Genomic DNA, 121,896 nt, shown 5'->3' on the forward strand with positions numbered 1-121,896 from the left:
TACATCACAACAGCTGCTTATAGACACATGCTTTAAAGTCGGGGACAAAAAGTCTCTGATGTGATGTTTCTGAGCTGCTGTAAATCATCCCAACATTTCTGCAATATTAACTCAGTGCTTGTAACTCGGGGTTGTAATTGGCGAGAATTTGCATAGATATGTTAATCAGGCCCCAGCTTCAGGCATGAAAAAGTTTGACCGCATAGTGATGGGCAAGAGCCGGCAACCAATCAGGGGAGAGGGGAGAGAAGAGAGCATGAGAGTGTAAACAAACCAAACAGCAGTGAAAGACTGTAAATAGATTCGGGACTGATGGAGTTGTAGATTTTTTCTTGCTGAACAGGCAAGGCAATTATTTGTCCTCTAGTTTGGGAAGCTAGTAAATGTTAGTTACCTGCTCGATCCTCACGATTAAATTTATATCATTACTCAGTTGTGAAGTTGTATTAGCTAAAGAGATAAGACTAGTCAATAACTAGCTGTGTATTTTAGTACTTCAAATATTGCCATCAGTATGTGTATTTTATCCACCAATCTGTGGCTTTTAGCAATCAGTGGTGATAGATTTGCCCTCTGTGGTATATGTATATTGGCTAGAGCTAGATTACCAACAATGGCCATAAATAGTTATTCCTGTACATTACTGTATGTGCTGGTTATGACTCTGCAGTATGACCACAATTAAGACACAAATGAGATACAAGGGCACTGCTGCTTGATAAGGCCATCACAGTCAGAGCTAACCAGCTGACACTAACTACAAAAACAAGCTCTTGCTTAAAGTAATACTGAGCATCTGTGACAATCAAGTCAATGTTAAATATTCTTTCACAAGTAGTTTGGAATAGAATTTTCCACCAGACAAAATGATATTCCAAAATCTTACATCCGTCAACTTTAAATGAATTCACCAAAATGCCACTGGTGTGCGATTTATTCAACAATATTACACAGAGATGAAACAGTATTTTATATGCATATGATTAGTTGCAGGTCAGTGTTGGGAAGATGAGGGAGTGGTTTTGGGAGAAGGGGGTGTGGTCACAGGTTTTGTGGCTGCAGATGAGGGAATCTCCACCTGTAAGGCAGAGAAGTTGACCACAGTTACACTCCGAAAAATTGCAGTATGAGCAGAATGATCAAAAGTACTGGATTAGTCAAGTTCACATTTGTCTTACCAATTTCTCAGCTCTCTTCCTCAGCTTCCTCCACATTGTGTGGTGAATCTGGAGGAAAAAATAAAGAAGGAAAAAAAGACACATTTGTAGGACATAAGAAGCAGTTCTGTTCAGTCTAATTCTTTAAAGCTCTATAATATTGTTTAAAACACACTCATTAAGAGGCTCACTTGTCATCCATTAGTTTGGTACAAATACAAATGCTGTTTTCTCAGAGTCATTGCTATTCTTATACATGTTGCTATTCTTATATATGCTTCAACAGAGGTGCCAACCCTGTTTTTAAGACATTATCATCTATACTGGTATAGCGCACAGTTAACGAAAATGAACTACTTCCCATTTTTTTAAAGATGTAGCTTCATACCAGTATACAGTCATATATAAAAGGGTACTTCTGGGAGAACCCTTAAAACAGCGAGTTTCCCTTTCAGAAACATTCCAAGTAGAAGCTCTTTAGATAACTAGAATCTTTATCCATTCCAAGATCCCCTGAGGAACTCTCAATTCAGAAATAAGGTGATGAATCCATTAATCAGGGAGTCAGAGATATATTAGATAACCAAATTATTAACCTACACCATGCTTCTTTATGTGATACGCATGCACCGTTGTAATTTCTGTGTATGATGTATGCCTTTGTAACAGTATGTCATTTATTCTGTTTATGATGACTTTTTGTAATTTTTACCAGTATACAATCAAGTACATGATCACATGTTCTTTACTCTTTCCCACACAAACAGCTGGATCATTCTACTGTACCGTGAGGTTCAGGGGAAGTGAGAGGCCCTGGGCTCGGCGTCGTAAACCCCACTGTCCTCCTCCCAGTGTATGCAGTGCTGTTACTTCATACTGACAGCACAGACCTGTTCTGGCCACCAGGGGGCCCTCGGACAGAGTCACATGCTCCCCACACCTGACAAACAACAAGGTTCTTATCAACACTGTTGGCAAATTTTCAAGTGACTCAAGTCAGAAGGAGAAATTGTGAATTGTTCTGTGCTTCCATCACTTGCTTTTAGATGCTATATTTCATCCCTGATAATAGCATTTTTCTATTTATTCACTGACAGCTCTGCATTGCAGATATTGTGTTTTCTTAAATTTGTTTCTATTCAGCTTTTCTTATGTATACATTTATTACATTTAGTACATATAAAATTAAGGGCGGTATAATAATACAGTATATCATTATTGCACTAATGGCATGAGTTTAGCTCATAATAAGTATCTGAAGATTTATGTACGTGAGTACATATTGATTGGTGACCATGGATATATATCCAGGATTGTCTAGCGGGCTACGCGTGTTTGTTTTGTGTGTTTGTTTTGTGTGTACTTACCTGTATAATGACACTGTGCCACTGGGGCAATTAGCAGCCATTTCTTCCACCTCCTCTTGTTTATATCTGTATGGTGGAAAAAAAAGTTTTTAATATGTTATTAAGAAATGTGATGTGTGCACGCAGATTTCAACTCATGAAGATAATTACGGAAATATATGGTTATTTTCCATAACCAACTTTTTACAGGGCAGAGCAAGTTCAGATACTGCTCAAAACAGAAAACAATCTAACTGTCTAAGAATTTGTCATATTCTGTATGACTGTAGCTTAATACCATAACAAATTACACATTAAATTAGGATTAGTTCTTCCATTCCTCAATAACTATCCTATATTGTAAATAGTGTCTAATTGGTTTGCATGCACCATGTACATGGGGGGAAATGTAGTAAATCCAGTCCATCCAGCACCTCTGTGATTTTAGACATTTAGACATGAAAATGTCTGACACATGAATGGCAGACTTGCTCATTTGGTGTAATACTGTTCCACTGGCTAACTGACGGTAGATATCAGAAAAATGAGTACATACAGCCTGCTTTTAAACTTAACTGCTCTTCAGTCAGACAGGAGGAGGTACCTGCTATGAGAGAAGATCTCCAATGCTACAGGGGGCGTCACCTCCAGAGGCTCCCAGGGTAAATCTTTAAGCATGAGCTGCTGAGCTTCACGAGTTAATGAGCGTAGGTTTTCCTGTGGATCAATCAGAGGCAGACTCAAAGAAAGTTGCACACAGGTTTCATCATTATCCATAACGGCTAAGTATGCAGGATTTCCCAGTTCGTCTCTGAGAGTTATGATAAAAAGATGTTAATCCCACTTGTATTTGTCCTGTACGTAAGTTTATGTTTACAGAGGCCTTATTGTTTGAACTTGCCATCAAATAAAACTGCATTAAGCCAAACTGAATGACTGAATTACTAAAACATAATGTTTCATAAAGTAATATTAACAGTTATTATTTGAATTATTATTTAAGTACTAACATTACGATCATACTAAACATGCATTACAATATACCGACCTCTGATGGAGTCCAGGAATCTAACCGAGGATCCAGCACCACGTCACAGCAGAAAGCACCAGCGGTCACTAAAGACAGCAAAGAAGCATTACAGCCAGTACTTCCACATGCCCAAATGAGCATATAAGCCTTGTCTACATATGTTACATTATGTTTTATCTGCTATAGCAGATATAGATCACAACAGGCAACGAAATATGATCAAAATAGCCTCATATATATGTACTCTAGACTTATTGGGTGATACTGACTAAATGATATTTGACCTTAAACATATGTGGACACTGTAACTGTTGACACACTTCAAAAAAAAATCAAAAACAAAATATCATTTAACATGCATGCAACACACATCATATCACATAGTTATCAGGCTTTTTCAACAATAAAACATTTCAGCCTGTAATTTTTGCCACATAGGTTTTTGAGAGGATTTTACACAAATCATTTTGCTAATCCTCTTGAAGGGTGCCAATAATTCTGATATGTTCTGACTAACACCCAAGTTAGTGTAAATAACAGGAACAGCAGATGGAGCTAAAATTTGGTACACTGTAATATTATTGAGTAATTTCTACATAAGGTTGAAACGCTTGTCTGTTGCTGTGTGTGTTTATTGTGTGTTTATGCTCTGAAGCTTTCACTGTGTACCAGGAACTTCAGGAATCTTCAGCAGCTCCACAGTGTACTCTTCCTTAAAGGCGTCATCAAGCACTTGGCCCAACAAGGCTGCACAGGAGCGCCAATACGCCTAGCACACAAAGACACGCATTGATAACGCACAAAAATGTTTGTTCCCATTGCTGCATCTCAAATTCACAACATTTCAGTAGAGGTTCAGTACCTGGTTAACGAGCTGAGGATTGGCGTCTTTGAATGTCAGCAGTGTGAGCGAGCAGGAGCGAGTGAGCGGACGATGCATGTGCCATGGCTCTCCGTCCACCAGGGCGAGAGCTGCACTCGTTACATGCCACTCTGTCAAATCTGAAACGCAGAGTAATACGAACACAGAATGAAGAGATGGGGAAAAAAATGAAAGAAACACAAAACAACTAACACTCAATTCAATTTTAGTCATTATGTTTTTAAAGTGGTATCATTTATTTCAGCATTTTTAAGTAAAGCACTGTATTTACAGAATTTGATAACACTCCCTACAGTGTGAGAAAAGCCATAAACTGTTCCACGCACAACGCCTAAAACTTTTACTTCCTTACTGTTATCACTAAAATGAACTTATTCTGGCTCATGCAGCATCCAAAACCACATCTAGAGTCCAGTAACAAAGAGTCTTAATTACTCTGAAAAATTCACACGCCACACATATTTGGCAAAGCAGTAATTACAACTTGGACCTTGTTCACAGATGCTGTTCTTGAGTCCTCATGCTTTCCATCAATATCAAAGGATGGCCTAGTTAATTGCATCGTAATGCACCAGGACAGCTAGGTGCTGATTTCTTCAGTGGAATTGGGTAACTTTTAAAATGCTACATGCTTTTTGTCCACGACTTAGGGAATTGGCATTTTGCATACATTTGATTAATAGTATCTATGTATGGGACTGCCTGGGAAACCACATCAGATATCACTTCTGGTTTAAGAAACTGTGAATGTACGTATTTCCCCATAACAATGTAAAAATGAGTTTATTTACCTTTTCAACTTGCCTAGTCTTTCTGCAAGATTATACTAGGCAAACAAGGAGCCAGGTTAACAAACACGACTGCAAACTCTGCATATTACTGACAACTTCTGACTACATCACAGCTAGCACTACTTGAAATGAAACATGAAAGAAGAAGAAACAATTAAATGTAGCGTGTTTTAGTATGTAAGCTGCTTCTAAGACATACTACTTATGAGCACTTTCCCATACAGATTAGAATCTATGGTCCAGGGCTCCCGAGTGGCACAACAGAAAAGCGTTCATTCTATTGTAGGGGGATCACGAGTTCAAATCCCCATAATGCCACAGTCATCCATGGCCAGGAGTCAAGAGAGCTCTCAAGAGAGTGTGGGAGGGATGGCATACTCTTTCTCCCCTGTCAATCACAGCAACACTAGCCAGTCGTGGGCATCTGTGAGCTCATGTATGTGGAAGAGGGCAGATAGTGCTTTCCTCCAAGTGTGTGATGCTGCCCTGTGATGCAGCATGAGCAGCAGTTTAAAAAGATGCAGTGGCTGGATTCGTGTGTGTCAGACGAAGCCCATGTTAGATTTCTCTGGTTGGTAACTATCTCATGATTAAAAAGAGCTGGCTGGTGGGTGGGTGGGAACTGGCAGGTGACCAAACTGGGGAAAAAAAAAAAAAAATCTATGCTCCAGCTGGGTGATTATCATGTGCCTTATGCGTATTGGACGTACTGCACAATAAGATAAATCCCTTCCCCCAATCTTCTGCCTGCAGGTTTTCATCCCAGCCAAATACCTAAATTCACAAATACCTAACACTCATTTGAAGAGAACAAATCAAACAAGTGGAATCCCAGTTATTTGGTGAAAAATATTAGCACTGTACAAAACCAGTGTATAGTCAGGTGTTGCAGAGTATTCGATTTACTCACGTCTTGCGCAGCTATATGGCGTGGACATGCCCTTGTTCATCACCAGAAGTGTTCCCTGTAGCCCGGGGGCATCCATAGTCACCTCGATTTTCTCAACACGGGGATACAGTGAGCGCTGGCGAGCTTGCTCTTTAGAGAACAGGGTACTACGCCAACTGCGCAACTCAGACGCAGAAAGCCGCTCAGCTGCCGCACTGGACACCAATCCTGCAAGGAACACACACACGTATAACAGTTTTTTTAATTTTTTTTTTTAAAGCTAATCATAGGCCTACTGATTATTTACTTAATAATTACATAACAGAATAAAATAACACAACACAATAAACACAATACGACAAGCTTGCAGTTGAGTACGAGATAGATAAAGTATATACAGGTATAACGTACAGTACCAGTGAAGCTTAGACACACCTATACATGGAAGGATTAATGGCATCAATGAGGATAAATTTAATTAGATGTGTCCAGACTGATAAATGAAAAAGAAACACTCAGGTGGAAAAGACTGACAATCCAGAGAAAAGGGTGGAGGCTGATGAAGTGAATAAGGGTGTGATGGATAGGTCACAGAAACCTTTTTGCCTGCTACCATTAAACATTATTATGATATCAGTCTCTTAGGAAGAAGAAAGCTTTTGTTGCCACTGTCACCTCTGATTGCTCAATGGGAATCTAAACCTACATTTGGATTTCTGTAAAGCTGTGATCTTTGTGATCATGTTTACTGCTAAAAGCACAAATACACAAATAAAAGTGAATGGAAAAGTAGGTTCATGTCATCCAGGTTGGAGATGCTGTTGAACTCCACCAGTCCAGCCACTCAGACAAGGTCAGCAGGTTAGTGTGGGAATGAGATTAAAGAGACACACTTACGGCGCTGCACCGTTTGACAAACTCTCCCACACGCCATGTCAAATCCTCTTTCAAGCGAACACTGATTTAATTCACGTAAAACAACACATATACAAGACGCTGTAAACTTAATAACCAGTCAATTACTGCGCATAGAACGCGCCATGCTTTGACATCCGCTGTGTGTCCACCGTCATAATTCCGTGCTCATACTAGGAACCAAATTTTAGGTTCCGCCTCAACACCAGTGTATATAGCAATACGGTGTGGTCACATTCTCTTTTAAAAGGGTTAAATTATCTCCATAACTTATCATAGTTTGCCTACTAGAGGCTGTAGAATGGAGAAAAAACGTACATGGTTTCATTTGCTTATGCTTTTGAACTGATGTAGTGTTTGTCTACACTAATTTGTCATTAAACTAATATTCTCTGTTTCCAGTAAGTGCAAAGGAGCTGTTTATATGGAATCACTGTTTAGGTGTTGCTAACATTTTAAACTGTTAAAAATCATAATGGGGAAAAAAGTCCATCCATCCATTTTCTGTACCGCTTATCCTACACAGGGTCTCAGGGAGCGTGGAGCCTATCCCAGGAGACTTGGGGCACAAGGCAGGGGACACCCTGGATGGGGTACCAACCCATCGCAGGGCACAATCGCACACACACTTGCTCACTACGGACAATTTAGAGATGCCTACAACATATGTCTTTGGACTGGGGGAGGAAACCGGAGTACCCCGAGGAAACCCCCGAAGCACAGGGAGAATGTGCAAAGTCCATGCACGCAGAGCGGAGACAGGAATCAAACCCCCAACCCTGGAGGTGCAAGGCAAATGTTCTAACCACTAAGAAACCTTGCCCCCTGGAGGAAGAAGGAAGGGGGGGGGGGGAATTTCGTTTTGATTGAGCTCTGTGAAAAGTTAAAGAGCCTTGAATCATTCTTTCAAGTAAGTGTTTGTACAGAATTCAGCAACTACACCACAGGCTTGTGGCTCTGAGATAGCTTGGTTTGCACTACTCCTTTCACTAACTGTCATAACACCATGACAGCTTCCACATGAGCAGATCTGCTGTCTCAGATAGACAAAGATTTGGCCTGGTCAGCAGTGCCTGTGGGTCTGGCCCCTTGGACTGAATCGCTAACTGAGGTCTGTGATCCAACACTCTAAAAACACTCTTGAACACAAAAACCCATAGTACACTGGCCTCATATGCGCTTAGGTAGAAGTGGTTCTGTGAATGGTGTGCACCTCATCAGCTGGGTCTGGTACATACACTGTCCGGTTCCAAAGATACTAACTATTCAGGGTCTGCTAGACAGTGTGCCTATCTATATAAAAGTGGTGAGATCTAAAAGATTCTCTAAAAGTGTGGGATCTCCCTATTGTGCTGCAGTCTCTTTAGGTCCCTCCTTACAAAGCTGCTTAACTGGTTGGGTATCTCCGATAACTGCCTTTTTGCTAGTAATCACTTCAGGTTACTACAGTGGTGGCCAGTGACTGAGGTGAGCTTGTGGTTGAATGTGGGAGTTCTGCCCAAGATTATATCACTATATCTCCTTTTGATAAGCAGAAGCTGGGCCACAGGGTGCTGAACGACATTACCATGGCCTGTAGGTGTCACCTACGAGAAGCACTTGCTTCTCATGGGTATTGTTTAGAAGCTTGTCACTCTAGGAAGTTGTACTGTCTTGTACTGCTACTACCTCGACTTCATTGTGCAATTTCTCCAGGTTCTTCAAGCATAACATCACCCCTCCAACTGGTGTAAGTGCAGAGGTCATCTCTTATCACCCTTCATTGTTGCCATTGTTGGCATGCATTATCCAGGTGATTCTTGCCAGAGGATTATGGCAGGTAGGAGGAGTGAAATAATATCTGCTGCTGTGGATGGTCCAACATGAATACTCTAAATATTGCCCTTCCCAAAAACTCAAAAATTTGAGTTTATGCTCAAATTTCACCCTTGCTTCAGAAGATGATCTCACCTGGATACCGTAAATTTGTATCTAAATACTGCTGCTGTGATCATAAAGACTTTGATGCTCATACTGAACATCCTTTTAACATAGTACTGTTTGGCTTTATAGTATACAATTGTAAAGACGAATATCCGGTATCACCCAGAATCCACATCAATTTTTTTTGCTTTGTTTCAATGTCTATTGTTAAAATGGCTACACAAATGCAAGTAAATTGAAATGAATTGAATTATATAGTTCTATGAACCCCAGATAAGGACCAGTATTCATAGTCATCTCAAACTGGTGCTAACACAACAACCACTTCCAGGAAACGGTTTTTAAGGTGTAAAAGAAAAGTCTGCATTTTGAAGAAACCTTCAATCACATGCATGCGTGAATCGCAACTATGACAGCCGATGTGGTCAATGTGTTTGCTGAGTTATTACTTCTTAAATGGCCAAGTGTCTCATTAGAAATTGCAACATGGGCCATTTTAAATATTGGATTATGAACACAGTTATGTGTTATCTTTAATGTATTACTTATATCATGATGAAGGAATGATTTACACATGATCAAGGTAAGAAAAACACAAAAGAGACAATACACAAAATAGTACTGTTAATGGTATGCAAATTATACACAGAAAGACATTGTATGCCCATTATACACAGAAAGACATTATGCTAGCAGATCTCATGAGAAATCAAAAATGGAAATTAAGGGCATTGTGGCATTTATACAAATAAATCCTACGTTTTGTTATCAACACAAACATATCCCTAACAGTAACTTTCTTAATTATCTTAATTATCTGTGAGACCATGTTGATACTCCACCATTCACTATAAAGAAATGTCAAACATTAAAGCAACAACTGACAAATAACCAACATTATTGTGTAATTTACTGGATTTACAACATATTCACTCGCTGGCTGGAATGTGTGAATGCTATCAAGCTGGAGTGAGGTTCTGCTCTCACAACCCCAGTCATGAACAGCATTAACACAATGTTTGTGTAGGTCTGTGGTATTTTAGAAAGAAAATGGGGAAAAGTCTGAAAAAGTTTTATAAACAGCCATGTTTTGTTCCATTATTGCTCCGAGTGTTCCATGATGCCACCATTTCATGACTGAAGTAAGCTGATCAATGCAGGAATAATGCTAAAAGCATAGGTGTTCACTTAGAATCAACCCCTATCACGATTAGCATTAACCCTGAACTGAACAGGTCATTTGTTGCGGTGAAGGGCTGCCGTGAACGCCACCTACAGGGAAAAAAAAAACAAAAAAACTGGCATTTAAATGCAATTCAAAAGATTATGAAACAGGTCAGTATGGAAAATGACGTCTGCCATGCATGGTGCAGTTTGTGTTTGCCCCCACCTTCAGATTCTTCCTTTAGAGAGGAGTAAATGTGGTAACATTGAGTCATTTCGCCCTGACAACATTTTCTGAAGGGTTTGTCACTTGCCAATTTGTCACTGCTCACTCTTCACTATCACATTTATCATGATTGTTAGAATCACTCATTTCTTTTTCTTTGATGCATGTTTTCATAGCTAAAACAGGACAACGGACTGAAATTTGAAATTAAATTGCTTAAATGTTGTATAAAGCCATAAAGATGCTGTTTGTCATCTAAAGTTCTATCACACTTCAAAAGGACATTTTATTTCTAGTACAAAAAAACTTCCAATATGAACAGGCAGGTTTAACATTCTTGCATTATCTGCCTCAGGTACAAATATTGAAGCACACAGTAAAAGAGAGTTTAGACTCTTTTTGAACTATTTACCTCCCATAATGCTATAAAGAGAATAGAATGTTTAAAACTGAGACTGAAAGACTGAAGAAAAAAATAGTTGAGGAAATGTGGCTAGAAACCACAGTACATAGTTTCCGTAGAAAAGCACCACATGGCCATGTGTTTTTTTTTAAAACTCTAAACTCATTTACCTGCTCAAACTCACTTCCTTCCTTTTGGCTTCGCAGTCATGAATGTTGTCTAGAAACATTTGTCTCAAGTTCGTGATCATTCCTCTATTCTTCCATTGCAAATGTCCATGTCCATGCGGTATTCCACTCAGCTTAGCAATTTTGTCACGCATTTATACCCCAACACTTCATGCTTTCTCCTAACACACACACACACACACACACACACACACACACACACTTGTAGGCACAGACACTAGGTGAGTAGAGGAGCCCTTTACACTGTCTTTATATATTTGCTGGGATGAGTCATCTGAAATCCCCAATGCTGTGGGGAAAGTAATTGGTACACTTTAGATTTGTTAGATTACTTCAGAACTGTTGCTCCCAGGACTCTTATTAATAAAATGCTCATGCTTAACATCACTTCAGTACATTTAGTAGTGTTTTGCATTTACTCATTTATAAATAAATCATTTTATTATAACTATAAATAATTTATTTATAGTTTTATCCACCCAGCTGAAATGTCAGACATCCTGGTGACATAAAACATGGATATTTAGATTTAGTTTATTTAGATTAATTCTTGATTCTCTAAAAGCCCCAGAAAAATACCCATAAACACTGATTTGTGAATTTGAAAAGTATGTCTGTTTAGAAACTAAAATGAACTGAGGCAACAACCATGAATCAATTATTATAAATTATAATTAATTATAAATTGATTATTATTGGAAAAAGGACCATATTTTTAAACTGATGTGTAAATATGCTAGCAAGGTGATTTGCCCATAACTCTAAAAGTCTTTCTCGATGTCATCATCATTCACAATTTAAAGGTAGGGCTCCTACAGATTCTAAAAACAAAGTTGGTCATATATTGATTGAAGACTACTAAAATGACTCGTACTACATCGTAATGTCAGATTCAATGGGATCATCAAACATCTAATTGTTGCCTTTTGGAATTGAAATCGTATTGTATCAAAGCAGATTCAGTGGTATCATCAAATATCAAATCGGTCCCTTAAAAGTCTTATCATATGATGTGGAAACCAGAGGTTTACGCTCCTAATTGTCACAACTTCAGAGTCCCTGATTCAATCATGGGCTCAGCGCTGCGTTCCGCAAACTCTGCCCATGACTGGACTGCACTAAATTGCTCTGTGTGCAAATGTGTGTTTTCATGGTACCCCATAATAGACCTGTGTCTCATCCAGTGTTCCTGGGACAGATTCACCGTTTCTCTGGCCAGGATAAAGCAGTTAACGAAGATGACTTGAATGATTGAACGATGCTGTGAAAAATTATGCACAGTAACATGGTATATAGTGATGGGATGTGAGATGATAAAGAGGATCTTCCTATTTGGTAAACTCAATAAATATAATGTTTCTTATCAAATCCACACTCAAAGATTCTGGCTTTAGTTTTTTTTTTTCTTCAGTTGGCATGAGTCAATCATGGATTTTCACTCTGGGTTTTTTCAGAACAGAATGACTGATAAGACAACGCCAAACCAAATCAGTCTCACGCTTGTATCTTTACCTCATGTGGCTGGCTTAAAAGACATACTTATAACAGAAGTGTACAATTGTAACCAGGTCATTTGAGGTAATGTTGGTAGCATAAGGTACATTAGGTGTGGCAGGGTCTTAACAGTCACTTTTCACAATTCTGCAAAAAAAAACCCAATGTGAAAGTCTATGATTGACTCATGCTAACTGAAGAACTGGAACCATCATGTTTGTGTATAAAGATTTGTGTATGGCTAAGGACATAACAAAACATTTAATAAATACTTTAAAGTGTTATATTTAAAAAAGTAATTTAAAGATTGAGCATTTGGATGGTAATTGGTTTGGTTTATATGGAAAAGCATTGATTTCACATTATTACATTAACATAGTTTAAGAATTCGTAAGTAATTTCAGAAATAATTCAGTCTGAAAAGGCCAACACTGACCTAGACAGTGTTTCCTCAATTAATCGGATTCATTTTTACAATGCAGAGATCAAAGTTTATTATATTGAAAGAAATGTACAAAATAAAATCAAAGCCATTTCCTGATAAACCTTAGCACCATTCCATCCATGTCAGAGTCTCTGAGGCCTGCTCTCTCACCCTATTTCCCCTAATAGCCTAGAAATGAAAATGCTATTCAAAGTCGTTTCCCTTTGCAACTATCCCTCTGTCCTCCTGTTTTAAAACAAGACCATGTTTTCATATTTACAACACAGGCACAAAGGCATACAGCATAATATTGCTGCAATGTACAGTATTAATTAATTAAGTAAGAATTAATACATTATCAGGAGGTGTAGTTCGATCAAAGATTGAACTTTCACTTTACATAACAAACAACAGATGTAGTCAGTAGTAGTAGGAGTAGGAGTAGTAGTAGTAGTAGTAGTAATAATAATAATAATAATAATAATAATAATAATAATAAAACACTATTGAAAGGCTTCAAGAGGATGCAAAGACCAGCTGCTCATCAGCAAGATGATTGTGACTTGGCAAAGAAGCTGAAGAGAAATCTAGGAAAGGCTTGGATAAAGTACAAGAAGGCCTTCAACAGAGGACCACATTCCTGAATCATCGAAGCTTTGAGACTCTACCGAGTATGCCCAACTATTACCCGGTTTGTGGATGTTTGTGGAGGCATCTATGAAACACTGGAGGACTAAAATGCTCCTCTTCGACCAAGGAGGATGTGTGAAGACAGGAAAGATTTCAATCAAGCAAAGAATCTTCCAAGGTGACTCATTGTCTCCCATGTTATTTTGCTTACCACTGACAAACATGCTGAATAGACAGGGTCTTGCAGTCAACAAACAGCAGAGCATCAGTCATCTGTTTTATATGGGCGATCTCAAGCTGTTCACAGATCGAATAAGCCCTGGTAGCTGTCAAAGTATTCAGCGATGACATCAAAATGGAATTTGGCTTGGACAAGTGTGCTATTATAGTTTTCAAAGGTGGCAAAAGAGCTGAAACATCCAGCTGGACCACAAAATGATGTTTCAGAGCCTGGATATCAGAGTCCTTGACTTCTGTAAGTAACTTGGCATCGAAGAAAGTGATAGTATCAACCACTCTAAGATGATGAAAGCCAAGGACTACCGGAGTGTGTGCTTGGTCCTAAAGTCTGAGCTCAACTCAAAGAACGAGATCTCAGCCATCAATAGTCTGACAATTCCAGTCCCCATGTACAGCTTTGGGGTGACTGACTGGAAAAGATCTGAGATCAGAAGAATGGACTCCAAGACAGAAAGCTCTTGACCATGCGTGGGCTTCACCATCCAAAAGCAGATGCTGAGCAACTGTATATCAAGAGCTGGAATAGAGGCCGTGGACTCAGCAAACTTATTTCACCATACAACTGTGCCATCATTGGCTTCAGTGGCTACATCAAGCTTGCCAAATACCAGTTCAGCAGGCTTGTGAAAGCTCATGAGTCCAGCAAAGCAAAGTAGTCCCTTATAAGAGCTGCAAAAGAAATAATGGGCAAGTACTTGCAAGCTCAGCCTGTGCACCTATTTTCAGTGAAGTAAAGAATCATGATCAGTATTGATGTTGAGAAGACTCAAGTACTCAAAGAAAAGTCACTGCATGGCCAGTTCTACCAGAGTCTATTCATCGCCAAAAGTGCTAGTGTGGCATGGCTGAGCAGCTCCAGGTTGAAGGCAGAGATGGATTATAGCAGTGCAGGACCAGGCACTCAACACCAGGTACCACCAGCGAAATATCCTGAAGTAGCAGATCGACACCAAATGCAGAATATGCAACAAAGCTGAAGAGACGATCAACCAAGTCATCGCTGGTTGCACAATGCTGACTCCTACTGAGTGTATGAACTGGCAGAACAATGTAACCAGCTATTTGCACTGGTTGATCTGCAAGGAGCTCGGTGGGCAAGTGCCTGAGAAATGGTATGAACACTTACCTGAAGCAGTGGTTAATACTGATGGCAATGCAGACCGACCGTACCGCCCCAGCAAACCTGATTTGATGCTCCACTGCAAGAAGGAGAAGCAGTGCCTGCTGATTGATGTAGCAATCACAGATGACAACATCATGTTCAAAAATGCCAAAAAGCTGAGCAAATATAAAGAGCTGGTGATCAAGATCAGCAGGATCTGAGGGGCCATGACCAGTATAGTGCCTGTGATGGTCGGAGCTCTTGGAACAACCAAGAAAGGATCTGACAAGAACTTGCAGGAGCTATCGGGACAACACACAGTCCAGGAAGTGCAGAAGATGGGAACCGCACACATCCTACACAAAGGGCTGAGCTAAAACTTAGGTCCCTGGTCAGGTCAGAGACACCTTAGAGCCACCGGCTAATTGCAGAGAAAACAAAACAAAACAAAAAAATAATAATAATAATAATAATAATAATAATATTATTATTAATAATAATAATAATAATAATAATAATAACTTGATCAATACATGATCTGAATGTATGGGTTTGGCATTTATTAATTTATATAAAATACAGTTTTTAAAAAAGGGCGTTTTAGCAGTAATTTGGCTGTGCTCAACACCTGTGGAACTGTGGAACTGTGGAACATTCAGTCTGGCACAGCTGCTCTTCACTTCAGATCATTTGTATGTTGCCACAGGATGTTCAGCACAATTCTTTTGACACAAAAAGATTCACTTGGTTTAGATGTACAGTAAAAATCCTTAGAGATAAGTCAGGATGCACAGCTATTATATACATGTGTAACATTATACACATACTATTTAACCAAGAAAGATATACTAGATATCTGATAGACATGTTTGGATTAGATAGCATTCTTAAAGGCAGTTGGTCAACACTTTTTTGGAATACACTGGCTTGACACAGACAAGAATTTGAATTCATTCAACAGTTTTCAGTTTTGGGGAAACGAAAGGCAAGTGAAAGTGAATGAAAGGGGCATTTAATAGTTAAGGCAAAGTAATGACAAAGAGAGAAAGAGGTGAAAAAAATCTTGAGACAGTGAGAGAAGGGACTTACAGAGAAGCAGGGGGCTCCCCTCAAATAAAGTCTGGAAATTTACGACCCACGCTGTTCGCTATATCATGATCGCTAACCAATGCTTCCAGTAAGCAGGAAAAAAAGACGTCATTAGCTTAAACTTAACACACGTGACATGAAGACATAGAAGCTTACAGTATATCTGCTTCACTGAAGGTAAAAGGAAGGAAATGATATTAAGACCAGTCAGTATAAAATCAAAAATGCTTCTCTTAGCACACGTGTAAAATGTATAGTCCTCTCCAGGTGCCTGCTGTGTGTGTAGCAAACAGATGATATCACTTCCTATTTTGCAAACAGTAATCATGCAAATAATATGTGTATGAGTTCTGAATGAGAGGCCACTGAGTTTTTTCCCTGCAGTTACCAGAAACAGACAGTGACTTATTGTGAAACTGTGTCTCTCATTTTAGGGAAAAAAAGAGATAGATGAAATAGATAGGAAGCAAAGGTCACGATGAAACCTGCACATTTAATATGCTAATGAAATTCAGCAATCCAGATTTAACAATTAAACAGTAACAGGAGAGCAAATGTCCATATGTTTGTAAGTTCCCCAAGACCACTATACAATTGGAAATACAAGAGGGAGAGTCCACAGACACTCAGGGAAAACACCTATCACCCCCCCCCCCCAACACACACACACACACACACACACACACACACAGGCCTTACTCGTGATGATGTTCTTTTCTGCTCTCATTTCCTTACTTATGATTTAGTATCAGTCTTCTTGACGAAGGAATTAGCAATGAACTTTTACTTAGATACCCAAACTGTTTAAAAACTATTATCTCATTAGTTAGTGATATCATAAGTCATGATATCATGAATGTGGATTCATTTTTATTCCAATCTCTTTTATGTATGCTAGTAAAGACAGTAAGAACAGTTGTGTGCAAAACCATTCCACATTGTAAATTAACAAAATGAGCAGAGAGCAAGAAGACCTATTGTGAAATTATATATTTCACTTTTTCTTTTTAACAAGGAAAATCTGATGCTCTTTTTAAGATTTATTAGTTAAATCAGTTGAATGTAGCATTATAGTGTGTAAGTAAGAAATAAAAAAAGCATCAGGGCATGCTATTATAAGAAAATAATCAATGACAGGCTGGTGTAATCCAGTCACAAGTGACAGCAAATCTCAGAGTGTTTTATTCGTCTATTCGTCTATTATTATTATTATTAAGTTACAGCAGTGATAAACAGACCATCTTTTTCCTTTCTCTTGAATAAGACAAAAAACTGCAGCTTGTGATATTACAGAGAAACCAGAATGCAAAGTCCTCTGTCCTGAAGATCCTCCAATGGCAGAAAACCTACTGACTGACACTGGAGACTCCTTCCATAGACAGCTTCACCATATCAACAAATATACATTTTTCTTTTGGGCACCCCTGGCCAAATTACACATTTGTTTTTTGTTTTTTTTTCTTAAGTGAAAAGAAGTAAACAGAACCTCTGCAGGTAAATAATTAAAAAAAAATGTTAATGAATGGTTACTTTATATTTGATGATCTTATGGCATGTGCTAAAGTTTGGACACTCCACAAGTCCCATAATTAACTTGTTAGGCATTACTTGACTCATCAGGACTCGTTACTCAGGTCAATCATTGTCATTAGGAATTACCTACACGAGCTACACGACACAAATATACAATTATTCACCAGAATAAAAAGTACTAGAATAGGCTGTGCTGCTTATGGACTTTCCCCTGAACTGCAGGATCTGTTGCCCTACTGTTTATTGAAGATGTACTGAATGTAGTTACGTGTATTAGGGCAGGCAATCATCATTATAAATGAAAATAAATCTTCTTAATGAAGCACAGATTCAGTAACATTGATGCAGTCAGTCCTCAAAATGGTAACGAGTATACATCGTAACATGAAACGGAAGGATAGGAAAATAATAAACAGTCTGACCAATCAGAATCAAGCTAGGGATCTCTCATAGAGACCAACAATGAATAGGTTGGAAATTGATGTGCAAAATGGACATTTTCCCTCCTATTGTTCACTCAGAAAAAAAGAAAATGGAAGAAGTTAAGTCAAACGAACCACCTCTTCGGTGTTAATTCGAATGGGAAACCAGTGGTTGCCTGAGTGCTCAGCTGTTTCTAGATCAGTAAAAGTTTTAACATCCTGTCTTTTATGGTTTAATTTTACTCTAGTGGTTCAGAGAAGCGTAGGTGCATCACAGTAAACTAGAGACATGGTGGGAAGGAAATATGGAGGGTTAGAGAAAAACAAATGCAATGAAACATTGTGTTATATGCAATGACATAAAGCAATAACATTTAGTGATGAAAGTACAAGTCTTTTAAATGGTTTCATAATGTCTAAGAATACCACGTAAAATTTCAGCTTAGTGAAGGTCATATTAAATATATGAATATGACTTTTTTAGGCCAACAATACTGGGAACATACTGATGAATTAGGCCACAAAAAATATCAAAGCAGTAGACGCTGTTCTGAATGAATGTGTTATGAGTGGAATGGAAGTAACCCTCCAAACAACACCCCTTATTTCTTTGAAATTTAATTGCTATGAATTAGAGACAAATTTACTTTAAAAAGTAAGGTGACTACCAGAACAACGAGCATACTACTTTTGTTTTGACTGGGGTGGAGAATTTCTTAGTCAGAATGGGAAAGTGTTTTTTGTATTCTCATTCTCATTTCATATCCCACATGAAGTGCCATCTTGTAACACAGGTGGGTTTCCCTACTGACGTCAAATGCATGCTGATGACCTCTAAAAAAAAAGACGTTACAGCATGTGTGCCTCTAGCTTCATCCTGCTCTTTTATTGTTAATATTTCCATTCATCAGTACTAATTTAATTTTTTATTTTAGGCTTGTTCAGTCATCATAGCCTGTCCTCCAGTTACCAATTAATTGCATTCTAAACTCACCCACCACATGATTCATCTGACCATGTGGCAGCAGTGCAATGCGCACAATTATGGAGATACATGTTTGTTCACATCAAATATCAGAATGGGGAAAATATGTGATCTCAGTGACTATGACTGTGGCATGGTTGTATTTCAGAAACTGCTGATCTCCTGGGATTTTCACACACAACAGTCTCTAGAGTTTACATAAAATGTTGCAGGGGAAAAAACATCCAGTGAGCAGCAGTTCAATGGGCTAATTTGCCTTGTTGAGAGAGGACAGAGGTCAGACTGGTTCAGCTGACAGGAAGGTTATGGTAACTTAGATAACCACTCTTTACAACTGTGGTGTGCAGAAAAGCTTCTCAGAATGTACATTTCGAAACCTTGAGGTGGATGGGCTGCAAAAGCAGAAGATCACATCAGGTTCCACTCCTGTCAGCCAAGAAGATTGAGAAAAGGCCAGGAAATGTTTTTCTGATCTCCAGCTGTCCAATTTGAACCCTTCGCCTGGCCTGCATATGTGCTGCCCTCAGATTTTCAGTTTTCTACAGTATACAAAAATGCAATGCGGGAATGTTGAAAACAAGATCCTTCACAAGTGTAATACCAACACTTTGTTATAGATAGACCAGTTAAATTGGCTCGCCTATAGTCATAGCACTGAGAGACAAAGGCAGAAGGAAAGGCCCAGAGTCACTGAGACTGGAATGCAGTAATCCTTGTATTTGTGCTCCGGTAAACAGTCTTCCTAAATCAAACACCATTTTTACTGATTTGTAAATGTCTTACCTCTGATTATACTTTTGACTTTTGATTTTAGGAGATTTTAATATTCATGTCTATTATTCCTCTAAACTTATGGTCAGTGAGTTGTACAGCTTCTTGGCTTTAAACCTTGTGCAGTCTAATAACAGTCCCACACACAGTTAAGGCCACCCTCTCAGTCTTATCATTTGGTTTTTCTATTGCCAGCATTGCAGGTTATATGAGCAGGTTTTATGATCATAGGCCAACTGTTAAAACCTGATTGTCGCTGTCAGTCCATAAACACTCTTAGTATCGGTTATTTTTCAGGTCTTAAGAACCTCATGAGTTCCACTGTGTCTAGATCACCTTAGCTGGGAGTAAATTAAGTAGTCCCACTTTTTCTACTCGGCTTGGTCCACCATCTTTGACTCTGACACCAGACAAAGTTCATGCCACAGCCCTTCCTGGATCATACTACCCAGGTGAGTTAAGCAGGAGTGTCGGAAAGCAGAGTGTAAATGGATGACTGGCAGAAGGTACAAGATTTAACCAGACTGCCTCTCTGTTTTAAAGGCTGACCATAACACTTCTGGTTCTGATCTTTCATCTGTCCCAGATGAATATTTTCAGTCAGTTTGAACGTGTATGCTTTTCCTCCATGCCTCTTAAAAGAAACATTTGACATAAGTCCTAGAGTGTTGTCCTTTTTAAATGCCTTCTTAATTTAATCTGGCACTGTTCCTACATGCGGTCATAAGTCTCATCTGAAACAACATAAATCTGTACCTATTTCAAAACTACCTTTTTCTTTAGTGCTGGGAAAAGTTGTTCTTTCACATCTGTGGGCTCATCTGATTAAAAAATGTATTTTTTTTTTTTTACTTTCCAGTCTGGTTTCAAACCTCATCATAGTATAGCAAAAAGGTGACATGATTTATTGCTTACTGTTCATTCTGAGAATTATGCTATCGTAATCTTATAATTTCAGCACCACTGTGAATCAGTGAGTGCCACAAACACACATGGGCCTTAAGGGGTAGTATTGAGCTGGTTTGAGTCTTATCTCAGTGACAGGACTTTCTTATGTGGGTAGATTCTTTTCATTTGGTACAATCATTCCACTGCTATGTTGACGATACTCAGCTCAATCTGTCTAATGAATAATATCTGAATAATGTGATCACTAAAGCATGAGTGTCATGATGATGATAACATCTGGTTGGAAATAATATTCTTCAGTCTGTACAGATGGCCTACCAAATCTATAAAGCTATTAAATAACATAGAAACATTGCCACAATGTGTTAAACAGTATATCAAGTCATTTTTGACTCAGGTTTTGATCATCATCATCATCAATCATTTGTCAAAAGCATCAAATTTTTTGCCAAGAGTAGCTTTTTTCATGCCCTAAGTAATAAATAAAATGTCACTAAAAAAAATTGGCAGAAATATTAATGAATGAAACTCTGAGGACTGAAAGAGAGCAAAACTGCCAGCAAAAGTGCCTGGATGTGTACAGTAAAATGATAGTTTGCTTCACATCACTACTGATGTGGACAGGTTTAAGAGTGTCCCACCCTCAGCCACTAGAAGGCGTCAAAGACTTTTCATTTTACTTTTCATCTGTTGCTATGTTGGCCATTATTATTATATCCAACATGTAATATTTTCAACTTTGTCTCTTAATTAGGACTACTTTCTGCTGTCAAGAATAGTAAACTATCTGTTTTACTTCTTGCTACTTTGCTTTGAGATGAAAACCCTGACGTGTTATTTGAATAAGCAGGTCTTTCTAAACTCATTTTTTTAACCTTCAAACAAATACTTTCTCAAATGGGATTAAAAAGCTCGGTGGTAAAGGATTCAGAGTTGTGGTCATTTGTAGCCACAAGAATTTGTTTTATCAGAATTTCTTTTTAATTCTTCCTTTCATCTCCTACTAATTTGTCTCATTAGAAATCCATGCAGCCCTCATATAGTGGATTATTTGTAACCAAGAGTTACAAAGAGTTGCATTCTCACAAGCAGCCAAGCCACTTTTATTCGATGATGTACCCCCACCGGTCACTTTATTAGGAACACCTGTACACCTGCTCATTTATGCAGTTATCCAATCAGCCAATCATGTGGCAGCAGCACAATGCGTAAAATCACGCAGATACAGGTCAAGAGCTTCAGTTAATATTCACATCAAACATTTGAATGGAAAAATGTGATCTCTGTGACTTTAACCATGGCATGATTGTTGGTACCAGATGGGCTGGTTTGAGTATTTCAGAAACTACTGATCTACTGGGATTTTCAATTTTTCAATTCATTTCAATTCAATTTTATTTGTATAGCACTTTTAACAATGGACATTGTCATAGAGCAGCTTTACAAAAATATCCAAATTTCAGATATATATTTTAAATTCAGAAATTTTCCCTAATGAGCAGAATCGACAGTGACAAGGAAAAGCTCCCCGAGATGATATGAGAAAGAAACCTTGAGAGGAACCAGACGCAAAAGGGAACCCATCCTCATCTGGGTGACACCGGATAGTGCGAGTGTAAATCCTTTCCCTTCTATAACTGTATACTATATAATCAGAAAGTGCAGTTGTGTAACTAGGAACTTATGAGGATTTTCAGACACAACAGTCTCTAAAGTTTACACAGAATGGTGCGAAAAATAAAACACATCCTGTATGCAGAGGGTCTGCAGGCTGAAACACCTTGTTGATGAGAGAGATCAGAGGAGAATGACCAGACTGGTCTGAGCTGACAGGAAGTCTATAGTAACTCAAATAATCACTCTTTACAACCGTGGTCTCTCTCATCAACAAGGTGTTTCAGCCTGCAGACCCTCCGCATTAGATTATGTTTCGAAAAAGGATTCGGTCCTGTTTCAGTGGTAATTGTTTAACAAACTTTTCCCTAACAAGTTTAACTGCCCACTTATTATTAGCATATGTACAATAATGTTGCATTTCTTTGCAGATTCTTTGCAGAGAGACAGCAAAAAAAGTTCAATAGAATAGAATTGAATAGTTCACTGATTTAAAAGTATGATGAAAGTAATTGTACAAAGTGTGACTGGAGGAAGTAGGTATTAAAAAAGTACAAGTAGCGAAACTATGTGTAAACTAAGTTCATTATGCAGTTACGGACATAAATGGTATGTGTGTGAGAGAGAGATAAACATGCAGGTGTACTGATATAAATTGTGCTGTATGTAAAATGTGATGACCTTGATAAATGTTTACGATAAAATCATAAACAGGATGCCATAACCATAACCCTGTATCTTGCAAAAATATGCTGCCTACCTATTCAGATATATTCAAATTCTTTCTCTTTGAGGCTCACTACCTAGTTTTTGATAACTTTATCATTATCATTATCATTATCATTATTATTATTATTTGCAGTGTTACTGTTACTGTTAAGTGCCAGTTTTTTTCTATTTTCTCAAAATTTCACCACTTCCCTTGACAGAAAGCAAGGTACATCCTTCCATCAGTACAGACACAGACCAAAAGATTGCCAGTGTGGTATTGGGGAAGGTGGTGGCTTCCGGAGACTGCATGTTAATATCAGCGATTTCACAACACCTGCACAACTGTTGTCTGCCTCATCTGCAGGTTTTATTATGAAAAAGGACAGCTGATTAGGTGTATTTTGGTGTTAATTTCTTTAATGTTAAAATGCGGAGCTCATATGCAAAATGTGTAAAGGTTGGCAGTTCTGATACAGTGTTTTAAATATTTATTTCTGGTATTTTCCATCTCACCCCTCACCCTAGTGAGTCCTTGCAGTTTTTTTAAGTAGTGGAATTTTTTCCTTTAGTTTCAAAATGATCCAAATCCTTAGAATCAATATGTTGTGATGCCTGCCCTGTAGAAAATATTAGCTTTCTTTCCGTAATGTCTGAAAGGTCGGAGACACTTGTAGAAGGATCTTGGCCCACCCTTCCATGCAGAATATTTAAAACTCCTTTATATACTTAGATTTATGCATGTGGATGCCCTTCTCCAGTTTTCAGTGGAGTTCAAATCTAGAAACTGAGAAGGTTATTGCAGTTTTTTTTTTTTATTTTGTGTTTATTTAAACAGTTCTGTGTTCATTTGGGGGTATTTGGGGCTCATAGTCTTGCTGAAAGCTCTATACATGGCTAAAGTCTGAACTTCCTGACAGAGGCAACGTGGTTTCGGACTGAAATTTCCTTAAACAACCCCAAAGCATCGAAGATCCACATCCATAATTTACAGTAATTCATCAGGAGTTTTTCCTTGTTGCCAAAAATGCTGATGACATGCATAACCAAAAGGTTTGATTTTGCTCTCATCTGATGCCTTATCATGATTATTCTTCTGATAATGGGATTTAGCAGTTGAACTAGAATTAAACTGTGTCATTCTAAAACTGTGATCTTTGGGATCTTTTACAGCTCTAGTATACTGTATAATATAGTATATTTTCTATATACCTCCATACTAGTTCCCCACTGTGTACTAGCCTACTGTCCAGTATTGTAGTGTGTATTGTCCTGCACTAGTATTTACAATATTGTGTTGACAATGTATATCTCACCAGAGAGAGCAGTGAATGAGCTTTCATTATGCTATACTGCTAAAATAACAGTAGAGTTGTATAGAATTGAATAGATTTGAATTTAACTGAATTTTTCATGGGTCCAATTTCTAGCAAATTTCTAAACTGTTTCAGACATGTGAAACATTGTGTAAACGGCCCCAATTGTGCATAATCACTTATGTATTTTTACGACATCTAAAGACTTACCTCTTCATAAAATACTTAAATTAGCACTTTCACAAAAAAAAATAAATAAATAAATAAATCACCTCCCCAACAGAGTGATGGTATTCCTAGTTTGTGACATAGCGAGAATGTATTTTTGATAGACTTCAAAGCACTATTGTAAGTCGCTCGGGATAAGGGCGTCTGCCAAATGCCATAAATGTAAATGTAAATACCCCAGGTAAACAGGATATTGTTAAAGGCAACAAGAGTTCAAATCAAAAATAACTTTTCTAGAATTTGTTTGCATTTATTTAAAATTTTCATTAGGGGTGTCAAAACTTTTAGCACAAACAAGAGCTTGCTATTAAAAAAATGCTGTTATTTAAAAAGAAAAAAAAAAAAAGCTCTAATGAGGGAAAAAAAAAAGAGAATTATTTTTGTTAGAATATTTGGTTACAATTGTTTGAGTGTAAAATGTGAATTATGGTGTGTAATGTTTATTTTATTCAATCATTCAGACTCATTTATATGAATGGTGCCAATAATTCTGGAGAGCACTGTATTAAAGTGACAGATTTTTAACCTTTTTTCACTGGAGTTATGTTCTAGAGTAACCACCTCAAACCAGCATTAGAATATACTCTCTCTAATAAATGAAATTGCCAGTATCAGCTTGAACCATTCATGCACGGCACTGTATGGCTATCAGTATGTGTGTTGCAATCAGATTGTTGCAATATTTTAAGAGGAAGGAACATGAGTACATGAGCACAAACACTTTCTTTAACCCGCCTCTACTGATTTCGTTGATAGTACCAGAGCAAACACTCCCTCTTGTTTCAAATACCAGCTCTTGCTTTCTTCCCACCCCAAACCTCACAAATATACAGTGTAGAGTATTGGCTTCTACCTCTGGCTCATGTAACATCACCGTCCACAGGCAGACTGCTGCAACAACAGGTAAGCATTACATAATATTATGACATGACATCCCTAGAACTCAAACCATATTTTGTTAAGAATGGAAAATACTATATGTTGTGAGCTTGGAGAAAATGAGAGTCTATGTAATGTGTTAAGGTGTGTTCTTATACCATGCATGTGCTTTGGATGGGTGTAGACAGGCTCTCAGTAGCAGGTCCATTCCACTGGAACTTGTTCTAGCCTGAGGTGGAAAGGGTTAGCATTCCTTTGAACACACACACACACACACACACACACACATGCGCGCTCAAGAAAGCCATTGTACAACTGAACTTCAAGGGTCATCCGTGTACATAAAAAATTCAAGCTCTGTTACAATAACCATAAAAAAGAATACATGTCTGAGCAGGAAAACACTAGGACTTTGCCCGGTATAGCTGCTGTTTATAGTGTAGACAGGATGGGCTCTACAATAATATTGACTTGTGCTCATTCCAAAACATCTTTTTTTGACAGTTTCTGGAACATCTTCGGAAATAAAGGTTTGCCAAGATTTAAATGTCTTATCTTTGTAATACATTTTATTGATTCAAATTTCTCGCTAAAATTGAAGAAACATATATTTACATAATTATTATTTTTAAAAAAAGTAGCATTTTCTATGGTGAAATTATTGACACCCTTTAAAAAAAATCATTAAAATAATCATTTTTAACTTGCTTAGTCCCTTGCTTAGTTGCCTTTGACCATAATTAAATGGTTGCCAAACTCAATGGTGAAGAACCCATTTGCACAACTGCCCTCCATTAGGACAAGCAGTATGAAGACAGTTGCATGAAAGAAGCCTTTCTGGAGAGTAACCCACAAAATGCAGTGCATGAATTATGCCAAGCATCACTGGCATGACAAGCATGTCATATGAGACCAAAATTTAAAAATAAAAGGGGTAAATTTATGAATTTACAATTTATTAAATTCATAAATAAAATAGAATAGAATTGAAAATTTTGGCCCAGCACACCATTAACATGTTCTGCTAAAAATGGGAACTACATGAGACTTTACAGAAAGAAACTCAATGCTATTATTCTCTCTTGAGTGAGCTTTACCAAATGTTACTTTTGGCAGTGATCATTCATTCATTCATTCATTCATTCATTCATTCATCTTCACATCACAGTAGATCCTGAGACAATACTGGTAACACTGAGAATGAGACAGAATAATTCACCCTGGATGGGACACCAGTCCAACGCAGTGCACCATTCACACACAGTAGTGGCAATAATTGAATTGAATTGAATTGAATAATTCAAAACCATGTGAAGGATGCTGATAAGTATTGTGTTTACTGTATGTAGTTTTGGAAAGGCCTCAGTGATTCCTGTTGAAATACCACGGCTTCTCCCCATTCTTCATTAAAAATCATTCTGCACTGGTACTATTCCTACCTTATAGGAGATTGTGCTGCATGCAAGATATTATGTTGTGCATGAGCTTCATGGTATGAATCCCTGTGATCTATTAACAAAGACAGATTGTTACACTGCCACCTGGCAATGTTCCAATCATGAGTAATAGTTTAGTCATACTTGTGTACAAGTAAAGGATGAGGTTGACATTTTGTCTTTTTTTTTTTTTTTTTTTCTTCTTTGAATGAGAAAAAATCCAGACTTGGACTACAGACATTAAATATAGTTTACAACTAAATAAATTTCCTGATTATTTTAGAGGAGTAAAAAAAAATTTAAATGCATTGCCAAAAAAAAAAAGTTTCACTATATTATCTCTCTACAGAAATCCAATGGACGCAGTACAGGTGTTGCAGATGGTAGTGACCGTGTTGATCTTCGTGGTGGGTGTAACACTGAATGGCCTGGTAGTTTGGGTGCTGGGATTCCGCAACAGGCACAAGAGAGGATCCATAGGAGGTGAAACACAGGGTGCTGGAAGCTTCCGGATGTACGTTGTGAACCTGGCTCTGGCTGACCTAATGTTAATTTTGCGCACACCTGTCATGCTAGGCTATCTAGCGCACAACTTTAACTGGCCCTTCGGAAAGCCTGTGTGTCAGTTGGTTATGTTCCTGCGCTGCCTAGGATTATATGTAGGGGCCTTTTTGCTGAGTGCCATTGCACTGGAGCGGTGTTTGTGCATATTACGGCCTGTCTGGGCTCGAATGAGACGCCCACGCTGGGTGGTGCCACTTGTCTGCATCCTGCTGTGGGCATTGGCTTCTGCCCTCTCTGTGCCTTACATTACAGCTGCTGGACTCAAAGATATATACAACACAACCCAGTGCAAAGAAAATGTTAATGAAACTGGACGTACAATGATGCTTGTGGTGGAGTCAGTGGCAGGTTTCATGCTTCCATTGGTAATTTTCTTATCCTGCAATCTGGCTATAATTATTACCGCAAAAAGGGCTGAAAATGTGTCATCAGTGTCCAGCATGGCTGCCTCCACACCTACTTCCCCTACTGGATCCATTTACACAACACAGAGGATGACCCGTCTCTACCGGATCCTCTTCGTCACCATGCTCCTGTTTCTCACTTGTTGGGTGCCGTACTTCACCTGCCGCTTCCTCAAAGCACTGGCTACTGCACACGATTGGAAAAACCTTTATAACGGAGCAGAACAGGGCATATACGTGGCATTGTTCCTGGTATACATCAAGAGCGCTCTCAACCCAATTTTGTATGTATTTGCTGCTCGCGGACTGAGCCGCACTCTCCGTGCCTCACTGCTCTCAACGGTTGAGCGAATCTTTAACGAGGATGTGTCCGAGTCCTTGCGCAGGAAGTCCTTGCGGAGAAAAGACTCACAGATTTAAGTGCAAAAGTGTCTGTGGATTACTGTTCAAAGATAGATGTTACAAAATTTGCTTGCTCTCTTGAGAAAGCTGTGGTCAAAACTAAGAGAAATGAAACAAGTTCCTGAGAGGAAGTCTATCTGACCATCTGATGATGTAAGAGACAGGACATGGACCTCAAATATTAAGTTTGTATAATTTTTAATATAGCCAGAAACCAGAAGCAGACGAAATGGTGAACTATTATGATTCCTCTCACCCTCTTCAGGCCTTTGGTCATTGTCATTGTTCAGAGTTATGCATTATTAAGATATCTTCCTTACATTTATACTTAGTGGAAAAGTTAACTCAAACTGTACACCTATTGAAGAGAAGGCATTAAGTTATCTAACTGAGATTTTAGCGCATTCACTTCTTTTCTTGCTCAATATTTTTCAGTGACATTCAGTGTCACATTATTAAGAAATCCAGTGTAAAACTAGTGAAGATATGTATGAAATATCAGGAATGGTAGCTTTGATCAAGGACAATGGCCCTAGAATGACAGATGAAGCTTTGGGACCTTTGTTTGGGCAGAGTGTACACATGAGAAGGTGAGTGATCTGAAAAGACTGAACGATTAAAGCGCTGCTGCATTGGTCTCGTTATGTGGCAAGGGCCAAATCCTGCAAAGTTTTTCCTTTTATGTTAAGGCTATTTTAAAGTGTATACTGTTGCACTATTAAGGATAAACCTATGCCACAAATTTCATTAAAAAATACTGAAACAATTTGCCAAATACAGTGACAATTGTTTAGCATAATATATTTAAGTAAAATGGTCCAATTGTTAATAATTTTCAATTTCACTATCTGAGTACCACTATTAACCAAACAGACCAAAACACATGTTTAGCAAGTTTATCCATACTAGTCAAACAAATAAATGTCTTGCAAATGTATCTAGATTAACAATGTCACTTTATTTACATTCATTTCAATCAGGAAATCATGTATTTATACAAAGCTGATCATTTGACTGATCAGTTACACTGGACTAGAAAAAGGAAAATCTGAAAATTCAGTTCCCTATAAATGTTGATATGTTATTTTTGCTTATATACTTGCTTGTGTTATAACAGTGACTTTGAAGTTAATATAATTTGATTTTGATTAACATCTAAAGTATTATGATATTATGATCTTATTGTAATAAACAAGGATGGTAATTTATAACTGAGTCAACAATGTTTTAAATCAGAGAATAGTTACACTTCGAGTTACGGAATTTTTGCTCATTAAAAAAAGAAATTAGAAAACACTGATCCAGTTGTTTGGAGTTACAGGGTGAGTCACAGGTGATCCATCCGCTTATGTGCCAACTCCAAAAAGGCTTTTACATTCCCGGTTACTTTTCTTTTCTGAAGAGCCTTCATGACAGCTTTGGGATCGGGCACTACTTTCATGATCTTCTCCTAATAGACCAATCAGATGTTAGTCAACAGTTGCAAAATTACAATATTATCTCATGAGCTGCTCAGCACTGTGTATTTCACCAACACATTTCAACACAGGCAGCTCACAAGCAGACAGCAGTGGTTAAGTCTGCTTACACTGCAGTCTTTAAAAGTCTAAATGTTATTTTATTATTACGAGACTATATTGAACAGGCTATAATGCAGAAGTTCTTTGTTTTGAAAGAGTTGCAGCAAGACCTTGGTTTCTGCTATGCAACATAGGAAAAAGGAAATTGTGACTGGTGGACTTGGTTCATGCAACTCTTGGAAGGCTTGCTTTCAAAGGATATGTGAAAAAAGTTTAGCTCTTTATAAAATATTACCAATAATATTTCCTTTGATGCCAATGAAGTTGGCAAACATTTCAAACAGACTAAATTCTTCTCTACTTAAGCAGATAAATTAATCCAATGTTGTGCAAGAGGATTTTAACTTCATCCACTCCTACAGCAAACCAAATGTAAGCAGAAACCAGCTTAAGCAGAAACGAGAACCTCTATTTTAATTCTGGAACTGTTTCCTCTATATATCATTGAAAACCTTTTACAATGCAACAGCTGTTTCTTGTAGTTGCACAGGATCACTTCTGCAACAATCTTTTGACATTTTAAACTGTGTAGATGACCAGAGATATAGAGATGGAAATGTTTTTGTCACTCTTTGTTGCAAAATTACTCAAGCAGTCCCTTTTGTTGTGCATATACTATATACATCAGGGGCGATTTAAAGACTACCTGGGAAGCCCGGCCTCCCCTAAAATTTCATTAAAATGGGGCAATGAAATATTTCTATATTAATTGTAGAAACGTGTCTATATTATTCATCATCTCTTGGTGAAAATCAAATTATCAAATAACTCACTGCAATATCAGGCAATTTGTTCAATTAAACATTTTTGGACAGTGCAGCCTGCATGAAAATCAGCTTTGAAGCCCCCAATGCACTGCCACTGTAAGTCCAATGATGTACGGCTTCAGTGGGCTCCTATAACAGATTCAGTTACACTGTGTATAAATAAAAAAATCATGCAACATTTATTGGACAGTGCGCTCTTAGCTTGTCCTGGGCACACGGCTTCTTCTCCAATGATGATTGGAAGATCTTTCAAAGGGAGTGAAACTCATAACCAACTGTCAATCAAATGCTAATAAACATGTCTGACATTCAAACTTAAACATACATGAAATACACGATATGGCCAAAGGTTTCTATACACATATTTGTATAGAATGTCTTTGTACGCATTACAATTTCCCCAAACCTGTTCCAGCATGACAATGCCCCTGTGCACAAAGTGAGCTCCATGAAGACATGGTGTGTGAAGGTTGGAGTGGAAGAACTCGAGTGTCCTGCACAGAGCCCTGACCTCAACCCCACTGAACACCTTTAGTATGAACTGGAACACCGACTGCGACCCAGACCTCCTCACTCAACATCAGAGCCTGATCTCACTAATGCTCTCATAGCTGAATGAACACAAATCCCCACAGCCATGCTCCAAAATCTAGTGGAAAGCCTTCCCAGAAGAGTGGAGGTTACTATAACAGCAAAGGGGGACTAAATCTGGAATGGGATGTTCAACAAGCACATATGGATGTGATGGTCAGGTGTCCACAAACTTTTGGCAATGTAGTGTATTAGCACCAGTAAGACAGAGCTATAGTAATGATCAGTAGCCTAATTCATAATGGTTTTACACAACTTGTATAGCTTGTTATTTTATCATTGTAATTGGTATATTGTAAATATTGTGCATAAATCATAAGTATAAAGTTATGTTTATCTGCATTTGTTTTTTGTCTATTTACAGGCATACAGTGGCATAAAAATTCAAACTTTAATTTGTTGTTAGAATGTTCTGGTTATTTCAGCTATGTACTTTTAAATATAAAGTTATGTACTTTTAAACTATACTATTATAAGTGTGTCTCACATCTAATGTCTAGATGTGTGTGTGTGTGTCTCATGTGAAAACAGGAAACCTCTTATGATTGGTCAGCACAACTGTCTTCAAAAGGCTTCTCAGAAATTATTCCGTTAAGATGTTGTGGTTTTTACAATCTGAAGAAGTGTTAAAAGAATTGCCACACTGAAAGCTATCATTGACACACACACACACACACACGAAAAGGTTGCTCAGTATGCTTGATTATTGTCAGAAAGAAACACATTGTTCATTTAAACATTGTTCATTAGAGAGGAATGCAGAAAACTACACTGTGTGGCTTCTGAACCAAAAGCACAGAAAGCTCGTGCACAGTAGGCTTTAATCAGAGGGAATTATTGCTCTGTACCTGTAATGTGGGCTCATCTTCAGGATAAAGTGGTAAAGCAGGAAGGCGCAAAACAGCTTGCTCAGTCAGCTGAATAAACTGTAGAAAGTAATTTGTGTGATACATGTTACATCAATATGAGTAACTATTGAAACGATCCATGATTGTGAACTCCATCATGTAATATGTGCTTCACTGTTATAAATGGTAGTGACCTTGCGACAGAAAGCTTCGGGATTCAAGCAAGCCTTTAAAACTAGAATGAAAAACCTCTCTTGACGATACGTCTCTCGTCAGAATAGCTCCAACCCTAACATCTGCAGCAACTTTTATTTTATGACTATGGCTATTTTTCACCAAAGGAGACATCCATATCCCTATCAGAGTCAACATACAGCTTAAAAAACTGTCAAATTATGGCTTTTAACATGTCTGGAATGCTCCATACCCATTACAGTGTATTATAGGTATCTCCTTTAGCTGAGGTTTGCGATTAAGGCATGTCATGGCACCACAAACTGAGCTAAATTTATTATTTAATTTAGTCTCGAGTATATCAGAACTGAACCAAGAACTGCATCAAGACTTATTACCTTCAAAAATTCATGTCAGTTCAGTCAGCTACACATATTTGGATTATGGTTCAAAATACTGCTAACTAGACCGAAATATTGAAAACATCAAGACATTTGCCGTATGTTTATAAAATAAATAACTTCCCTCTGATTTGAAACATAATGGCAACATAAATACAGTTTGACTACAGCAGCTTGACTACTCCCTGAGAGTTATTTGGATAGTTAAAGGGGTTCTACATGAAACCTTCTCTGACTGGAAAAAGCTAATTTAGGTTTTTACAAAGAATCTTTATAGGTTCCCCCAAGATTAAACCTTTTTAAGAGTAAAGTAAGACTTTATTCTTGCCTGAAAGAAGATTTACCAAAGACTTTCTGATCTACAGATCTACAAAAGACTGCTATTCATTACATGCAACATATCCTAAGAAAAGTGCAATCAACATTATTTGTTAAATGAACATGGAAAGTTGTCATTTAATAAAATGGAGACCCAGTGCACAGGAATCACAGTGTGAAGAGCAAATACTAAATCTCGGAAAACATGTAAAATAATATTTGGCTAAAACTTTTTAACCTAATGCCTTGTGTTTAAAGATTTGAAGGCAAACTATTTTACTGAATCACAGAATTAGAGGCAATTCTGATTTATAAATACTCATATTTATTGCAGATTTTAGAGGCTAGTATACCTTTTGGTCTTATTTCAAAAGCAAAGATGGCTCCTCTGTGAATTTTAGAGCAGACACGAACAGCACAGCAGCTTCTAAACATCTGACTCACCTGAGAGAAAAAAAGTTGTTGCCTAAACTATGACTGTTGCTGCACATTGTTCAAGATGATGTCCTAATCAGTAACATTTACCCCCACAAACAAAACACAATCCCAGTTATATGGCTACATTACAGGTACTTAGGTACTTCTTATTTTACTAACAATTCTTGAGTCAGGATAGGCAACTTCCCAGCAAATATACTTCAAGTTTACTAAATATTAAGCTTCACATGAGTAGGAAAAAAATATATAAACTAATGTGATCTAGGTAAATTTCAAAATAAGTATATTTAAAAGTATCTTAGCCGTTAGTACATACCTTCTGTGCATTTAACTCTTCTTCCTTCAGTTTGTCCCTTGTGATCCTGCACTCATGCTCCAAACGGTCCATCTTTACCTGCAGCTGCTCCAGTTCGCTAACCACCGCCTGGCTGGTCTCCTTAAAACAAAAACACACATCACAGACTCAGGAGAACACCACTGCAGGTTACACAGCAATATCACAACCAAAACTGCAATTAAAGCTTGTGCAATTAGTCAGGAACCACAATTTCCAATTCATTGTGAACGGCATGGTATTTTCTATGAAGTGAGCTAACTCAATGAACCAGTGAGCCAGTGTCCACTGTAGCCTCCGGTTCCTGTTCTTGGCTGACGGCAGTGGAACCCAATGTGGTCTTCTGCCGTTGCAGACCATCCGCCTCAAGGTTTGAAACGCTGTGTGTTCTGAAATGCTTTTCTGCTCACAACGGTTGCAAATAGTAGTTATTTGAGCTACCAGAATGACCAGTTGGGCCATTCTCCGCTGACCTCTCTTATCAACAAGGCATTTCCTCCCACAGAACTTCTACTCACTGGATGTTTTTGTTTTTTTGTTTTTTTTAAAAAACATGACACACTCGTGTGTGAAAATCATTGAGGTCAGATATTTCCCCCATTCTGATGTTTGACGAGAACGTTAACTGAAGCTCTTGACCTGTACCTACATAATTATATGGCACTGCTGCCATATGACTGGCTGATCAAATAATCGCATGAATGAGTAGGGGCACAGGTGGTACTAATGGTAGAGGTGCAATATATGAGGAACAACACAACTATGTGGGGTTATAAGATGTTTGTCCTTGTTAATTCCAGGAATGGTTGCACATGTAACCTCAACATCAAGGAAAAAACAGTCCCATTCTGGAAAGGGCTCTTGCTCTTCATAAATGCTCTTCAAAAGAAGACCGAACAAAGGTGAGTTCAGGTAGATCAGAGATGGTCCACTCCTCTATGTTCAGTGTCACACACTACTCAACTAACCACAAAGCACAGTGTCATGTCAAAAACCACAAGTGGACTTTGCAATCCATCCCTGTTCCACAACCAGTGAGGGCATATAATAGGCATATGGAAGGAGTTGACGGGAGTTGACATTTCTGCTAAACAAAATAAAGAAACGGTTTTCATCAACATACTGTAGCTGTGGTGAGTTACATCGTTCACCAAGAGCAGATGATGGCTAAGCAATAAAAACCCTGAAAAAATTCTGAGAAGCCTTGTCTCTGCAGCATGTGACGTGACGAGGCCACAATTTTGTAAACCACTGAGTCAATAGTGGCAGCAGCTGTCATACGACCATCGGATATGGCAGAGAACAGCTGCTAGATTACAGTAGTGGATACAACGGTCACTACTAAAAGAGACAACACTTCAGCTGGGAGTGGACACTGTGTACTCAGCCTGCAAAGAAAGAATCATAGCAGGACAATATATAAGTGCAGGTCTTGTCATTTGCCCTTTTGTATAACAGCAGTCCTGCTTCGTTTCACCGAGTGGCACGACCTCAAAGACAGCCAAGCTCAGTGATATGCTCCCAAAATACTGAGGGCCGTTATAAAGAGAAACTGGACACTGCTGATTTTTTTTATCTTTATCTTGCTCTGTTGTTGCACTTACCAGATCATATTTTTTATAAATAGTTATTTTGCACCGTAAAATCCAACTATTTCCTTAGACTACATTTCTGAACATAACTATGACCATATTAAAGTAGGTATGTATCAACACCTATCTAAAGGGCAACCACCGAAAACACCAGAATTTGATTCCTTGAATGTGTTTTCTTCATAAAAATGTGTTTCGCCGCATTTGTAGATGTCTATACCATTTGTTTCGAAGAACTTTTGCGCCATTTGGAGACATTCTACTGTAACTATCATTTCATTCAACACAAGGCTCTCCATGTGATTAATCTGTGCATTGAACAATACATTCAACAGACTGCATAATATAGCAGGCTATTCATAAAATAGCATTTAAATTACATGAGGTGAAAAATATTTAAACTTAATCAAGCTTACACGCCAGCCTCTGAAAAAGTAACTTTCTCTGTATCACAAATAGAAAACATACTTGTCCCAAGCATGCCGTGAGCCACTATGCAGCATACTAGTATAGTAACTCCTATGTTCAGCAGAAAGCAGAAGAGGGAAGACTCCCCAAAGCCTTTATGGTCTGGTGTATGGGAGGACTTTGGCTTCCTGGTAAGTTATGACAGCCACTGAGTGGTGGATTGAAACATTGCAATGTGCTGAATCTGGCAATCATGTGTGCAAAAGGCCAGTGCCAGAACCACAAACACGGCTTGGCTCTTTAATCAGGTCAAAAAAGGAAACCTAAGTCACATATTCAGGCAATGCTTATTTTTGCTGTATTGAAAATCTATCATATCGAGATCACCACTATTTTGTAATGAATTTGAAATTTGTGTATCATTGCTAATCCTTCAGCTGTCACCTTCCACAGAATTTTGTAGTTACAGATAATTCCTTCAAATTTTGGCTGCTTATGGACAAATAAGTGTTGCATCACTACACACAACTGGTACAAACATTTACTTTTTGTCTAGTCCTTCTTGTTACTAATGTGTATGCCATAAATACCCTTAAAATATTCCTCATACAGGGAGGAAGCTATTGAAGAAAAACAATTTCAGACATTTGACCTTGCTCCTGTTTGGATCAATTCCAAAATCTAAAGTTCATCTGTTGGTTACAAAGATAAATCCACATAAATACTGCAAACATTCAACCTTTTTTTTTTTTTTTTTTTTTTTAAGATATTACACTGACAAGAATTTCAGACAGATGGACAAGCCACTCAGTGGCGGAGGCATTCATTCAGTGTCTACATTCATTAGTAGAGTGTCGTTTGACACCACAAATGAACTGAATGCTAAACTCAGGCACCTCCAAAACAGGCAGTTAGCACAGCTTCACCTTTGTTAGTGGAATGCACTAAGGCTGGAGTTTAAAAATAAACCTGGACTTTATGAGCTTATCTCATATCAGAATCAGAATGAGCTTTTATTGTCAAGTGTGCTCACTCACACACACACACACACACACACACACACACACACACACAAGGAATTTGACTTGGTATGAAGCTTCCAGAACACACCACACATATAATATACACATATAATACAAGACACACCAACATAAATTCTAAAAGTAAATAAAAGAATTACTTTTTAAATAAAAGAATTACTTAGCTCATATAAAAAACATCACATTAAAAATCTCCAATGAATATTTCTTACTATTTTACCTCTAATTCCTTGATTTTCTTTTTGCCATGCTTAACCTTCCTGTTCTCTGTGTTGAACTGCTGGGACACATGCATCATGTTTCCATGTTTCTGAGGCGGCACAGGGAGTTGAGAACATTTAACTAGAAACCTGAAATAAGAAAACATTTCAGCTCGTTTTTCTAATGACGTAACAGCTTCAAAATATATCAGAGAACGAAAATGATCATAGATCATTTTGTATGTGTCTTACTGGTCTTTCAATGAGTTAAGGTGCTTCTGCAATTCCTCTTTTTCTTTTGTTTTCACTGGGAGAACAGATCTATCAAAGACAAGACGAAAAAGACGCTCAAATACTGAAAATTAATAAAACTACTAATTAATTTCAATAAAGGTCACCAGGTTGCTCACAGTATTGACAAACTCAGCATGTTGTCGAGGACCATGACGGAGGACTTGGCCAATGGTTTCCATTTTTCCTGACCTTTCACCTTTCTCGGCTCTGCAAGTACTGAGTCATAATAAGAGGAAGGTAAGAACAACTGGGCAACAGAGCTGTTAGTTATATGTCTATGTCTAAGCTGTGTACAGTAGCACTGTTTAGCTTTATTTTCAGACATGCAAGTCTAATCACACTTGATTAGAGATGTGTTTGCACACAGACCAAATGGTTTCAAAACAGCAGATCAACTGCACAATTCATATTGCCTTCAACATCCTGTTTCCAGGGAAGTATGACCTTTTAAAATATTTTCGTGTAAAACTCACTGTCCCCAGCATCATGCTACCAGAGAAACAGGATGTTTCACTTCTTGCTGGCTCATACAATGTTTATACGTAGAATTTGCAAATTGAAAATTGGAAATAATAGGTACAAAATCCAATATATATACTGGCCTCACTAATGTACTTGTGGCTGAATGAATGCAAATCCCCACAGCTACGCTCCAAAACCTAATAGAAAGACGTCCCAGAAGAATGGAGGCTGTTATGGCAGCAAAGGAGGGGCTAACTCCATGTAAATGCCCATGGTTGGTTATAACGTGTGATGGTCATGTGTCCACATAGTGCTTTTGTTTAAGGTTTATTTACTTTTAGTCACACCCAAGTTCTTTCACTGTGAGCTCTGTGTTCAGGTGGAACTGCACCATGAGTCACAACATCAGCATTCTTTATTCAACTTGTGTCCTGTGTTCACATGCAAGTAAGTAGTCATCAACAATAATATGTGTCCTTACAGGGGAAAACAGAGAGCAGTACATTAACAGTAAATTATCTTGTACATTTATAAATTTACTGCATTTAGCAGACACCCACTCACTCACATTTATCTCATTTTACCAGCAGGTGAAGCTGAAGGTGAAGGTGTAGGTAAAGGTGTAGGTAAAGGTGCAGGTAAAGGTGCAGGTAAAGGTGCAGGGGCAGTCGTGGCCTAATGGTTAGAGAGTCGGACTTGTAACCCGAAGATCGCGGGTTCGAGTTTCAGGGGAGTGAATGACCAGCGCTCTCTTCCACCCTCAATACCACAACTGAGGTGAGACCCTTGAGCAAGGCACCGAACCCCCAACTGCTCCCCGGGTGCCGCAGCAAAAACTGCCGCCACTGCTCCGGGTGTGTGTTCACGGTGTGCGTGCACTTGGATGGGTTAAATGCAGAGCACAAATTCCGAGTATGGGTCACCATACTTGGCCACACGTCACTTCACTTAAGGGCCTTGCAGTGGCAGCTGGGGTTTGACCTCACGGCTTTTCCTTACCACTGCCCTAAAGCAACCGAGCCCACTAATTTGAAGTTGTACATGAAACAGAAATGAATAGAACTCATCTTGTTTATAATGAGCAGCTGTGCCTAGTTCTCCAAACTCACCTTTCTTTCTTGGCTTATCTTGTGCACTTTCACCATCAGACAATGGTTTCTAAAGTACAGAAAACATGTACGTTACCTTATCTGCACAATAACATATAATGTAAACTGGAACTACAGCTTGGCCAGAATAAGAGGTAATGATTTCAATCTTACTTGCTGTAATCTTTTCCTATCTCGACCTGCGCCTTTAGGACCCTGCGTTGATGCTCTGGAGGAACCTCGAGCTGGCTTCATCTTGTACAAAACAACAACTAACAGACACGAAAGTGATTTTCACCCACTCTTATGATGGCTACTCAATTTAAATATGACCCAAACTCTCTCTCTTCATTGGTTTAAAACCCCCTACATTCACACAGGTGAGTAACTAAGTAACAGAGGCTGTATGGCCTGAAATGAATGTATTACCTTTAAATGTGTATGTGGTTTTATAAGGACTTTAATAATAACCAAATCTAGCTAGCTTGCTATAAACAAAGTTAGCTAAACATAATCAGAATGCTAAGTAACTATCCAACTCACGCGCAGTAATTTACGCTTTAATTATGTATAATACATGGATATTCTGTGTGTCACAGGTAAATATAACCTCATAATGTTCTGAGAATGTTATTCTGAATTAGCTGTTTCTGTTGACATACTCACCGGTTTCGCGGTTGTGTTTCAAAGCTTGTGCGCATGCCCAGTAAATCACCGTACGCTTCCGGAAACCATGTTAAGAAGGTCACCATGATAGGAAGACATGTTAAGAAGGTCAAAAATGAATTAGGCAGAGGTAACAGTGGACACCTTCACCTGAGTGGCCTCTGTGGATAGAAATGGCCACTTCTTCCTGATGTTGGAGAGGAGAAACCAGCGTGAGTGAGTCAGTTTAGCTGTGTAAAGCTAGAAGCGTAGCTATTTTTAGCTTAAATTTTAGAAAAATAAGCTACTTTGCTACACTGCAGGAACACAGGTTCAGAGAATTTTCTTGAATCTACCAATGACCACCCTTGGCAGAGAATGCATGTGCCAGATGAGTTGATTGAAGTTTATTTAAACCTGTTAAGAGAACTGGTGAAATCTTGTGAATTTGAACTCTGGGATCAGACATCCTGAGAGATCAGCTCATGGAGAAATGTGCACGTAAGAGTCTGCTTGACAATTCTTGCTGAAAGAAGGACTAACATCCATAAACCTCTAACAATTGCTAGAATCTTTGAGGTGGATCTAACAGAATCCAGAAAGTTGTCCTAATGCTGAACTTCACCAGGGCATGAGAAATGCACTTCATACAATAATGAAACTGAGAGAGAGCAAAATGCAGATTCAAGGGGCAAAGATCACAAAGACGACGTCTAATGTCATAGATGTGGAATTGCAAAAGGTCACCTTTTCTGTAAGAAAACCAGAATATTATGCCTGTGTATGTCGAAAGAAACAATATAATATGTATGAATGACCTAAAGAAAAAGGAAAATCAATCAAAATCTGGAGAGAAACCAGTAAGAGTACTGAATGAATTGCGATTAGATTCTGAAGAGTTTGTCTATTATATTAAAGGCAAGGATCGAAGTCAAAAACTGAAAATGGTCATAGACACAGGAAGTGGACAGAACGTCATAGAACAGAACGTCACAGAATAAATTTGTAAATAAAGAAATAAATAAAGTCACAAAATTACAGTGGATGAGAGGTTTTAGTGCCTTGACCAGGTACAGTAAATCAGGATAGGTGTTTACTAAACTGGATGCTTGAAAAGGCTTTTGGCAAATTGGGTTAGTCCATGAGTCAAGACATTTGACTACTTTACTGCACACAGAGGCTGCTATTGTTTCAGAAATGTTGTTTGAATTAGCCAGTGCATCAGAAGTTTGAACTGAAGGCAGTGAAGTGTCTGGATAACGAAGGATTAGTGTTGTCACAGTACCAGAATTTTGTCTTTGATACCAGTACCAACTTGTTCGATACTAATACGATATTATGACAAAAATTATTCATTACCAGTTACCAGCTCATTGTCTCTTTATTGCACTGATTAAAAATACAACTTAAAATTTCTGGGAAAGTACAACTTAACATTATTAATTAAAAATTTTGTCCATACTAGTTTGACTTTATTTTGAAGAACTAAATAACTGCAGAGGCCACAGCAACATATATTCAAAACAGAAACGTTAATGACTTGATGTATGGTCGTCATAGTCTTGAACACTTCATCGTCAAAAAAAGGGTACTTTCCCATTGTCTCTAGGATCTTTGTACGTTTAATGTGTCTTTTGCTAAATGATCACCATCAGTACCCACCTTTAGTATTACCCCCATAGTAATCTTTTACCTAGAAAGGTACACATAGTGTTACTTTTAAAGGATTACTCTAAAAGCTAATTAAAGTGGTCCGTAAGGTCCAGTTATGTAGCTTATAATAATTTTAAAGGTACACTACATTTCCATTACCATGTGTGACAAGGAGGAGGGAGGGGCCAGGCTGTGAGGATGCACGCCTGGCTCTGAGTTGTCTAATCAGTGGGAGAGGGGGATAAAGGAGCAGCTGGAGATGCAGAGGGAGAGAGAGACGCACACATGTCATGTGTTTGTGGTTTACGGTATGTTTATTTTATGTTTATGATTAAACTTTACTTTGGAGTTCACTCGGCTCCTGCCTCCTCCTTGCCCACCCTTGAAGATGGTTACACCGTGTAAAAGATGCACACTAAAGGTACAGTAGATGTACCCTTGAATGTACCAACCCAAAGGGCAAGGAATGATACAGTTTAGCATCCTTTTTTCTGAGTGTTCCATCTCTTTATAATTAATTTTCTGATCCACCTTAAACAGTTTCATGCCTGTTCATGCTGCTTTGAAAAATGTTATTTTTTTATAAACTCATGTGCAGTTGTGCTTCATCTCGTAGTTGTGTTTCATTATATGTTAGGGTTTTTTTTAGGGAGGGTGATAAAATTACATGAAACATATTTCTTTGTTAAACATTCAGGTTCATCCAGTTAATTACACCAAAGGTCAATTTTTATTTGAATAAAATGTGGAGGAGCAAAACATTATGATTCTCCATAGCCTAATATCAATCTATATAATCAGGCTTGTTTACATTTACATGAAAAACACATTTATCTAAGAGTAATAATACTGTATTTGCATTTGTAAAAGTGATGAACAATATTATAATGAAGATGAAGACTGACAGTTTTGGTGATAGTAATGTGCACTCTCTCAAAAATGCTATAATGCAGGATTTTGTGTTTTTCTGTCACCATGCACTCTTGATAAGCAACGGATCTAATTTAATTTGAGTAAAATTAATTTAATTAATTAATTTAATTTAATTTAATTAATAGTGAAAATTACAGCACCAATGAAATGAAGAACTGAAAGTACTGAAAGTTACGGAATAAGACTGTTTTTGATGTTTTAGAATTGAACAGTAATGAAGTTTTGATGAATCATGCAACCCTACGAAAGATGGGTGCAATTCTGCATCAGTCCTTAGTCCCTGAAAGGCCTGAAGTGCTTCCTCTCTCCAGTGGAGATTCTTTGGTTTACCTTTGAGAAGTGACATGAGTGGTGTTGCCACAGAGCTAAAACCCCTTATGAACCATTTGTAGAAGTTGGTGAATCCTAGGAACCTTTGTAACGCTTTAGTTATCTGTAGTTGTAGTCATGAGGTTACTGCTGCTACTTTGGTTCAGTACATCTCCACAACATGTTCATCCAGGATATAGCTCAAACATACCTTTTATGGAACTCAAATTTCTCAAGCTTGATGTACAGACAATTGTCCAATAGCTTCCTCTGACACAAGAGGAAATGGGTACTTGTAGTTGATGGTTACCACATTCAGACCTCTGTAATCAATGCATGACTGAAACTTGTTTCTGGAGCAGATAAAGAATATGCTCTGCTGGGTGGGGGTGAGGAACTAGACTGAAGATCAAGGCTGCAGTCCCAAAGAAAATAAGGTGGAAATTCTGAGGCCTTGGGTTTTCTAAATACTTCTGACAAATTGGGACATGGAGCTGGGATGTGAATATTCTCCTACACTTTTGAGTTTTCAATCTGTGTGGTTCAGAAAGGGAAAGAGAGACAAGAATCAAAACAGTGCATATGTTAACTTACATTCTCTCCATGAAAAGGAAGGGTTATGTGTTGTGACCCAAGGTGTAAAGAGCACTACTGGATTCTCTGGTAACTTCATAATCATGAAGGAGATGGATTCTGTGTGAAGAAAGGGGAAGAAAGGTTTTGAACGTTGGCTCAGAAATCTTAGTGCATCATCAGCTGTTGACTGTTTTCCTTGTCTTAACATGAGAATTTGCTCAACATTCACTTGTCCAGACTGAATATTCAAACACTTCCTGAAATGCACTCTTGAACTCTTGGTAAGTTTGTTGTAGCTAACAGGATCACAGACAACTGTAACCCATGTTATTGCTTTTCTGGTGAGCAGTGAATCACCATCTTCGGGAAACTTTCAAACAGAATAGAATAATGCATAAGAAAGCCTTTGCATCTTTCCAGAAACCCATCATAGTTATAAGGTTGTGCAATACAAAGTCATGAAGTGAAGTCATGAAGACAAATCTTCCAGGTTTGTGTTGTGTATCAGGCTATTCATGGTAGCACTGGGTTTATGAATGAGAGTTGGTGTTTCTCCACAGCAGACTCTGAATACCTCCTCTATGGTGATGGAGATCTGCTGGAGCTGCTGAGCAAGAGCCCCTAAAAGCTGGCCTAGCAATGCAACTCCTGAATGCAGATCTCAAACTTCCATGAAGTCATCTGTAACACTCAAGAATTTTAAGGCTCCATGTGTGGAGGTTTTTTAAACAAAAAACCTCAGTGCACAATCCTAGGCAAATCCAGTAGCTAGGCAAAAGGATCAAAAGGAAAACAACAGTGGTTGATGACAGAAACATTGTGAGAGCTGTGAAGAAAAAGCAGCAGTCAGTGACATCACAAACAACCTCCTCAGGGCAGCAGTGAAGGTATCACAATCCACCGTGCAAAGAAGACTTCAAGAGCAGAAATATAGAGGCCACACCACAAGATGCAAGCCACTCATCAGAAGTAAGAATCGGAAGGCCAGATTGGAATTCGCAAACAAATACAGAGATGAGCCACAAAAGTCCTGGAACCAAGATTAACCTCTACCAAAGTGATGGAAAGGCTAAAGTGTGGAGAAAGAAAGGATCTGTTCACGATCCAAAATAGGCATAATGTCTGCCTCCAGAAGGCAGACATTCTGGGAGTTCTGTAGGCATTATGAAGTCAAATTCTTGGAGTGCAATAGGCATTATGATGTCTGAGATTGTGGGAGTTCATCAGCATTATGAAGTCAGAGTTCCTGATATTGATTCTGCATGTTCAGAGATCCTGGGACATGATTAGGCATTGTTAAATGAGTGATTTGGAAAGATCAACTGAATTATAGAGTCAGATTCTGGGTGTTCAGTAGGAATTGTGATGTCAGAGATTCTGCATTTTCAGCATTGTGAAGTCAGTGACTGAATTGTGAACTCAGGAATTGTGAACTAAGTTGCTGGGGCCTAATTAGGCATTGTGAAGTCATTCTGTGATTCAATAAGCATTATGAATTTAGGGATTCTATGAGTATATCAGCAATTCTGTACATCAGCAATTCTGTGTCACAGATTCTGCATTTTCAGTCAACATTATGAAGACACATTTTGGGAATTTAATAGGAATCATGATATCAGAGATTCTGAGAGTTTATTGGCCATTGTAAAATCAGTGATAAATGGAGGTGAATGGGCATTGTGAAATCAGACATACTGGGAGTCTAGGAGCACTGTGTAGTCAGTGATTCTAGGAGTTCATCAGCATTATAAACAGATTCTCTGCATTCTATAGGCATTATAATGTCAGAGATTCTGGGATTAGTCTTGTGAAGTCAGGTATTCTGGGCATTCAACAACATTATAGACACATTGTAGGCATTCACTAGGCATTGTGAAGTTAGAGGTTCTTGTAGTTCTACAGCATTATAAATTAATTTATGTAACTGGATACCTTCTCCACTTGTACACATAGGCTGAGACTTACCATAAAGTCATGTGGTGACTTTATGACATGTTATTTAACTACACATTACCATTGTCAATGGCTATATGTCCCTGAAACCTTCTTGCTGATTTCCAGCTGGTTTGGTGTTGGTTCCAAATGTCAGGAAACCCTGGAGAACCATCCAGTGTTCATGAATGACTGCTACATACAAAACTAGCATTCTGTTTCACCCCTTCTAACCACCAGAGGCCATGTTTAAAGGCCAGTATAACCTATGCCAAGATGTCACACGGAACCAACTCACCCTAAGACTGACTGAAAGGGTGCCTGGAAATGACAGCCACATTCACTCCACAGGGAGGAGTGATGTTGATCATATAGAATCTCGGAAGCAAGCATGGTGATACCCAGGTGGCAGTGATCCAGACCTCCTGGAGCAAGATTCCTCTGAATACTGCCCATAAAGAGGAGATGCTTCACATACAGGGGTATATCACAGCTGGGGATGTCACAAATATTTGGAATTAATCCTTTGGTCTATCTGACACTATCCACATTCCAGATTGCATTGTTCTGCTCAAAATTACTGATATCTTGTAAATCCACTACAATGCAGACTCTTTGACTTCAATGTTAATGACTTCCCAGAATCCCTCACAATACCTAATCAACTCTGGCAACATCCAGAAGGGAATCTAATTTAGCCTCTATGAGCTCACAGGCTAAGGCAACAGGCTCAAAACAGGCCATATTAGCCATCCTCAAATGGCGATGGTCAATATAGAATTAGATACTGATGTACAACTCATAGTGCCAAATGCTGAATGTTTCGTGTATTACACTGGGCATTAAAAAGACTCTAGCTTATCAGCAGCACTGCACCCAGAGTGTGTAGAATGTGCCCTAACCAACATAACTGGTGATACTGCATTTCATTGGCTTTGTATGTATATTCTGTACAATGACAATAAAGTTGAATCTAATCTAATCTAATCTAATCTAATCTAATCTAATCTAATCTAATCTATTAAACAGGTCAGACTGGGCCACAGGCCTGTGGTTGATGCTTGCATCACTTCATTGGTGTTTTCACCAGATGAAGCTCTACACTCTGACGTACACTGCCCAAGTACAGAGTGCAGATACACAGATTCCATTATTCAATTCAATTCAATTTTATTTGTATAGCACATTTAACAATGGACATTGTCACAAAGCAGCTTTAGAGAAATGTATAAATTCAGGATATAAATTTTAATTTTATGAATTTATCCCTAATGAGCAAGCCAGAGGCGACGGTGGCAAGGAAGAAAACTCCCTGTATGAGGAAGAAACCTTGAGAGGAACCAGACTCAAAACGGAACCCATCCATCTGCATGATTTTGATGATGGAACTAGTGAAATTAGTTTGGTCTCTCGAAGGGGAGTAAAACATTATAATCGTTGATATGTTATTTATATGCTGCTGTAGAAGTTTGGAGTGGAGGACATGGGATGGATCAACCACTATTTTCTGTGCTCCCTTATGTGTGGACCACTCGTAACTGGACTGAAGGGACATGTATTCCTTCCCTCCTATAAGCTTCTTGGCAGTTTTCACAATGGAGGCAAGCTGTCATTTTAACTGCACCATGAGATTAACATACCATGCCTGTATCCCATAACTCTCTAAAACCACTCAGTAAAACAAAATTATCAGTTTCTGGCTGATCCCATACACTCTGAGCTTACACAAGATATATAGTCTGGAGCACTTTCACTATCATAGAAGCTAAATTTTGCTCTATTATGTCCCTTTGCCATCTCCTGGCTTCCTATAGGAGGTAGTAACATTCATTTTGTACTATTTTCAGCTCTGCTCACTAACGATTCCTAAAAGCTGCTTTTTTTTTCTGTTGATGAAGTCTTTAACCTGATTTTATATGTGTATTATATGTGGTTTGTTGTTGGTATATTCAGTTATGTCCTTTTTAGTGAGCATGTTTTCCACACAACATTTACTATACTGCACTTTACTGTCCCATGTCTCACACTTGACATATTGATAAAAGCCAGGTAAGAAAGCGTCAAGATTACTGTTTAAAAGAAAATTAAAATAAGGGTGCCAGGTGAATGCTGCAGCTGATTTTGGACACAGTCTGGCACAGTGGATGATACTCTCACCGCGTTACAGCTGGGTGCATTATCTGTATACCCTCTTGTGCATGTGCTCACATATGTCAAGCCCATTACTACATAGTCACTTTGTACTGGGCAAGGCAATGTTGATCTTATAGAATCTGGAAAAGGTGCAAAGGTGCATGGCAATGCTCAGGTGGCAGCAGCGCAGACCTCCTGGAACAGTTCACCTCTGAGTACTACTCTGAGGAAGAGACGCTTCTTGTAGAGTGGCATGTCACAACAGTGGCTAGTCGTCTGGTGGCTAAGGTGATGACATCAAACCACTGAGTGGGCCTGCTTAGACAGGGCAGCTCAACATGTCTTTCTACTGTTAAAGATGAGCAATGGATCTGATTATCAAATCTCTGCTTTCCAGTCCACATAGTGCATAGCAAAGATCGGCTGGTTCCCCTTCATGGAACGCTGCAAGGTCAATCAGCTAGTTCACAAAATTCAGGGATATGATCTTAAGCAGGAACCCTAGGTTCAGCCACTATTGATCCAGTATGGTGGGTTTAATGCTTAAGTGTCCACTCTTCTTGACAAAGTGATTGCCAGCAAGAAGGTGATCTCTAGTGAAGTCCATTTCAGCTCAGCATCCTGTATGGGCTCATAGGGGAAGGTTCCCAGGGAGTTTAGCTTTAAGTGGGGCACCAGGCTGGACTCTTGGGGGAGTGCAGTGGACAATGGGATCTTGCTCCCTTCAGCAAGTTTAGTCGCTGTGAGACACCATCCATAGTGCTGCAGTGCACAGCAAATAACTACATATACTTTCAATGTATATGTATGTATTCAATGTATACTTTCAAGGAGACTTCTCTTTGTCTAGCAGTTTCTGCCAAAAGGTTAGTACCAGACAGTGCACTGGATCAATATGACAGAGAGAACATTTGCTAAACAATTTCCACTTCAGCGCGTACAAGGCCCATGCACTGGAGGCTCTTGCAGGCTCTGGAGGCACAGGTACCCTGGCTGATGGTGCCAAATCATCCCATGTAATTGAGACAACAGATCTTGCTGCCAGGGGCAAGCTGCAAAGGCATTCTCTCAGCAAGGTCAGCAGAGTAACCCAGTTCCTTGTTGGCCATTTTGGGACCACAAGCTGGGCTCTGTGGCCTAACTGCTGAATTCTGTGTAATAGCAGAAACACTGGCAGAGGCGAAAACACATGCACTAGGCATTGGGGCCAATGTATCCTGACCCAATGGACTGTCCTGCTCCATAAGGGAAAACCATAATCGACAAAGAGACATTGTGGCATTGGCAAAAAGGTCTATTTTTGCCATGTTTTCTCTCAAATCTAAAACACCCCTACTGGATGTAGACACCATTCCCCTGGGTGTACATTCTGTCTTGATAGTGCATCTCCTGCAACATTGTGCTTTTTTGGCAAATGAGTTGCTCTCAACAAGGCTAATTGTGTGTGAGTCCATGCAAGTGACCATCACATCATTGTCCAGAAAAATTTGCAGGCTATATATATATATATATATATATATATATATATATATATATATATATATATATATATATATATATATATATATATATACACAGATCATGTTTACGACCATCATCAAAATTTTACACCCCTCTGGCTCTTAATGTATCGTGTTGCCTTCTTGAGCAACAGTGAATGTTTGCACATTTTATAATAGTTGTGTACGAGTCCCTCAGTTGTCCTCATTGTGAAAAGATGGATCTCAACATCATATAGCCGCTGTTGTAAATGGGTCAAAAATGCAAAAGATGCTGGAAAACCAAATAATGTGCAGGACCTGGAGGATTTTTCTGAAGAATAGTGGGCAGTTTAACTGCTCAGGACAAACAAGGGACTCATGAACAACTATCACAAAACATAAAAACAGTCCTTGATCATCCAGGTAACAACACACAGTATTAAGAATCAAGCGTATGTAAAGTTTTGAACTGGATAATTTGTGGAGATTCAGTTATTATTTTGTCTTGTGGACTATATGTAAACATCTGTTATGTGAAATAGCTTGTTCAGGGCAGTACTAAATAAAAAACAAAATGCAATTTTTATGATTCCTCTTTTTTTTTTTTAATTATTAACAATTTGCAGATTCTGCAAGGCGTATGTAAACTTATGACCCCAACCGTACATTGTTAAAAGTCCTATATAAATAAAATTGAATTGAACTGAAGTGCACACTGAAGTGAAGTGAAGTGAAGCTCACGGGACAACCAAAATTAAGGTTCATTAACATGAACTTGCAGCTAGGTTTTATTTGTCGATCATCAGTAGTTTGCTCCAGTAGCACAACCCAAACGCTGCCTTACTTTAAGTTCATCGGAGTGTTTAGGAGCTCTTATGCAATCATGCTTGGCATAAAAGAACAGTTGTTATGCAGAATTTAACCTAATCCTCACTGTTATGGTGGTACATTGGAGGATCTGTGATGTTGTGAGGCTGTGTCTTCCAGTAGGACATTGATCCAAAACATACATCCTAATCCACACAAAAATAGTTAAATGACCACAGAGTCAAACTTTTGACATGTCCATCCAAGTCCCCTGATCTAAACCAGATTGAAAGCCAGTAAGGGGAGCTGAAGAGGAGAGTGCACAAGAGAATACTTAGGACCCAGGAGGATCTGGAGAGATTCTGTACTGAGGAGTGGACAAGACTCAGTACTGTTACACTGGCAAAGGGAGGTTGCACAAAGTACTAAATGCAAGGGTGCCAAAAGCACAGTTGTGTACACTGTGTAAATCTCTTGCTTATCTGTGTGTAACTTTACACTTTTTTTCTTTTTTTGCAAATGGCAGCAGGACAGGGCAATTGTTCCAAGTCAATAATAAACCTGTGCTATTGGCATATCATATGAACTAAAAAGTGAAGTCTGTGAGGTGCGTTCCCGTGGAACAGGACACCTTTCCATGACACCTCCCTGTTCTATGAATCTTATTAAATGTTAAAGTTATGAAAAACACAGTGATTATAATTTTGAACACTTATCATAAGTGAATGATCATTAATAGCTGCACAGGATTTAAATGTGTGATGTTAATCTCACACAACACCCACAGACAAAAACAGCATGCTGTGAACCAGGATGTGGGAGAAAATCAAGTTTGCATCATGCTTTTCACATTTTTGGTGAAGGTTTTTCAGCCTGTCGTGCAATGAAGTACCATTGATGTACTGTGTTAATAACTTGTGGAAGAGAATGTCTTTTAATGTCAGCTTTAAGACACCGCTTTCTTGTATGGATCTTATTGTTAATGTTATGAAAAAGGAGTGAGAGAATGTAATCACCTGTGTCTAAAAGGTTAATGGTTCAGGAAAATGAAGCTTTTACTTCCCTTTTACTTTTACTATTTCGAATGCCACAAACCCTGGCTCTAGAAAGGGTGTATTGCCTTAATTTAAGTTATAATGCACTACACTATACGTAGTACAACAGGTTTGCTTGTCAGCTTTTTGGACTTTTAAGTTCTTGAATGTTTATGCTATTTTCCTGTAAAAATGACTGACAGCAGACAATGAGCCTCATTTATCAAGCTGAAAAGCAACAGATTTATTCATAAATCATTCGTATGAGCATTTACACAAGAAATTTGATATTCATAACAAAAAAATCCCCTTATTTTGTAATATACTATACTATACTACTGTACATATACTACTGCTGCTCCTGAGTGTTTCTAGTTAAAAATAAAAAGACTAACTAATGTATTGCCTCTCATGGGGCAACTAATATCTCAACTGATTGACTTATATTTGTATTACATTTACAGCATTTAGCAGACACCCTTATCCAGAGCGACTTATATACAGTTGCTTGCAAAATTATTCAACCCCCCTGGAATTTATCGGATTTGTCTGAATAACGAATGATAAATTCACATATTCTTCCTGTCAGTAATTTTATTGCAAACTTGTGGACTCTTAGTGAATTTTCAAAGTCAAAATTAACTGTTGGTCATCAAGTATTTCAAAGAAAATCAAAAACTGAAAAATGCTGCTTGTATAAGTATTCAACCCGCCAGGTTCTGGAAGCTCAAGATGAATGATAGTCTGTGCTGTGACAGTGCTAAATATCTTTTATTGGCATAGAAGGGAGTTGAAATAACGTTGACATATGCCTTTCTGCTTTTTTCTTTCACTGTTTCCAGCCCTCTAGGTGCTTAACCAATTACCTTTGTGGTTTTCACTAAATGAAAATGAGCTGTGTCAGGAACATGCTTTGCACTTTATGGGAGATTAATATACGCACATAAGTACAAGGGAAATCAGCATTTTCTGAAACTTTAGTAACTCTAGTGGAAACTCTTAGTTCAATTTGGCTTACGCAAACGTTTTCATACTAAAAGATTTATAAATGAGGCTCAATGTAAGTATGATTTAATATATAAAACATTCTGAAATACTACACACCCACACACACATAGTGTAGCATGATGGTTGGTCTACAATTCTCTCATTCTTCTGATCCACTGCCAACTTCACTGCTGAAGAGTGTGATCCTAATCTAACACAGGATGTGGTGTGTAGATAAAGTTCATACACTGTTTTTTGCACATTTTTTTGGAAGAGGTATTGATGATGCCGTTTTTCAGCCTGCCATGGTCCAGTCGAGCTCAGACTCTGTCTGGATTGAAGAACTTTCCGGTGTAGCGGCCGTGATTATGGAGATCAAACGGGCTGAGGACTTTGCGGATGCCCAGCATATTGGACCTGGCTATTCTCTTGAAGGTCCATGGGTTCTGGTTGTTGGCCTCCATCTCAGCTTGTTCCTGCTGCATGGCAGCCAGACTCTCTCTGCTCACCACCTGTTTGAGAACACATGTTGCATGAAAAGACATTTTACTGGAACATTTTACAGATTGCATGTAAAAATATACTGTACATACATCCATTACTGCAAGATTTAATCATGTGCAATTTAATCATTAAAAATAACATTTTTATTTAGAAAAAAAAATTGTTGTACAGATAAATTTTATTTAGTATCTAAAAAAGTTTTCACTCCATTGGAGCATGGCACCATCTTGAGGAACTTGACACAAAGTATTCTACCAAAAAATAGTGAATATACATACATTACTCACTATATGGCCAAAAGTACGTGGACACCTGTCCGTTACACCCGTGTTGTGTGAGAAAAGCCCAGGATAACAGCAGTTACTGAAATACTCAAACCAGCCCACCTGGTACAGAGAATGCACTTTTTCTTCATTCTGATGATTGATGTGAACATTAACTGAAGCTCTTGACCTGCATCTGCATGATTGATTGCATTGCGCTGTTGCCACATGATTGGCTTACCAGATAAATGCATGAATGTGCAGGAGTATAGGTGTTCCTATTGATTCCTCCAACCAACTGTCTCAGCTGGTGTCCACATATGTGCAGCTGAGGCATTTCACAGACAAATACACTTGTGTGTGCTTGTGTATGGAGGCTTCCACAATTAGTCAGTGCATGTCATGGAAACAAAACACCATGAATTCTAACATTCTAAGCAGAACTGCGTGAAGTTCTTTAGAAAACATGTCAGGGCAAGGATAGGAGAACATTTCCACTCAATATACCTCAGTGCACACCACAGTCACATCTATAAAAAGTAAAAAAAAAATAAAAAAGTCATCCCATCATCCCAGCAATAACTATACTCTACAACTGAGAATCTGGGCTTGAAGTTTTTTTGCTATATTTTTTCATTAATTATTCTGTCCATTCTGTCTGCTTAGTTGGTATAATTTTTTTTTTACATTATAGAGAACAGTGTGTTGATGAGGGGCAAACAGGAAATACTGTGCAAATGAATAAAACCAGGGGTGTAGAGAATAAAAGTTAATGGGTGATCGGTTACAGCTAGGGTCATGGTTAAGATATAAATGATGTTCTCTTTTGATGTGTAGTGAGCAGGCCTTTAGTCATTCTCCCACCCACTTGAAGCGTATAAAATTTACTTTTGTTATTTTTACTTTTTTTGGGCTTTATATGTTTGTTCATCTATATACTTTACTTTTAATCTATGCATTATAAATTTTCTACTCAGATCAGTCCCTTAAATAAACAATACTTTTGGGCCTGTGCGGGCCTGTCATTCATACAAGTCGATTAAAAGTCTGCTGAAATATTTTACAGGCCATATCCTTGATTACAACATTATCGTCGATAATGATTACTAGATTATTTCCTCCCACTAAGGCTGAACAGATATCCTAACTCCATCCGTGTCGTGCTGAACGTAAAACGCAGAAACATGTTAAAACACGAAACGATTAGATCAGTTTTCAATTTCACCATTCATGTGTGTACATGCTGTTTTGAAAATGAGTGTGCTGACTGTCATATTAACCTCCTTCTATCATAATGGTGATCTAAGATTCTATGAAGTGAATTATAAAAAAAAAAATTATTATGTTAAAAACAAAACAGCTGATGGATGGGAGCACTGGGTATAAGCCAACACAGAGATAAAGGCAGGGAACCACTAAACTGTGCACTGCTGTTGCCAGGCCTGCGACCTGCCCAACAAGATCCACGAGGGATATCTTGGTTATCTTGGCTTAACTCCATTTCAGTATAATAACTTGTGTTTAGGTACAGTTATTGGATAGTATTGCTCCCATCATGAGGTTGGGTTACTGTGTGTGTGGGGTTTCTGTGCATGTTCTTCCTATGCATAGGTTTCCTCCGGGTTCTCCCCAACCACCACCACCACCACAAAACATGATAGTAGATGGTATTGCTAAGACAAATTACCCCCAGGTGTGAACGACTGTGTAATGTTTGCAAAGACCCTGACCACGATAAAGAGATTACTGAAGATGAGCGAGTGAGCTTGCGTTTACCTTGATAGATCTTTTTTTTTTTTTCCATTTCATTCATCTTAAGTAACATGTTGGCCAGGGTCAGGGGGAGCCCATCCCTGGGGAATACACTTTGGACGAGATGCCAGTCCATCACAGGGCAGCATGCACACACATTCACATATAGGGGCAATTTAGAGTAGCCAATTCACCTCCCAGCATTTTGTCCTGGCAGGAAACCAGAGAACTCAGAGAACATACAAAACTCCACACAGACAGAAACCCAAGTTCAGGCATCACAGTGCCATCGGATTTTACCGCATGCAGTATACCCAATACATCCTATATAATAATTTATTTTGCATAAAAGATACACAAACGCAGGAATGTTGACAAGAACATAAGTTAAAAGCGAACCTTGGCTGGGAAGGGCAGCTTCTTTGCCACTTCTTTAAGCACAGATTCCACTTCCCCAAGTTCAATATGACCTCCGACCTCTACTATCAACCGGCCGCACTTTACTGGTGTAACGTAGTGGTCGATGGCACCTTTGCCTCCTCCCATGCGTTGACCCAGGCCTTTACGAGTAATGGGCTTGTAAGGAGCATTAATCCGCCAATGGGCAAAGGTGGTACGTGAGTCCATACGCCGATTAATAGTGAGCCTCATCATCTCCATGTGGCCCCAGTGCAGATATCCTCCACCCATAGCCTAGAAAGAGCAATATATTTAAGAAACAAATACTGAGGACAGCTTTACATGAATGACAATCTAGTAAATTTTACTTGGTGCTCAATAAGTAATGAGAACTTTTAGGTTGTTATATAATTGTGGGATTATAGAGATTTATGTGGAGGGTCTTCGGTGGATTATTTTTGCTCAAGCTCTAGTACACCAAGAATATGGCAGTAATATAATATTGTAACATCACACATTTCACAATGGTTTCACACTTGGGGTAGACACTGGTATGTAGGCGAACATAGTGAAGTACCAAAGACAGTGAAGTATTTATTTGAAGCTGCGAATATGGTTATCGACATGGCTACCCTGGTCTGCTACAGTAACATTACACAAAAGAATTTCTGCACACGAAATTGAAAAGACGTTACAGACACTACAGTTTCCTATAAAAATAGATCACAGTTGTTTAAAGAGCATTTTTAAATACGGATTTTAAACCAGCTGAACAGCCAAAAGCAATAAGAAAAACACTATACTAAAAACTGAAAACACTAGCATACAGCAAATGTGATTGAGGAGACAAATCATCCCCCTCCAAACACCAGTATTTCCCAAAATCTCACCCCAAATCCATCACACCATCATCTATCAACATGAGTCTATCACCATAATGTAAATGTTTTTAATTAAAAATAGAGAAATAGATATTAAGCATGCAATCAATATACTGACAGTCTACAGGGAAAAAAGTACTGACCAAAATGCCATACTGTCCCCATCTGAACGTGTTGGCGGAAATAGCTGGACCCTGGATGTCACGTAGCTTCTTCATCTCCTTCTTGGCCTTTTTTAAATTAGGGACCTTATTGAGGAATTTGAGTTTGGGCCTGTCTGGTAAAACCACATCTGTAAAAGAGACAGAGGAAACAAATAAATAACGAGATTGAACATGTTTTAAATAAACAGCCGCTGAGATAAAGGTGCTGGAGATAATGTAGTGTCCTCATGTTGCACATCCGGGTCCCTGGAGGACTAGTGGTTATGCAACGGCACTCTGACCGCTGCGGCCCGGGTTCGATTCCTGGCCAGGGAACCAACCCCAGCACACGACAGTGCCAGTCCCAAGCCCGGATAAAACTGGGGAGGGTCAGGCGTCAGGAAGGGCATCCGGCATAAAAACTGTGCCAAATCAAATATGTGGACCAATGACCCGCTGTGTGATCCCCTAACGGGAGCAGCCGAAAGAACCACCTCATGTTACACATCTGAATAATACGATGTAAATGAACTTCATGCCTAGGACCCAACTTCATGCTTAAACTCCCACTTCTCAGCAAATCCTGTGACATTTGGAAATCAGGCTGAGAAACTGGTCATTATTCTATTTTATTCAGTAGCTATAAGTTTAAAACAAATGCTCTAAATCCTTATGTATAAAAGGATTACCACTGTAGTCTGGAGGAACATCATACGTCTTCAACCCAGCCGAGAGCACCTTTAAGTCCTGCTGCTGCAGGAGAGCTGAATGTGGCAAAGCAGAGAGAAAAACAGCTCTTATAAAACACTTGGATGCTTGACTTAATAATGCAATATCCGTACAAACATAAGCATGGTTAAACACACAGATAAAACACTGGACATGTCTATAAACTCCATATTACACTCGCTGTGGTCATTTACCTGGCGCTTGTAGCGTCCTGCTCGCTAGCCCTGAAAACACACGCCTAAACACCGAAAACATGTTCAATTATAATGTTAGAAATATCAAACTATTTTATCAAACCATTAATATCATCTTCTGAGTGGTACACGGTTGTCGTTTTGTCAACATGCATTCAACAAGGTCGCAGCCATCTTTCTTAGGCTACATCCGGTGACGCATTAAAATACGTCCGCTGAAAACCAGGACTGTAGAAAAGAGTTCCACTTACATACACTGATTTTTTTATTTTTTTTTTCCAGTAGTAATCTCAAATCATACACCACAGCTGTCTAATATTAACTACACGAACGAGTCTTCGTGATATGTAGCCAGATATCATTATTAAACATTTTTACTCATGATTCCTTCATTAAGTCAACTAAGAATACATTTGAGAAAACGTAAGAGGTCTTAGCCTTCCCTGTCATCCAGACTAACGTTACTCATAAGCAGGATTTCTGTGGGACTGAACCCTAATTATGATTAGAAATATAAGTTTCAGTCATTTATGATAACAGAAAGATGATAAATCATAAAAGTCCAAGTCTAAAAGTCTATATTCAGCCTCCAGATTAAGGTGAAGGAAGTGCTTTCTCTCTTAAACACCTGATTTCACTTAGCAATTAGCAAAAGACTAGAAAAGAATCAGGTGTGTGGAGAACAGAAACCATGACTGAGGGACTCTAGCTACTCTTACTTATTGTATGTTATTTCCTAGAATATTATACCCAAAGCCATTTTGTATGCTGTTTGGTCCACGTACTGTTCAGGTTAGAAAGATGTTGGAGTGTTCTGAAGTAAGCACTAAGACCCCACCAAACTTCCCCTATTCCTTCACTGAGGATGGACATCTCTGCCATATAGACACTCTGAAACCCTATAAGTTCTCATTCCAGCTCAAGGACGTCCAAGCGACTATGAGGGAACACACATCTCTTTGCTGCTACATCTCCCAGCATGTGTACAGCCTCCTTGAAAAAAAGTATAACCTGATCAAGGTGTACCTGGACAAAAGGAGCCAATCCGATTCCCATCCTCCTGGTTTTGTCTACATGAGTCCAGGGGCTTTGGAACATCATGGGACTCTGATGATCCTGATCCAAGATAAAGGCACTATAAGGTGTGGCGTGTGGAGTTGGAGAGCTGTAGCCAATGAAGGCCTAGAGAGAGGGAGTCAGATCCCATACGTGCGCTGGGCTTTGGGGGAGTCCTGTGCCGTTTTGTTGATGAACCCCAATGAAGGAGCAATGACACCAGAGGAGCATGTGCAGCAAGTGTGGGATCAGTTGCTGCTGAACAGCACTGCAGAGCAGATCGCAGTAGTGGCACATGGTTACGGAGGCTTAGCTTTTGTTCATCTCCTGTGCTGTCGGTTGGGAGAGATCCAACAGCGGAAGTGTGCTGTGGCCTTCATCGACTCGTCACACAGCCTATGGCATCAGCCACTTGGAACTTCAGGACGTGATTGGATCAAGGTACATTCCAGTTCATGGGTACTGAGCAGTGAGCCAAAGAATCGGCTGGTGGGGTATCTCAAGGCAGGGTGCAGGATGATGTCAGCAGGGACACAGTGCCACGAGACGGCGCCTGCTGTGTGTATGGAATCGATATTCCGTTTCATTGCCAAACTGATGAGGCCTGCAGTCGTACCGACGCCCTTCGGCATTGTTACTAGAAGCAGGAGCCTCGGAGCGAGAAAGCTGAGCGGCATGACTGACCGAAACAACAATAAATCCTGAATGAGGATACACTTCTTGTATCTAGGATGAGCATCATTACAACAGTGAAGGCAATGTGTGATGTTTGGTGGAAATGAGCTTATTAAACAACTTCATGTACACCATCCAGACCGTGTATTTTGTAACTCATTTGATTTTATTTTTTAATAATTTTACAGTATACAGTATATATAAATTTTACAAGTATACAAATGCTTTTCAAGTATGCAAATTCATTACATTTACTTAAAAAAGCAAAAGAGTACCATGTCATTTCATACATGTGAAAACCAGTAATGTAGGAATGACAGCATCTGTTTTCAATCTAAAAGGCATTTCCACAGGAAACAACTAAACTGTCACTGACATTCATTTGCTTTACAAATACAACCAAACACCTCAATGCCATGCTTTATAAAACAGTAATTTCGTCTTCATGTCCTTTGTAATTTAACCCACATTTCACAAACCCAACCTTTGAATTTGTAGTGAAACAATTTACAACTAAATCCCATGGTAGAGCAGATCATATTTAGGAATATTTCGTGGATCAATAGGGCTTTGCACAATCAGTTTTCCTCTCATGGCACCACGATAGATCACCTCAACAAGATCAATGAAGTCTTGCTTTGTTTTAAAGCAGCCGACAAACTTGGTATGATCTGGAGACCTGGAGGAAATGACACAGGATTATGAAGCTGTACAGAAACTCAAGCACACAGAAATAGTCAGTAAGTACTTTATCAGATGCACGTTTCCTGTATCTAGACTTGTTGGGTGTGTTTTTTTTTTTTCCTGATAAACCTACCATACAGGTTGATTTGTTGTCTGGCTGTAACCCTTATTTTTACCTTCTAGTCCATCCATAAATGAAGAAGGACCACCACAGGCACATCACCAAAAGAAATAATCTGACTGGTGGACTATTCTCATCCACACATGATACTCCTGAGATACCAGTGATCCTGTCCCCTGCTGCTCCTTCTGATCCGGACCTGCCTGATCCATCTTGATGCCTTACTTCTAGTTGGATTTCTCATCACTTCGAAATCAATCATTGCTGCTGACAGCCTAAAGATTCATGAGATTACAGTGGATGGTTCCACTTAGAAACCATGAAGATGGCTTTGTACTGCAATTGATATAAACAGTTTTGCTACGATGGCTTATGACTACAAGTGCTATGATAGCTTTAGGACTGCAATTCCCATGAATAGTTTTACACTCAAGTCTCCATCAGTGAACAGCTGATAACTTCAACAACAGACTTCATGTTAAAACTATGATGAATTTCCAGGTTACACAACTGCACCATGTAGTACACAGTTATAGATGGGAAATATTTATAATCGCATTATCGGTTGTCACCCAGATGAGGATGGGTTCATGTTTGAGTCTGGTTCCTCTCAAAGTTTCTTTCTCATATCGTCTCAGGGAGTTTTTCCTCACCACCGTTACCTCTGGCTTACTCATTAGGGACAAACTCATAAATTTAAATGTATATCCTGAATGTATATATTTCTGTAAAGCTGCTTTGTGACAATGTCCGTTGTTAAAAACACTATACAAATGAATCCTGACTATCATGTCAGTATGACTGCTGTGCTGAGAAACATCCATCGCCCCAGTTCCATGTTCAGCGGTGGGCCTGTGGTGGTCCCTTTTCAGTGCCAGACAACACTGTGTGTGTGTGTGTGTGTGTGTGTGTATGAACAGATGGGCTCCAGTCAGTCAGTTTACACCTGTATGGGAGGTTTACTGGATTAAATGCTCTGTATATTTACTTCCCCTGCTGCTGACTGGCTTTAATCATTTTGTACTCACCCATAATCGACCTTCATGTGCTGCCCATTGAAGAAGAAGACAGTTGAAGGAATATAACTGATGTCAAAGTATCGGGTATAAACTGGCACTTTATCCACATCCACCAGATAGATGCAAGTCATGTTACTCAGGTCATGGGAGGTTTTGGACAGCTGCCATGAAAACAGAAGCTGTGTTATTGGTGCAGGAGGACACAGGGTGGCTCTGCAGTGTGTCACACTGTGACAGAGAAATTAATACTTAACTAGCTGACACATGAATCAAGCTAACTAGATTATTAGCACGACTTACAATCTCGTCCAGCTGCATACAGACCGAGTCTTCATCTCGTCCGAAGCGCAACACCAGCACTTTCTCCGCAACTGTTTTAATGACTTCATCTACATCCTTTTTACACGACAGTTTAGGCAGAAACAAGCTCATAATTTCACAAATGTTTCGATATCAAACTAATACCGACAACGCCGCTACGTCTTCCTCCCAGCGCTCTGATTGGGTAATACTGCAACAACCAGCCAATCAGCGCACAGAAGGCGGGATTCTTCTTCTTCTTCTTCTTCTTCTTCTTCTTCTTCTTCTTCTTCTTCTACTACTACTACTACTACTACTACTACTACTACTACTACTACTACTACTTCTTCTTCTTCGGTTTGCTGACGGGCTACAAACCAACGTTAGAGATAAATACCGCCACCTACTTTACAGGACTTTATACAAAAGTTATATTCTGGATATGAAACCTGTCTCGTTCAAATACATAAATAAACCCCTTTGAACTTGTATTTGTTTGTCTCGTGTCTCTAACAGACCACTGATGCTCCATTCCTTTCCCTTCACCCTGTCCTTCAGTCTTTCTCTTTCTACAGTGAACTTCCTGCAAACTATCAGCACATATTCAACAGTTTCCTTTCAATTGCAAATCTCACACTTTCTTTTTCATGGTGAATAAAGTAGCACTGAGATCTCTAGGTCCTAATCTTAACCTAGTAAAAATAACATCTACAGAACGCGGACTTTTCTGATTGAGGGAATTAAAAACAGCATCTGCGCCCGGCGCACGTCAGTGACGTCATCAGAGCGACGGCATTTGGGTCGGAGCTCAATGTAGACGGAGCGGAAATCGTCAACACAGCACCGCTGAATGTTGTCCGTGTAGAAACATGGTGCTTAAATATACTTTAAATAAAAAAGCGACCTTCTGGTAGAGACATTAGTTGCCTCCCATTTGACGTCTCAAACATTTTGTCATTTGACTGCTTCAGATTTGTGGTGCGTTGGAAATGATTACATTAAGTCGAGTGTATTTTTGTTTCACTACGACTGAAATAGTTGATGCACCGATAATCAACGTGACCTAAGACAGAGGAGCGAGCAACGGCAAGAACTTGGTTCGAGTCTTCTGTAGCTAGTGTGGGAGCATGTCCTGGCACATCTCTCTCACTGAGGCAGCAGGTTAATCAGCCAGCTTTAGCTGTTTGTGTATCAGATGTTTGAAATTTACAGCCCATGATGTTTGTCAGGGCTCATACTGTGGCTGTGCTGAGGAGGTTTCTCTTTCCAGCTCCCACACTTGTGAAATATCATGCCTCCAATCCGTCCAAGTCGTTCATCACCTCCACATCCTGCTCAGCTCTTAGCACAAGCCGAGCCCTGAGTACTGGCTGGACTTTGAAAAAGGATGCTCCTGAGCATAAACCTGAGCTTGACTTGGATGTATGGAAATCAGTGATGAGATCCCAGGCATCGCAAAATGAGAAACCCAAGGACGGAGAAGAAGAAACCACAGCTGCTGAAGAAGAAGATGAAGAACGCAGCTCTCCAGTAGAGGCGAGCCGTACGCTGGTGGACATGTGGCGGCAGGCTGGAAAACAAGTCCCTGAAAACATTACAGATGAGCAACTGGAGACGCTTGCAGAACTCACCACTAAGTCCTCCAAGAGGAAGTACCTCAAGTACCTGGCTATAAAAGAGGGCCATAAGAAGGCCAACAAAGAGAAAAAGGAAAAGAAGAGGGCTGAGAGGTTGGCGGAAATGAACAAGGAGGAGGAGGGACGGGCTGACAGGCTGGAAGACGCAGAAGAGGAAGGTGAAGGAGAACTCAAATTCAAAAACACATACCTGCTGCAATTCTGGACTCGTTCCGTAGACAGAGCGTTAGGCTGGAGAGCGGCGCAGGCCATGCAGTATGGCCAGCCGCTGGTCTATGATATGAGCTATGACCAGCACATGACGAGGCGCGAGATGGAGAACACGATCTCCCAGCTAATGGAGACTGAAGGCTGGAACCGGCGCTCTGTAGACCCCTTCCATTTGCACTTCTGCAACCTGCAGCCAGAGGGTGCTTACCAGCGGGAGCTCCTCAAACGCTACGGCCAAGAGACATGGGATCGTCTTTTCATCACCGCTACCAGCCAGCGTCACATAGACGTTTTTCCCCGGGAGGACCTCGTCTACCTGACCGCTGATTCTCCCAACGTGCTCCACACCTTCGACCACAGCAAGGTGTACATCATCGGAGCCATGGTGGACCGGTCCATCCAGTCCGGCGTTTCTCTGGCCAACGCCAAGCGCCTCAAGATATCCACGGCACGTCTGCCTCTGGACGAGTACCTGCACTGGGAAATCGGGGCCAAGAACCTGACGCTGGACCAGATGATCCGCATCCTGATGACGGCCAAGGAGACAGGCAGCTGGAAGAAAGCTCTGGAGTTTGTGCCCAAGAGAAAACACGACGGCTTCCATCAGCAAAGAAGTAAAGACAGTGTCCAAAGAACAGAGAAAGCCAGTAAGCCAATGGGCGCATTCAGAGCGAACGCAGAGGGAGAACGCAGCCAAATATTTGTGAGTAAACAGAGACAGAAGAACCTGAATAGAAGTAGTGTTGCATCTAAACCGACGTTTGGATCAGAAAACATATCTGGACAGAGCAGACTGCGGATTGCACTGAAAAGCAAACTAGAGGAACGCGGTAAAGTAGCGAGTAAAAGAAACTGGTGGGAGGAAGAGTAGCCTTATAACACCAGTGACTTATTCCCCCTTAAGGAACTGCCTTTGTCTACTGAATGTGATGTTTAACAAATAAACAGTTTAATTATTGCTGTGACTGGTTCAGGTCATGATGTCAAACCATCAACCAAATACTACTCATATTACATGGAACTTTGTCTTCGATGCAGCAGACTTCTGATACTAAACACTGCTCTGTAAGAAAGTCTCAAAAATGTGACTATTCTGCAGGAGAACCTTGAAATCAAAATGTGAAGTTACAGTGGCATGTATAGAATTTTATAATTCCAAGATGAAATGAAATATCAAATTATTGAAAAGCTGTGACAAGTTTTGTTTTGTTTTCTACAATCAGCCAGCATTTAATTGGTGCAAAATTCTGACAAGATAATTATAACCAACTCTCACACTGTATTGTGGTCATTTCAGAAAATTACAAAATGTACAGACGTTTGAAATGTTTCACAAACAGAGATTCATTTCAGAAATGAAATGACACATATTGCACCCAATTCATTAGAGCAGGTTCAACACTATTATCCACGGCTTTCACAAATACTGCCTGAAGTACAAACCGCTCATCTAGTCCTGTTTCAGCATGGACAAATAAACAAGCACTGCGTGGCTTGTTAGCTTTCACCCAAAACAATTCCCGACAATCAAGCACACAGATACACCGATATACATATGATAAGAAATTCAGATTTCTGGAAATTCAAAAACAAAAATACACACAGCATAATGAGGCAAAAGCAGCATTTCTTAGAAACACATAAGGTAAATCATCACCCAGCATTTTCTCAAGTCTTCTTAATGGCAATATATAAATAGCTGTGCAAACACGAGGCAAGTCACACACTAACAAGGGCTGATAAAGAAATCAACAGCTTCAAGTTACAGGAATAAAAACATCCAAAAAAATGCAATGATTCCTATTCCTGTGTTGATCAGAGTCCAACTGTACTCTCTCTTTGGTGTCCACAAAAAGACACGTTATTTATTGCCACATTTATTATGTGAAGATAACGACGCCAGCCGTTTTATCATGCGCTGTGATTAACATCAGATGCTCCGCTATTTCTGTGGTTGTTCAATTCAATTCAATTCAATTCAATTTTATTTGTATAGCGCTTTTAACAATGGACATTGTCACAAAGCAGCTTTACAGAAATAAATGGATTCACAAAAATATATTGTAAATATTTAAATTTATCACTGTGAATTTATCCCTAAGTTGTTGAGAATCAACGCTGCACTCGCATGAGCCAAAAGAAGTTAATCATATTTTGTTCAAATTAATGCAATGAAATCATCAGTTCACAAATGTGATCAGAAAATCCAACATAGATATAGTGATATAGTGTCATGTCCGGCTTTAGTACAAATAATCAGTTGTTATAAAAAAGTAAAAAGTCAGGCGTATAGTTATATTACAGTATAGCGGATGTGTATCTTCTGATACAGTGAAGGACAAAAGTTTGCATCCCTAACGTTTTAAAAAGGAAAAGGTAGCAGAATTATAACATATAGTAGGAAAATGGGTAATGATCTGCCAAACAATCTGGCAGATGTAACAGATGGAAGGAAGAAAGATGGAGGGATGGAGGAAGAAAGCATGATGGGGCTACAGTGAGGATCCCAGAGCTGCTCGGAGGATGGTTTTAAGAGCAAAGCACGGGCAAACATGTCATTAGAGAATATTTACATTATTCACATTCAGAAGGGAGATGCGAAACTGACTACACATGACAAACTCTGTGCTAATGGAGGAACATCTGTAGAAATCCTAGCACACTACATTTCTGTCCTGAGGGTATGCAAACTTTTGCACTCATGTGTATTAGTATCACAGATCTGGACTGAAAAAAAAAACCAAGATAACAAGAAAAGAAAATAGGAAGTGTAACAAAGTGTAATTTAAGGGAAACTCCAGTGGTTTTTTAATCTAATCTCTATTGACCACATCTGTAATGCATATATTTATAAATCTCAGACAAACGCTTTACTGAGAAAAGAACAGAAAATCCGTTTACTTAAAGCTCACTTAGAAGGGAAGTCTAGGGGCACCTGATAGACATGTAAAACACTTTCATAACTACTTTAATCAAAGCCGTTTGTACATGTAGCTTTAAATCTGGATAATTTGTCCTTTCAGAAATTGTCCTGTTCGTGTATTATAGTCGAGTATACAGCTTTAAATCCTTATTGACGGAATTCCACATCTGCCCTTAGACTTCTATTAGAAGTAGATTTCAGGTAAACAGGTTTTCCTGTTTTTTTTGGTCTCTATTCTGTACAAGCAAAAGTGTCAAAGTTCTTGTTTATAGTAATCACAAACACTACAGATGAAGTAAATGGGTTAAAAAAAAAAAACATTGGAGTATTCCTTTAATATGAGCTTGTCTTAGAGGACGAGCAGCTCGCCAGTGCAGCGATCGCAGCAGTTAAAGGTGATGTTCTCATAGCGAGTGTACGGGTGAAAACGTCCGATGCTTTTCTTATTATGAAGGAAAGGAGAAGCGGTGGAGTCGGTAGTGGTCGAGTCACCCCCGGTGTCTGGGCAGGATATGGGATCCAGAATCCTGAGTACCTAAATCGGGAAATATGGATTAAAAATATAAGATAGCAATCGTACCATCACCATTACTCCATTTTCAATGGAAAAAAAAAACGTAAAAGGAGAATGATATACAGACAACAAGGACTCATGTACCTTTTCAGCCATTTTCTCAGCCGGTGTGTTGCAGAGTTCAGAAGCTGAGCTGCTCTTCACACTAGTGCTGCTCTTGCCTATGTTTCCCAGCAGATGCGAATTGATGGCGTCAGCCAGCTTGTGATTGGCCGCGGCCAGTTCTCCGGTGCTGAGCGGCTGTGCGCTGGGGTAGTAGGTTTGCTGTCTACCCCACTGTAGCGAGACTAGCAGCTGCTCCAGAGACCTGCCAATCACAACATATAAAGCGATTCAGTAAAGAGACCATCAGCACACAGAGAATGCTGATACTGTTTGCTTAATAGCATGTGTATGTGTACGTAGCAGCCGTAATATAACAATATAACAACAGGAAGTTTTAGACCCGTCAGTGGTCTTTACCATAAAGTAACATAAAACAAAGTTTGGCTGAAAACAGGTTTGTCATACCTAACATCAGGGTATAGTATGACAATCAAACAATATGCTTTTAAAGACTCAAAGAAATAATAAAAAAAGAAAACTGATGAATGGGAATCAAACTTTAGCAAAAATTTTAATAAAATTCACATCCTTACAAAACTGGAGTAGGAGTAATCTTTATTTTATCTTTATATTTTAAAGATATAAAAATATTTTAAAATGAAACTTTAGATGGCATGAATTATTCATTTTTGTATGCTATGTAAGCAGTATAGCTAAAACCATGCCTTGTGCCTCTGCAATTTCCCTCAGGATTAATAAAGTTTCTGTCTATCTAGTACGATTTTTGATAATTATCTTTTATAGTGTGTGATTATACATACTGGCTTTTTTTTTGCTGTTTTGAAAACACTTCTTGTCTTTTAGTTAAAGAATAAAGTGTTGTACACTTGGCACAATATTTCAGCCCACTGTAGGCTTGTGTACAGACTGAACCACAAAGTTGACTTGATTGTGTTTGGCCGTTGTCATCTAGCTCGTACCTGTGTGTGTGCATCATGTCTCGGGAGAACTCCTCTCTCTCACGCAGCAGGTCCTGGATGGCAGTTTGAGCCTCTCTGGTCTGTCGCTGGAGAGCAGCTCGGGCGTTAGTCAGCTCCTCAGCCATCACTCTAGATTCACACATGGCAATAGGACATGATTAAGATTCAGAACATTGCTTGTAAACCATATTGCAATACAGATGACATGGTGGAAATCTAATCTAATAGAAAAATAGCAGTAAGATTGAACATTGCACCATCCTCTGTGAGTAGGCTGTTGTGTATTTGTGGAGATTTTCTGCTTAAGTATTAGTTTTATTCACTAATAATGGAGTATGAGACAGAGCAGCTTTATTCAAATCTGGATATAAATTTTAAAGTCTGTGAGGTTTAGCCAGTATTTCTCACACACACAGGTGATACTTGGGCGCTGCACCTGGGTAATGATGGTCACCTGAATATATTTTGTCACATTTTATTTATTAGTCCTGATTAATTCTGAATAAAATTAACAGGCCTGGTTTCCTATTTGATGGTGGTCAGGAAGAAAGAGGGAGAAAGAGGGAGAGGGAGAGGGAGAGGGAGAGAGAGAGAGATAGAGAGAGGTGGGGGGTTGTGGGAGAAGGAGTATGAGACAGTGAGAAACTTTCCATGTTCTCTGGTTTAGTATAACAGGCGAGGATCTGTACTGACGTGGTGCACTGTACGTGATGACATAAAGCTTGATAATTCAACAAGAACAAATGGATAAGTCCTATTCTAACTTTCTATAACTTTCACCAGGTTTGCATTTTAATCAGAGCCAGAGCGCACACACATTACCCCTCTCACTCGAATAAAGTGCTTATTCATAAACTGATAAAGTTAACTTAGATCAATATCAAGTTTTGCTGCAAATGCTAAGTGCTGACACTTTAAAAGCTCTTTCCACTTCCTCAGACTGTTTACGACTGACATGTGCTTGAACGGCTAGTAAGAAGACGTGCACGTTTTCCTTGCCTCTTTATCAGGTCCAAAAAAAAAAAAAGAATTAAAAAGTCCTGATAGAGTTTCTTTTTCAATCTGGAGTTTGTACTCTTACACAATCTTGATTTTTATGGAAGCATGCACCTATATTTAGAATTTGCCCTTGATTATGTCATGGTTGTGAGACCTGTATGATTTCAGCTTGCACCCAGCTCCACCTCTGCTCTGTGGTCATTGTACTAATTAATCTTATTCAAAATACAGCCTGAGGCAAGGCTTAGCCATTTGAGACAAATCTTTGATTATCTTTTTGTTTAAAGCTTAGGATGTGCAACCGAGTACTCGGCATGTGTGTGTACTTTAAAAAAGCCTCCTGGGTGACAGATTTGATTTTTTTTTTTTTTTTTTTTTTTTTTTTTTGGGTTATTTGACTTTGTCAATGGCTACATTTACATGCACATCAAAATCCGTTTAACGTCTATATTCCGGTTCCAGCCATATTCCGAATATAATGTTCATACGTACAGGTATTGGAATGTTATTGTAAGTATGCCTGAGTTGCCACTCCTAAATACCTAGCCTACAGCTAAACATCTGTTAGCACCCACAATTCCTTGCGGACTGAGCATGTGCATACATCATCAGCCATAATCCAGGGGTTGGAATCAGAATTTGGAGAATCAGGATATTGTCTTAATCTAAATCGGATTGCAGCCTTTACATGTCTCAATACTAATCAGAATATTGCCAAATTCCGATTAATATCAGAATATTGATGTGCATGTAAACATGGCCAGTGTCTGTGATATTCTAAAATAAAGTGACTCTTCTAGGAGCAGGTCTGCCCAGAATGTTAGTGTGTGTTAACACATGCATTTGGGAACAGTGCTTTGGTTTGTATGATATTTCATGGTCCTACAGACTTGAGATTTTTTCCTGCTGTATAAAAGTATACAGACAGGATGCCAATAACATTTGCTTTTGTATTTAAGTGCTAGTTATGTTTACACTGATTGTCATTTGTTCACTGTTTTTTTTTTTTCAGCTGCCGTGAGACAATTTCTCTTATCAGATCCATAAAACATCTTTCATAAAACATCAAATTCATGGTCTAGACTACATCTGCATGGAAAGACTGACCGGCTGGCGAGGAATTTGCTCCTCCACACATCACACTGAATGCTCATGCGCTCCAGCTGCTCGGCCGTGTGCGCCAGGTTGCGGCCCAGAACCTCGTTCTCCAGAATGAGCTGGTTCTTCTCTCGCGACAGTCGCTCAAAGTGATACTGCAAGTCGTCGCCTACTGAGGCCACAAGAAGTTTCTTCAGCTCTCTGTTTACCTGCACATGAAATGAATGTGACAAAGGAGCTGCATCATTCTGTTTCAAAACAGGTATGCTGTTGATTTAAAATAATACAATAATAAAGCAGAATAAAAACGCCCAGTTTCTAAAATTGAATGAAAGTGGAGCAAAATCATTGTGATTATATTAGGGATACACAATAATGTCTAAAATGTCTAAAAATAAATTCCTCTGAATAAAAGCAACATGGTCGCACCTCGGTCTGAACACGCAGCTGGTTCGAAAGCCCCTCTTTGTCCTGCAGCAGCCTGCGCTCAGAGTTCTGCAGCTTCTCCACAACGCTCTTATAGTCCTGTGGCTCTGAGGAAGGGGACGGAGGACGATCCTCACCATGGTTGGGAAACCCCGATCCTCTTTCATCCGTCTTGCTGTCAGCGTGGGCACCGGCTCGCACGGTCCGGACGATGGCAGCACGTGGTACAACAATGCGCACGGCCTCCACCTCAGCGCAGGACTCCCTGTTCACTTTTCCCAGGTGAAGGACACCAGGGGACGCCGGCGCAGTCCTGGGACACTGTCTAGGCAGAGATACCTTTAGAGGCAGAGTCTCCACAGACATCTCCGGGCTCAGCGCAGGTTTGGCCGTCTCCATGCCATCACCAGGGCCACGGACAAACACGACAGAGGGGTCTAAGAGGGGGCAAATCAAGCAGCTGAGAAATCCAACAAGTGTCTGATTTTCACAGTAATTTATATAACTAACATGAAAATATCACTCGCTTACCTTTCATGATGTCAGCAGACATGGTTGAAGTAGATCCTTAAAGCAGCAGCAGGATGAAATGAATCGTAAAGAATTCCACACAGTGCAAGTCTGATTTGTATGATTTGCCTTAAACCTTTGAGTGGAGAAAAAAGACATCAAGTGAATAAAGAATTAAATGAGAATGTAAAAACAGGAAGGTATAATTAACAAAAGTAGAACTATTACTTATGTATGATAAACATAGAGATAGTCATATAAACATTTGCTTCTCGCTACTTGATCGTGTATTTAGGTGCAGATCTAATTATTGGGTCATCGATGGCCAAAATAATAATAATAATAATAATAATAATAATAATAACACTTATTAAACTACCAAGACTTTAATAATAAAACTACACAGAGCACAATATCTCCCCCCAAAAAACAGCATTTAATAAGTGTCTGTTGGAAATTGTGAACTACTTACAAGTAATATCACTTTAAAGACACATAACGAGAAAATGTATACATAACTTACTAAATATGGGGATATAAAGTACGCCATAACTGAGGCTACATGCATTACTTTTCTTCCTTTATCCACAATAAGCGACACAAACAGCAAACAGGGATTGTTTTGATTCACTTTCATTAGGCAACAATGTCACTGTTGTAATGCTAGTGTATCAGTGAACTGGATGGGACGCTGTGTCCCAAATTCATGTCCCCTTCATGACTTCCGCTTGAGAGAAGAGGCATTTTCACTCCGTATGCAGCTCCAAAGTGCACACTTGAAGGAGAATATATGATTTAGGGCACCATTTTGGGACACAGCCGGAGTCAGCGATAATCTCATACTAGCCTGTAATCCTTAGATTTGTCATACAAACCTCAGAGAAATCCTGCAATGTCTTCTTTGCTGTTTGGTATCTACTCTAAACACAGTGACTCCTCCATGAGCCTTTGACTCTATTCCTGAATTTCCCACCCGGAGAAACAACATGCTGATTAATAATTATAAATAACTCTGTATTAACCTACTGTAAGTGACCTTTTTTGATGTTTTAAAGGGAACTTCCTGCAAAGAAACCCCTAATGTACGCTACAGAGGTTAATCAGATGATGAATCAGTTTCTAAAAGCATCGTGACTCCTGAATCGAAACCGAATCATTTAGGAAGTGATTCAGGGATCTCCCTAACTAACAACAGAAAGAGTTTATTCCTAATCTGTACGTTTTCAACACAGCTAGAATGCTAATGAGGAAGACTAGTGAGGCTGGTTATTAAATAACCAAGCTATAAGCTATAAGTTATATTGTTAATCATTTAGTTTCATGTCTTAAAGGAATCTCGATAACACACACAGTACACAGCTAGGCCTCTAAATAACTAACTAAAGTGATCATCTGCAACAGCCTTCAGTTTATTTAAACAAAAACACGTCTTTAAGACTTAAGTGACTGTTTCTCAGTCTTCACACACTGTTTTTATGATTAGTTATTATCATTATTATTGTTGTTATAATGACTTTTTTGTTGTTATGACTGTTGTTGAGGCTGTTAATGGCAGATTAGAGATAAACTCAGACATCTAGCTAAACAGAATGTCCTTACCATAAAATAAAAAGGTCTCTTTTTAAAAAAAAATTAGACATACATTTGATTAGATGAATATATTCAAATAAAAACATCAACAAGACAATCAATCGGTCCACGTACCTCACAGTCCTGACCCGGAAATCGCCATTTTCTGACTTCTTCTCATTCTTCCGGACGAAATGTTGTTTATCGCCACCTACTGGACTGCACTCCAAAACAAACTATCACTGACACACTGTAGTATTTCTACATTAGTGTTTTTTAACACACATTATTAGACAGCGCTTTATATATTTGAACGCTTGCATATGATCTGTTTCTCATTATCCCCCTCGAAACGGAACCACAATCAAAGCCGGTCTCGTAGGAACTATTTCACACAGGAAGTGTTTCCTGAAGGACCCGCTAAGTGAACGGACGCGACTTGTTTTTACGTAAACAAAGAAAGCTATCAATGAGCAAATAGTAAATGTGTGTTATGAAGTCTATAGCAAATATTATATGAAATGTAAGTAATTATTTATTTAGCTGAATTAAACAGATGTTCTACAGAGAAAAGAGACACAGAGGTGTTTATGTGGATAAGCTGTCGTTAGTGGGTTAAGGTTGTGTGTAAGTGTTGGCTCATACACTCTTGCTGTGTCTGTCTCAGACCTGAGAAGGGACTGCAATGGGAGTTCATGGCCTGTGGAAGTTACTGGAGAGCACAGGAAAGCCCATCAACCCGGAAACACTCGAGGGGAAGATCCTAGCAGTCGGTATCCTTTTGTTCTCACAGTTCTAAGCTTCCTGATCTGTTTGAGTGCTGCATCTGTAGAAGTGTGTACCTTTTATACTCATGGAAGAGCAGCACATCAAGTGAAATGTGAAAATCAGTGAAAGACATTCTGATAAATGGCCAAATTTTAGCAATTTTAGATTTGTCCCTGATTGGTTAGATCTATGACAATACCAACTCTACCTAAATACCTGTAATAGTGAATAGTGAAGTGACTTGTGGCCAAGTATGGTCACCCATACTCGGAATTTGTGCTCTGCATTTAACCCATCCGAACGTAATCAATTCTACCTGAAATTCATTCATCTATAATAACTGGTTTCATCCTGATCACGGTTATGGTGGGGAGCACTGGGCATGTGGTGGGAATACACCCTGGATGGGACATCAGTCCACCTCAGGGCACCATACAGACACACTTACACACTCATTAACACCCAGGGGCAATTTATCATAACCAGTTCATGCGCTGGCATGTTTTTGGATGGTGGGATGAAACCGGAGAAGTCAGAGGAAACCCACGTGGACACATGGAGATCATGCGCGAGTAAACAGACATTGACATAACTCGAGCTCAGGATCAGACCCTAGAGTCGTGAGGCAGCAGTGCGACACATTGCACCACCATGCTGCCTCTTTAGCCAAAATGTATTTGCACAATGCTTGTAAAAATAGCTATCATCACAAACTAGCTTTAAGTAGCTGAGAAAGTGACAAGGAAAAACTCCTGAGATGGCATAAGGAAAATACATTGAGAAGATCTCACCAGGAATGTACAATACCTTAAAAAAGGTTAATAATATTATGATCACAATGCTAGTGGAATCACCAGCAGTGACTGCATAACTAAAGGATGATGCAGAGGATATTCCCGTACAATGATGTGATACTTTGCATTGTTCACTGGTATGCCCTTCACATCCTTGACATATTAACTCACAGATATCAGCATCTGGCTAAACCAAGCAGTCAAGGGGGTGCGGGATCGTGATGGCAACAACGTCCATAATGCCCACCTTCTTACATTGTTTCACCGTCTGTGCAAGTTGCTTTTCTTCCGCATCAGGCCTGTCTTTGTTTACGATGGAGATGCACCTCTGCTTAAGAGACAGACCCTGGTATGTATTATTTGTGAAGCATGTACACATTTTCTGTGTAGAGCAACTCTCCAGTTTCACCAGATTGTTGTCATGTAGTTAATAAATCACAAAGGAGTATAAATCTTTATCAAAAAGGTTCCTTTTAGCACCGTAAGGGGATCTTTGGTTTGTCCCTCTGGGTTCTGTGTAGAACCCTATGACTGAGGGTTTCCCTTATAAGAGAGGTTCCATGTTAAACCCCTTTAGGAAGCTAATAACTCTTAACCATCCAAAGAACCACTGAGGAAACTTTGAAGAACACTGTCTTTTTTTAAAAAGTCTACGTTAAGTGGATGGATTTGCCAGCTGTCCAAAAATGGACCACCAATTTGCAGTATTGTCTTGAAATACTGTAAATACTGTATGTAACAAATGATAAAATGGTGATTCCTCAGGCTATCAGGAGACAGAGGAAGGAGGAGATGGCTCTCGAGTCCAAGCAAACCCATGAGAAACTCTTGAGAACGTTTCTGAAGAGGCAGGCCATCAGAGCTGCACTAGGGGATCGCAGGTCAAAATGAAGTACAAATGCACAAATGCATTTTAGATGATGATAAAAATAATAATAATAATAATAATAAAGTGCTATTGGCTTTTACAGTAAAGAGACAATTCCCAGTATTTCTTCTGTGCGAAGAGATGAGGTGGATGAAATGTACGTTTTACCAGCACTGCCTCCTGTAGAGGAAAAAGAAAGAAGCAGGTAAGAAAGCAAGGTGTTAGTTGGTATTTTTAGTTTTTAATATAATTCTGTTTGTACACATAATTGTTTTCTCTAATCTTAGTTCTGACGAAGAATCAGAAAGAGATGAGGCACAGACACAAGAGCCCTATCTCAAATTTGAGGTGAGATTAAGCAGGGTTAAGCTCTCTCATAGATGAGTCTGATTTATTGTTAGGTGATCCGAGGTTTGTCCTTGATTGGTAACATTCCATCTGTCTTTTCAGGATGAAATTTATGAAAATCCCAATTCCATAGACATAAACTCAGAGGAGTTCCAGCTCTTGTCACCAGAGATCAAACATGAGATTCTCAAAGATATGAAGGAGTTCAGCAAGAGAAGACGCACCCTTTATCACAAACCTCCTGAGGTACTACAGGCATCACATTCACTTTTAATGTACTATCCCAGTCCTCAGTGGTGACTTCTACTTGGGTGTCCTTGCAGAGGTCAGGGGACTTCTCTCAGTATCAGCTGGCAGGGCTGCTGCAGAGGAATAACCTGAACCAACGTCTAGAGGGTGTGGAGAAAGAAATGAGCCAGCGCAGATGTGGAGCTGTGGAGGAGGAGTACGGCCAGGGTGAAGAGCACGACGTTGAGTCGCGCCGTCTCATATCAGAGGATTCTTCACACTATATACTCATCAAAGGTCAGAGAGTTGGTTTTACGTTTATTTAGAGCAGTCGGCACCCTGGAGGTCCTGGAGGAAGCTGGACCAGTGCAGTTTGGTGATTTCCCTGCTCTAATACACCTACTAAACCTGATCATTAACTGGTAGGTTGAATCAGGGGCTGGTTGTGGAAGCAAGGCTCACACCTGGGGGTAAGGTTGATTGGTCATAACTTTCTGTATGCAAATCTAAATGCAACATGTAATGGAAATCATAATCATAATATCTATTTTCTAAAAAGTTATATACAGTATTTCCACCTGAAACTGAATATTTTGCTGTAAAATATATAGCTGGATTTCAATTAACAATCGGGATCTGATTGCCTTGAAAATATTACTCAATAATCACAAGGCAATCAGATTAATGTGCATGATGACACATTAAACAAGTCAAACTCAACACCAGTGGCGTTAATGGCAATGCCTCGCCCACCAACAAGTCAAGTCCTTCATGTTACTAGGTTGCATGCTTATAATACCCTTAAATTATGTACTTTTAACAGGAAGGAAGCTATTCAAGAAAAACTATTTTGGACTTTTAACCTTCCTGTGATGTTGACTCTGTTTGGATCAAATCCAAAATCTAATCAGTCCATCTGCTATTTACAATGATAAGTCCAGATAAATCCTACAAACACTCGTTCTTGAGATAACAGGAATATCAGATAGACAGATGGAAACACATACAGACGAACCAAAAACAAATCCATAAAAATAAGATGACATTTAGAAGTAAGTAGGACGAAAGTAGGGGGAAGGTCTGAATTATTTTTTTATACTGGTCAATTGTTTTGCATTGTTTTGTACCAGCAAGGTTAAAAATAGCCCAGTTTTGGCTCCCGAGTGGCATAACAGAAAAGCATCCTATCGCTAGGAGACCGAATCCCGATAATGTCAGAGCCATCTGTGGCCAGGAGCCAACGGAACAAAATTGGCCCTGCTCTCTGGGTGGAAGGCATGATGTACTCTTTCTGTCCAATGTCATATCTTTTTCTTTTGGTCTCTGGGCATCTGTGGGCTCATGTATGCAGAAGAGTGTCAGTAGCCCTTTCCTCCGAGTGTGTTACACCACCATGTGAGGCAGCATCAGCAGCAGTTTGAAAAGAAGTTTTTGACTTCAGGTTGTTTTTAAAACTGTTTCACCTGCTGGCTGTAAACCAAGTGTAAAATTCACGCCTGGACCGGAGCAGGCATACAGTCATATTCTGGACCATATCTATGGTAATCATTTTAAACATTGGCTAGCTCACTGCAGTGGTGTTATATCTGCAGGGAACAGAAGGTAGAGGATTATCCTCTAAGCACCCTCTCCAAATACAACAACAATGATACTATTATAAACAGATACTTAACAATGGGCTCTCTGCTGTTCAGAGGCATTTTTTGCGTGGATGTGCCCTATCTGCCTAGCTCAGAAGGTTTTCCCTTGTATACTGAACTTGTTTTGTTTGCATTTTGTTTTATTTTGCAGCCAGTCACTAGCAGTTTTACTTAGTAACATAGGCTGCTAGTTATTCTCACATGAATGTTGCCTTAGTTAGAACCTGTTGCTGTAACAGGTTGGGAAATCACCAAACTGTTCTGGCTCCTCTGGCATGTAGTATGTAAGCTTTAATTGATCCCTTTTATCTGGTAAAAAGAAGGAAGACCAGTATTCTTTAGAAGGAAATGTGCATTGAATTGTTTTCTGTTCTCATGCAGGGTCCCAAAAGAGCAAACAGACTTCTGAGAGCCATCCAGCCCCAGATCCCTGGTCTTGTGGCCCTTGGTCAAGGAAAGGGAGACACAAAGGAAGGCCAGACCCTCTTTGGCGGCCAATATCAGATGGCATTCCTGATGAAAACGAGCCTTCTTCTTCCTCTTCTTCATCGACAACTCCAAAACCAATCATTTGTAGTGAGGAACAGCCTTCAGATGGAGCGCCTCCATCCCCACGAACCCTTCAGGCCATTCAGGCAGCCATGATGGACAGCAGCTCGGATGAAGACGAATTGGCCTCTAGGAAAACTATCCAAGATGGAAGTGGAACAGCAAGTTCTCAAGAAGGAAATGGTGGTGTATCACCTCGCACTTTGCAGGCCATTCAGAGGGCCATGATGGAGGACAGTAATGTATCTGAAGACCACTGCAAAGAGGTTCAAACTCAGCAGCAGAAGTATGTCATTGTCAGTAGTTCAGATGATGATGATGATGATGATCAAACAGAAAGCACAGTGATGGAAAGGAACATCTTGTGTGAGGCTCGGGAAGGAGGTGGAGTTTCTCCTCAGACTTTACTGGCCATTCAGAGAGCCTTAGGAGAAAAGGAGTCATTTACTGGGATGAAGCTGGGTGAGAATGTGGGTTTCTTGAGCAGTTCTGAAGTAGAAAAAATGGAAGAGGTAGTTGGAGTGAGGAGCAAGGAGTTCAAAGCTGCTACACTTAATATGGAAGAAGAACATAAAAAAGGTGCCCTAAAAACAGCTTCCTCCCCCTCAGATCTACAGTCCGATGAGGACACTTTGCCCCAAGATCATGAACCACGTTATAATTCTGAAAACAATTTCCTGCAGAAAGGAAGTTTGAGCATTAACTTAACCGAGGAGAAGGAGGAGAGAAATGGGCAAATCGTCGTAAAGCGTGAAGAGGAGGACAGCAGCTCTGAAGGTCTGTATGAGGTTCTTTGAAGGGTTCTGGCTTTATAACAGCATTCTCTAATGTGTCCTACATAGACTCTTTAATGCCCCCCTTTCCCCAAAGAGACAAGCAAAATGAGCCTTTAAGGCACAAAGTTGACAGTCTTTCTTCTGTGATATCAATATTTTAGCTGCCATAATATCACTGAATGGCTATCAGTGTATTCAGTTTTTTTTTTTGTGTGTGTGTTCAAACATATGGTCATTGTGTAAATCTTTGTAAACTTCACAGTTGTGCAAAATAATTTTTTTTTAAATGGCAAAACTTCAAATTTACTCGTCAAAGTCGCAAAAATCTCACTGCAGGAGTCTTTCCGCATTTGTTTAAGAGAGAGAGGGAGCTAAACATGTCAGAGTTGGAAAATTGGATTTAGTATTGAACATGTGTCTTGCAAGTGTTACTGTATCACAAAACATAACAGCCAATCATGTTCCAGTATGCAAATACAGGCCATAAAACCGAGGTTTACTAGGGCAGGGTGGCAAAGAAATGCATAAAAAATTTATATCTTATATAGGGAACTAATTTTCTTTTTAAAGTGTATTTTTAATGCAATCTGTATTTTGTTGTTAAAATATATCCACTGTAATGTTTTTGTTTTGTTTTTGTTAGAAGGTTTCATCGAGGTTTCAGAAGGGGAAGAGGTGTCTGAAATGGATAATTCAGTAACCAGATCAGAAGAACAATTACCAGAATTGAGTAATAAAGAGGAGGTGGTGGGGAGTGATAAAGAGGAGAGCCAAGAGAAAGAGTCAAATGACACAACTCTGTCATTAAACAACAGTAAAATGGAAGAGCAAGAAGCTGAAAGCCCTCGAGAAACAACCACTGTTCTGGCACCCAGTGAATGGGACAACATTGACATGGTACATTTCATCACATTACATTCTTTATTCATTCACACCAATCATTGCACAACAACTCAGATGACAGTGTGATGCCGTCATTAATGATTTTGCAATTTCTTCTCTTGTCATTCCACGTGACTTTTCTGTGTGTGTGTGTGTGTCCTGCAGGAGGAGCTGGTACAGCTGGAGAAAAATCTTCAGGCAGAGCAGAGCAGCCTGCGCGGGCAACAGCAGCAGCAGCAGCGCAGCGCTGCTACAGTTACAGGACAGATGTGCCAGGAAAGCCAGGTGAGGACTGTAAATCATGGATAAATTGAAGCCATGCCAAGTTTATATAACTTTACACAACTGAATTGTACGTAACTTTGCAAGACAAACCTTTCAGATAAACCCTTCACACAATTGTGTACACTCTTCTACCACTATAAGGGTTTAAGAGCAATACCCTTAAGTTCTATATAAAATTCTACGGCACAGGGGTTTTCTTTCAGAAAAGGTTCCAGTCCTCGAACACTGCGTTGTAGGATTGGTATGAGGAAATGTTAAGAATATTACCTCCTGAAAAACATATATCTTTAATGACAGTATAAAGGGATTTATCAGCATATGGCAACCCATTGTAAATGTAGTACAGCAGCTAGATGCAGTAGTTTCTGTCTTTTGTGTATTTTGTTTTTTTTTGTTTTTTTAAACTCATATGTGCTTTGTCTATGTGTATCTGTTTTGTTACACATATAATGTTCTGTTAAACACGTGAATGGAAAAATGCTACATGTACAAAGAACTGATGTAAAATCAAATGGAAGTGCAAGTGGAAACCCTTTAGAAAGCTAAGGACTGTTAACCATCCAAAGAACCCTTGAGGAACCCAAGCTTTTCCTGTGGTCCTTAAAAAGTCATATTTTGCCTGACATTACATTTTACGAATGAAACATAAGTAAGTAGGATAATGCCTTAAATTTAAAATTTTTTTAACAATTGATTAGATAATATTCTAGATAATATGTTTGTTCTGGCGAGGAAGTTAAACAAAAGCCTAGCTATCTGCTGTTGTCCTGGTATACAGATACACATCAATTTGGCAGAATTGGTGAAATATTTTAGTATCTGGTGGTCAGTTTCCATTGCTGGTGGTATTAATGGATGATCTCAGTGTGTGTATGTGGGTGTGTGTGGGTGTGGGTGTGTGGTGTTTGGAAAGGCATCTAACAGCCACACCAGATGGTAATGCTGTCCAAATATGTGAAAGCTGGAAGGACATTTACAAGCTTCTCTCACAACAAACACAAGTGACATCAGCCCCTATCTTTAGCCTGTTATCCCTGATAACAAGCTGCTGATGGAAAGCTCAGGCCTTATTTACTGCTCTCATCAGATATCATACACTTCTGACATTAGCTTTACTGCTATTCCCTTAATTTGATCTTTTAGGTTGAATTGCACTCATTTGGAGAGCTTAACAAGGTCACACTGAAAATTGGCTTTTCTGATGGATGCAGCAGGAATTGCTTTGAAGCTGAAGTATGAGACCTCTGCTATTCAGTACCTATCGTCTGGGTCAAAGATGAAATGGGTTTTCAAAACAGTAGAAAATACAAATGAAATATTCCTAAAATTATGACATATTAATTTACTTTTTGGTGAAATTTCTATAAAATGAACAGGCTTCAGATGGAAAAAAGAAGCACATCATCTCTGACATATAGAAAGTGAACTCCAGAAGGAATTAACTACTATACGAATGGTAGCAGTTAAATTTACAGGAACAGCTTTACTGCTGATTGTTAGAAGGCATGGACACTGGAGACTCCTTCCATAAATGTTAAATAAACATCTCATAGAAAGAATCATCATGTCAACGATCATAGTTTTTTCCTTTGTTAAATAAAAGCACACTTTTTAATACTTTTATTATTAGGCTTAGATTATTTGGAGCGTCCACCATACAAGCTTTAGTTCTAACCAAGTAGGAGGGAACCTTGTTTAATCAATTCTTCCTATCTTGTATTTGCTTGGATCAGGAGCTGTTGCGGTTGTTCGGTGTGCCCTTCATTGTTGCCCCAATGGAAGCTGAAGCTCAGTGTGCAGCTTTGGACAGGACGGACCAGACGCATGGCACCATCACTGACGACAGTGACGTCTGGCTGTTCGGAGGACGACACGTCTACAAAAACTTCTTCAATAGCAACAAATATGTGGAACACTACCAGTATTTTGATATCCAAAACCAGCTAGGTGAGGCACGCTATTACATTTAAGGACTTTTTCAACCATTCAACCCCCGTATTTTGTTCACTGTTTAAAAAACTCAATTTATTTGGGAAAAAAATTCTGTGGTTATTAGTTGTATAAACAGTAGGTACATAAGCCTTCCCATTGCTTGGGGCTGATGGCAGGTGTGTGATACAGGAGTGCAAATAATAGATGGGAGAAATGACAAGGACTAAAGTAATCCTTTTTTTTTCCATATATGCAAGACCAGTCATTTTTAAATACTCTTATTCTACCTATTACTCTCAGGTAAAAATGACAAGAACATAATCTCTATAAAAATAGTTTTAATATTTTATATTTATTTGAGCAAAGAATATACTGTTTTGTTTTAGAAAAACTAATCTAATTTTTTTAGTGCTGTTGCAATATTTAAAAATACAATCTGTCACTTATAGTGGACATAAAGGAAAAGTTATCTATATGGCTATATAACTGTTTAACTATATGTATGTGGCTATACGTACAATTCTTGATAGTGATGTAATCTTTTTGTGGCTTGAAAGTTCCAGTTGCGTTACTTATATTTTTCCTTGATTTATCCTACTGAAATTGTTCAAGATATCAGCAAACAATAAGAAGAAAAACATGATGAGTATAATGGTATATGTAATGTACTGTTAAGGACAGTGTTACTGTGTCCTCATGTAGGACTGGACAGGACTAAGCTGATCAATCTGGCCTATCTACTGGGTAGTGATTACACCGAAGGGATCCCAGGAGTCGGATGCGTCACTGGCATGGAAATATTAAACGAGTTCCCTGGGCCTGGTTTAGAATCTCTCACATACTTCAGGTCAGACATTTTAATGGGTAATTTCCCCCAAGTGTACAGAAAATTTACTTTCCAATCTTACATGAACCGTGACTGACTAGGCAATTACTGAGCACTGGATTACACTGCTAATACAGAGAAAACACGTAAATTTGACATGTCCCTTCTCTCAGTAAGTAGCAGTAATACTCTCTTGTCCTCTGGCTACTACAGTAAGTGGTGGAACAAAGCTCAAACCAATAAGAAGCTGGCAGCTGATCCTAAGGACACAAAGGTGAAGAAAAAGCTAAGAGCCTTGAATCTTCATCCAGGCTTCCCCAACCCTGCTGTCGCTGAGGCCTACCTCCAGCCCACTGTGGACCAATCAGAGGGCTCCTTTTGCTGGGGCCGCCCACAGCTGGATCTCCTCAAAGAATATCCTTCATATGCAGCTTTGCTAATATATCTGCTGATTAGAGCCTGGGCCTAAGATCCACCAGTATGGTGGATCAACCTGCAAATATGATCACAAATGAGTTCTTAATAAGTAATGAAATAAAAATATATACAGTGCCTTCTCGAATGGCACCTACTGGCAACCTTCATAAAAATGAGGAAAATGGTTGTATAAAATAAGACATTGAGACTTGGCCATAGATAGAGCTTTCAACAACATGATGAGCCAAACATCAACACAGAACTGGTTCACCATATAAGAGTAGACCAAGATCCAACCTTGACAAGTGTCTCCAACCTTGTTAGACATTACAAGCAAAAGCTCAGTGCTGTTATTCTTTCCAGGACACATGTCAAATAACATATCATAAATGTAGTGACAATTTTGAAACGTTACATCACAAAAAATGTGTTAAAAAAATTTTTAGATAAAACTGTACAATATCCCTGTATGTCTGGGCTCAAAATATCACTTGTTGCAAGTGGTACTGTTGCTCATTTTTTATCAAGGGTGCCATTAGTTTGGGAAGACATTGTATGCTGCTAACATATTTGACCCAGGTTCTTCACCCAACCACTCTACACATTTTTTTCAATGTACTTTTTGTGAGTTATTTGTAAGAGTTTGTGCATATGCAGGCATTGAATATAGACTTTCAAGTGTGACCATGTGTTTCTTAACTAGTCCTAAGTTTTGTTATAGTCGATTTGGTTGGAACAGCAAGAAGACTGAAGAAACTCTTCAGCCAGTATTAAAACAGCTCAGCACTCAACAGGTAAAGACTTTCTATTGTATAGACTGTATTTATCTCAGCCTGTATAAAAACTTTCAATGCTGCTGGTCTATTTTACCACTTCTAACCACCAAGAGCAATGAGAATCACCAGGGTCACAATCAGAAGACACTTTATTCCCCAATAGACTATGTGGTCATGGATGCACCAACATGTGTCTGGCTCTGTGTCCTTGTTCTGGTGGTGCACAGTTCATTGATGGGGGTGAGCAGGCATCCTATTACCTTCTCATTAGTGCAGATTACTCATTGTAATCGTTTCTTGGTCTGAGGAGGAATGGAACCACACAGTTAATCTGAGGATGCTCCTAATGATTTCTGAGATACATTGAGTTTCTTAAACTGCCTCAGTAAGAACATCTTCTGCTGTCTTAACTAGACATGTGTTCTCCTCCCTCTTGAGGGTGTTCATAGTAGTGGAGACTAGAAAACTGAAAGCTTCAACAGTGCTAACAGTGGTGTTGTTGATAAACAGCGGTGGGGATGATGGTAAGCCTCTGTGGAAGTCAAATACCTCTCAAGATTTTTCAGAGTGTTCACCTCCAGGTTGTTATCTGCACACCATGCTGGAAGTCATGCTACTTCCATGGGGTAGGCAGACTCATGATTGTCTTTCATGAGACCCACTATGGTGGTGGCATCTGCAAACATGATGAGTTTGACTGAGGCGTGGAGAGAAATGCACTCATGAGTGTATAATGAGTACAGTAAAGGAGAGAGTAAGCACCACTGTGGTGCAGCAGTGCTGATTGATAGTGGCTCTGATAGAATAGGTACAGTCTACAGATACAGTCTCCAATCTGTAAGGAAGTCAGTAATCCACCAACAGATTTCAGGTAGGGCATCGAGCTGAAGAAGCTTGGCATGCACTGGTTCTGGGATGATAGTACTGCCAGACCTGAATTCCACAAAAAAGGATTCTAGCATAATGTTAATGTGAGGACCACTAGGCAGTAATCACTGAGGTTGGATATGTTGTCTGTTTTTGGGACATGGAACAACTATTGATGTTTCAAAGCAGTTAAAAACTGTGCATGTTTCCAAGAAACAGTTGAATATAGTGGTGAAATCAGGCCAGTTGGTTTGCACAGTGTTTTAGTGTTCCTGCTGATACTCTTTCTGATCCTGCAGCTTTTCTGATATTTTGATTTTTGAAATTTTGTAGCCCTGGTCCTCAGTGAGAAGAGTACAAGTATCGGGCCTGTTCACCAAGGGGCTGGAGTTTTAAATGGGGGTAGTTGTGAGAGATGTAAGGGGTATGGGTTAAGTGTAGGAAGCTATATATACAGGGGACAGGCCCAGTGAGGTACGTGGAAATGGTGGAGGGAGGGAGGGATACTTTGTGTGCATGTGCATGCATGCTGAGACCTTCCAACAAAGTCACAGAGTGACATATGATGCAGTATTTGCAATAAATTCTGCTGTTATACAGCCAGTGTTCCCTTTCTTCTTCTCACTTTCTACACATTAGAGATGAACCACCATCAGCCTCAGTAGTGTCCAAAAATGAGTCTAGCCCTCTGTCAGCTCTTATGCACCAATGACAGGCTCTAGCCAACGATCTGTGACAAGCCTTAAAATGGCAGGCAGAGTGGGAATAGGTACTGACAGAATTCACTATATCACAGTGTAATGATAGATACACTGTAGACATTTCACCTCTAATGGCTTTAAAGGAGGTTTTGTACTGATTAATTCCTATGCTCAGTGGCATGCTACATCATTGCTGGCGTCAACAGATGAAGCCCTACGCCCAGATGTGCGCTACCTGAGCATTAATGCAGAGGCATGGATGATGTGCTGCTGAGAGCTTACAATACTGCATCATGAATGCCTCATATCAGAAATGTCTTAGCCATTGTACTACTAGCATTGGAACAAACAATCCAATCAGCAGATGTTTCTGATCAAACCTTGCATCCGGGAAGTGGGACACCTATGTCAGGAAATGGGGTGGCTCTCCGCCAACCTGGTTTACACACAGTTCGCCTTGCTGGATGTGTGTAAATCAACCCCGAGATGTCTGATCTGCTTGCCACTGATGCTCTTTTGACATGCTGCCAAAGAGCCTGTAAAGGAGAATGCTGGTTTAAGAATCACAAAGCAGGCACAGGCCTGTGTTTCAACTGCCTACAAAGATCTATCAACCTTGTTCGAGCCCTAGATGGCCCCCAGTGTGAGAACAGAACACATCAACCAGCTAGAATTGAGGGTGGTCCATCTGGCAATCTATTCTTTTTACTGTTCCTGAGATAGTGTCACATGCTGGTCATACTAGTTGTGACTGTCAGATAATTTAGCCATTATAGACACTCTTCACTTTGCACAGAACCTCAGGTAGGCCCATCCACTGAGAGCAACTTGCCGTCTAAGACTGTACATTGATGCAGCAGATTCATTGTTGAGAATTAGTGTCCTAGATCTGGGGCAAGTTGGGCATGGAGACTTTTTCACCAATGCCAAGTCAACTCATTGCCAAATGTGGTTCTCCATGATAGAGCTGGAAGCCTGCTGTGACAGCCTGCACTAGTCCACTACTGGCCCCACCATCTACTGTATAACTTTCTACTTCCACTGCTGATTTTTTCCACGTTGCACAGAATTCAGCAAATAGGCCAAGATGCTCCAAGATGGCCAACAAGGCCTTACTTGCTACCACTAGTTTTGCTATTGGTCAGAACACTTCCTCCCTCCCAACTTCCTCCCTGGGCAATTTGGTATTCCAAATGGATTGGAAGATTTGGCACCCCCTGACCAGGTCACATCACCTGTGATGTGGGTTTGGCATCTCACTGTTGTGGTGTTTAGTATTAAACAGAGTTTAACCATTATCAGCAAATTGCAGAGAGAAAGTTAAAATCAATACTTTACAAATACAGGTCATTTTATGAGTCACATTATGACGTGCTTTTACATCCTCAGACTCAGCTGCGCATCGATTCCTTCTTCCGTCTGGAGCAGCAGGAGAGGCAGGCCATCCGCAGCCAGCGCTTACGTCGAGCTGTCATCTGCCTCAAGAGGAAGGAGCGCGATGGGGCAGATAATGAAGCAGAGAGCAGTGAAGATGAAAAGATCTCACCAGTCAAGAAAGGGAAGAATGCCAAAGAGAAAGGAACTGATGTTACGCCTGCAGGGATGTTTGGGGGAGGTTTTATTGGGTTGGACATGAGTTCTAACAGTCCAGAAGAGAAGATGATTGTGGGCAAAGATGAGAAACAGCCTAAAACAGTAAAGAGTGAGCCGTTGAAAGTCAAATCCAGCAGCAGCAGCAGCAGTAGTTCAGAAGATGAACTCGAACATAAGAATAGAGCCACTATGGTTATCGCACAGTCTGTATTTGAGGGGAAAACAAGAGGAAGGGGAAGAAGAGGTGGGCGAGGAGGAAGAGGAAAGACCAAGAAAAACTTATGATGACAAATTACCTAAATATTATTTTTGTATATCTATAAGGCAAAAGGTGACTAAAGCCTATGATGTGAATGAAATAACATTAAATTATGGCAGAAAACTGAGGTAATATATTTATGTACAATGCTTCCACAATTTGATCATGCATATTCTTGTACTTTTTTAAATAAAAAAAAAATCAGTTGACAGATAAATTTCACCGTGCAAGAAAATGGAGTGTCTGAATGACAGATTTTGCTCAGTAAATATTACCTGTTGCTTCTTAAAATGTATTTATAATTATGTAGTCCACAGGGTCCTAACCCTGGTCCTGGAGAACCTGTTGTCCTGCACATTTTAGTGTCTTCTCTGCTTTCAACATGCCTGATTCAACTAATTAATTACTTAACAGCCTTCCTGACTTGAAGTCGTGTGTTAGAACAAGAAAAACACTAAAATGTGACAGACAGAGACTCTTCAAGAATTGGTAACTCACTGTATGTGCATGCACATGCTAACTGACTAAATGTAAATAATATCAATTACAGGACTTTCTAGCACTAGCTAGCACAGATATCTAGCAGAGATATCATTCCATCATCTTCATGACTAGGTGAAGCCAAGTTAATAAAAACAGCCCACTCTTCTTTGTCACTGTGCATTCAAAGGTCTATTAAAAACCAGCAGAAGGCAAAACCATATTTGGCCATAAAATCCCACCCACTCTCATTTCCTGTATGTCATCCAGACAGCTATTGTTTTCTTCACCCCATTTTGGATCTGCTTTCTCACCTTCTATCTATGGAAATCACTCAAGATCTTGTCTTAATACTTAGTTTCATGTGGCAGGTGTGTGCGTGTGTGTGTGTGTATGTGTGAAAGGCATGCTATGCATAGCCTTATCCTCAGTCCTCTGGTTATATTTCTGTCCTGTGGTATCTGGTGGGTCTCCTTCCACTGGCTGACCTACTTCTCTGAAACTCTGCCCTGCTAGTTAGAGTTTGACGCTCATGTCTGGACAGAGAGTGGACACACATTTTGAACCTGGCTTACCTCGGTTTACTCAACACACCCAGAACCTACACACAGCCATGGAGCAGGAGCCTGCAGAGGAGACTGAGACTCAGGGTGGGTTGATCATGGATCGATTGTTTCTTTATGTTCATACTGTGGAAACTCACAATTCAAACTGCATAGCATTTAATGTACATACACGTTTGTGTAAACAGAGACGGATTAACTTAATCTCTGTAGAGGTTTTCTTGATGCATATTGCCTGTAAACCAAAGCAAATAAAATTCAGAAAGTGTTAATTTACTGCATAGAAATATCACCAATGAGAAACTTCTTTCTCAAAATGTAAGGTGACGATAACAAGATTTTATATAGTAAAGAATATTTCAGTTATATAACTGTGGATTAATGGTACAGCCTATGATCTGCATGGGATAAGAACACCTGTTGGAAATCCAGAACAATAACCGTCATGTTAGACACATTTCCACAAGTTACAAAATACTGCAGCTGTTTATGGCCTTAGGAGCTCAGTCTAAAAATAGAGGATAATAGCGTTGGGGGTGGGGGTTGTTTAGCTAAATGTTGGGGGTAGATTACTCTGTTTAAACTTTTAAACTTTTCATGCATACCATGATCAATCAATTTTGTACCTTGACTGACTATTAATCTCAGAAGCTCTCCATAAATTAAAGTCTCTATATGAAGAAAAAAAAAAAAAAAACCCAGCACTCATAAAATTCAAATGTGTAAGGGTAATTTGGTTGGATTAATTTCAGTTCCATGCAAATGAGAAAAAAGTGAACTTTCAGTGAACTATAATTCTAACTAGCTAACTTGTATTGTTAATTAACATTTTGACCCAATGCCCCAGTATCAATTATCCATACTTTTTCCTATGTAGTAAAATAGCCATTATTTGAATAGTTAAAAAAAGGTGCCTGTAACTGATTAAACAGTGTATAAAGTATTTGAAGTCTACATTGCTTATAATAAGGCTTCAATCAATTCTAAGTTATTTGAATACCTGCTCATTTCACCTCATACAGATTCATTCACTTGCACAGTTAATGATGAAGGATTTTCATCCAACACAAAATTTTTTTTTTTTTAATTTTCCCATTACAAAGAAAATATGTACTTTCCACTCAGTATTTTTCCACAAACCTTGGTTGTTCTGTAAGCTACATGTTTTTTGGGAGTCATAGGTTACTTTTTTGCCTCAGCAATCTTCAATTAAACTTAACAGGGTGATGTATGATCCCTCTATGTATTTATTTTTAAATGTCTATTTTAAATCTCTGGCTCTAAGTATATGTGCAGGCAAGTGCGGCTTCCTACACCCAAAAACATCTGAGGTAAAACATCTGAAAAATGAGTTCCAAGAAGAAGTTAAAAAACACTAGAATCTAAATCAGATAAGTGCCATAATATCTATCACTAAAATGTATACTGATGGGTGAGAAATGAATGGAAAAAATTTAACGTAACATGTCTTAGAAAGGTGTTAGGCCACTCTGAGCTGGCAGGAACACATGATCATGTGCCTTGACGTAGATTCTACACATCACTGGAACTGCAATGGAAGGATGAACACAATACTTCCAAGAGATAGTCACATAATTGGTGTTTTGATGATGGTGGTGGTGAACATGTCCAAAACCTCCCATTGGTGTTCAACTGGGTTGAGATCTATTGACTATGAAAGCCATAGCCTATGATTTACATCATTTTCATACTCGACAAACCATTCAGTGAGCTCTCGTGCCCTGTGGATGGAGGCGTGGTTATCCTGGGAGAGGCCACTCCCATCAGGATAGAAATGTTTCATCATAGGATAAAGGCAATCAGTCAGAAGAACTTTGTATTGATTTGCATTGACGCTTCCCTCTAAGGGGACAAGTGAACACAATTAAGCCAGCAAAATAATCACAGCATAATAAAGCCACTAGTTTTTGCATTAGTTTGTCACCTGTCTGTACTTGTTATTAGCTGGATATTAGCATGCAAGCTAGTCTGTATCATTAGATTTATGCTAGCTGATGTATGGGGGAATCAGATAATAGAATTTTTGTCATTAACTGGCTTTTAGTTCATCTTCACTGACTTTCCATGAGCAAGCTCTAATTTTATCATTCAAAATCACTGAACGATTTAAGAGTTTGTACTTTTGTACTCTAATTTAAGTAAAGAATTTGAAGCTACTGTATATTTCAACTTTTAAGATAGTTTTGTTTTAGATGAGTATGTGAGCATTTACTTGAGTAAAGAATTTGTGTACTTCTACCCCTTTTTTCCAAATAATTTCCTTTTCCATTGTTGCTTGTGTTTCATGCCACAGAAGTTACTCCAGATGCTGAGCTGGCAGCAGCTATTACGAAGAGACATTTCCGACCATCTCTGATCAAATCCGAAGCGTGGGAGGGATATACATTTGCCAATCTGGAGATTAAAATCAAAGAGTCGACTGATTGTTACGGTGCTGTGCTATGGCCCTCAGTAAGTTTCCTTTTGCTGACCAGACTACTCAAGTATTCAAACCACTGTTTTGTAATTGGCGTATTTACCGTTAGTTTTATTTTTTTTACCAGGCCATGGTGTTGTGTCATTTTCTTGACACCCATCAGGAAAAATACAACCTTGTAGATAAGAACATCATTGAGATAGGTGCTGGAACAGGATTGGTTACTATAGTGTGCAGCCTTCTAGGTAAGAATGATACTATGCAATAGTTTCATATTTCATTTTAGTCATCTTAGTCATACAGTGACAGCATCTTCATATTTTGAAGTCATTTTCCTAACTTACAGGCGCAAAAGTGACGTCCACCGACCTCCCAGATGTTCTTGGTAACCTGCGCTACAACGTGAGCCGCAACACCAGGGGGCGCTGTCGCTACGAGCCCCATGTGACAGAGCTCACCTGGGGGCAGCAGCTAGAAGAGCGTTTCCCACGCGCATCGTGTCGCTATGACTACCTCATGGCAGCAGATGTTGTTTACTCCCACCCATACCTTAACGAACTGATGGAGACATTTGAACACCTGTGCTCAGAGGACACTGTTATACTTTGGGCAATGAGGTTCCGCCTAGACCCTGAGAATAGCTTTGTGGACCGATTTAGAGCCCGCTTTCATCTGGAAGAGCTTTATGACTTGCCCAGCCTGCACATTAAGTTGTACAGGGCGCAGAAGAAAGTCTCAGGCTCACAAAGTCAATCTGGGGCTGCAGCGTAGAATTAGGGATGGCAGCTGTCCAGGATTTATTGTTCATGGATGTGTGTTAAAACTCCTAACTTCACTGTGGGTGGGCTAATAAATTTGCTCTGAATACTTTCACTTGGCAGCTAAAAATATTCCAAATTTCGTAGGTTAATGTAATTCACATTCATTTTCTGAAGTGGTGAATGCATTTAAAGATCTAATGAATCAAAAACACCTAACACTGAATATAGAGTGTGTTTGAATAAAGCAGACACAAACCTATATTCAGATTTACGGTATAAGTTTAAGTACGTTGCTTCACGGCTAACTGTAGCTCTCTGGCCTGGGATTTGAACTCACAGCCTGCCACTAGTACAGAGCTACTACTACTGTTCACTACACGTCATTATTTATTCAATTATTTCCAAGAAATTTGAAGAACTGGATCTGTGCCGAGGTTAAAATGCTTATTAAGACCAAACCGAGTTTTAGAACCTCTGATGGAGCGTGCATTAATCCACACACCCTCCTACCTCAGACGGTTTTCATTCCTGGTGCAACCCCTTGGGCCCGGTTTCTAATCTCTGTGTCTCGTCTATGACTGTGCTGTGCTGTACAAAAATAACCAGTGGAGTCAACGGATAGTTACAAAAACAGTACTACCTAATTTACCATTTTATAATTTAAGTAACTTGTTGTCGTTCATCTTTCGTCTGCTCCCGTTAGGGGTCGCCACAGCGGATCACTGGTCCATGTATCTGATAGCACAGTTTTTACGCCAGATGCCCTTCCTGATGCAGCCCTCCCCGGTTTTATCCGGGCTTGGGACCTGCACTGAGAGTGCACTGTTGCACACAACCCCTGGAGTTGGTTCCCTGGCCAGGAATCGCACCCAGGCCTCAGCGGTGAGAGCGCTGTGGTCCTCCAGGGACCTTATTATTTAAGTAATTTGAGTGAGTGAAGTGACTTGTGGCCAAGTATAGTGACCCATACTCGGAATTTGTGCTCTGCATTTAACCCATCCAAGTACACACACACACACACACACACACACACACAGTGGGCAGCCTTTTTGCTGCGGCGCCCGGGGAGCAGTTGGGGGTTCGGTGCCTTGCTCAAGGCCTCAGTCTCACCTCGCCTGCCTCACCAGCCTCACCTTGCCTGCCTCAGTCGTGGTATTCCCTGCTGGACCTGAGACTCAAACCCACGACCTTCAGGTTAACCTTCGGGTTACAAGTCCGACTCTCTAACCATTAGGCCACGACTGCCCCCATTTGCTAGCCATAAATTAGATATATCAGGCCTACTACTTTGTAATTAAAACTAAAGACTTAAACATAGGACTGAGGCAAAATTAACAGCACAAATGGTAATGCTCATGCTTTCATCCAGGCAAAATGTCAAAAAGTTGGACTGCTTTTGCCATCGGACCACTCAGTATCCAGGGTGCTCAGTTTTCCAAATGACTTTTCTGACTATATTTACAACCAAAGTGCCTATCTGTCCTCTTTAATTGTGAGTTATAAAAACTTCAGCTTGTGTTCATTTTATCAGCATTAAATTACTGTAAGTGAGAATATTGTTAATGGATCATGAAAAGAACCAGAATCAGTTTTATTGTCCAATTAACATTATGAAATGAATGAAAGTATTAAATATTAGAATACGCAATGATTTTTGCAGTATGTGACTATGGAACGTACACATTGTACAGTACAGAAGGTGCTGTGATTACATTTCATATGCATATTTCACTGTATGTACAGTATGAAGATGTATGACATGTAGAATGGATCGTCAACTCTTTTATTCTTGACTGTAATGTCCTGCCACTAGTCACCTCGTACACTCCCGTTAAAGGTTAAAACTGCAGGCAAATACAGTCTTAATGATCAAATTGCACATCTGACTTCTCCACTAGAATGTCTTACAGTAAAATACGTGATATTTTAAATGGCAGTGGATAATGGTTTCTTTGTGTCTTCCTAACAAAATGTAAATGAACCAGTTTTTCAAATAACTTTTAAACTGTTTGGTACTTGTGCTATAAACCTCATGCCAAAATCTTTCATTTTTGGACTTATTTCTGCACAGAAAAGTATTTTTACTGTATGTGAACTAGAGATGGCACCAATCTAATACCCAGGATCTGTATTGGGTTGATATCAGAGAAAAAAGAATGAATTTGATCTGACCATTTAACAAATGGAAAAGATTTAGGATTTTTTTTTTTTTTTTAACTGGAAATGTTATGTCTCTGGAAATGAAGTGTCTCTCCATATAAAAAGAATTGATACATAAAGAGATATTTTTTTGGTTAGGATTGATTTTTATCATATTTATATTTTTAAACTTTATTACATTTATTATAATACCAATATAAGTCATTTTTGTGTGCTGGGTTTTGTGCAAGTCAGTGCTTCATTTAAAAAAAATCATTTTAAAGCTAAGTAGTTTTTAAAGGAAAAAATATCAGCTGTTTATGGATATCAGCTGATACTCAAGGTTGCAGTCTCAGTATCAGAACTGGAAAAGAATAAGTGGTATCCTGCTATCTCTAATATCTGTATTTAATTCATGTTTGTATTTAATTAACTTCTACAGTAAACTTGATGTCAAATGAATTTATTCGTGGACTCTATCATTTCTGTGAGAGATAAAGGCCTTGCATTAAGTGAATTCATATTCCAGTCATATCCACACACACACACACACACACACACACACACACACACACACACACACACACACACACACACACATACACACACACCTTAAATCTTTCAACTTAAACCTTTCACAAATAATTATTTATAGCATGGAGGGCATTAAACATATGCCACATTTGTTCAGCATAAAATTGAACTGAATTGAATTGAAGAAATTTGTCACTGTTGATCAATGTGTTTTTTCTGCTATATAGTTAAACAGATCAAGCCTAACTTTTTGTGCGCATAATACGATCAAATATAATTCTTTCGTAATATATTCACACGTATGAATCCTTTATATTTATTCAGGATAAATTGTTAATTGAATTCCCAGATTTCAGATTCAGATGTTTATAGTTCCAGATTCTTTCGGACAGTTTTAGCCTGGTGATTTACATTACATCAGGATAATTATGTTCAGAGCTGTGATTTATTAAGGAGGTGTAAAATAATGCACATCACAAGATTCCTCAAGGCAACAGAATCCTGCTGGTTGTGTTACATGTAGGCATAAACATACAGTACTTCAACTCACATACAGCACGTGGAATGGATGTGGTACTAGGAAAGGAATTTTAGGATTTGTATCTTGGTACACTAACTACATAAACACTCCATCATCTGTTCAAAACAGTATATCTAATGCAAAGGGATGTTGTTGAGCTCTAAATGAGAGGCAATCAATCCTGGATGTGATGTCACCTCTACTCTGCCCCCTACTTACTTCCATCCCTAAAAGGTTGGGGAGTTAAAATGGCTGCCAGCCTTGCAAGGGTTTTTTTTTGTGATCAGGGAAACAGGAGAAGATGCAGAGAGAATTTAGATCGCGAGGGTTATTATAGGGTCAGGGTTACCTAAGATTTCCAAACTCTCTGAAGGGATGCAACACCTGTCATATTAGGTTTCCCATCTGCATAATCCATTAAGTGTGAACATAACAATTGTGCATCATACGGACATAAAAATACACAGCACAGAGTATAAACAATGTGTTTACTGTATGGACCAGATGCTAGATAGAAATCAATGCCTATTTGCGTTAAACAAACATTCAGTAAGTATTCAGTAGATTCTATGAAAGTTTGGCTATAACATTCCAACAATAACGTTCTTGCGATGTTGTAAAAAAGTTGGTTTTCTTCACCAGGTTTTCCAAGTTAGACAAAAGAATAACATAATGTGAACATTAGAGCTACCGTTCCTTCAGCTTTTGTAGGAACAACAGTCATAAAAGTCATGTTTAAACTTTCGCAAAACATCTAGAAAACCCAGAAAAGTGAATTTTCATGAAAACAAACGTGCCTATAAACCATAACGGTCAAAAACTGATAACTGTAAGTTGGCATGATGTCAAACTTATGAATGCTGACAAAATATAAGTAGATGTTACATAAAAGCCGTACATTTACTTACTTTACATAAGACTGAACGTAAACAGTTAGGAGTTCAACATGCATTTGCAATTGCAAAGAAACCTTTTTTACATCAAAACATCATACACAATGCAAATTGTACTAGAAATACCTTGACATTTAATTTTTTTACATACTTGCTTGTTATAACACACCTGCTATTTAAACCACGCTGTATTAATCTTTACACTGTCATCTACATTTCATGGCAAAAGATGAGTGCCATCATATTTCATCAAGCACTAATGATGATCATGTCAATCAACAGGTTCCATAAATAGAAAGCCCGCTCCTGTTCTTTGAAATCTCTCCTGTTTGTGTGGATCTTTGTGCGAGCGCCTGTTTCATGTATCTATTTCTAAATTTAATCTGGGCTCCGTGTGATGTTGGGAGTGTCTGCTATGATGCTGGTCCTCTATAATTCTGTCTGGATGAAGCCTGAAAATGCAGTTAGGACACGATTACCTGGACACGTCTGGGAATCTGCTGACTGAAGGTACGTGTGGAGTGGACTGCATTTCCTGCGTAGGATGGATTGACCTGTTTGTGTCATTTATTTCAATTTTTGCTTGAGAGTTTGGGGTTTTAATGCAGTATGTTAGTGCCTTACATGCTGAGGTTTGTGTGTTTTTCACAAACAGGAAGCTTTGTACAGAGTGGTTTAAGCATTCTGTATGGCTTCAAAGCCAAAATTTATGTATCTAATATTTGTACATTTTAATACGTTGAACTTGGATGCATCATAACCATCAGCTAGCTTTAAACATTACTCTGAATTTGTATTCATATTCTGTCACATTATAAACTTTAAAAAGATTAATGATGAAGCAAAAGCCACAGTTCAATAGTAAATGTACAATAATTTAAAGCATGCTGTGAATAATGTTTCTTTTTCTTAATTAATGATTATATTCCACCAGTGCAAAGGTATAGTTATGGAGAGTGTCATAGCTGAGTGCACAGACATAGAAGGCAGCACGGAAACAGAGGAGGAAACTGAAGCAGAAAAAAGAAAGGAAGACGGTTGGTACATTTGAACAGACTTGTAATGAAATGAAATATGTTGTTACTAATAGGATGGTAGGTGAATTTGTTGTGTAAAATTGTGCAAAAAAATGATCTGTGTGTTTTGCTATTCTTGTCTCATGGGTCAGACCTCAGTGGTGTGGAGTGTCAGAAAGTCTGGGAACCAACCTTCTACTGCAACGTTAACAAGGAGATTCATTACTACGCTGGACGGGAAATCAAGATCTACGAGTCTCTTGATTCATATGGCGCCATCATCTGGCCCGCAGTGAGACATCACTATCACTAACACATAAGATACAATACCCTCAAGAATTATTGGCACCCTTCATGAAATTAAAAGAAAATAAATAACACATGAAAAGAGTTATTTTGAGCTCAAACATACAGAGATATTGATATATATTGATATATTGTTTTATTTTAGAATTAGTGCATTTTTTTTGCCCTGGAGAGAATAAATAGCACTGAGCCTCTTCCTGTAATGTTACACAAGGTTGGAGACACCTGTAGAGGGATCTTGGTCATCCATGCAGAATGTTTTAAGCTCCCTCTTAGGCTTGTGCAGGTTCACCTCCCTCTTCAATGCAGACTATAGTTTTTCAGTAAGATTCAACTCCAGAGATTGAGATGGTCATTGCAAAATAGTGATTTTGTGTTTCTTTATCCATCTCTGTGTTGATCTGGAAGTATGTTTGGAGGTTAAGACCTTTCATCTTGTCGAAAGGTCTTAACCTCCTGGCAGAGGTAACCAGGTCTTGAAATATCCAGGTGCATAGCAGAATTCATGATACCGTCAACCTTCACAAGATCCCCTGAACCACCAGCCAGAAAAAAGCCCTAAAGCATCACTGATCCACCTCCATATTTTACAGTGGCGTATCAGGTGATATTGCTTGTATGCAGTCCCATTTTGTTGCCAAACATCCTGATGAGCAATAAGTTATTTTGGTTTCATCTGGCAACAACACACGATGTCAAGTGTAGTTCTAACGATGCTTGGGTAAGTTCAGGCGCTGCATTTTGTGAATTCTTGCAACAATTTCAACCAGTTGTTATGTTGTTATGAAACAGTTGATTTTTAACCTTGACCACCACCAGAATCAACTAAACTGTGCAATTCTAAAACTGTGATCTTTGGGACCTTTTTTCTCTCCTTCTTCATCATTCTCAAAGTGTTGTTGACAGTATGCTCATGGGTCCAAATCCTGGCAAATACTCAACTGTTTCAGACATGTGAATCTTTTTATTATGGTTATTTATTTTTGTATCAACTACCTCATTTGTGCCGGTCAACAACAACCATCTGTCTGTTTGGTATTGGAAGTGACGTGTGTAACTTTGTTTTTTATTATAATTTGTCACCCATCTGTGGTGTGCATATGCTTCATGAGTTACCTCGTATGGAAAAGGAACAAGACTCAGAAGCTGGGCTGGAAAAATGTCAACAAAATGCAAAAATGAAGAAACAATTAAGATCCATTGCATGGCAATATTTTAATCACAAGATATGTTTGAAACTGTAGGATTATTATAGATCAAGAAACAAAAAAAAAATCCAAACGGCACTAGAATATTATTATTATAAGTATCAACCTGTGCAGTCCAGTCACATGTGAGCTTGCCAGAGACTGCTATATTTTAATAATACTTCATAATTCGAGTTCTTCTCAAACACAGGGACTCGCACTATGTCAGTATCTGGATTCTAATCGAAGAACAATTAATCTACAAGACAAAGCAGTCTTAGAGCTTGGAGCAGGAACTGGCGTGGTATCCATTGTGGCCAGCCTCTTGGGTGAGTTATATCATTTGCATACAGATTCAATGTGGCGGTAAATGAATTTGAGTTGGCATGAACGTGTGTGCTTTAAACAGTGATAATGTTATGAGTACTCTGCAGGTGCTTGGGTAACTGCTACTGACCTTCCTGAAATCGTGGGAAACCTGCGATGTAACTTGTGCAGAAACACAAGGGGATACTGCAGCTATACACCACAAGTGGCAGTGCTGTCATGGGGCCATGATCTGGAACAAACCTTTCCTCAGTCTGTGTATCGATACGACTATGTTTTGGCCGCAGATGTGGTCTACCATCATGACTTCTTAGATGACCTGTTAGTAACCATGCGCCATTTCTGCCAACCAGGCACGACCCTGATCTGGGCCAATAAAATCCGCTTTGAGTCTGATCTGGTGTTTATAGAGAACTTTAAGAAGACCTTTAAAACCACATTACTTGCAGATATGGGTGAGATTAAAATTTACTCTGCCACCACAAAAGATGTTGAGGTAGAAAATAATTTTCCAGTGATGCTGTTAGAAGATGCAGTCAAGCAGGAAAAGGAGTCGGAAGAGTGCAACTTTGGAGATGTTAGCAAGAACCAGGATCAACATCCGAATGAGGATGAACTGGAGGAATTAAACAGAGATACAAAGCAAAGGAATGTCAGTGGAACAGGAGAAGAAACGTGTGAAGTTACATACAAAGAAGGTAAATATTTGAAGGCCATTCAGAACTGTGCCGAGTCTTCCTAGAAATCAGACACTGAAAAAAAAGTCTGGTTAATACATCATTTGTTAAAAAGTGTGCGATCTTAGGGGGAAAAAAGGTTCCTTCTTTGTTTCTCTGTCGACCTTCTTGTCTAAGACTGCATTTTAATGCATGTGTGTAAGATGAAATTATTACTGACCATGATTTTCCAAAAACCTAATGTTATATATTTTTAGCAGAATCACATGACTCAGAGAGGGACGAACAATTGGTCGTCCAGAGATCCTGTACACCCAGCATAGACTCTAAACTAGTAAAAGACATTTACAACTTCTTTGGTCATGAAATCTGCATTGAAAAATCCAATGGTGGTATCACATGTCTGGCAGTAAGTAGTCTCCTAAATTACAAATCATCTTACTTAGCTGACTGACATGAACTGACAAAAACTAAGATCTTTTGTGTTGCACTGTCTTTTCCAGGCAGTGGCTTTATGCAAATTCCTAGAAACACCAGCAGGTCAAGAGCAGATTGTTCTACTTGACCGAACTGTGCTAGAGCTGTGTGCAGGCACTGGATTGCTGTCAATAGTAGCTACGTTGTTGGGTAGGTTTCACAATATAGTTGGATAAGAACATTATCAAGAATCAATACTAAGTGGTAAAATTGGTCTGTAGGTGCCAGAGTAACAGCTATGGACCAACCAGAAAGCTTGGAGAATCTAAGAAGTAACTTGGATCAGAATACAAGAGGTCATCAGAGGCACAAACCTCAAGTGACAGCATTAACTCATGACCTCGAGCAAAACTTCCCTCATTCCAAGTGTCATTATGATTATGTGCTGGCAGCTGAGGTGCTCTACTACCACGACTCCTTCGCTGAGCTATTGGTTACCATGAGACATTTCTGCCAACCAGGCACAAATCTGATCTGGGCCATTAAGGTGTGTTACCCATCTGACCTGGTCTTCATTGAGGACTTCAATCAAGCTTTCCATACCACCATGCTGGCAGAGCTGGATGGGGTGAGGATTTACTTGGCGACTCACAGAGCCACGGACAACGAAAATGACCTGATGAAAACAATGAGCACGGAGGAAGAGATGGAAAAGTGTCCGACGGCATGGAACTATACAGAGGAAGAGAATTCAACAAGAGAAAAGACACAAAACAGCAAAGATTACAGTACAGATATCGACAAAAATAAGGGACCATGTGCCCAAGCTGTCATACATCATCAGGAAGTGGAGGATGAGCAAGAAGAGTATACTGGAGGAAATGACAGGGAATATGGAAGATCTGGGAAATGGGAAGAGTCCCAGGTTCACAGTGAATCATTTTCTGCAGGTAATATAGATCAGTATTAAGGAATTACATCAATTTGTTATGCTGTTTTTTTTTTTTTAAAGTCATTTCTGCTGCTTTCTCAGATGAGTCAGATGAACAGAACTCTTGTCAGAGGATTTGGGAATCCAAGTTTTCCTACTTCCCTGGCAGAGAGATTCACTACTTTATGAGTCACAAAATCATCATAGAGGAGTCATTTGATTCTTATGGTGCCATGATTTGGCCTGCGGTGAGTGTTGATTGAGAACAATGAACAAAGTAGCAGTCAACTTAATTACTCTTTACTGCTGCCATTTCCTGAAACTCATAGTGATTTAGGAACTTTTTGCATGTTTGCAGGCAGTAGCTCTTTGTAAATTCCTGGAAACACCAGAAGGGAGGCAGCAAATTAATCTACTTGACAAAACAGTTCTGGAGATTGGAGCAGGAACCGGTCTACTCTCAGTTGTCATAACCTTGCTTGGTAAGTCTTACTTTGCTTGTACAGTTATATAAGTTTATTCTATGTACACATGCATGAATCAAATGAATACATTCGATCAGTATTAAATTATGTCTGTAGGTGCCAAATTAACAGCCACTGATCTGCCAGAAATCTTGAGCAATCTGAGATATAACCTCAATCGGAATACCAGGGGGCTGCGCAGACATGAACCTCAAGTGAAAGAACTGTCCTGGGGTTACGAGTTAGAAAAAACCTTCCCTCGCTCCTTACATCACTACGACTATGTGTTGGCAGCTGATGTGGTTTACCATCATAACTTCCTAGATGAGCTTCTAGCCACCATGCATCATTTCTGTCGACCTGGCACAACTCTCATCTGGGCCAATAAGATACGATATCCATCTGACCTGACTTTCTTAGAAAACTTTGAGAACATTTTCCATACCACACTACTAGCAGAGCTGGAGGAAATAAGGATTTATAGTGCCACATATAAATCTTCATAAAGAGAAACAGAAGAATGACAAGAATAAGACGTTGAAGAATGTTTACACACACACACATTTTGCCCTCTGCTGCCTGTAATGTGAATTGGACTTGCTATGAAAACTGAAGCCTTCCACTTACCCCATCTGCCTCCATTGCCCCTGATGAAACCGTGTATGCCTTGTGTGTTGCCTTTTAAAGAGTAACTCCAGCAGCTTGTGGGCCTGTGTGTGACACTGACTGTGTGTGACTACATGCCTTGACGCTTACAGAAAAACACTCCCTGTTATTTACTTGCTGGTAGAAGCAATAGAGGTGTGTAATTTGTTCATTTTTACAGCTCAAATACTCTACAGACAAAATAAGCATGTCCATTATTTCCCAGTATCTAAACAAAGCCTGGTGTGTTTGTGCGCTTGACAAAACCTAACAGCAGAAAGTTTTTGCATGTGTTTAAATGTGAAGCAATGGCATCTACACTAATGGAATAGCTCAATGATTCACATTAAACCAGAGCCGCTTTAATAAACACTCATTTTATACTCGTTTTATAACACGGGGAAAGCAGCTTTGTGCAAGTTTGTCAAGCTAATAAAATCTATTTATCATATTATATACACATACTACAGTGGTAACACATGTTTATACTAATCTACAGTCAGGTCCATAAATATTTGGACAGTGACACTATTTTCGTAATTTTTGCCTCTGTACACCACCACAAAGGATTTGAAATGAAGTAATCAAGATGTGATTGAAGTGTAGACTTTCAGCTTTAATTCCAGGGGTTTAACAAAAATATTGCATTAACCGTTCAGGAATTATAGCCCTTTTTTTACATAGTACATCCATTTTCACAGGCTCAAAAGTGGACAATTGGACAATTGACTGATAAGCAGCTTCATGGCCAAGTGTGGCCTGTTTCCTCCTTATTTCATGATAAATTAAGGCAATAATGGTTTGGAGTTGATTCCAAGTGTTATATGTGCATTTGGTAGCTGTTCATGGGAACTTTCACTATGTGGTCCAGAGAGGTGTCGATGCAAATGAAGGAGGCCATCATTAGGAGTAGCCAAATCAACACTCTAGTACGGTCTTAAAAAGAAGGAACGCACTGGCGAGCTCAGCAACACCAAAAGGCCTGGAAGACCACGGAAGACAACTAAAGTGGATGACTGCAGAATTCTTTCCTTGTCGGAAAAAAAGCCCTTCACAACATATAGCCAAGTCAAGAACACTCTGGAGGAGGTAGGCGTATTGTTGTCAAAGTCTACATCAAGAGATGCCTTCGTGAAAGTAAATACAGACGGTTTACCTCAAGATGCAAACCACTGATAACACTCAAGAACAGAAAGGCCAGATTAGACTTCTAGAAAACGTCTAAATAAGCCTGCCCACAGATGAAACCAGGATTATCTTGTACCAGAATTATAGGAAGAGAAGAGTATGGAGAAGGAAAGGAAGGGCTCATGATCCAAAGCGTACCTGTGGAGGCAGTGTTATGGCATGGGCTTGTATGGCTGCCAGTGGAACTGGGTCAGTGGTGTTTATTGATGATGTGACTGCTGATAGAAGTAGCAGGATGTATTCTGAAGTGTATAGAGATATACTTTCTGCTCAGATTCAGTCAAATGCTGCAAAACTGATAGGACAGCGCTGCACAGTACAGATGGATAATGACCCAAAACATACCACGAAATCAACCCAAGGGCTTCTTAAGGCAAAGCAATGGAATATGCTTAAATGGCAGAGTCAGTCACCTGACCTCAACTCAATTTAGCGTGCTTTTCACTTACCGAAGACAAAGCTGAAGACCCACAAACAATCAGCAACTGAAGGCAGCTGCAGTAAAGACCTGGCAAAGCATCTCAAGGGTGGACACTTTGGTGATTTGGTGATGTCCACGGATTCCAGATTTCAGATTTGCATCCAAGCATTATAATCAAAAATAATCCTTATATTAATCCAAGCAAAATAATCCTTATATTAATAATTATATTAGTTTGCCCAATTACTTTTGAGCCTGTGAAAATATGTACAAAAAAATGGCTGTAATTCCTGAATGGTTAATTCAATATTTTTGTTAAACCCTTGGAATTAAAGCTGTCTAACTTCAATCACATCTTGATTGCTTCATTTCAAATCTATTGTGGTGGTGTTCAGAGGCAAAGTTACAAAAATAGTGTCACTGTCCAAATACTTATGGACCTGATTGTAATGTTACAGGCAATTTGGATGATGTATTTCATTACTGCGGTAGAAACAGGATTTAAAAATCTAAACGTTTTTCACATTTATAGTCTGTAGTAATGCTCACAGCATTACCAGACACTGAGGCCTGATTTTCAGTGATCTCTCAGTACTGCCAGGTAGATGTGTGTGTTTGTATCTGATAGACGAGCACAAGGATTTGTTTTTAACAGTGTGGGACCGAAATAAGCTCTTCTCCTCAATGAGATAATGCCACCATCCTCGATTCACATCTAAAGTTAACCCCCAACATTTCCGTAATATTATGTTAAGTAACTAACCATTATTTTTGTTTAAATCAGAAATCAAAACAGAAATAAAAAATTAGAGATAATGCAGTTTAAAATGGTTTTTTAAACCATGTTTTTGTTACCTTTTTCATGAAATTTGCTAGATTTGCAGAGCTAAGAAACTTTATTTGTGTCTGGAGTGGACACTTGTTGGAGTGGCAATATTGCCAATCACAGCTTAACTAAGGTATATACTAAGAAATAATTATTTTATGTTTACAAAGCTTTTAAAATGTAAAGAAAATCTCAGTAGATGAGTATTTAGAAATCAGTCGAGGACAGACAAATTTAAAAGAGTTGAAAGAGGAAAAGACAAGGACCATTTCAGAAAAGACAGAGTACACTCCGAGTAGATTCACTGCCGTGACAGAAATGACTGCTGCCAGGCTTGCTGAACTATTACAATAATTAATAACCAGAGAAATGGCATTCAGTAAGGCAGGCACTATAGTATTCAACCTTCACTGAACGTGAGACTGGTTAATTATACATAAACACACTCAGTTTACAACACTTTTTTTTAAGCCAGGACAACTGGAGTAGGTCTTGTTCTAAGTGTTAAATTGTAACTGTATATCACTTGCATAAAGCTGCTTCGGTTTATTGGTCTGGAGTGAAAAACTCAATGATTTTGACCTTCACGAAACATGTTTGCAGTTTGCAGTGTTTGCAGTGTGCAGTTTGGTGGAATTATTTCATGATTATTTTGTGATTAATGAATCTGTAATGAGAATGGTATTCAATGTTGTCAGTTTTTACACACAAAAATTACAGAAAGGTCTGATCAGACACTATATGTATGATGTTATTCCTTAATGCACAATAAACATTTGTGGTCTACACTGCTATTGTGGCTTGACATTAACGTTGGGAAAGTAACTATTTAATTCAATTCAATCTTCTTTTTATAGTGCTTTTAACAAAGCAGCTTTACAGAAATATATCAATCTTAAATGTAAAAAGGTATCCCTAATGAGCAAGCCAGAGGCGACGGTGGCAATGAAAAACTCCCCGAGGCGACATAAGGAAGAAACCTTGAGAGGGACCAGACTCAGTGGGATTCCATCCTCATCTGGGTGACACTGGAAAATGTGACTCTAAATCATTTTACTAATATAGATGTATACTATATAATCAAAAAGTACTAATTGTGTTAACAGGAACTTCAAATTCAATTGCTGGAAAACTTTAGGTGTTCAAATAGTTTTATTCAGAATTATCTTCATCGTATCACACAATTTCCAACATTTACTGTAATAACAAAATAACTCATTGTGACATTCCACACATCTTTTGAAGTATAATGGTTATAAAATGATACTACTACATACTGTAGGCTTCAAATTAATAGTACATTTTAAAATATTGGCATGAACTAGTATTTGTTTAAACTTTAGAAATACACGATATCCATTAATACATCCTAAGCTCTTTGACACAGCGACAGCGATATGAGACCCGTGACTGCACTCAAAGGTGGACAGTGTGAAGATTGGGATGATTTAAGGCCATTGTTGAGGAAACTGATGTTGGCAAAGTCCATGCCAGTGTAACCCTGAATATTGTTGCAGACCAAAACACAAAACTGCGTGTATTTAAACCGAGTTGGAGAAGGAAACAATTCCATTAGCACATACTTACAAGCCAGGATAAACTCAACAAAATAAAAATATCATGATCCTTAGGAGATGTATGGCATCATCTGAAATTGTCACACTGATTTTCTGGTGATAAGTACAGTACACACCAACAAAAAGGAAAGCTTAGTCTCATTTTTTGGCAATAGATGCCAACGGTCACCCACAGCAGTGATTGTGGAACTGAGCACTTCATTTCATAACCACAGCTGCAAGTCTGACACATTACTGGCTGTAAAGCACCACATTCTCAGGGAAAACGACGTGTAAACGTACATCTAAACCATTAAAGCCCCGCTCAGAAGTTACCAAAAACAGCTGGAGCCATGAGCAGCTTTACCGTATGATGATGAAGAATGCACACAGCGTTAATACCATGAAGCTGGATTCATTAGTTAGAAAGCTTAACTTAGAGAACTAACCATAGGCTTTATAGTGCAGCTCAACTCTGTGCTACGTAACACACAGCTCAAACTTCATGTTCAAATCCATACTACACCAACTTAAAGGAAAACTCCACCATGAAGCACATTAAAACATATTTACAGCGAAATATTTGTGATGTGCTTAGAGATTCTGGTGCTAGTTTGTTGGCTGGTGCTGTATTTTTATTATTCCCATGAGAAGTTAGTGGTTGTCTGCTACTCTGGCGTTTAATAAGAGAACAATCTTAAACTTTGGTTTCCAAGTTCCAGAAAGCAATGCTGCTATTTGACGCAGTTGTGGTCAGTTGATTATAAACAGTCTTTCAGGTGGAGTTTTCCTTTGTACGTATGGAATACGACGCATTCCAGCGGTGATTTTTCTTTTTTAAAAAAGGTGTGCTATAGCAGTGCCATTTGTAGAAATTGTTAAATGTGACTCTGATAAAACAGCAAGAGAACCAGTGTGCCAGGCAAACTATGTAAGCATATGCATCCAAAAATAAATAAATTAAAAATACACATATTTTGCGCACACACACAACAAAACTTGTACTACTTTCACTCTTAAAAAGGCAAGGCATGGACTCCGTTATACAGTATAAAAGCCCAGTTCAATTTGCTCTTGATATAAGTGACTGAAAGCTGTATGCTTTCACGCCAAAAGCAACTGTAGACTTTATAAAAACATGCATACATTGTACATATACTGTAGATCAGGGAAAAGTATGTTTACATATATTTATATTGCCTTTATATAATTGTGTGCATTGTGACCCCGGTTTCTACGTTTAAACACAGTTCAGTCAGAAGAGGATGGCGTACTCTTACTCCCTCCTGCATTTACTGGGAAATTAAATAAATTGGCACTCCACATGATTTAAAAAAAAAAAAAAAAAAATCTACATGAGTAGATTTGGGACAATATATAACTCAAAAAATATCGACCAAGCAGCAACTCCTCCCTCTACAGGTACTGAAAGAAGATATGAAGAATGAAATAATGCATAACTCCTCTTCCACAAAATATACAATCATACATAACAGTAACGGAGAAACCTGTGACTGGAGGATTATGATACGGTAGTGAAATGCAGACCTTTATGTCCCATGTGAACCTGCAGTTCTGAGTGAAATTGAGTTTTTAAAAAAGGCTTAACGGGATCCTCGTTGGACCACGTCAAGAGTCTTTAAAATCTGGTACTGCATTTGCACAGGGAGATCCTGTGTTCTCTGCTTTAAAAAGGCGTGTAGTCTGAGGGATACATGACAGGAAGCCAGTTTTCGGTGTAGGTGGTGCAGTGCATCCAGCCCAGGGACCTCATCAGCTGCAGCACAGACAAGAGCGGTTACTCATTTATAGCTCAAGCTTTTGGTGCAACTTTCAATAATAGTACAAATGTATATTTAATTGTAGCTCAAGATAAAGGACACACACAGGTAATTACTTACCTGAATGCAGTTCTTCCAGTTTTCTTTGCTGGGTTTGTCTTCTACAATTTTAGAAGCGTATTTCAAGGCTCTTCCATACATTTTACTTGCTAAGGCATGTTTGTAGGAAAATGACAGAACCTGCAAAGGAAGCACAAAGCCGTTCAAAATAAAAGTGTAGGTATGCAGTGCCAACTACTGAAGAAACCCAGTACAGGATATCAGGTTCTTTCTAATTAGATTGTTCTAACAGCGGTCAGGTTAATGAAGTCGGTCAGTAATCCGGCCCTGAACCAGAATCCACATGAATAGAAAAAGAAATCACTTTTCCTTAGGTTTCTCCCACAAGAAAGTCTTCAGGCCACAGAATCTTGTGCTTTCCAGTTTCTCAGTAACACAAACTGTGTTTTTTTTTGTCTTATTGACTTCACGAATAATAATTAAGAGAGGCTGGTGAGAGAACGACAGTTTATAGCTGCCATAACACAAGTGAGGATGTTTCACAACATTAAATGTAACTATAAAGCATTAAAAGAATGATGTGTCATTTTTTAATGAATAAATTAAAGCCTGATGTGGTATAAGGGGTATAAACTTTGGGGAGCAGTAACCTGCAGCAGTAACACTGCTTCACATCAAGCCACATCACACCACCCCATCACTGATTATTTTCCTATAACTGCGTGCCTGGTCATGTGTTATTACTTCTGAATTACAATCAGAGCTGTACAGAGGTACTGTGGCATGGATGACATATTGCACCTATGAACTGGCAGCATGTCCTTGTATACTTTACTTTAAATAAATTCTTCCAAAATACTATTAGTGATGTCAGTGTGAACCTCCTCTGCAGGCAAAACTCTATGATATGCTCAAGACCAAAAGTAATATTTTTAATAATCCATTATTATAGATGCTTGTGGCTGTAACTTATTGATATGAACACATGTCCTAAACGGTACATAGGTTAAGCATGATGGCAGTACTGATATTTTGTGACTGAAATTTAAGGATGTTTTTTTCTTTGGTGTGGTTACCCCCCTTTTTTTTTTTTTTGAAAAACCTATTACCATGTTTCTATCACATTCATTATATATAGCCATTACTCACTATATCAATATACTATATACACTATAATTTACTACACTACACTCAATAAACTCAGCAGGATAAAATGACTGCTAAAAATTTCTCACACACACACACACACACACACACCTTAGAGTCAGTGAGCTCAGCCCACTTTTGGACCTCCCAGAAAGTGTCGGTCAGAGCTTTAGCCACTCCATGCGGGTCTTCTTCAGAGCTGCCCACCTCACTCGCGCTCGCCCCCTCCTGCTCTGGAGGCTGCATGAGCTGATCAGCCAGAGCACAGCCTTTCCTACAGAGAGCGTCCAGCAGTGACGACTTCTGTTTCTCCATATCACTGCAAAAGCACAGCATGTTCTGAGTCACGCAGGATATTTTAAACGGTCAACTGGACTTGACCTGAGGAGCTTCATCATGTCTTCAAGATTACAACACAGCCAGCTTCAGCTTAATACTGTTAGACTACAAGCTGGATTCTACACACACGGCTCACTAGTCAGCTATGGAGGACTGGAACTATGGTGTTTGTATTACAAGAAACCCATTTTTTTTTTACCTCTTTATGGAGGCTGCGTCTGGACGAGGGTCTGTCTTCATTGTGAGATACACTGCCAGTGCAGTCTGGTCAATATGAGAGATAACAATATCTGCTGCTGCCACGATGTCTTGCAATCGCTTCAGACGCTCCTGAAGGGGGACAATAACAAGGTGAGCTAACTGTGTGTGTGTGTGTGTGTGTGTGTGTGTGCGCGTGCGTGAGAGAGAGTGTGTGTGCAATTGTGCATTTCAGAAAGAAAGAAGTGAGATACCTTCTCTGAATCCAGCTGATGCAGCCGTTGGACATGGAGAGGGAGATAATTTGCAAAGTTCTCCTTCAGTTCATCATATAATGTATTATTGTCCAGCCTGAGGGTTAAAAAGAAAGGGAGATGACAAAATATGTGCAAAAAGCAAGACTGGTAAACAGAAAGTAGTGAAATCCCAGACTGACTTGGTCATCCACTGGATCTTCAAGTCTCGTAGGGCTTCAGAGAACTCTTCCTTCACATCCTTCTCTTTCTCCCCATCCTTGTCCTTCTCTTTTCCTCCATTCTTTGATTTGTTTGGGGCTGAGATCAAGTGGTAGAAAATTGGCACGATGTCCTAACCCGAGGGAAAGAGAGATGTGAGTTAAGAGGCCATCTCATCACTAAAACATATTACCCATGAGGTACAGCAGACTTAGATCCACCACAATCTCCTTCTTTTTACAAGAAATGCAAACATTCTAAACACTTGTTGATAAAAGAATTTCAGGTAACATTTTTAATCCAGTATAATAGACTAATGTAGTAATAATGTTTGAGACATTATGGAGAAGTCAACAACAAGATGGACAGCTGACATGACATATGGTCAAGATGTGATGTTTGGGGGTTATTTTTGAACTTCATAAATCACATACATTGTAGAAAGATCCTTACAGGTAGAGTGTAGAGATACAGACTCACCTGCCATTGTGAATAAATGATATTTATGCTCCTTTTAAACAGTTTTGTTATTCTGTACCTCTGAACTATTATAATAAAATCATTTTAATATTGCATTTGCAGATTCACAGAACTCTAGCCCATCCAGTACCTTTTTAAATTTTCCTTGTCGTTTGGCTGAGGCTTGGCCCTGGTGGTCAGAATAACACACAATGAAGGAGAGAAGAGAAAACAGACACACACTCGGATCTCTCTCTTTCCATTTATCTAGTCTGCATTCTGTGTTTAGCATTTGTGTAACCATTTAATCCTCCTTCTCGGCTTAAATTGCTATAGCTGATGTACCAGTGCAGTTAGTCAGGGTTACTTGCTAAAAGCCACCTAGTGGTGATTATAACAAAATGCCAAAGAAATCTATTTCATACTTCCAGCTACATCTCATTCAACTTTGCATAATATCTTGTGATACTGAAGTCTTTTCTCTTTTGGAAAGTCTTAAATATGTCCAGAGGCTCTTCTATCTGTCATCAGCGAAGTAACAGCAACAAGAGAAAAAGAATAGAAAAAAAAAAAAAAAAAAAAGACAAAAAGTGGGCAAAACCCCTCCAGAATACTTCATGGTGATGTGTCGGGTATGAAGCACACCAGCTAGATCCACAATTTGAAGATCAGACTCAGGCCAATTGTTCTGAAATTTCTATAAAGATCCCCATTTGTGTTGAACTAATTCATGGATTAATATCTGATTGTGAATGGCTTTGTCAGATCTGTAAATTGTTTATCTACACATTTCAGCAGAAATTTGCATTAAAAAAAAAAAAAAAAAACAGCAATTTCATGAGCAACAGGACAATAGGGGTGTAAAATTTGTTTCACTCTTAGAACATATGATGTTGAATCAAAAAAAAAAAAAAAAAAAGTATACTACACTTCCTTATATACACTTACACTTCCCTATCACTTCCCCAACACTCAACAGATCCACAAAGTATGTACATAGTTGATAAACACATACTTTTACAATATTTTAATTGTGTATGGACAAAAATGATCACCATACAGTGCATCATATGAATTAGGGAATTGATCCAATTCCAAATTGGATTTCACAAGACAAAAATTTCCAGATCTAATCCTAATCCATACTCTGAGATAACTGTGTCCTAGATTTACAGCATCTGTGATGTCCAAGTACTGTGAGGATTTTAGCTGAAAGAGAATAACAGCTAATGGGACTTACTCAGCAGCACCTTTTCAGCAGTATTAGGCTTCTGCTGATACGCCTAGAATCTAAAAAACGATGGGACTGATACACCCCTTATGTAAATTAGTCTTGTTTTACACCCCTACAAAAGCAGCATGCAATACAAAGACAGAGACAAAGCTCCTGATTGGGCCAGATATGTGATGGGTGGGACTCAAAGGCTGCACAAGCCACTAGCATAAAAGAAGACTGACGGCAAATAGGGCCACTCACTGCTTTTTTCCCGTACTCGCTCTTCGGTACAACCAGAGAGCCGGTCATGTAGCACCCCGGACCTGTACCTTTAGGTATCCTGAAAGATAAAAGAGAAGGTAATGCAAGATCATGGACAGAGTCCATTACCATGACAAAGGCAGTTCCTCCATGAGGGAAGAATTGCTATCTAGACCCTACTCAGATATATTATCAATAATATTTAAAATAAATAAATAAATAAATAAAAACACTCTTATGCAGCCCTTCACAAATGACCTCATTGCTCAAGCAGTCGATAGGAAAACTACAAAACAGCAAAACCACACACTTGTCATCTGATAGAGAGGTGATGTAGAATGGCTGAGAGGCTCCTGGTGCGAGAGTGAGCGAGTTTGCTTTCTTCTTAGCCAGCAGGGCCGCCCGGTGTGTCTCATACACGTCCAGGCTCAGCGTGTTGGAGAGGCGATGAGACACTACGAAAGGCAGATCTTTCAGCCGCTCCAACTCACTCTGCTGCTCATGGCGAACCTGCAGCCGGATGGTGTAGTCCCCTTTCTCCAGCTTCAGAGAGTACTGGTGGGTATCAGAGAAGATATTTATGTTATGAGCAGAAGTGTAATGGAAAACTCTTAATACATTAAACAAAAGAACATCAATAGCAGAAATAAATTACACTGCTGCTCCAAGGCAGATAATAAAAAATATTTCTGGGTGGGTGAAAATAAACAACACTAATCTTCCTAACATCCCAGAGTGTAACAGATAAGGAAGTGCTTATCTACCTGGTGAGGATAAGCATCTCCAGAGCCCATGAGTCTCTTGTTCTGGTCAAAGAGGAGCCAGAGCTGGCTGTCAAACTCAGACTCATATAGCAGCTCACACAGTAGTGGACAACTGGGGGTCACCTCTCCACTTTTAGGCTGTAAAACAAGAGGTGAATCAGCACTCCAGAAAAACCTGGAGTAGTACATATTGCTTCTTGAGAAACAATATGCTCAGATAGAAAGTTTTTTTTTCCAAGACATTTAAAGTATAACATTCATCCTACTTAGTCAAAATTCAAAAATGTTAACTTCTTGAAAAACATCCTGAAAACTGAAAATCCACTGGTTTCACCTCCCTTGAGAAGGATGGTTTGGATGGTTAGAAGTCAAACTATTGTATTATTCTTGCATAGTATGTGGTGCATGTATAAAAATATACATAAGTACACATACAAGTTAATAACACACTTTAGATGTGTACAAGGTGCCTAATGTGGATGTATGTGTAGCTGCACACCTGGTGAAAGTTGTATGTAAGGACGATTTCATAAAGCTGACGGTTGTTGGGCAAGACGTCTCTGGAGCCAAGCGCTTTTGTTTTTGAACTTATTGGCCTATGGGGGAAAAAAAAAAAAAAAAAAAAAAAAAAAACACAAAGAAAACCTGTTCACAAATGCTCACCAGACACATCCGCCAAGACACGTGTCCAAAGGAATCGATTTAAGGTTTAGTGTTACATGCAATATTCTTCCTACAGGGTTGCTAACCATACTGTAAGAAAAACACTCTAAATCAAGGCTTGTTTTTTTTTTTTTTGTTTTTGTTTTTTAATCGCAGCAGAATATAAAGCTTAGGTACCTAAGTGGCTGCACCCAGTTCTTCAGGGTGATGGCTGGTGAGACCTCCTCATATCTAATAGGAGATGACACCTCAAAACTGGTTATGCCCTCAGCAGCATGCTGCCAAAGAGAAGAAAAACACACATTAATGCGCTAAAAGGAAGCAAGCACAATACAGCCTCTGTAAGGATCACACAGTGCATGTCATAAACATACATGGATAAACTGGAAGCAGATATTCAAGGGGAATATTTAAAAAATAAATAAATAAATAAAATAACGTAGCTTGTGGAGGAAAGAGGTCAGTTTTGGTTAATTGAACAACTATAACAAATCAAATAAAATTCAACCACATCACCCCCTTGCTCATCATGAATTTATACCAATTTCTTTAGTTGGCCCTGTGCATATTGCTCTGAAACACCACCTGTCCCCACTCCCACCAGAAAATTTTTTTTCCACATATACAGAAATATCAAAAATGATCTTTATAAAATTAAAAAAAAACAGAATGTCCAGCTGTACTTTAGAGACTTTGATACTCACTATATGAAGAGGACAGGGAGACGTTTGCAGTCCATGGAAGGAAATGGTATAGTCTACGATGACATCACCAAGACTGGCCCACCAACGAGCGATGCACACCTCCACCGTTCGACCAGGCTAAGATAGATACAGATACAGTGATACACACCATTGTCTTAATGGATTAATTAATCAGGATTAATGAAGCACTATCTGTTAGAACACATGAGAAGTGCCTTGTACCAGCACAGGGAAAGCTTCTGTGAGCGAGCCCTTCTCCAGCAGTGAGGAGAACTTGTAGAACTCATTAGCTCGGTAAGCCCTCTGCTTCACCAGGTGCACAGCATGGAGGACAAACTTGGAGGAGACATCAGGGGAGTGAGACGTTAATGTGATCTCTGATGAAGAAGAAGAGATGAGAGAATGTAAAAATATGAAAAGAAAAAGCATAACAAAGAGGTGCCAACATTGCTAACAAAAACATCAACAACTAACTCTGTTGTCATGGGCGATCTTTCACAAGTGATTACTCAAGCATCGGATTCTACACTTACACACATCTGATACACACATACAGGTTACCCACCTGCCCATGAGGCCCCTTGAGGGACGGTGATAAAATGCCGCCGTATCTGGCCTGGTCTGAAGTGAATGTCTGTGAAGGAGACATCCTGATTCTGGCTCTCTGTTACCCTGTAAAAGAAAGCTACGCTAGTCACACAAGAAAAAAAAAGGTAAAACAAGACAAAACAGATGAATAAAAACAGAAGAACACCAACATTTTAATGAACCTACTTTGTGGGGATTATAACCGTTATGGGGACTCTGAAGAGGGGACCAGCACTGGGTGCAGAGGTATCATAAGCACACAGCTGGTGAGACAAACACAAGCCAAAGACACAACCAATTAACGCTGAAATAATTTTAATAAATAAACATCTTACACACAAGCTCATCTGAGCAAACTCTTAATGTAAGTTCTAACGTTAAATGCCCAGATATTTTTGCTGTAGTGTTGTAAGCAGACAGAGATTTATGTGCAGAAGATCAGTACCTCAGTATAATGCAGGCCCTCTCGAAGGCCCTGTGGGTCGACACGGACGTTAACATGACGGCACTGGTTCATGAGCTCCAGGTGAGAGGGGCACTGCACCCACGGCGCGCTGCATGTGAGCGCCAGGTGCAACTGCAGCGAGATTCGTACAGAGTTTTCTGGGAGAAAAACACAAGCAATCGGTCACATACACAAGGACTAGAGGCCGCCATCACACCTGGAATTAACGTGCGTCCTGGGTGATCGGATCACAAGTGGACAGCCGAGAGTATAGCCTTTCACACCTGGCATTACGAATGCATCTCCAGTGACCACTTGTGATCGGATTTCATACATCATTTCTGCTGAAGCAAGGCGGTCACTCATACTGGTTCAATAGATCAAGGACTAAAAGTACTATCAGTATAAGAACCCTGCTAGGGAGGTAGCATAGTATGAAAAACACACAAGACAAAACAAGAATGTGTTTCTTTTTAAATAAAGTGCTAATTTAAGTACTACATGAAGAGGTAAGTCTGTAGTCGGCGTTTGAAAACAGCCAGGGACGCAGCTGTTCGGACATCTACAGGAAGTTCGTTTCACCACCTAGATGTCAGACCAGGGAAGGCTGCGTGCAGTGATGGATGGTTAGATCTGAAAGTTATCCAGGGGGATAACAAGATCCTGACTTGGGGATGCATCTCCTGGGATGAACAACAATTCAGTTTTGCTGGGATTAAGTTTCAGCTGATGAGATGTCTGCCAGACAAGCTGATATCTGAACAGAAACATGAGTGTCTGAAGGAGGAAAGGTGAGGATAAGTTAAGAGTCTTCCAAATAGCAGTGGTATTAAAACCCATGTGAGGATATGACCTCACCAAGAGAGTGGGTACAGAGGCAGAGCAGAAAAGGACCACGCACCGAGCACTCTGGGACACCAGTGGAGAGTCTGCATGAAGCAGTTGTGGATCCCCTCCATGTCACCCGATATGACCGACCCTGCAGGTAGGAAGCAAAGCAGTGCCATGCTGTGCCACGCATTACAAGACACATGAGGATGGACAAGAGAGTCTTGTGGTTGCCTGTGTCATATGCTGCTGAAAAGTCCAGGATGATGAGGATTGATGACAGTTTGGTTGATCCGATCACCCAGGACGCATGTTAATGCCAGGAGTGAATGGGGCCACAAAAAATTGCGTGTAAACAAAGCATAGGATCTCGACTGCAACTGAAGTAAAGTTAGAGACACACTGTTGAGACAACATGCCAAATGGGGAAATCAGAAAATAAAGAAACAGGACTAGGCTATGGAAATCTGCATCTGTTACATCCTGAAAGACAAAGAAACAGAATGGCAGGATGCAGATTGTTCTCACCAGAACATGTAAGAGCCCTGACACACCAAGCTGACACTGAAGAACTGATGATCACTTCCTGCTGCCTGAATTCTTAACAAAAGTTTACCTGCAAACACTCTGCAAAATCTATGGCTGATGGCTGACAAGCATTTTTTGGAGCTGTATGAAATATATTATATCCATATTCAAAAAAAGAAGAAAACTAGAAGACTCGGTATTGTAATTATTTTGCTCAGTGATTATGGCAAAATGTGTTCCACCTACTAGTATCAGTTTTAGTCTCTAAATGTGTTATTTAGATATACAATTTAGCTTAGTATGCCACATGCATGCCACTGTGAAACAATCTGTTTGTCCTTCTATTGCAAAAACTTCAGCAGATGAGCAAATGCTGCTGCTTGCTCTACCTACTTGCTTTGCTCACTTTGCTTTCTCTTCTCCTGCACTGATGCTCAAGGATTATCTCATTATCTCGTGCCAACGGTGCTGGCTACAGCGCAAAAAACATAGGTGGCTGACATCAGCTAGGTCTGTTAAGGACCTTAATGCTTTAAGACTGATCACTGAAGATTATTATGCATCTTTTGAAAACTTTCTGTTAGGGTGGCATTAAATATAACATGCAATTGTAGTGACTCTTACCAGTGTTTTCAGGAAAGACTGGCTCAATGCCAACTCCGTGATCAGAGGGAGTGGAGACGTGGACGGCGTCCCTGAGGTAGATGCCCCGCTGATTCCCTACAGTGACTGTGAAGCCCAAGTTACTGGTGGGAGTGGAAGCATGTTGCATGAGGTAGTCAAACGCCCTTTCCACCTACAGCAGAAACAAACGCATTAACCCCAGTCCAAGACGCGCACACACACACAGACACAAGTTATGTACCTGAATAATGCCATGACCCTGCGCAAACACTTCAATGTCATCCACTTTCTGGGCTGTGTTTTCCAAAGCACGTCTCACAGCTGCAACTGTGGGTCGTATCCCGTTCTGCTTCAGACCTTCACACAAAGACAATTTATTTCTAACCAACAATGCAAACCCATCAAGAAAATGTAAAAACACAACAAACTGCTCTGATTATCACTTATCTCCTACACAGTCTTGTTTTTTGTTTTTTTTTTCTATTACTGACTTCGGTGTCCTCAATATACATTTAATTTAGAGTCTCAAACCCAATAATGATGCGCAGAAACATGAAAATAGTTCAATAAGACAATACTAGTTGTCAATACAAGCATCAGTCTGATCTTTGTACCTGAGAGTATGAGTGCGATGCCTCCACAGGCGTTGGGAGAGGACATGGAGGTGCCGTTCATTAACTGCGTGCCACGCAAAGTCCAGTTGGGCACAGAGGCGATGGCTCCCCCCGGCGCACTGATGCTAACACCCAGAGCTCCATCAGTACTGGGACCCCTTGAGGACCACGTGTACTGGTTAGGAGGCAGCTTCTCCCTCAGGGAATATTCTGCCACCATCATGTCAGGCGTGACATAAGCACCAACGCCTAGAAAGAAGGAGTGTATGATGAACATAAAAGTTGGTTAATAAATGTTTTTGTTTGTTTGTTCTGTTTATTAAACACTCAGCCTGGAGCTCTGTTAATTCTGCTGATAGCCTCCACTTCAACGAATCTCAGTCGTGCTGTTGTGAAGTGGCAAATATTTCTTTAACTGATTCAGAAAGTGAAAAGTGAACTGACCTATGACACTACTTGTGGTTCCTCCCGGACATCCCACAGTGGACAGACATGGCCCGTTGTTCCCAGCGCTCGACACATACATGACATTATGTTTCTGCACCGCCTCACTGATTACTTCACAGATTCTCCTAAAAAAAAAAAAAAAAAAAAGCAACAATCAATAAACAAGACAATAAAAGCATTACGAAACAAACATGACGTCAACTCAGACACTTTTCAGTGATACTGATGAATTCTGCACCATGTGAACTGACAACGAACACAAGGTTTCAGGTCGTCTTTAAAAACCGGGTTACTAGATTAAAATTAAGAGACACTGAGGTCGACTCACTGGTCTCTATTGCTATTCTGTAATTTAACAAGTATGACTGCAGTGAATAAATTGAGGTATTCACGATTTCTGCTCATACAATTCATTCACGTTCAAACATAATCAATCCTAACACTTATTAGATCCCGTCTACAGTCAGTTAATGAATGTTCAGTGAAAGACACTGCTAAATGTGAGTTCTCAGTAAGCTGTACTCATTGGCTCACCCTGAGTTTGGCCAGTGTGTGGCCTCCCCATAGCTGTAGTTCACAAGGTCACACTTGTAGTTAATCACCTCGATCATCTGTATAGCAACATAAAGATGAGGCAAAAATCTGAATTTTATATGGAATTCACTTTACTATGACATCAAACTGACTTAAAAAGAAAATATGTAAATAAATATAAATCTGATTTCATCCATGAAAACAAAACAGGAAATTTTTTGTTTTCGCTAAAAACATTGGGGAGAGGAAAACAGGTTTATCAATAATTCTACCAATGTCCTCCAGCTTATAACATGTTCAGATGGCTGGACTTTCTACTAATTCAAATCTTTTTTTAAACTTCTAAAGCCACACAGTTTACAAAAATGCTGTAAGACGTGGCATCAGTTAAGCTATCAGCTGTACAAACTAAACCGAACATGTGAGCTCCTACCGCTCGGATGAGGCCTGTTCCTGTCTCCATTGTGCTCAGGCGAGTATCCCCTATTTTCAGCGCCAAGACTTGGGCACCGGGGGCCACGCCGTTTCTCTCTGGCTCCTCGGGGAAGTAACCTGCCGCTATGCTGGCGACGTGAGTCCCATGAGCACCTGCAAAGCCAAAAACTCACTGATGAAAAGTTGTAGAGAGGAATCTAATTAAAACTGCATTGCTTTTTCATGCACTAATTATGATGCAGGAGAGCATGAAAATAAAAGCTTTCTACACAATAAGACTAATCAAAAACCAAAACACACCGGGCTGTAAGACAGTCATGAAGCTCTTTACAGCCTTCATTAATAACGGGGTGGACAAATTGTTAGCCCAGGTGCCTGGGACAATATCTATATGCATATCTTGGTTCTCAGTGTTTCATTCACAGCTTACTTCACTAGTCCAACAATGGGGGGGCGGGGGAACGACTCTACTCCCTACTGACAATATTCTAACCTCCACTAGTGACAATGCAGAGAGTATTCCCCTCATCATAGATGTTGATGGAGTAATTGAGCATCTCAGCATCTCCTAGCGTGGCGTACTCCTGTCTTTCTCTGTAGGAGCTGAGCACGGTACAGGACGCCAGGTCTCCACTCTCTGAAGTATCCACCACTGCCCTGCACAAGATGATCAACACGCATACAGTAAGGTACAAACAACTTTGCAGCCTACGAAAAATGAATCGAATCACATAATCCTCAAAAAGATTTGATCATTATTATTTACTAATAAAAGTCCAAGATGCCTGTAAATATTGACTGAAGTCAGTAGAGATATACCATACCCATGTTAGTATCATGTTTCAGTCATTAAGAGCCAACAACTTGCATGGAGACACACTACAGCTTTACATACAAACTATTTTAATAGAGTCAATATTGGTCTCCATTTTTAATGTAATGTATTAAATATATTAAATGTATAATTGAACAATAAATATAAACTGAGCAAAAAATAACATTTCACTCAAAATTTTCTCTCTTGCTTCTAAATCGCAGTTGCTGTGTTTAATATGTACCTCCAGGTGATGCCATCGTGCCAAGCCACGCAGTCGTACACTGGCCCAGGGTCGCTGTACTTCTTCTCCATGGTGCTCAACAGCTCACTGTGGCTCTGCAACTCCTCCTTCTGCAGCTTCTCCATCTGACATCCAAAACACACTCCAGGTTAACTAAAGCACTGTTAAAGCAATGACTGATGGCAGAAGAACAAACGACAGCATTTTTCCAGTTAAAGCTGAATAATAAATATTAAATTAGTTCCTGGTTGGATCACATTTTACTATTGATCAGGAAAAGTATGAGTAATGTAACAATCAGAAACAACCGATTTGGTCATATCCAATTCAATTCTCATTTCTCCCTTTGCAGTGACGTCAGTAACAATGTTAGCAATGCGTTATCTGTGACAGGGTAGACAGGCTAACCTGTGAGGGGCTGGGGTGAGCCAGGTCAAACTCCTCCGTCTTGCGACTGGCCTCGGCTAGAGCTGCTCTGTGTGCCGGGTCCCACATCTTCTCCTTGCGCTCTTTCTGGTTTACACACAGACACACAATATAAACATCACATACACACAATTTCAAATAAAATATTATTCTGTTCCTTTAAAATTCTAATGTTTTAGATGAGCTTATAGTTTTGTCCTGCCACAGACAGAAACACTACACTATATGTACGTGTCATCTAAACCACGGAATGTGAAAACTGTCACTTTTTGGAGCAAAGAAAAATCCTCAAACTTTAGCGGAACACAAGCGTAATTTAGACAGAAGGTTTGGGAAACATACTTCCTGACATCAGAGGTCTCAAAGCTGTTGCTTTGGAATGTCTAAATATAATGAAGCACCTAAAGAGTGAAATTCATCCTGACGACTCTACTGTTCTGCTCCTATTTCAGTTGGGCATAAAGATTAACAGACACCGTCTCGGCTTACCTAATTATATGCCAACTTCTATTTATAAGTAACATTAAGCAGTAATAAGTAACATTTTTAAAATAGACACACAGACTACTATTAGGAGAAATGCTGATGTTTACCCACCGAGTATATGATTAACTGACCTGTATCCTCTCTTTGAGAGGTTTGGGAAAAAACTCATAACCATTTTTAACACCGATGTGATATTTTCCTGATGGGTTCACCCAGGCAGGAGGGATCTGCAAAAAGAAAAAAAGGACCAAAATGAAAGTGAAGCCAACATATTACCCCTTGTGTGTGCAGAGAGATACTACAGTGATCGAGTTACAGCGTGACTAGTGCAAGGTGAGAAGCTTAGTGTCGAAGGAATTTGAGGAACGGATATGATATTGAGTGTATATTAACACCAACACGGACAGACCTTGAGTGTGCGTCCAGAAAGTCCAAGCACTTCTCCATCTTTCGGCTCCACCACTGTGGACATGTTGACATCGCCACTGCCTGTCGTATCGATGATGTCCACAATCTTAGGCTTGCCCTCTGTCGTGGTCTACACAAGAGGGATTACAGGGAAAATAATTAACTGTTACAGAAAAATTATCAATGATGCAGTCACGTGATAAACTTGTTTATTTTCCAAGAGTTCATCCATTATAGTTGCTATAAACAGTTGTTTCCATCACAAGCCTCCCTTTTTTCTCCTCCATGAGTAAAAACTTACTGACCCTTACAAAGCTCTGACACTGGAGACTCCTTCCATTCTCTCAGAATGCTTAAGCTGGATTATGATGGTGCCATAGACAAATATTTACAAATTAAGATCAAATCTGAGTCCATGTTTCAATGAAAGACTCCCTGTGAATAGTCACTGTGAGACAGCTATGGACAAAATAATCATATTCCTTGGAAGTTTATAAAGAAAGAATAACTTGAGCTGGATTGTAAGTAGCTGGATGGACGTTGGGCATTTATCAGTTTATCTATTTATATCAGTTGTTGTGATTAGTATCGGTACAGTGTGATGAGAGTTGTCTTGTTTTTAAGGTAAATGGGCTCAGTGTGGGACTTTACTATATATAGGAACAATGTAAACGCTGTGAGATCAAGCTATTCTTTGTTTAAAAACTTCTAAGGAATATGCTTATTTTGTCCATAGCCGTCACAGTGACTAGTCACAGGGAGTCTTTCACTGAAAAATGGTTTCAAATTTGATCTTAATTTCTAATATTTGTTTATGGCACTATCATAAACCAGCTTAAGCATTCTGAGAGAATAAGAAAGGCCTTGGAAAAAAAAAGTCCTGACAGTTGGGTGAAATCTGGCAACAGCTGGAGCTCCTCTTTCAGCTGTGTGAACCAAGTTGTGAGTGTAACTTTAAAATTTCTTCACCCACTTTCTGCTGATTTGGAGTGTTTATTCTGTACTCATGTCTAACTGCTCTGTTTATTCATCTTGTTTCAAAAACACAACCAGCAAGCTCCAATGGTTTTGTGTGTCTTGTGTATCACTACTCAGTTACACAAACTGTCTATACATGTTGTGACAAATGCAGGGAAACTTTTTCAGGCTACTTGTTTACATGACTCTAAAGCTATCATTAATTTCTAAAAGAGGCTGGAGAGAGAGAGACTCACTCTGGCTACTGAAGTTGAAGTGATTAGCTAGTTAGCAAGCCGGTTCACATCACTAACAGAGGATGACACAGCTTCTTGTTTTCGCCTATTATTCAAGCGTTTACATAAGCATGATATTATTGAACCAAAGTCTTCCCAGAGCAACACAGAGCTGTTCTGTGATTAAAAATGACAGCGCTACACCGCGGTAGCTTTCTCCCAGGTTAGCAAGTTACACAAAGCCAATGAATCGAGCTCTCCAACTTAGCAGCTAGCCGCGGCCTGCTCATCCGCTGAAGCCGCGCTCTCGCGTTACCTGCATGCCCGGCGCCCCCGGGTCCACCCCGGTATCCAGAATGGCGATAAGGACCCCCCGTCCATCGTACTCGGGAAACCTGGTCAGGAATGAAGCAGCGCCGGTCTCCTTTTTCGGCAGCAGCCCGTGTAAAGGAAAGGAGTCTTCAACAGAGCGAGTAGCCATGACCCGACCAGAGAGGATGAAATAAAAACAATACTACAGCAGCCTGCGCGAACAACCGGTGAGTCGGGATGGGTGGATTTTTAAAGCAACAGCAGCCTGACAAGTGCTCAATGCAAAATGGCTGCCTGCTCCCTACACAAGCGCCCTATTTCAAGCATGAAGTACGCCCTACTTAGTGCACTATACATCCACATAGGAGTCGATCGACACTCAGCCTTAGTTTTATAACAAAACACAGCGGATGGCAGTCTTCTTCTTAAAGTATTAGTGGACATCTAATTTTTTTTATCTAGAATAATGAGTGGTTTAATATATTTTATATTTTCCTTTTTTATCCGAAGAAGCTGCTAAAAGTTATCTATGAATATCTCTACACCTTTACCCTTATTACATATTCAAAGAGCTATAAATATGCATGATATGTAAATGTGGACCCGCCCCAAATCCTTCTGCTATCACCAGCTAGCCGCCTAGCTAACTGCTAGTAAACTAGCAACAGAATAACATTACACTGCACTGCATTTTCCAGCTCAGTCAAACACATTGTGCTTAAATGTTGAAAAGAGGATTCCATGCAAGCATTTTGATTACATTTAGATTACTCTATAAGATGTAACAGCATTGCTTACAACTCCAAAAGACAAACAGGCTCATCAGCTTTGAAGGAGAGCACTAGTTCGAAAGTTTCAGTACCAGAGTGTTGAACTGTATCAACTAATTCTCATGGATTTATACAACAGTAATGAAATCTGTTCACATATGCCAGGCTGTTGCTCTCGCAGGCTGGACTTCAAGCCATCGCTAGAGAGTCTGGTACTTTTCATCGACGAATGTGGCCAAGAAGCACCTGCTGTAACAGAAAAAAGGCTGTTTAACTGACACTGCAAATGGACAATCAAGTTTAAAACAAAATTCTCCAATAAATCAATCAATCCAGTAATCCAGTTTCAATCCAGTAAATTCAAAAAGCTCAGCGTGTTCAAAAGTTTGTTTTCCTATTGGGAAAGTGGTGCATGGAACTTGCTAAATGTACAGAGAGTATGGACACGGATGCTCTGTGGGTCATGGACATTCACCTCCAACATTAGCTTGCCTAGCATGCAGGTTATATACGCAGCTAAAACACTGAGATATTGAAATCCCACTCATGTCTACCTGTGCCAAATATGAGCTAGTT

The 121,896-nt window shown here is 39.4% G+C and overlaps 12 protein-coding genes across 19 annotated transcripts; 6 read left to right on the top strand and 6 right to left on the bottom strand.

The window, feature by feature from the left end:
• Nucleotides 1–904: 904 nt before the first annotated feature.
• mrpl39 (mitochondrial ribosomal protein L39) lies at nucleotides 905–7,172 on the bottom strand. The gene is made up of 10 exons (XM_026931713.3): nucleotides 6,994–7,172; nucleotides 6,118–6,324; nucleotides 4,396–4,535; nucleotides 4,203–4,302; nucleotides 3,552–3,619; nucleotides 3,108–3,220; nucleotides 2,525–2,590; nucleotides 1,944–2,097; nucleotides 1,179–1,226; nucleotides 905–1,078 (listed from the first exon to the last, which is right to left on the bottom strand). Exons 1-10 carry the CDS (start codon nucleotides 7,028–7,030, stop codon nucleotides 995–997), a joined length of 1,017 nt encoding a protein of 338 aa, XP_026787514.3. The 5' UTR covers nucleotides 7,031–7,172; the 3' UTR covers nucleotides 905–994.
• A 12,690-nt stretch (nucleotides 7,173–19,862) lies between these two features.
• Nucleotides 19,863–29,276, top strand: LOC113537622 (C3a anaphylatoxin chemotactic receptor). 2 transcript variants are annotated; one of them, XM_026932218.3, is made up of 2 exons: nucleotides 19,863–20,057; nucleotides 27,045–29,276. In XM_026932218.3, the coding sequence occupies exon 2, from the start codon at nucleotides 27,052–27,054 to the stop codon at nucleotides 28,081–28,083; it is 1,032 nt and encodes a 343-aa protein (XP_026788019.1). In that variant the 5' UTR covers nucleotides 19,863–20,057; nucleotides 27,045–27,051; the 3' UTR covers nucleotides 28,084–29,276. The 2 variants fall into 2 exon arrangements, with proteins under 2 accessions (XP_026788019.1, XP_026788018.1); XM_026932217.3 differs by lacking the exon at nucleotides 19,863–20,057 and adding an exon at nucleotides 24,994–25,283.
• cenpq (centromere protein Q) lies at nucleotides 29,005–39,381 on the bottom strand. 4 transcript variants are annotated; one of them, XR_003403780.3, is made up of 10 exons: nucleotides 39,267–39,381; nucleotides 38,775–38,872; nucleotides 38,622–38,670; nucleotides 37,167–37,266; nucleotides 37,009–37,077; nucleotides 36,777–36,906; nucleotides 33,499–33,618; nucleotides 33,098–33,188; nucleotides 31,852–31,929; nucleotides 29,005–29,515 (listed from the first exon to the last, which is right to left on the bottom strand). XR_003403780.3 is itself a non-coding variant. In XM_026932220.3 (9 exons), the coding sequence occupies exons 2-9, from the start codon at nucleotides 38,853–38,855 to the stop codon at nucleotides 29,393–29,395; spliced, it is 750 nt and encodes a 249-aa protein (XP_026788021.2). In that variant the 5' UTR covers nucleotides 38,856–38,872; nucleotides 39,267–39,379; the 3' UTR covers nucleotides 29,005–29,392. The 4 variants fall into 4 exon arrangements, 3 of the variants coding, with proteins under 3 accessions (XP_026788021.2, XP_034156215.2, XP_053086100.1); XM_026932220.3 differs by lacking the exon at nucleotides 33,098–33,188 and having other exon boundaries at nucleotides 39,267–39,379; XM_034300324.2 differs by lacking the exons at nucleotides 33,098–33,188; nucleotides 39,267–39,381 and adding an exon at nucleotides 39,030–39,222.
• Nucleotides 39,382–50,318: 10,937 nt separating this feature from the next.
• On the bottom strand, nucleotides 50,319–56,167 carry mrpl16 (mitochondrial ribosomal protein L16). The gene is made up of 5 exons (XM_034300231.2): nucleotides 55,956–56,167; nucleotides 55,722–55,796; nucleotides 55,033–55,181; nucleotides 54,009–54,302; nucleotides 50,319–51,602 (listed from the first exon to the last, which is right to left on the bottom strand). Exons 1-5 carry the CDS (start codon nucleotides 56,014–56,016, stop codon nucleotides 51,411–51,413), a joined length of 771 nt encoding a protein of 256 aa, XP_034156122.2. The 5' UTR covers nucleotides 56,017–56,167; the 3' UTR covers nucleotides 50,319–51,410.
• Nucleotides 56,168–56,606: 439 nt separating this feature from the next.
• si:ch73-41e3.7 (uncharacterized protein LOC572312 homolog) lies at nucleotides 56,607–58,016 on the top strand. The gene has a single exon (XM_026932189.3). The coding sequence runs from the start codon at nucleotides 56,682–56,684 to the stop codon at nucleotides 57,714–57,716; it is 1,035 nt and encodes a 344-aa protein (XP_026787990.3). The 5' UTR covers nucleotides 56,607–56,681; the 3' UTR covers nucleotides 57,717–58,016.
• A 138-nt stretch (nucleotides 58,017–58,154) lies between these two features.
• txnl4b (thioredoxin-like 4B) lies at nucleotides 58,155–60,529 on the bottom strand. The gene is made up of 3 exons (XM_026932062.3): nucleotides 59,811–60,529; nucleotides 59,520–59,671; nucleotides 58,155–58,365 (listed from the first exon to the last, which is right to left on the bottom strand). Exons 1-3 carry the CDS (start codon nucleotides 59,940–59,942, stop codon nucleotides 58,200–58,202), a joined length of 450 nt encoding a protein of 149 aa, XP_026787863.1. The 5' UTR covers nucleotides 59,943–60,529; the 3' UTR covers nucleotides 58,155–58,199.
• Nucleotides 60,530–60,713: 184 nt separating this feature from the next.
• trmt10c (tRNA methyltransferase 10C, mitochondrial RNase P subunit) lies at nucleotides 60,714–63,253 on the top strand. The gene has a single exon (XM_026931772.3). The coding sequence runs from the start codon at nucleotides 61,026–61,028 to the stop codon at nucleotides 62,526–62,528; it is 1,503 nt and encodes a 500-aa protein (XP_026787573.3). The 5' UTR covers nucleotides 60,714–61,025; the 3' UTR covers nucleotides 62,529–63,253.
• Nucleotides 63,254–63,764: 511 nt separating this feature from the next.
• Nucleotides 63,765–71,069, bottom strand: blzf1 (basic leucine zipper nuclear factor 1). 2 transcript variants are annotated; one of them, XM_026931773.3, is made up of 7 exons: nucleotides 70,917–71,069; nucleotides 69,234–69,348; nucleotides 68,706–69,139; nucleotides 68,286–68,485; nucleotides 66,180–66,308; nucleotides 65,239–65,461; nucleotides 63,765–65,115 (listed from the first exon to the last, which is right to left on the bottom strand). In XM_026931773.3, the coding sequence occupies exons 2-7, from the start codon at nucleotides 69,253–69,255 to the stop codon at nucleotides 64,930–64,932; spliced, it is 1,194 nt and encodes a 397-aa protein (XP_026787574.3). In that variant the 5' UTR covers nucleotides 69,256–69,348; nucleotides 70,917–71,069; the 3' UTR covers nucleotides 63,765–64,929. The 2 variants fall into 2 exon arrangements, with proteins under 2 accessions (XP_026787574.3, XP_034156119.2); XM_034300228.2 differs by lacking the exon at nucleotides 70,917–71,069 and adding an exon at nucleotides 70,812–70,913.
• Nucleotides 71,070–71,166: 97 nt separating this feature from the next.
• Nucleotides 71,167–85,507, top strand: ercc5 (excision repair cross-complementation group 5). Its single transcript, XM_053229987.1, has 16 exons — nucleotides 71,167–71,304; nucleotides 71,449–71,554; nucleotides 72,517–72,692; nucleotides 73,109–73,224; nucleotides 73,315–73,416; nucleotides 73,499–73,559; nucleotides 73,662–73,805; nucleotides 73,883–74,084; nucleotides 75,809–76,753; nucleotides 77,396–77,649; nucleotides 77,800–77,919; nucleotides 79,653–79,866; nucleotides 80,554–80,698; nucleotides 80,891–81,090; nucleotides 81,803–81,888; nucleotides 84,828–85,507. The coding sequence occupies exons 2-16, from the start codon at nucleotides 71,467–71,469 to the stop codon at nucleotides 85,314–85,316; spliced, it is 3,342 nt and encodes a 1,113-aa protein (XP_053085962.1). The 5' UTR covers nucleotides 71,167–71,304; nucleotides 71,449–71,466; the 3' UTR covers nucleotides 85,317–85,507.
• A 155-nt stretch (nucleotides 85,508–85,662) lies between these two features.
• mettl21e (methyltransferase like 21e) lies at nucleotides 85,663–92,190 on the top strand. Its single transcript, XM_034300229.2, has 5 exons — nucleotides 85,663–86,141; nucleotides 86,287–86,420; nucleotides 88,648–88,805; nucleotides 88,898–89,015; nucleotides 89,117–92,190. Exons 2-5 carry the CDS (start codon nucleotides 86,303–86,305, stop codon nucleotides 89,539–89,541), a joined length of 819 nt encoding a protein of 272 aa, XP_034156120.1. The 5' UTR covers nucleotides 85,663–86,141; nucleotides 86,287–86,302; the 3' UTR covers nucleotides 89,542–92,190.
• A 1,756-nt stretch (nucleotides 92,191–93,946) lies between these two features.
• LOC113537745 (uncharacterized) lies at nucleotides 93,947–103,026 on the top strand. Of its 2 annotated transcripts, none has more exons than XM_026932374.3 (11): nucleotides 93,947–94,127; nucleotides 94,552–94,654; nucleotides 94,786–94,925; nucleotides 96,338–96,455; nucleotides 96,561–97,151; nucleotides 97,388–97,539; nucleotides 97,634–97,757; nucleotides 97,829–98,497; nucleotides 98,581–98,726; nucleotides 98,837–98,960; nucleotides 99,060–103,026. In XM_026932374.3, exons 2-11 carry the CDS (start codon nucleotides 94,567–94,569, stop codon nucleotides 99,446–99,448), a joined length of 2,541 nt encoding a protein of 846 aa, XP_026788175.3. In that variant the 5' UTR covers nucleotides 93,947–94,127; nucleotides 94,552–94,566; the 3' UTR covers nucleotides 99,449–103,026. The 2 variants fall into 2 exon arrangements, with proteins under 2 accessions (XP_026788175.3, XP_053085968.1); XM_053229993.1 differs by having other exon boundaries at nucleotides 97,391–97,539.
• A 1,393-nt stretch (nucleotides 103,027–104,419) lies between these two features.
• On the bottom strand, nucleotides 104,420–120,841 carry tpp2 (tripeptidyl peptidase 2). Of its 2 annotated transcripts, XM_026932021.3 has the most exons (29): nucleotides 120,555–120,841; nucleotides 119,047–119,175; nucleotides 118,769–118,864; nucleotides 118,134–118,238; nucleotides 117,726–117,850; nucleotides 117,161–117,324; nucleotides 116,666–116,820; nucleotides 116,233–116,309; nucleotides 115,696–115,823; nucleotides 115,252–115,500; nucleotides 114,879–114,994; nucleotides 114,638–114,809; nucleotides 112,658–112,815; nucleotides 112,399–112,475; nucleotides 112,190–112,296; nucleotides 111,847–112,001; nucleotides 111,625–111,741; nucleotides 111,098–111,198; nucleotides 110,757–110,853; nucleotides 110,258–110,395; nucleotides 109,804–110,048; nucleotides 109,494–109,572; nucleotides 108,168–108,206; nucleotides 107,539–107,690; nucleotides 107,357–107,453; nucleotides 107,104–107,234; nucleotides 106,677–106,884; nucleotides 105,480–105,599; nucleotides 104,420–105,355 (listed from the first exon to the last, which is right to left on the bottom strand). In XM_026932021.3, the coding sequence occupies exons 1-29, from the start codon at nucleotides 120,717–120,719 to the stop codon at nucleotides 105,266–105,268; spliced, it is 3,792 nt and encodes a 1,263-aa protein (XP_026787822.2). In that variant the 5' UTR covers nucleotides 120,720–120,841; the 3' UTR covers nucleotides 104,420–105,265. The 2 variants fall into 2 exon arrangements, with proteins under 2 accessions (XP_026787822.2, XP_026787823.2); XM_026932022.3 differs by lacking the exon at nucleotides 108,168–108,206.
• Between the last annotated feature and the right edge of the window lie 1,055 nt (nucleotides 120,842–121,896).

This window comes from Pangasianodon hypophthalmus, chromosome 26, assembly GCF_027358585.1.
Source record: "Pangasianodon hypophthalmus isolate fPanHyp1 chromosome 26, fPanHyp1.pri, whole genome shotgun sequence".
Taxonomy (NCBI): Eukaryota; Metazoa; Chordata; class Actinopteri; order Siluriformes; family Pangasiidae; genus Pangasianodon; species Pangasianodon hypophthalmus.

What these genes read in the sequence shown, in the direction of transcription:
- mrpl39 (XM_026931713.3), bottom strand. Translation starts at nt 7,030, where the DNA reads ATGGCGTGTGGGAGAGTTTGTCAAACGGTGCAGCGCC. An exon ending in TTGTCAAACGGTGCAGCGCC is followed by an intron (nt 6,325 to 6,993) that starts GTAAGTGTGTCT and finishes TGTTCCTTGCAG; the next exon opens with GATTGGTGTCCAGTGCGGCA. An exon ending in GCCATATAGCTGCGCAAGAC is followed by an intron (nt 4,536 to 6,117) that starts GTGAGTAAATCG and finishes TCTGCGTTTCAG; the next exon opens with ATTTGACAGAGTGGCATGTA.
- LOC113537622 (XM_026932218.3), top strand. Translation starts at nt 27,052, where the DNA reads ATGGACGCAGTACAGGTGTTGCAGATGGTAGTGACCGTGTTGATCTTC.
- cenpq (XM_026932220.3), bottom strand. Translation starts at nt 38,855, where the DNA reads ATGAAGCCAGCTCGAGGTTCCTCCAGAGCATCAACGCAGGGTCCTAAA. An exon ending in ATGCTGAGTTTGTCAATACT is followed by an intron (nt 37,078 to 37,166) that starts GTGAGCAACCTG and finishes TGTCTTTGATAG; the next exon opens with ATCTGTTCTCCCAGTGAAAA. An exon ending in CTTAACTCATTGAAAGACCA is followed by an intron (nt 36,907 to 37,008) that starts GTAAGACACATA and finishes TTCTTATTTCAG; the next exon opens with GTTTCTAGTTAAATGTTCTC.
- mrpl16 (XM_034300231.2), bottom strand. Translation starts at nt 56,016, where the DNA reads ATGTTTTCGGTGTTTAGGCGTGTGTTTTCAGGGCTAGCGAGCAGGACG. An exon ending in CAGGACGCTACAAGCGCCAG is followed by an intron (nt 55,797 to 55,955) that starts GTAAATGACCAC and finishes TGCCACATTCAG; the next exon opens with CTCTCCTGCAGCAGCAGGAC. An exon ending in AGCTGCCCTTCCCAGCCAAG is followed by an intron (nt 51,603 to 54,008) that starts GTTCGCTTTTAA and finishes GTTCTCAAACAG; the next exon opens with GTGGTGAGCAGAGAGAGTCT.
- si:ch73-41e3.7 (XM_026932189.3), top strand. Translation starts at nt 56,682, where the DNA reads ATGTTATTTCCTAGAATATTATACCCAAAGCCATTTTGTATGCTGTTT.
- txnl4b (XM_026932062.3), bottom strand. Translation starts at nt 59,942, where the DNA reads ATGAGCTTGTTTCTGCCTAAACTGTCGTGTAAAAAGGATGTAGATGAA. An exon ending in GTATGCAGCTGGACGAGATT is followed by an intron (nt 59,672 to 59,810) that starts GTAAGTCGTGCT and finishes TTTTCATGGCAG; the next exon opens with CTGTCCAAAACCTCCCATGA. An exon ending in CACATGAAGGTCGATTATGG is followed by an intron (nt 58,366 to 59,519) that starts GTGAGTACAAAA and finishes CATTTCCTCCAG; the next exon opens with GTCTCCAGATCATACCAAGT.
- trmt10c (XM_026931772.3), top strand. Translation starts at nt 61,026, where the DNA reads ATGATGTTTGTCAGGGCTCATACTGTGGCTGTGCTGAGGAGGTTTCTC.
- blzf1 (XM_026931773.3), bottom strand. Translation starts at nt 69,255, where the DNA reads ATGTCTGCTGACATCATGAAAG. An exon ending in GTCTGCTGACATCATGAAAG is followed by an intron (nt 69,140 to 69,233) that starts GTAAGCGAGTGA and finishes GCCCCCTCTTAG; the next exon opens with ACCCCTCTGTCGTGTTTGTC. An exon ending in CTGAGAAAATGGCTGAAAAG is followed by an intron (nt 65,116 to 65,238) that starts GTACATGAGTCC and finishes TTCCCGATTTAG; the next exon opens with GTACTCAGGATTCTGGATCC.
- ercc5 (XM_053229987.1), top strand. Translation starts at nt 71,467, where the DNA reads ATGGGAGTTCATGGCCTGTGGAAGTTACTGGAGAGCACAGGAAAGCCC. An exon ending in GGGGAAGATCCTAGCAGTCG is followed by an intron (nt 71,555 to 72,516) that starts GTATCCTTTTGT and finishes ATTAACTCACAG; the next exon opens with ATATCAGCATCTGGCTAAAC. An exon ending in TGATATCCAAAACCAGCTAG is followed by an intron (nt 79,867 to 80,553) that starts GTGAGGCACGCT and finishes GTCCTCATGTAG; the next exon opens with GACTGGACAGGACTAAGCTG.
- mettl21e (XM_034300229.2), top strand. Translation starts at nt 86,303, where the DNA reads ATGTCTGGACAGAGAGTGGACACACATTTTGAACCTGGCTTACCTCGG. An exon ending in GTGCTGTGCTATGGCCCTCA is followed by an intron (nt 88,806 to 88,897) that starts GTAAGTTTCCTT and finishes TTTTTTTACCAG; the next exon opens with GCCATGGTGTTGTGTCATTT. An exon ending in TATAGTGTGCAGCCTTCTAG is followed by an intron (nt 89,016 to 89,116) that starts GTAAGAATGATA and finishes CCTAACTTACAG; the next exon opens with GCGCAAAAGTGACGTCCACC.
- LOC113537745 (XM_026932374.3), top strand. Translation starts at nt 94,567, where the DNA reads ATGGAGAGTGTCATAGCTGAGTGCACAGACATAGAAGGCAGCACGGAA. An exon ending in GTGGTATCACATGTCTGGCA is followed by an intron (nt 97,540 to 97,633) that starts GTAAGTAGTCTC and finishes TGTCTTTTCCAG; the next exon opens with GCAGTGGCTTTATGCAAATT. An exon ending in AGTTGTCATAACCTTGCTTG is followed by an intron (nt 98,961 to 99,059) that starts GTAAGTCTTACT and finishes TTATGTCTGTAG; the next exon opens with GTGCCAAATTAACAGCCACT.
- tpp2 (XM_026932021.3), bottom strand. Translation starts at nt 120,719, where the DNA reads ATGGCTACTCGCTCTGTTGAAGACTCCTTTCCTTTACACGGGCTGCTG. An exon ending in CTCTCAAAGAGAGGATACAG is followed by an intron (nt 118,239 to 118,768) that starts GTCAGTTAATCA and finishes TGTGTAAACCAG; the next exon opens with AAAGAGCGCAAGGAGAAGAT. An exon ending in CTCACCCCAGCCCCTCACAG is followed by an intron (nt 117,851 to 118,133) that starts GTTAGCCTGTCT and finishes TTTGGATGTCAG; the next exon opens with ATGGAGAAGCTGCAGAAGGA.